At 39.0% G+C, this 120,348-nt stretch overlaps 2 protein-coding genes across 3 annotated transcripts; one reads left to right on the plus strand and one right to left on the minus strand.

Moving 5' to 3' along the window:
* The first annotated feature begins 24,093 nt into the window (after window positions 1–24,093).
* Window positions 24,094–100,388, plus strand: LOC121380064 (golgin subfamily A member 6-like protein 22). Of its 2 annotated transcripts, none has more exons than XM_041508806.1 (11): window positions 24,094–24,331; window positions 53,098–53,791; window positions 60,239–60,334; window positions 64,977–65,081; window positions 70,479–70,583; window positions 73,139–73,243; window positions 74,569–74,673; window positions 81,872–82,009; window positions 93,724–93,825; window positions 95,172–95,213; window positions 99,637–100,388. In XM_041508806.1, the coding sequence occupies exons 2-11, from the start codon at window positions 53,632–53,634 to the stop codon at window positions 99,663–99,665; spliced, it is 987 nt and encodes a 328-aa protein (XP_041364740.1). In that variant the 5' UTR covers window positions 24,094–24,331; window positions 53,098–53,631; the 3' UTR covers window positions 99,666–100,388. The 2 variants fall into 2 exon arrangements, with proteins under 2 accessions (XP_041364740.1, XP_041364741.1); XM_041508807.1 differs by lacking the exon at window positions 24,094–24,331 and adding an exon at window positions 49,967–50,074.
* LOC121379753 lies at window positions 32,100–33,209 on the minus strand. The gene has a single exon (XM_041508402.1). It carries the CDS (start codon window positions 33,207–33,209, stop codon window positions 32,100–32,102), a length of 1,110 nt encoding a protein of 369 aa, XP_041364336.1.
* Window positions 100,389–120,348: the final 19,960 nt, after the last annotated feature.

A 120,348-nucleotide genomic window follows, 5' to 3' on the forward strand; every position in this document is an offset into this window, starting at 1 on the left:
TTATTTGGGAACATTGGTTGGCGTTAAATTGAGGTTATACTGTATATCTATATGTGTATGTGTATGTGTATGTGTATGTGTATGTGTATATGTATATATATATATATATATATATATATATATATATATATATATATATATATACTAAAACGCAAAAGAAACGCAGGTCCTGAAAATGCGAAAGAATTGCACTTTGTAAAGCAGTATCTTTGGTGGAATTGAACCTCAACTGTGTTAAAGGACATGGCACACACCCACACCGCAGTCCCACCTGCGTGTCAATTTCATTACCTGTGTGACGTCACGAATTCTCAAAACACGTTGTTTGCACGTGCTGGATCATCCGTATCATGAATCCAGTGCAAACACACTCATTGAAATGCTTATAAAGCCTACACACCTGGATTTAATCGCATAAATTCAATTTGAGTAGTGACAAGACAACAGAATCACATTTTAAAAATGCCGCGACTGACGCAACTCCAGCGAGGGATGGCCATCGGGATGTTGCAAGCCGACAGACCCGTACTGCTGTAGCCAGACAATTGGGATGTCATGTTTCGACAATCGCACGCCTTTCTCAACGTCACCAAATCACTGGATCTGTGAACGATCGACCACGCACCGGCCGCCCGAGGGTGACAACCGCAGCCCTAGACCGGTACATCCGGGTGACCCACCTTAGGAATCGGATGCTGCCAGCAGCTAACACCGCTCACCAGGTGCGTGGGTCCACGTGGTCCAGTGTCCGCCGATACCGTCCGACGCCGTCTGAGGGCAGCAGGACTCCGTAACCGCCGTCCTTATGTGGGACCAATATTGACCCCTCGGCACCGCCAACAACGTCAACAGTGGGCGCAACAACATCAAAGATGGCGACGTGGCCAGTGGCAACAAGTTCTATTTACTGATGAGAGCCGTTACAATCTTTCCAACGCTGATGGCCGAATCCGAGTATGGCGACGTCGACATGAACGTTACTCCGACTGCTGCGTTCTGCAGGCCGACCGATGGGGCGGGTGGTAGTGTGATGGTGTGGGGTGGGTTCTCATTCAACCACAGAACACAACTTCATGTGTTCAGACAACGCGTTAATGCCACCGTGTACCAAAATGACGTCATCAACAATCACGTCGTTCCCTTCTTTGCCGCTCACCCACGTGTGCGCTTGCTGCAGCAAGACAATGCCAGGCCGCACACTGCCAGGGCAACACAGGCGTTGCTGGCTGAGCACAACATCCCAACGTTGCCGTGGCCAGCCTTATCACCGGACATGGCGCCTATCGAACACGTCTGGGATGAAATCGGACGTCGCCTTCAGGCTCGCGGACAACCTCAGAATATGCAGGCGCTGGAGGCAGCATTGGTCCATGAATGGAACTCACTCCCTCAGGCATTCTTTCAACGGCTTGTCAACTCAATGAGGAGACGTTGCACTGCCTGTTTGAATGCCCAGGGTGGTCACACGCGATACTGACTTTGACAATGCTACAGGTCGTCTCTTTCACATTTTTAACATGGACCCCCACCCTACTTTATGACATGAAACAATAGCCAAAAAGGAATTCAATCAAAAATTTCCAACACCAATGTGTGCCGAATTGGTGTAGCTCCAAAATAAATGTTGAAATCTTCATTTCGTTTTGTTTTTTTAATATTTTATATCCAATTTAATGAGAACCTGCGTTTCTTTTGCGTTTTAGTATATATATATAGACACATGCACATACACATGCACATGCACATATACATATACATATATATATATATATATATGATTCGACATCAAATTCAGTTAACGGCAGGTATTTTTGGACTGTTACTGACTAAAAAATTTGCTCAGTCAAATGACACATACAAAAGCACACACTAACACGCACAAATACATACAACACACTCGCATATACCGACAGATAAACACAACACACAAACAACCACACAAACACATAAACCACAAACACACACACACACACACACACACACACACACACCACAAGTAAAATTCATTATGGTAACTGCGGGAAATGTAAATATTACGTTTTTGATTCAGAATAATTGCAGGTGGGATAGGGGTTCCATGTTGGGGTTGGGTGGGGTGGCTAAAGTCCTCCAGTCTCCCTACTCTGCTGTGTCTGTTAAATTTACCATACTTTTAAAGCTCATAACCATGTTTTTAAGAAAGGGTGCTTTTCTGTGCAATTGGTTAGGTTTTTTAAAGGGGTGGGGGAGTTCAAATAAACAAAATATAATATGGTTTGTATAATAAATATGTGGCGGCTTAAGGCAGTGGATGTAGGATGGAAACATCAATTGTTTCAAATACACTGGCATCCGCTTGTTTATAATAGGACTAACTATCCTACTATCAGTGTGTTTGTGGAAATCGTTTATCAATTCTTGCATGTCTGTAGGTCCTCGCAGTGACAACGAGGAGCATGTGCAGGTGTCTTTATGTTAATCAAAGCGCACACACAATTTATCGCATAGTGTATCTCTAGCATAACAAGAAAGAAATGTTTTATTTAACGACGCACTCAACACATTTTATTTACGGTTATATGGCGTCAGACATATGGTTAAGGACCACACAGATACTGAGAGAGGAAACACGCTGTCACCACTTCATGGGCTACTCTTTTCGATTAGCAGCAAGGTATCTTTTATATGCACCATTCCACAGACAGGATAGTACATACCACGGCTTTTGATATACCAGTCGTGGTGCACTGGCTGGAACGAGAAATAGCGCAATGGGACCACCGACGGGGATCGATCTCACACCAACCACGCATCAAGTGAGCGCTGTACCATTGGGCTATGTCCCGTCCCTTTCTAGCATAACAAGACCTGTAAATAATATCAACTTTGTGATATTAATATAGTCTTAAAAATTAATTTATTGTTATTTATTATTATTAATTGTACATGTAACAGTACTCGCCAAATATTCTTCATGGGGCTCGTACCAATCGACCAACGACCACGCGTTTCTTCACTGGGATTTTATATTGTACGATTTTATAACATTTAATACAGGATTTTTTTTTAATGTTTGATCCGTAACCCCTCTTCCCAGCTACGCCACTGCTATTTCCATGATTGATTTAATGCTAATCTAAGATTACCAACTGCCAGCACAAAGTTTATTAACTTTCTGCTGTCACAAATGCTATGACTATCCCGTTGCTAATCTGAGCGCTCGTACAACTCGATTTTCATCGTAGACTACTTCTACGAAGGCCGTCGTACCCGATTCAAAAAATGAGTCACGCCCGACATTAATTTGTTACCAGTCTAAGCGCGCGCGCGTGTGTGTGTTGGTGAGTGTATGTGATGTGTGTGGGGTGTGTGTGTTGGGGTGTGTGTGTTGGGGGATGTTGGTGTGTGTGTGTGTGTGTGTGTGTGTGTGTGTGTGTGTTGGGGTGTTGGTGTGTGTGTGTGTGTATGTTGGTGTGTGTGTGGTGTGTGTTTTTGGTGTGTGTGTGTGTGTGTGTATGGAAAGGTGGGGGGATTTGTATATCCTCCATGGCCACCAAGGGGCGCTGCTGATGTTTATAATGGGTCACGGTATATATGTGCCGAGTTTTAGCCAAAAGTGCAAACGTTTTTTGCTAGTTGCCCCACTATACATAGATATGATTCTGACGTCAAATTCATACACAGACACACACACTCACGCAAGCACACACACACTCACAGACACACAGACACTCACAGACACACACACACATATACTCACAGACACACACACACACACACACACACACATATATATATATATATAAACACACAGACGCATACACCGACGTACACGAGAGAGAGAGAGAGAGAGAGAGAGAGTAGAGACAGAGAGAAACACACTATATAACATTATTAACTTAACTACGTACGGCGGTACCTACCCTCTTAAGACATTCTTGCAACAGAAAAAATTCAATACAATTGGTATTTATACCTGGAATATAAACCGAAACTAGGACTAGTTTCCTGGAAGGTGGGTGTTTGATCAAGTAGATCGATATTCGTGTAGTGACATGCTTCACACACAACTTGTACGCGTCGAGTGTGTGTGTGCGTGTACTTCCGTGCGTGCGATATGAATATTGGTAATGTTGTTGATGTAGGGTGTACGGCCGCCACATCATCTGATATACGCGTAATATGACCTGACCTGCATTACGTTTTAACCTGCCTTAAAACGACACGCGTCATATCTTACTGATAATGGCTTCAGGCTATACCAGCTGGTCTCTTAGACCCCCCCCCCCCCCCCCCACCACGATCCTTCCTCCTCTCAAAGCGTTACTGCCATGATTCACTAGTAATACACGAGCAATGTCAGTCAAGGTGACATATATAGATATGATTACCTAAGTAGCAGTTTATCTCAGACCTGAGATGCAGGACTAACAAGAACTGTAAATAATATCAACTTTGTGATATTAGTATAGTCTTAGAAACCCGCTACATGTTTCCATTAGTAGCAAGGGATCTTTTACATTCACCATTCCACAGGCAGAATAGCATATACCACGGCCTTTAATACACCAGTCGTCGTGCGCTGGCTGTAAAGAGAAATAACCCAATTAATGGGCCCACCGACGGGGATCGATCCCAGACCGACTGCGCATATATTATGTCGTCAGATAAAACCCGCTACATGTTTCCATTAACAGGAAGGGATTTTTTAATATACACTTTCTTATAGACATGACGGCACATACCACGGCCTTTGATATATCAGTCGTGTGGCACTATGGCGCTTGATCCCAGTGGCGTAGCGAGGGGGGTAGGCGTCCATGCCCCCCCCCCCAATCAAATTAAATCATACATTATACATACATAGTGTAGGGCCCCCCCCCCCCCCCCCCCCCCCAATACGGATTCCACCACCACTACCTGGTTACGCCAGTGTTCAATCCAATCTAATTAAAATTAGCTCCACTATTATAGTGGAGCTAATTTTAATTAGATTGTGTTCAATCCTACAATCGAAGCACTTCCGGCGATCTCTGTACACATCGACAAAGCTGTAGATTCCGCCCCCTGATTCGAATATTTATTATTATTATTTTATGGTGTTTTTTTTGTTTTTTGTTTTTTGTGTTTTTTATTGGAGAGGGCCTTTTAAGTTAGCAAACTTGTGCTCTAATCCTTTTGTTGTTTATGCAATAAAATATGTTTTCAATAAAATGCGCTTGAATATATTTATGGGTGTGGGTCCCCTGGTCCTCCTGGGTCCGCCTCTGACATACCGATCGCTACGCCACGGATCCACCAATTGCGCGGCGAGATCGATTGATCGGTCTGACGTAATACGCACATTGGGGGCGGGACATAGCCCGGTAGTGAAGCGCTCGCTTGATGCGCGGTCGGTTTAGGAACGATCCCCCGTCGGTGGACCCATTGGGCTATTTCTCGTTCCGGCCAGTGCTTCACAACTGGTGTAACAAAGGCCGTGGTATGTACTATCTTGTCTGTGGGATGGTGCATATAAAAGATCCCTTGCTGCTAATCGAAAAGAGTAGCCCATGAAGTGGCGACAGTGGGTTTCCTCTCGTTATATCTGTGTGGTCCTTAGCCATATGTCTGACGCCATATAACCGTAAATAAAATGTGTTGAGTGCGTCGTTAAATAAAACATTTCCTTCCTAATACACACATATTGTCTATATCTTGTAACGCTGTGTATCGATTATGCACTCGCGGCTGGGCAGGACTGGGGCAGAACACTGACCTCCCTGCACTCGCCATTGGGGGGGGGGGGGGGGCTCCCGTGGGATCGTTAGATTGATACTAGCAGGGGAGGGGCTCCTGACAATTGCATTTAAAGCTTAACATATTTTTCGTCTGGAAATGTTGACATTTTATGCATGTATGCACTAACTTTGCTTGCTATTACAGCCTATCAACAACATTGGAGGCAACATGCCAATCAAGCAACCAGATATCGGTTACCTGTAAGAGACTTTTTCCGCACTCAGGAGAGGCATCCAAACGCTTGGCCCTTCCATTGGTCATTTAACCGACCAATCAATCGGCACTCGAGAATACCAGCTTAAACATGCTGATTTCTTCCCTGAGATAGGAATCCTGAACTACAACCATTCACTGGATCTAACAACGGACCAGTCAGAGACCTCTGGGAACTATACACTCTATGCGAGTTGCGTTTTTACGTAAATAAAATTCAATTCCTTTTATTTCATTTTATATTTTATGATAGTTGCCTTTTTTGCAACTGCATCAGTCAACCGCTAAAAAACCGCAATCTTTTTATAGCATATGCACTATCTATTTCATACGGTGGCTTGGAAAGGACATCACATCAAATTATTTTTCTTGATCGATCGATTTAATATCTCGATCGATCAACTTACCGATCGATCAACTTACTATCTCGATCAATCGACTTACTATCTCGATCGATCCACTTACTATCTCGATCGATCAACTTTCGAACTCGAGGCTTTCCGCCAAGATAGGCGACTGGAATACAGTTATAGGTTATACTATACCATATAAAATACAATAGGCAACAACGTTAAAGTTGGTGGTTAAAAACACAATGTGCAGTATATCGACCAAACTATGACATTCATCTAGGTAATCATCCAACACATAAATACAGGCCACGACAGGTCATTTTTTTCTTTTCCTAAATTGGAGAAGAAATAATCCCCATTCCCTTTACCCTATGAATTTGGTCGGGATAATGTCAGCAGGTATGTATACACTGTACTAAAAGCCACCCACTGTTCACATCTCTCAAGTGCACCCACTGATGCAATAGCTACGGCAACTACGTCTGTATCTGTAGCAGATAGCATGATCCATACGTAGCTTTTCTGATATGCATCGAATATGGAGGGGTATGATGAAGCCCAAAATGTCGCAATTGGGACATCTTTGGCCGGTGCTCTAATCAATGTATTTAATTAATATCATTTATATATTAGGCCCTTGAAGAAGGTTTCGCAAACGGGTGGGCTTTGCGGACAGGTTGCTGACGTTCCAATACCAGGAAAGTACCCAAAATTGCTGGGCCGGATTTCCATGGGTAGGGCGCGAAGGGGGTGTGGGGCCTCCTACCAGGCAAACCTAATGGCCGAGACCACCTTCGCCCTAACGCATCCTGACACGGCGTCCCCCCCCCCCCCCCCCCCCCACACACACTCTTCCTAGGTTATCCATACAGCTGTTGTGGGCACACTATTTATTATGTATATGAAGGAAGGGTGAGGAAGGAGAAGAATGGTGATGTTTATGAACAGTCCGCCATTCGTCTACCCAAAGGAGCAGGTGGGTGAAACGCATGATGATCTCCAGATATTGAAGTTGTTATATTGAAGGTGTTGTTGTTGTTGAACTTCCGAGGTGACCCATAAAGTTCCAAGAGCATTCGTGAGCTTACTATCTGTGGATGGGCCACCTATACGGATGACCACTTAAGGTCATTGCTATATAAAAATCCAGCAGTACACGAAGATCCAGTAATCGTTTGAAGCGGTTAAGGTTAATGACCACACAGATATTGAGATCTAAGAAACCCGCTGTCGCAACTTCAAAGGCTATTCTTTTTAGATTAGCAGCAAGGGGTCTTTTATGTGCAACATTCCATAGATAGGATAGCACATACCACGGCCTTTGATGTATCAGTCGTGGTGCACTGGCTGAAGCGAGAAATAATTAAGGTTCAAACACGCTATCCTGGATACACATCTCAGATATCTGCGCTGTCTGTCCAGGACAGTGGGTTAGTTGTTAGTTGGTTTGTTAGTGGTTGGTGAGAGAGAAGAGGGTGTAGTGGTCTTACATCTACCCATTGAGACCTTAAGAACTCGCTCTGGGTTGGAGCCGGTACCTGTCTGTGAACCCTGTACCTACCAGCCTGTAGCCCGATGGCTTAACCACTGCGTCATTGAGGCTGGTTGCTAGCTACAATCAGTTTATTCAACTTACATGGCCTCTTAATTAATTACAAACATCGCAGACTTTATATTGAGCTTGAATTTAAACAGAATCGAGAACCAGTTAAATAGTTCTTGAACGTTGGTGCTGTTCATTGTCGCTGAACGCATCCCTATTTTACGTGGATGACAAGAACTGTATATTTTGTTGCTGTCAACTTTATTGTTGATAGTTATATTGGTTTGCACATATTATATAACTTTAAAAAATCGTGTAGGTATATAATTGTGTACTGTTATAATATGCCAAAGGTGTAAACAAATTGGCTAATATCACTTCAAAAAGAAACCAATCAAGCCAAATATTATTTTTATTATAATTGGAGGCATAATATCTTTAACGGAAGTTATAAATTACATATTATTCACGCTTCATTGGTGTATACCTATTATACACAAACGCACAAGCGCGCGCGCACACACACACACACACACACACACACACATTGACATTGACATTAAATTTGGTTTATTATCCAACTAAATATATTTAGTATACATCTTTGGAGTAAAAAAAAAAAATGTAACTGAATTTGATGATATGAAATGTTTACTGTTCCATTGAATCAAAAATTCTTTTACACTAAATTGCGGTTGTATTGTTTTCTGTTTGTTTTGTTTTATTTTGTGTAAATTCCTATAAAGGATTCATACAAACTTATCACTTCAAAATTCACAAACTTTTCACAAACTTTCAAAGACCATACGAACCCTGACTATTTGTGAAAAAAACAAAACAAAAAAAAACAAACAAAAACCCCCAAAAAAACATTTAACACCGAGAAAAAGACATTGTCTTGTTATAAAAATGCAGGTCTAATTGGTAGTAACATGCGACACTGATTATTTGTACTATTATCTATTCCCACTAAGTTAATATACTTTTATGTAGTATCAGGCACGGCGGAGCAGGGGGTGGGGTCTGGGGATGTACTCAATCACCCCCCTCCCCCACACACACACATCAACATTTGATATGCGGTGTACACTTGAGGTTGAAACCGGTACAGGGTAAAACATTTTTTACTAACAAAAATACTCTTTAAATCATAAATACCACGTGACACCTTATTTTGTTGCAGGTAGATTAAAACTATTGTGAGGTGACATACGTTTTATGTCGGTGGGCCCATTGGGCTATTTCTTTCCAGCCAGTGCTCCACAACTGGTGTGGCAAAGGCCGTGGTATGTACTATTCTATATGTAGGATGTTGTCTGTATGAAAGGTCCCTTGCTGCTAATCGAAAAGAATAGCTCATTGTGTTCGTATATGAACCAAGTGGGCTTTTTTCTATTTTGTTTTTGCACCACCAGAAACTCCATATGTATAAACTGTATGTATTAGTTCTGAAAGTGGACCATTTGCTTGTGACGAAGACAGACATTTGAAAAGGGGTGTGTGAACGGTTATTGGGCTAAGCCTTAAATGCCGACAGTAAATCACAAATATACTGATGGAAAGAAATAAGGGAACGCATCAAATTGTAGACCAAATTTAATTCACAACTAGCGTAGTAATTTAAGTTGTAATGTGGGATTAAATGTCTGTAGTGTTGAATGTGCTGCCTATAAGTTCCCAGTCAACTTCTGACAGTATGAATTGATTTTTAATGCAGTCATTATTTCTTGTTGCTATCTGTGTGATCCTTTATTTCTATCAATTAGTATACTATTGGCACATTTTGTATTTTTACATCGTTTTAGATAAAGTGACGGTCTGTTTAACACGACCTATTTAGAACATAACAGAAGTACTGTATAGTATTAGTTACGTATATTTAGTACCTATAGAAAATGATATAATGGGAATGTATATTGTAATGTTGTTGTGACCCCCCCCCCCCCCAAAAAAAAAAATAATAATACTAATAATAATAATAATAATAATAATAAAAATGGGGGGACACACACACACACACACACACACACACATTGATGTCTGGATAGCTCAGAACGCATCGTGGTTAGTCTGCAATTTGCGGGCGATTCGTGACCCCAGGTTCGAGTCCCAGAAAGGATTTAATTACCCCCTGCGCCAGTGCGTTAATATCTATGTATGTAACAGTCATGTAACTAAACGTGCTATGGCGACACTACAGAACTGACGTATGCATTCATAATCATAAAACAAAAAATGCTTAATAGAGCAACTTTACATTGAAAGCTATCCAGCATTCTGGAAAAAACAACGTCATGTACTAGTTGATTTTAATATAAGAATATTCCTTTTGAAAAGACACGGCACCATTCATTCATTTGAATATCGAGTAATGTATGACTGGAATTAAAGTTGTGTATGCAGTTTACAAAGACACGTTATATTAAATTTGAGATTATATAATAGAGAGATTATTACCCTTCTGTGTTTCGGTATCGTCAGTATTATATATTAGGAGTAAAAATAATGTATTATGCCAGTGGCTCACATAATACAACTTTTATTCCTAAAATATGATATCGACGATATGTACAGAGAGAGAGAGACAGAGACAGAGACAGAGACAGATAGAGACAGACAGATAGAGAGACAGACAGACAGACAGACGAAAAAGGGAGATATCACACACATATACCAGTGATCAAAACATATTTTTGTGAAAGAAGAATCGGGATATCATCATGTGGGATGCTAGACAAGTACGATTTATGTCAACATTAATGGGACATCGCTAAATATTCACACGCAAACACATTTACATAACCAGATACACATACAGGCACGCATGAACACACAAACATGCATGCATGCATGCACGCTTGCATCCATCCATCCGAGACCGGACATAGCCCAGTGATAAATAGTTCGCCTGATACGCGGTCTGTCTAGGATCGATCCCCGTCGGTGGTCCCATTGGACTATTTATCGTTCCAGCCGGTGCATCACGAGTTGTATATCAAAGACCGTGGTATGTGCTATCCAGTCTATGGGATAGTGCATACAAAAGATCCCTTGCTACTAATGTGGGGAAAATGTAGCGGGTTTCCTCTCTAACACTCTAGCCGGTGATTAATAAATCAATTAATATGTTCTTGTGGTGTCGTTAAACAAAACAAACTTTAAACCATCCATCGATCCATCCATACGTCCGTACGTAACTATTTACCACCCACCCACCTACCTGCCTACATCCATTCATCCATACATACTGAATGAATGAATGTTTAACGACACCCCAGCACGAAAAATACATCGGCTATTGGGTGTCAAACCATGGTAATGCAAACAAATAAGGTGATGATAAACATCAACACAAAAATTCAAGATTTAAACAAAAACAGTGTAAAGAACTGTGCAAAAATACAAATACAAATATCACAGATAGATACTGACTTTTACTCAAAATTCCAATTTGTGCTGTATTGGCCATTCTCAAAGAGAATGTTACAACCCTGCACCACGGTGAAGTTACAGCACGCGCAGGGGACATGCATATACATAGTAGATACACGCACACATACATGTACATACAAAGTATATAGATATTTACACAGCATATTTCATACTATTTCCTATGATATGCCATTCATGAATCACTGGTTGGAGTAGGAAAACTCAATAGCTTCACCCAAATAATCGCCCCTTCAACGAATTGCAACTGAGCGAAAATCCCACTCGTTTGGGCAGGCACAGCTTCAAAATGTCCACATGCTTTTAAAGTTACAGTATCTGGTTACCATATAATAATATCATGCACAAATATGAAATACAAGTTCAACTGCACTTTTTAAAAATTCGTGTGTGTTCGCTATGAACGGAGAACGTCAAAAGTATACGCTCGATTCGTCGGCTGTGCGGCCATTGCTCAGCAAACCACAATCTAATTAAAATTAGCTCCACTATTACATGTGTATCTAACACCAGCCAGTTGGAGCTCATGTCCACCAATCAAAACCTTACTTGCAGAATCCTGCCAATTTCAGTTAACAGGAGCGTTTGCGGATTTGAAATTGTAGGGTTCGTCTCAAAAAATGAAATGAGAAATCTTGCGCTGTACAAAGAACGTTCGGTTGAGGATACGTACTATTCTTTCGTTAAAACCGGTTTTGATCTTGACAACGTATTTTACGACAATCGTACCTTCCTATTTAAGAATTAATATTTTATAAAGTGTTAGTAGAACTTTCAAAGTTTAGTTTGTGGTAAAATCGACAAATTCCAATAAATATTATTTCGTTTGGAAAGTGTAAAGTTAGTTTGTTTTGTTTAACGACATCAGTGTTAGAGAATATTGAGGGAACATGGCCCCATATAAACTTCGCTCAACGCAGTCTATAACCCCCCCAATCCCGTTGAAATCCCTGCACACGCAAGGGATCATTTATATGTATCATCCCACAGACAGGATATCACATATCATGGCCTTTTATATACCAGTCATGGCGCACTGGCTGGAACAATCCCGCCGATGGGGATCGATCCTAGACCGACCGTGCATTTAAAAAAAAAAAACCCACATTTTTAGATCTAAGTAATGAATAGAAATAGCATATAGTCTTCATAAATGTTACGTATATCGAACATACCGCCCTCTTCCTCTACCCCTAGAGCGTTACGTAATTATTAACACCCCCTTACATGTAACGCGTATGCCAACTGCTGGTGCTGTCAAAATTTCAAGGCAAATCCCTCACCCACCGACCCCTGGAATGGCGTTGTACCATACCTCTATGTATATAAATATGTTTTGGAGGTATGAGACGAGGCCTCAATCAAGACAGTTAAATTTGTTCAAAAATTGCGAAATCTCACGTGATCTCTTGTTGGGGAATTCCACACTTGTGATAAGCCAATGAAAACCGAGATCGGTAGAAGCCCGTCAAAAGTGTCCCACTTTCGAAATACTGGCTTTGTTTTTGTCCTGGATAAGCCAGCGTAGTGAAAGCAATGCGGAGTGCGGCGCCATATATGCACCAAACGTAATTGGATTTTCTGTTCTATGTGCTTAAATAATAAAAATATTCCGGAGACTGCACGATTTGAACGATTTAAGCAAATGTAACAAAGGTATATGGCATCTCTTGGCCCAAGAAGATGTCCCAAGGACATCTTGGGCCGAGCACTGCCCAAGATGTCCAATTTGGGACATTTTGGGCTTCAACATGCCCCTCCATATTCTATGCATATCAACAAAGCTACATATGGGTCATGATATCTGCTACAGATACAGATGTAGTTGCCTTAGCTATTGCAACAGTAGGTGTACTTGAGATATGTAAACAGTGGGTGGCTTTTAGTACAGTGTATACATACCTGCTCACCTCACCCCGATCAAATTGGTAGGGCAAAGGGAATGGGGATTAGTTCTTCTGCAATTTGAGAAAGGAAAAATGTAGTGGCCTGTGATGGATGGATGTTATAGCTTTGTTGATATATTGCATATAGTGTTTTTAACCACAAACGTTAACGTTGTTGCTTATGGGATTTTATATGGTATAGTATAACCTATAACGGTATCCCAGTTGCCTATCTTGACGGAAAGCCTCGAGTTCTAAAGTCTATCGATCGAGATAGTATTTCAATCGATCGAGATATTAAGTTGATGGATCGAGATAGTAAGTTGATCGATCGAGATAGAAAGTTGATCGATCGAGATAGTAAGTCGATCGATCGAGATAGTAAGTCGATCGATCGATCGAGAAAAATCATTTGATGTGATGTCCTTTCTGGGGCGGATCTAGAGGGGGGGAGGGGGTCCAAGGTGTCCGGACCCCCCCCCCCCCTCAAATTTGAGAAGTGCCCCTTTTATTTAGGATTTTTTACAAATTTATTTATTCTGTCAATGTACAGAACACTGTAGAATACGTCTGCCAGTGTCCCTGTTGTAGCACTATTATATTATGGTCCATGTGAACCGTGTGTAATTTTTCAATAGTGCCTTTTCATAATGTTATGGTGCCCTTTTTTGTCTTGGACCCCCCCCCCCCCCCCTCCACCCCACCCCATCAGAAAAGCTGGATCCGCCCCAGCCTTTCCCAGCCACGGTAATTTCAGATATTTGGCAGGCGGTTACTACATTGTATATAATCTTCACGTGTTCGGTTTTCTCGCATATTTCAACCAGATATTTTTGTATGTAGACCATATTTACTTCAGCAACCTTGAAGGTTGAGTTAACACAAGGTTTTCCGGCCGCGAAGTAACAACATACTACTAATACGATATATAACAGTAAATCTTTCCATACACGCTCTCTCTTTAACCCTTTGCTCACTAATGCGCGTGCGTGTCTGTCTGTCTAGTCTGTCAGTTATACCCGTATAATTATTAAATTCATTTTGAACCAATGGGAGTGGGACAAAATTCAAAATCCTAGTAGTAACAATTGATAAGAAATAAATATGGTCATAAACTCTAATATATAAGTCTTTATTTTTCAGTGAAGCCTAGTGCTTTTTTAAAAACAAACATACATGACACTATAAGGGGTTTCCCTTCAAATTAGCTAGCTAGATTAGTACACCCCCCCCCCCCCCCCCCCCTCCTTGTATTACATCAAAATACGAGGGCAGTGAGGGGATGGGTGGCCTTGTAAGCCTTTGGATTTAGTTTAGGGACTTAGGGCAATAAGAGCAACCTTCACACTAACTAGGGACAGCAAACATAGAGCATTCGCACAAAAACATCACTTTTTACATAGGATGCATTGACTAATGATAACAATGCACCCGCCTACAAATAATGGCCCAACACTTTTTTTAGTACATATAAGGAGTCGGGCAAAAGAAAACCGACTCCAAGTACACAATTGCTTGCACCAGGAGGGGGTCGGACAAAAGAAAACCACCCACCCCCAACTAAAACCTACTGGCTGCTGGTTTACAAAATGGATAACATCGGATGGTGTGACGGTACATGCTCTTAATTTATTTTCGCCTGTGGCGATATTAATTATTTTAGAGGGCCGTGTGCAGTTCCAAATGCACTTAGCCTAGGTGTGGAGGCCAGGTGGCCAGTAGTTACGTAATACCTCTGCGAGTGCGGTTTCGACGACCGTGATTTTGGCGACTGGCGACAGAATGTCTGGTCATCTAAGAAAATATACCGACTCTGGGAGAGGTGGAAATATCAGATGATAGCTGAGGTACCGCCTTGTACCCCCAGGCGATATTCGGATTTTTTAAATAAATAGCTAGGGTTTTAGAGATATCGGGGAGAAACATATTGGAAGGCGTCCAGGGGGAACGTTAGTCCGTCCGGACTGGTAATTATATATTTTCTGCTCTGTGTATAACCTTGATGTGATTGATGTGACTTTAAATATTTTAATACTGTATTGTACCAATATTATTTAGACGGTGCTGCCGGTCATCTGACGCAGTAATCTGTAGGCTCACTGTCCTAAATAATTATAAAAAGCTTAACCAGTCATCCTAGAGGATCTAGGTAAACTGTAGGTTATTGTCTTTATTGTGATAGGTACCAGTATTAATTCTATGTTACAAGGTTACTGAATGAGTAGTTAAGGGTTAATTAAAAATTAACCAGTTAGGAATAGAGTGGTAATTCCTTTATTAATTAAGTTCCCCTGGAAGCGTTTCTCCATTATCACACGTGTGTGTGTTAGCGTTTCTCAATTATCACATTACTGAATGAGTAGTAAGGGTTAACTAAAAATTAACCAGTTAGGAATAGAGTTGTAATTCCTTTATTAATTAAGTTCTCCTGGAAGCGTTTCTCAATTATCACACGTGTGGGTATTGTGTCACGGTGAAGTGATTAGCATATTGTGTAAACTAGACACATAGAGATTAACTAATTAAGTGATCAGTTATGGGTTGTTATTATTTGTTGTTGTTAATTAACTACTGCGGCAGTACATTTGTCAGCGTAGGTTAATACAGATTCCAAAGTGTATTGTGTTTTTGTTGTGTTTTCTAGTGAACTAAACGTGCTATAATAATATATACTTTATATAAGATCGTATCTCTGATCATACCTAGACGAGCCAGCGGGTATAACTGCCTGTTACAGAGAGATCTAATAGATATACAGTTAGGAGAGATATTTGGGACAATCGTGTTTCATTCAGTTACGGGTATTATAGGATCCCCGTGACAGATGGGATAGATGGAAGAGGAAAGCAACACCAGATGGGAAAGATGGAAGAGGAGGACAAACTGACGAAGGAAGGAGGACAACATCAGGAACTACCGACCTGCTCCCTATGCATGCACAATTGCTAGCGAGTCTCCCCTGGGTTGTCATGCCATGAGCTGAACAAGGACAACCTAGGGAGACATTTTAACGCCATCTAGGTCCCCTTAACGATCGAGCTACTCTCGGCTTACTAATTCCAAAAGGTAGCTCCCTTCTTTACTATTTCGGCGGACCGTTTAAAAATGCGCCTAATTTTCTTCTCATAAATGCGCACCATTTCTCTTTGGACTCATCCTTCGGGACTCAAAATTCCATTCTCGGAACCGAACATACGCCATTGTTTGTCACATGACGCGGTAAAGCTTTTCCTTAGTTACCTATGGTTTGATAGTGAAATGAGGCAATTTTCGTCGATCGTTTACAGCAGTTAACGGCCAAGATGCCTACAAAATGTTTTGCAGTTGGCTGCATAGATCATAATATGATGTTAAAAAAATTATTGTTTTATAAATTTCGAAAAGATGAGACCAGACGCCGCTTGTGGGTAGATGCACTAAAATGTGACAAACCTGATGCCAGTGATGGAACGTCATGGCTTCCCACACAGAATGTGACTGTTGAGTTTAATGTTGTTGCTTGTCGACACTAACCGACGTTAATAGCAACCAAAATGGTTAAAGCATGTGCAATGATAAAATTTCCACATTATACTATAAATAAAATACACAATTCCATAGACATTTATGAAAAAAACCCGGAACGGATGCATCCAGTTCTTGAATAAAGAGTATACTCGTTTTATCATAAAATTTGTGTCTTCATTTTTCATTCAATCTAATTTTATAGTAACTTGTATTTATTTTGCCATACTTCGGCTACTACATCTTATGTATTTATTTATTTATAAATTTTAAAATAAAAGTATATACCATTAAATTACACACACACACACACACACAGATATATATATATATATACTGTGCCAAATAAGTTTAGCAATTACGTACAAGATATGAAATACAGACAACCTGATTGGGATGTTGAATTTATTTGTACACATTATTTCATTAGATACAGCATTTCTGAATGTAGCCAGCAGTAACACGTTGTCACGGTGTCAACGTCGTCACTTTAATGTCAACTGATGAAACGGAGGGGTACCTCTGCCAAAATGTTGAGAGAGGCTCAGTAATGTGTGTGTGTGCACCAGCGGCATTGATGACAGCAGTACATCGTCGTCTCATGCTTCTAATAAGACCATTAATCTCAGGAACAGTAATTGCGTCTCATTCCCGGTTCAGAGCAATTTGTAGGTCATGGACATTAAGGATATGAGGATGGTTTTCGCGTACCCTACGGCCAAGTAGGTCCCATGCATGCTCAATTGGGGACAAGTCAGGGGACTTTGGTGGCCAGTTCAACACTTGGATGTGGTTCCGCTCAAGAAGATTAGTGGTTAGCCTAGCGGTATGTGGTCTAGCGTTGTCATGTTGAAACAGAAAGCCAGGATGCTGCTGCAGGAATGGAATGACCACTGGTGTAATGATCTCGTCGCAGTAACGTTGAGCAGTCATGTTTCCGTGAATGAAAACGAGATCTGTTTTACCTCCACCATGAATGCCGGCCCAGACCATGACGCTGCCACCGCCATATCGGCCATGTGAATGACGTTGTCTGCATCATATCGTTCTCCCCGTCGCCTCCATACACGACGCCTACCATCCGCAAACTGAACACAAAACCTGGATTCGTCTGTGAATAATGTCTGATCCCATTGTCTGCGTCGCCAGTGTTGGTGTATTCTGGCCCATCTCAGACGTTCCTGAATGTGACGCGCTGTCATGGGAACAGCAACAACAGGGCGACGTGCTTGTAATCCAGCAGCATGGAGACGGTTACGGACAGTTTGAGCATGAATTCTAGTGCCTGTGTTTTGCTGCAAAGTACGGGCTAAACGAGAAGCACTTTCGAACCTGTGACGTCGAGATGACGTCACTAAATACCTATCTACCCTTGGAGTAGTTAATCGTGGTCTACCAGAACGTGGTCGATCTCGCATTTGCCCAGTTTGGTGTACGCGTTGTCGGAGTCGTGATATGGTACTGTCATGAACACGAAAGTACTGAGCGACGTCGTGTACGCGTTGGCCGGCGTTAAGCCGTCCCATTGCTTCATGAAGTTGATTTTCCGTTAAGCCTGGACGGCGACCCATTATAACAGGATAAATTCTTCCTTTTGTTTTTGGATAATGTTGGTTCAGTGCATCAAAATGTGATTTCAATACATCCGTATTGCACGCGCTTCTGCGACAGCACGAGCGCACCGCGTTTGCACGTGCAGTACACATAGCGGCGTGCGATATGACAAATGGTGTTCTTTTCAATACCCAAAGCGACAAGGCATATGCAACTAACATATTACCAAGTTTTATCACTTTATTTTAATTTATTTGGAAGCAACAGTCATTTACAAAAACTTGCTAAACGTTTTTGGTTAAGTATATATATATATATATATATATATATATATATATATATATATATATATATACTAAAACGCAAAAGAAACGCAGGTCCTGAAAATGCGAAAGAATTGCACTTTGTAAAGCAGTATCTTTGGTGGAATTGAACCTCAACTGTGTTAAAGGACATGGCACACACCCACACCGCAGTCCCACCTGCGTGTCAATTTCATTACCTGTGTGACGTCACGAATTCTCAAAACACGTTGTTTGCACGTGCTGGATCATCCGTATCATGAATCCAGTGCAAACACACTCATTGAAATGCTTATAAAGCCTACACACCTGGATTTAATCGCATAAATTCAATTTGAGTAGTGACAGACAACAGAATCACATTTTTAAAAATGCCGCGACTGACGCAACTCCAGCGAGGGATGGCCATCGGGATGTTGCAAGCCGGACAGACCCGTACTGCTGTAGCCAGACAATTGGGATGTCATGTTTCGACAATCGCACGCCTTTCTCAACGTCACCAAATCACTGGATCTGTGAACGATCGACCACGCACCGGCCGCCCGAGGGTGACAACCGCAGCCCTAGACCGGTACATCCGGGTGACCCACCTTAGGAATCGGATGCTGCCAGCAGCTAACACCGCTCACCAGGTGCGTGGTCCACGTGGTCCAGTGTCCGCCGATACAGTCCGACGCCGTCTGAGGGCAGCAGGACTCCGTAACCGCCGTCCTTATGTGGGACCAATATTGACCCCTCGGCACCGCCAACAACGTCAACAGTGGGCGCAACAACATCAAAGATGGCGACGTGGCCAGTGGCAACAAGTTCTGTTTACTGATGAGAGCCGTTACAATCTTTCCAACGCTGATGGCCGAATCCGAGTATGGCGACGTCGACATGAACGTACTTACTCCGACTGCTGCGTTCTGCAGGCCGACCGATGGGGCGGGGGTAGTGTGATGGTGTGGGGTGGGTTCTCATTCAACCACAGAACACAACTTCATGTGTTCAGACAACGCGTTAATGCCGCCGTGTACCAAAATGACGTCATCAACAATCACGTCGTTCCCTTCTTTGCCGCTCACCCACGTGTGCGCTTGCTGCAGCAAGACAATGCCAGGCCGCACACTGCCAGGGCAACACAGGCGTTGCTGGCTCAGCACAACATCCCAACGTTGCCGTGGCCAGCCTTATCTCGGACATGGCGCCTATCGAACACGTCTGGGATGAAATCGGACGTCGCCTTCAGGCTCGCGGACAACCTCAGAATATGCAGGCGCTGGAGGCAGCATTGGTCCATGAATGGAACTCACTCCCTCAGGCATTCTTTCAACGGCTTGTCAACTCAATGAGGAGACGTTGCACTGCCTGTTTGAATGCCCAGGGTGGTCACACGCGATACTGACTTTGACAATGCTACAGGTCGTCTCTTTCACATTTTTAACATGGACCCCCACCCTACTTTATGACATGAAACAATAGCCAAAAAGGAATTCAATCAAAAATTTCCAACACCAATGTGTGCCGAATTGGTGTAGCTCCAAAATAAATGTTGAAATCTTCATTTCGTTTTGTTTTTTTAATATTTTATATCCAATTTAATGAGAACCTGCGTTTCTTTTGCGTTTTAGTATATATATATATATATATATATATATATATATATATATATATATATATATATATATATATATATATATATATATATATATATATATATATATATATATATAATAAAATAATAATAATAATAATAATAATAATTATAATATTAGTTCTTGCTTAAACTTAAAATATAGGTTGTTTTCTTCTACACACACACAACCTTGTAACACATTTGGATAAAGTTACAATTGAGTGAAACAGGAGTCTGTGACTTTGAAATGGTGAAATACCCTCTAAAATAATTGAAAACTCAACTCCATAACTTTCTTCTCAGACGCACGTGCGGTTTGAAAAATATGATAAATGCATTTTGTGATATTAAAAACACCAGGATGACCAAAACCACTTCAAATGTACGGAAATGAATAATCTAAACAATAAAATCAAAGTAAAGTATGCTTTCAGTTATCAAAACGGCTCTAATATTAAAAAATATCCCTTAGTGTTTAAAAACTAGGGTATGTCCCTTTAAAACAATTAAAAAAAAAATTCCTTTTGCATGGATCAGGTAAAAGGAAATTATTTCTTTAAAATTGTGTTATATATATATATATATATATATATATATATATATATGTGTGTGTGTGTGTGTGTGTGTGTGTGTGTGTGTGTGTGTGTACAATCTGCTTCAGTAATTACCTGCAATAAAATGGTCATCTGCCGTATCTGATATTTCTTTTCTTTTCTGAAAACACTGACATGGAGAATAATTAGCATTTAACCATCTCATTAATACATTTTCCTTCAATATGCTACATAAGTGCATCTATACAAGAGGTAACTTAACCCAGGTTATAAGTAACTTCTGTTAAATATGTGTAGTCAAGCAGAAGGCATATTGACATAGATCAGTTTACTAACAGTCATGATATTTGCCTCCATCTCCTTTCTCCAGTTGTATATTATCAAAAATTAGTTTTGTGTGTATTACTTAAATTTTAATTGCAATAACAATTCCAGTATAGCACAAGACTGAACAAGAAAATATCTGCAATATCCACTTTGACTAGATATAAAACAACACAAATATATATATATATATATATATATATATATATATATATATATATATATATATATATATATATATATATATATATATATATATATATATATATATATACATATGGAAATTAATTAAGCAACACCCGTATTTGCTCAGACTGAGCAACTTTAATGAACTAGTGCATGAAAGGTGTCAAAGATTTCCTTACCATATGAAATTTTCAGTGAACAGAAAGGGATGAGGAGAAACATAGCCAATAATACCATGACATAATGTGGTTTATTTGAAGATGGTACGGATTTGAAAAATGACTTCATTTCATTCAAAAACATTACGAATTTCACTTTTGTTGCACAAACTTAACTGTCAGTACCATGCACACATCTGGTTCATGGAATTGAAGAATAATGTCTGGCAAGTCCAAATATTGACTTTCCATCAGTATCTCGTGTAACCTCCCTGCACACGAACATCTGCTTCAAGACGCCTCCTCATTCCTTGGATCAATCTCTGGATTTGATTTTGAGGAATCCTGTTCCAATCCTCATGCAAAGCAGCAGTCAATTCATTGAGAGTCTGGACAGGTGGGCCTCTCTGTCGAACACGGCGGCCTAAAATGTCCCACTGATGCTCAATGGGATTGAGATCTGGACTCATGTCTGGCCATGGAATGGTCTCAACAGCATTCTATTGCAAGAACTGGGTGACAGCACGTGCTCTGTGAGGCCTGGCATTGTCATCCATGAAGATGGGTCTTGTGGCTAGTGGATGATTATCCAAATGGGGGATAACAGCTCTCTTAAGGATCTCCTGTTGATACCGAGGCTCATTAAGGTTACCACGAATGGTGATGAGGTCCATTTTGCAACCCAAGGAAATGCATCCCCATACCATGACTGACCCTCCACCAAAGGGAAACCATGGCTGTGCTCCTTTGTCTCCAGACACAAGTACGACCATCCACCATATGCAATAAGAAATGACTCTCATCTGAAAAGTGACCCTCCGCCATGAAGCAATGTTCCAGCGAACACGTTGATTACACCAGGCAAGTCGTGCTGCTTTGTGAGCCGGAGACAGTGTTATACGCTTGACGGGTCTTCTGGCCTTGTATCCTGCTGTTTTCAGCTGATTCCTGACGGTCCTGTAGGAAATGGCTCTCTCTGGTAACCACTGTTGTTTTAAAGATGTGCTTGAGTCCCATGAACGGCGCCTAACAAGTCTCAACAATGTTCTAACCTCTCTTATTGTTATCTTACGGGGTCTGCCAGGTCTTGGACGATCTTTAACGTCATTGGTAGCCCTGTGTTTGTTCAACAGTCTTGAAATGATGGAAATATTGCGCCCAAGTTGACATCCAATTTGTCTGAGGGACATTCTTGCATTTGTCATGCAAATAATTTTCCACCTTGTAGCCTCTGAACATTTACGACGTGCCACGACAATTATGGTACTGGATATTCAATGCAACTTGACAGCAGAGAGTGTGACATGTAATCATTACAAACTTGATTTCAATACTGTTGAGGGTATGACATTTCACGTGCATTGTTCGTCGTTGCACGTGCATTGAATATCTCCACGAAAGTCATGCTATTCAGCAAGATGCCACATGTCAATAAATCATTCAGGAAAATGCTCTGTTTTCTTAATTCACAGAATTATAGATCTATGAATTGGGCGTTGCTTAATTTATTTCCATATGTATTATCAATAAATATACCATGTTAAACCCTATTATTAAAACATTTGTATGTTTGTTTGATGAGGCAACACTTTATTTTAGTAGGTTGTACACCATGACATGAAAATAACTGAGGGGAGTTATTAATTGCTCCCCTAACTTAGATTATGGGGGGGGGGGGGGGGGGGCAATTTAAAAGATTATTAATATTCACATGCCAAAGGGAGCTATATATTATTTTCCTTGAACTAATCTCAGGGCAGTGATGGGTAGCTAGAGAGAGATATAACTCCCCTTAGATGACACGGTCTGAAGTTGGCTATATTTTATTATTGCTATTTTCTTTTCACCTGCATTCAACCGGTAAGAAAGGCCAACATCATGAGATAATTTCACAATCTGTAAAAACAAAATCATTTCATTATTTCAAGAAACTGGGGCTTTTTTTTAAAGAATAAAAGACTGTATTCAGTGGAACATTTTCACTGTTGCCATTACATCTATATAATAAAATGACAATAATAATACTGTAATTTAAAGTTGTAAAGTAACAACTTTGCAATTGTTTAATTATATCATAAAAATAATTATCTTGAATCATACATACATATTTTATTATTATACATACAAATTATATATTTTGTATATACGTTGTAGCCCACATCATAATTATTATAATATTAATAATTATCTTATAATTTCAAAGTTGTTAAAATGCATAATTAATATTACCTGAAAATTGCATCAACAACATATTCTGCCTAACCTGCCTCTAGTCAGATCCCCTAGACATACTAGCTATATGAAACACATATGATAGGAAATAAATATAGATTGTACTAATTCTGATTCCCGTGATGTTATATGACAACCCAAGCTGCTATAATACTCATAAGACATGCTGCAACTATGTGTTAGCTACAGAAAATAAATGACAATATGCAAGGCAGGCAAAAAGTTAATATGATAATTTTATTCTATGTAAAACAGTAATCACTAAAGCTTTGCTTTACCCCCAAAGACCCGGATGATCGGTAACTAGGCCGTTTGACGTCACGCCGGTTCCGAGAATAGCACCAAACCACCCCTCCGCCTGTTACTGATCACGGTCGGACTGCAGGTGCTCCCTTGCACCTGACAGTGCAGCCCCCCCCCCCCCCCCCCCCCCCACACACACACACACACCTTTTAATGTCCTGGACGGAGGAACCGGTTGAGGCCGACACCTGCGCCCATGACAGGCGTGCGCTACAACAGCTTGCTCTGAATGTGCACGTTAAACTCTGACCTGACCTAACACTGAGTATACGCCCAGACGTGTTCTTTGCACCAGGTAGTAGATCCTAGTTTCGATTTTGATTCCAGGAAAACTGTTAGTTTTCGTAACGCTGCACGTTGTTTGTTGTCAGGATGGCACATCCTTCAGCTGGTATGTACTTTAGCATTAACCTTTATAGTGTGTGTGGGTTTAACAATATATTAAAATTATGTAGTAAGTATGTTAATCATTAAACTAATAGATCATTATTTGTATTATAAATGCTTCCGATCGTTTTCTTGTGCCCTGTCTTTCTACTCATTTGCACTGTCTGGTTGCTTTCCAACATGGAGGGTAACAACCACTTTACACAGATTCGTCACGATATAATTATGGAAGGAAGTAGATATTGGTGGAAGAGGGGGCTGACTGAGATCGAGGTTACAAAAGGCCAGAATTTCTAAGAAAAATTTGGTGATTTTCCACCAATATTTTTTATACCGATTTTTTTTTGAGGGGGTTGAGCCCCCCCCCCCCCCCCCCATTCCGCCGTGCATGATATACATGTAGATTATAGCTCGAGTCAACTCCATCCCTTCTCTTATTGATATATACATATTAATATCAGTAAGGGAAGGGCTGGAGGTGACTCGAGCTAGTAGTTTAGTTCAGGACCCACATACATTTCCCTTAGGCCGAAATTTTTTTTTTACTTGTTTCCTATTACATGCTGGAAAAATATAGGGTAGGTAGGTAGGAAAAACATTTTATTTTGGAAAATAATTTTATTTATGGATATTAAATAAAGGTGTTGACTACCGATATCCAAAATAACCTCTGCATGTATAGAAATGCATTATGCAAAACATTCATCACAGTGTTTTCCCTAGAAATGAAGTAAGGAATGGTAAAGTGACGTTTTGGGGGCATATTTTATGTGCAGTTTTAATTATAAGGGCTTTTTTTTCCATTATACAATTTTCAAAAGGACAAAAACCTTATGGCCATTTTATTTTCTATATCTATTTCATAACTTAATTTAAAAAAGGAAATATGTAGTACTATCCACATAGGTGTTTTTAAAGGCTTCTTTTTACATGGGCAACTTATAAATTTATAAAAGGCAAGGCATTTTGATTTTCAGGGCAACATGGTGCTAACCTATCTGTGGGAGAGTACATACAAAAGACCCCATGCTTTTTAATAATAGGCAGAAGGTTTACTCTCATACTAACACTTAACTTCTGTAGTGGTCCAGGACAGACTTGGTTGCACCTTAATTGGATAGAAACCAGTAAATTAAGATATAACTATTTCTTTTAATGAAAACTGAAAAGAAGGGTTCTACATTTATCTGTCCAACAATAACATTTAAAAAAAATGTTATGAATAAAATCTTTCCTAGTGTATCTAAGAAATGGTAGACTTACCAATTTTATCATTTGCAATATTAGTTTTATTCTGTATGCATCCAGTATTAAAGTACACACTTGTTTTGAAGCAATCCATTGGTCCAATGAATAGAAATGCAGTACAAATGCTCAGGATGCTTAAACGAATGTTGAAAAGTAAAGTTTGTTTTATTTAACGACGCCACTAGAGTACATTGATTTTTATCTTTAATATCATCGGCTATTGGACGTCAAACACATGGTCATTCTGACACTTTTTAGCGGAAACCCGCGAAGTTCCCAGTGACAACTTACAAAAAATAACGAAACGCATCGAGATCTTACTGACATATTTAATCATTTGATTTGGCAGTAAACTCCATCAGTATAGGTAAACATTCCCTCCCCTAGTTTATCAGAATGTCACTAAACTTCTACAAGGCCAGTTTGTCGCTGGAGTAAAATTAAATACAGTTATTATTATTATTATTATTATTATTATTAACCGGAACACCTCGCTATGCTAGATGTAGAGTAAATCGGAAAAGATCGCATATATTTGTGAAAACAATTTTCCAACTCTTCGCCCGATATCTCACGAAAGTTACCGAACTTCAATTTGAATGGAAGTAACTCCATCATTCAATTGTTAGATGATGATGATAACTAATTTAACGTACCCATATACCACTAGGGTTTCGAACATGCCCATCCCGCGTCCGACCTCCGAGAAGATGGAGGGGGTGGGGGGGGGGGGTGTGAAAATGGGCAGAATTTTGAAAATAGCAATTAGTAAAAAAGTTAATAGAATACATAAAAAAAGGAAAAAGGTTACAAGCCAAAAATAAAAAGAATTGACTGCTCGGCTGAATATTTATATAATTTGGAGCATTTTAAAAGGACAGTCCAAAATTAAATAAGAGAAAGAAGAGAGGATCAGACTATTTAATAATTTTTTTTGTTTTTAAAGTAATTTCGACATAAAATTTTGAACGCAGATCTAAAAGTTTAAAGTCCGATCGATATGTCCACGTGAGTGGCCTCGTTAAGGCCATTTGGGTGCACAGCTTAAAGGGACGAGATGGGTTGCATCCCGTCAAGAAAACCCCTAGATTGACAGTCGATAGATGTTGAAGGTGTAGTGCTGTGCTGAAATACAGATCTTGAGAAGCCGGATCCGTCTGAACGAGAGAGAGTATCAGACTAGGGTATAGTCCAGTTGTCATGGTTTGGTATAGTGGTGTGGACGGGCCCGACTCCGGAGGATACGAGATGGTATCACTATAAAGCAAGGTAAAGTCTAGAAAAAGAGTAGTAGGGTCCGACCCCGCTTCCTATTTCTTCTTAGAGTGGGGCGGTCAATCTTCCAGTGCTGCTAGGACAGGCTCGGACATGTAGAAACTAAACGCGAACAACCGTGGCGTTCTGCAGAATGGCCGTCATACGAGTCATGAAAAAACCCAATTGTTCGAAGAAAACATTTCGTGGCTAACGGGTCGCCAATAAAACTAAATTTGTGACGGTAAAACCACCGATATACGTCCGCAAATCGGAAAACACAGTAGGGTTATCCCCTAAATGACACCAAATTAGTGCTTGTGATAGTTTTGGAATGTTTTCGTGGAAATCGTTGTTATATTAAAAAAAACATTTTTGGATATACAAAAAAAGTTTTAGGGTCGGCAGGTTCAAATTAGGGTTGGTCGAGTAACCGGAAACAAACAATATTTTATGATACGCCTTATTGGTATATATACATGTTAATATCAATAAGGGAAGGGCTGGAGGTGACTCGAGCTAGTAGATTAGTGCAGGACGCACATTTCCCTTATTGGTATATATACATGTTAATATCAATAAGGGAAGGGCTGGAGGTGACTCCAGCTAGTAGATTAGTGCAGGACGCACATTTCCCTTATTGGTATATATACATGTTAATATCAATAAGGGAAGGGCTGGAGGTGACTCGAGCTAGTAGATTAGTTCAGGACGTACATTAAGTTAATACTTTTCTAAGAAAGAACCACTAGCCCGAGTACTTTGACTGTAAGAGAGCTAGATGGACATTTGGACGGTTATGACGCTTTATCTTGTAACAGACATTTGGACGGTTATGACGCTCTAGCTTGTAACAGACATTTGGACGGTTATGACACTCTATCTTGTAACAGACATTTGGACGGTTATGACACTCTTGTAACAAGAGCGTCATAACCACTTGTAACAAGAGCGTCATAACTGGCCAAATGTCCGTCTAGTTCTCATACGGTCAGAGTACTCGGCCTACGGACTAACATATAGATCTGTGTCAAGTGACTGTGTGATGCATGCGGAAACTGGTGATCGGAATAGTTCTAAAAAAAAAAAAAAATTATTACACTGGCTTTTAAATTTTAACTTTAAGGAGAAGATCCAGAATTTTATAAGGGGGTCCAGAATTGCAAAAATGACAATTGAGGGGCTATTCAACAATTCCCTAAAGCAAAATATGCCTCACCCCACCCCAAAAACCCCAACAACAACACAACAAACAAAACGAAACAAAAACAAAACAAACAAAAAAACCACTTAGTAGGCCAATATGTTTTAGGTTAGGAACTTGGGATTAGTTAATATGCCTTAAGTGCTATATTGAGTTAATTAAATGTTAATTCAATACCCCCAAAGGATGCAGATTGGGGGTGGGGGTGGGAGGACAGATACAGTATTCATCCCACATTTTTTATAACCCCCAGGCCTGCAGCTACTAATGTTGGTGTGTGAATAGATTGGGTTTAGGCAGATCAAACTTCCATGCTCAAAGCATTTTTGTTTTTGTTCTTTAAGTAAAAGAAGAAAAAACTGCTTTGAGCATGGGAGTTTTGACCTCCCAAGTCCCCATCTGTTCACGCACCAGCATTATAAGTGTGTATCTCAGCCAGTGCACCATAACTGGTATATCAAAGACCGTGGTATGTGCTATCCTATCAGTGGGATGGTGCATATAAAAGATCCTTTGCTGCATTAGAAAAAAATGTAGTGGGTTTCCTCTGATGACTACGAGTCAGAATTACCAAATGTTTGGCATCCAATAGCCGATGATTAAGTAATCGATGTGCTCCAGTGGTGTCGTTAAACACAACTAACTTCTTCTTCTTCAGTGAAAGTAATGAGGTGAATACACAGTACATATTTATGGCTTGTTTGATTGCTCAAATCTTACTATTTATTATCATTGACATGCAAGGTGACTCTGAAATTATTTTACAAGTCAACTTTTGTTGGTGTCCCTTATTACTGACTCAACTCCGTTACACATTAAATAAACGAAACCCGGGCAAATCTAGGAAATTTTATTCTATTTGAAGTGATACCGTAGGAATTTCATTTCAACTTATTTTCGTGCTTACTGGTATATCCAATTTAGGTTCAAGTACACTGTCCTGGGCACACACACCTCAGCTATCTGGGCTGTCTGTCAGTGAAAGAGAAGAGGGTGTAGTGGCCTTACACCTACCCATTGAGCCCTTAAGAACTTGCTCTGGGTTGGAGCCGGTCCAGGGCTGCAAACCCTGTACCTACCAGCCTGTAGTCTGATGGCTTAACCACTGCGCCACCGAGGCCAGTGATATCGTAGGAAAACTTTTGATGAGAAAGTTTTCATAACAGAAAAAAGGGCCACAGCTTGCAGTTTGGAACAAAAAAAATTAAAAAAATTAATAGGCAACAGGGTTGCAGAAAGTACTCACCCGCTCGCCAAATGCGAGTAAAAAATTCTGATGGATGAGATAAAAAATACAACTACTAGTCTGATGGTCTACCTATCTTTTTGATTTTATTTGCCATGTGATGTTGATCACTTACCAGGTGTTGTTAATAATGTTTTGTCAATATATCTATATAGAGGATTCGTCACGAGTATTTTTTAATATGGAAAATATCAACCAATTAACTAGACTAGGGTGATATTTTACATATTAAAAAATACGAGTGGCGAATTCTATTTATCCTATAACATTTCTAAAATAACATTTTAATTAATGTTTCAGTAAATCACAGTACTAAAGTCGCTGCCATCGATAATATGACGTCATCACGATTAGCACAGATTAGTTTGATGTCACGCATTTTAAACAAATCTTTGAAAACGTTACGCCCAGGTACACTGGTCTTGTTGGCTTGTAAGCAAATGACCCATCCACAGCAACACATTACCTAGAGACCTTGAAAGTTTGCATACCATTATTAACTGGGTTAATAAAGTAAATTATCACATGGGTTTATAACATGGATATCATGGGTAAGTTATAGGATAAATACATGCATATAATTTGAAGTGAAGACACTGTATATTATATATTGACCGGCCTCGGTGGCATCGTGGTTATAAGCTATCGGTCTACAGGCTGGTAGGTACTGGGTTCGAATCCCAGTCGAGGCAGGGGATTTTTAATCCAAACCATGAGTGAGTGCTCCGCAAGGCTCAATGGGTAGGTGTAAACCACTTGCACCGACCAGTGATCCATAACTGGTTCAACAAAGGTCATGGTTTGTGCTATCCTGCTGTGGGAAGCTGTGACGGAACATGCTCTTAATTTTGTTTTCGCCTGTGGCGATATTAATTGTGTTAGAGGGCCGTGTGCAGTTTCATTGCACTTAGCCCAGGTGGGCAACTTGTTACGTAATACTTCTGCGCGACGGTCCTCGAGTTATACTTTCTAATACACACCCAGCCAGGTGCGGAGGCCATGTGGCGAGTAGTTACGTAATACCTCCGCGAGTGCGGTTTTTACAACCGTGATTTGGCGACGATGGCGATAGCCATTCTGACGATCAGAGAAAAATATACCGACTCTGGGAGAGGTGGAATATCAGATAATAGGTGAGGTACCGTGTTGTACCCCCAGGCGATATTCGCTGTCTCTGAGAGTTTTGAATAAATAGCTAGGGTTTAGAGATATCTGGGAGAACCATAGGAAGGTATCCCGGGGGAACGTTGTCCGTCCGGACTTTGGTAAATATATTATTTCTGCTCTGTTGTATAACCTTGATGTGATTGATGTGACTTTAAATATTTTAATACTGTATTATACCAATATTCTTTAGACAGTGTCTTCAGTCATCTGACAAAGTAAATCGTAGACTTTTTGTTCTAACATTATACGAGTATTTGGTAATATAAAGCTTAGCCAGTCATCCTAGAAGACCTAGGTAAACTGTAGGTTATTGTCTTTATTGTGATAGGTACCAGTATTAATTCTGTATTACAAGGTTATTGAATGAGTAGTTAGGGTTAATTAAAAATTAACCAGTTAGGAATAGTGTTGTAATTCCTTTATTAATTAAGTTCCCCTGGAAGCGTTTCTCCATTATCGCACGTGTGTGTGTTAGCGTTTCTCAATTATCACACGTGTGGGTGTTGTGTCACGGTGAAGTGATTAGCATATTGTGTAAACTAGACACCTAGAGATTAACTAATTAAGTGATCAGTTCTGGGTTGTTATTATTGTTGTTATTAATTAACTACTGTGGCAGTACATTTGTCAGCGTAGGTTAATACAGATTCCAAAGTGTATTGTGTTTTGTTGTGTTTTCTAGTGAACTAAACGTGCTATAATAATATATACTTTATATAAGATCTTATCTCTGATCATACCTAGACGAGCCATACTAGGGTTTAACCGCCCGTTACAGAGAGATCTAATAGATATACAGTTAGGAGAGATATTTTTGATAACCGTGTTTTATTCAGTTACGGGTATTATAGAATCCCCGTGACAGAAGCGCAAATAAAAGATCCCTTGCTGCCTGTCGTAAAAGTGTAGCCTATGTGGCAACAGTGGGTTTCCTCTAGGGTTGTAAAACTCCCGGGAATTTTCAGAGTGGAAAATTTCCAGTGGAAATATTGGGAATTTACGGGAATTTATGGGAACTTTAGGGAACTTTCGGGAAGATTGAACATTTTAAACTATTTTAAATTTTGGCAATGAATATAAAGATTAGGGTACTGTGTACATGTAAAACAATTCAGAAACAGATAATCAAAAGTACTTTTAATATTGCAACTGAGAAATTGTTCTGTGATCCAAATCTTTTCCACCATACAATATTTGTTTTCCATGCAGGTTGATTTTACTAGTATAACAAATGATGTATAAATGATTTAAATGACCATTAGGCTACCGTGACAAATAACTGCATAATAAAATTTAAATTCACTTTTTAAACTTCTTTAAGTAAAAAATGTCAACAATTACTTCCAATATTGATCCGTAATTTCTCATTATCTAAGTCAAATGTAAGAATGCTGTAAGTAGAAACAGTCCCATTATCCACATCTTTCCTGGGAAATAGTTGGCTCCTAAGTTGAGTAGGAGTAGATGTTTGGTCTGTGGGTGACTTAACATAATATACATGTAACTATAAACATAAGAACATAAAGTTTTTTTCCTCTATTAAACTGAATTAACCTTTAAAACACCTTTCTTTTAAACAATTGTTTCTTATTTCAAGTGTTCTCTGTTACATACATGTATAGCCTGTGCCTCTAGTACTATTAAGTCTTGTGATTATTCAATTTGCATATCATCCAGATCATCAGATTCAGATGAACTAGCTGCAACTTCATCATTCTCAAAGTCAACTTCAAGTTGCGTTGATGTATCCTCAGTGGACTCGAAAAGTATCAGGTTTGATCTGATTGATACTAGTTTTTCCACCTTTGCATTGGTCAGCCTATTGCGCACCTTGGTGTGAATGCTGCCAAATAACGACAAGTTTCGTTCACAACTTGCCGACGTTGGTGGTATTTGAAGAATGATTGAAGCAATGGGAGATAGAATTTCTGTGCCACATAAACCCTTCCACCATGTAGCTGCTGAAATATGCTGAGCTGAAGCCCATACCCCTTCCCCTTTCCACAAGCCATCCTTTGCAAGGTATTTTGCTAAACATGCTAGCACTCTTCCTTCATCAAGTTCAAGATGGTGTGCCATAGCCGATATGACTTCATATGCACTGCTTATTTGCTGGTTATCAAGATCATCTCCATGGCACTTGGGGTCTAACATATTTGCTGCAGCATGAATTGGTTTCAAGCAAAATTCTTCTCGATTCTCAATGAATGTTAAGGTATCATTCTCTTCTTGTTTCTGAAGTGGTGATTGTGGCAGAGCAATGGTTAGTTTTTCTTTCAAATTTTTGAAGTGTCGTGGAACATCAGACAGTAGAGATGAATCGCCTTCAATCTGGGTTATAGCTGAAGCAATTGGGTTAAGGACTTTGAGGCTGCTCACTATATAAGCCCAGAACACATTGTCAAGTAGAATGTTTCTGATAGTAGCATCTATCTCAACTAATTCCATTATAGCCAGCTCTTGTAAAGATTCTTTGCCATCAAGAAGACTCTTATACATTATGACAACTGCACCCCATCTTGTTTTGCTGGGAAGCTTAAGACTGGTGCTCTTTTTTCTGGCCATTTGCTTCTGACTAAATGTGGCTGATATAATCTGCTGCACTCTGACATACTTCACCACCTTTTTGGCTTTCTTGAATAACATTTGCATTGTTTGTAACTTCATCACATCTCCAAGAAGTAGGCTGAGGCCATGAGCTGCACACCCAATTGGTGTAATGTGAGGGTATTCTTCATTAATAATTTTCCATGCAGCTTTCATATTTGCAGCATTATCTGTAATGACCGCAAAGACTTTGTTACATCCAATGTCTGTGATGACATTTTTTACCTCATTTGCAATGTATTCACTGGTGTGTCGCTTATCTTTTGTATCAATGCTTTTAAAGAACACTGGCTGTGGTGTGGTGATGATGTAATTAATGATACTTCCACTTCGAATGTTTGACCATCCATCAGAGATCACTGCTGACAATCAGCATTTTGTATTGTTTCAGTTACCTTGTCATGAACACGGACATACTCAGCTTCCAACAAATTAGTAGATAATGCATATCGCGTTGGGGGTGAATATGCTGGGCGAATTGTATTGAAAAACCTTTTCCAATATACATTTGATGTTAGCATAAGTGGTGATCCTGATGCATATATTGCTCGCGCCAAGCTTTCATCTACTTTCTGCCTTGTGTTATCATCCATGGAATCGAAGAAGAATGTTCCCTTCGAAGATGGTACTGCTGAAGATGTGCTACCTTTTGAGGTCAATGTATCAGCTGGAGAACATTGGTAGCTTATTGTGGATGAAACAGATGCTACAGCAGCTGATGGCATGCGTGGTGTGGATGGACCAGGTGTAACAGTCAAATCAATGGTTGGAGGTGCTGGTGTAGCAATACTGGATTTCACTTGTACTTGCTTGGGAACAGTTTTCATCATATTTTTAGGAAACTTGGTGCATTTTGCAAGGTGTTTCCGTTGTTTAGTAGCATTTTTCACGTAACACTGTGAACAGTATTTGCACAGATACACTTCTTTTCCATCTTTTTTGGCAGTGGAATTTTTTTTCCATACATCAGAAAGCCCACGAGGCATTAGAAACAGCTGGTAAAATTTGATGGAGTTCTATACTATCAACTATTGTGGTAGTATTGGCAATTTGCAAGACGTTAAAGGGTATATTAAACATTTTAGAAGGTAAAAAATAAAATCCACCAATGTAATGTTTCATAAACATATAATTACAATCATGAAAATTTCGATATTAAAAATAAAACCATTGTTATTCAATATTAAAGGGACATACCATAGTTTTTAAACATTAAGGCATATTGTTTACTATTATAGCCGGTTTCGATAACTGAAATCATACTTTACTTAGATTTTATTGTTTAGATTATTCATTTCCGTACATTTGAAGTGTTTTTGGTCATCCTGGTGTTTTTAATATTACAAAATGCATTTCTCATATTTTAAAAACGCACGTGCGTCTGAGAAGTAACAGTTATGGAGTCGAGTTTTAGTCTATTTTTAGAGGGTATTTCACCATGTCAAATGCACAGACTCATGTTTCACTCAATTGCAACTTTATCCAAATGTGTTACAGGTTGGTAGATTAACTAAACTTAGTGTTAATTTTCACGGCTTGAAACTAGAGTATGTCACTTTAAAACTAAGATTTTTATATTCATATAATTATGAGAAGTATATTTCCATGCTTAAACCAATAATTTTAAAATAATACACTTACTAGAGTCCTTTGGAATATCATTTATGAATCGTAGGCTTTAGACTGGTGTCAGTTAAGCTACTGGGTTTGAAAAAAAAACGTTTAATGTTAATAACAAAATCGTTACCTTGTAAAATTGAAAATTTCCCAAAATTCCCAAAATTCCCGCCCCATTGAAAATTCCTGAAAGTTTCCATGGAAAGTTTCCAAAATTCCCGGAAAGTTTCCACTCCTTTACAACCCTAGTTTCCTCTAAAAAAACTGTCAGAATGACTATATGTTTGACATCCAATAGCCGATGATAAGATAAAAAATCAATGTGCTCTAGTGGTGTCGTTAAATAAAACAAACTTTACTGTTACTGTATATTATAATATTGTTAATAATATACTGTTCTCTAGACTGTCGGACCTGTAGTAGCCTAATTCTGGCGGGCTTGTAAATTTTACTTGGTTCTGGTCCGGCAGGCTAGTTAACTATTTTCCATTTCTGCACCCCTGGTCAAGATGCCGCATGTAAGTGAGTTACAGGTTTAATCATCCTCTACTGATCACTTAGTTAAAAATATATCATACTTGTCAAATACAAATTGGTTTCACGCCACTAATTAACACACAAACCACATTTACATGAGGTTGAATAATCAAATATTGTTAATAATATATATTGTTCTCTAGACTGGTGGACCAGTAGAAATTCTGGTGGGCTAGTAAATTTTAGTTGGTTCTGGTCCGGCAGGCTAGTTAAATATTTTCTATTTTTGCAACCCTGGGAAAGATGCCGCAGGTAAGTGAATTACAGGTTTAATCATCTTTAACTTTGTTCACTTAGTTAAAAATATATCAATCTTGTCGGGGCGGGACGTAGCCCAGTGGTAAAGCTTGATGCACGGTCAGTCAGGGATCGATCCCTGTCAGTGGACCCATTGGGCTATTTCTCGTTCCAGCCAGTGGAAGGGCTGGAGGTGACTCGAGCTAGTAGATTAGTTCAGGACGCACATACATTTCCCTTAGGCCGAAAAAAATTAATTACTTGTTTCCTATTACATGCTGGAAAAATATAGAGTAGGTAGGTAGGAAAAACATTTTATTTTGGAAAATAATTTTATTTATGGATATTAAATAAAGGTGTTGACTACCGATATCCAAAATAACCTCTGCATGTATAGAAATGCATTATGCAAACCATTCATCACAGTGTTTCCCTAGAAATGAAGTAAGGCATGGTAAAGTGACGTTTTGGGGGCATATTTTATGTGCAGTTTTAATTATAAGGGCTTTTTTTTCCATTATACAATTTTCAAAAGGACAAAAACCTTATGGCCATTTTATTTTCTATATCTATTTCATAACTTAATTTTAAAAAGGAAATATGTAGTACTATCCACATAGGTGTGTTTAAAGGCTTCTTTTTACATGGGCAACTTATAAATTTATAAAAGGCAAGGCATTTTGATTTTGAGGGCAACATGGTGCTAACCTATCTGTGGGAGAGTACATACAAAAGACCCCTTGCTGTTTAATAATAGGCAGAAGGTTTACTCTCATACTAACACTTAACTTCTGTACTGGTCCAGGACAGACTTGGTTGCACCTTAATTGGATAGAAACCAGTAAATTAAGATATAACAATTTCTTTTAATGAGAACTGAAAAGAAGGGTTCTACATTTATCTGTCCAACAATAACATTTTAAAAATTTTTTATGAATAAAATCTTTCCTAGTGTATCTAAGAAATGGTAGACTTACCAATTTTATCATTTGCAATATTAGTTTTATTCTGTATGCATCCAGTATTAAAGTACACACTTGTTTTGAAGCAATCAATTAGTCCAATGAATAGAAATGCAGTACAAATGCTCAGGATGCTCAAACGAATGTTGAAAAGTGAAGTTTGTTTTATTTAACGACGCCACTAGAGTACATTGATTTTTATCTTTAATATCATCGGCTATTGGACGTCAAACACATGGTCATTCTGACACTTTTTAGCGGAAACCCGCGAAGTTCCCAGTGACAACTTACAAAAAATAACGAAACGCATCGAGATCTTACTGACATATTTAATCATTTGATTTGGCAGTAAACTCCATCAGTATAGGTAAACATTCCCTCCCCTAGTTTATCAGAATGTCACTAAACTTCTACAAGGCCAGTTTGTCGCTGGAGTAAAATTAAATACAGTTAATATTATTATTATTATTATTATTATTATTATTAACCGGAACACCTCGCTATGCTAGATGTAGAGTAAATCGGAAAAGATCGCATATATTTGTGAAAACAATTTTCCCACTCTTCGCCCGATATCTCACGAAAGTTACCGAACCTTCAATTTGAATGGAAGTAACTCCATCATTCAATTGTTAAATGATGATGATAACTAATTTAACGTGCCCATATACCACTAGGGTTTCGAACACGCCCATCCCGAGTCCGACCTCCGAGTCGGTGGCCTGACTCGGGATGGAGGGGGGGGGGGGGGTGAAAATGGGCAGAATTTTGAAAATAGCAATTAGTAAAAAAGTTAATAGAATACATAAAAAAAGAAAAAAGGTTACAAGCCAAAAATAAAAAGAATTGACTGCTCGGCCGAATATTTATATAATTTGGAGCATTTTAGAAGGACAGTCCAAAATTAAATAAGAGAAAGAAGAGAGGATCGGACTATTTAATAATTTTTTTTTTTTAAAAAGAAGTAATTTCGACATAAAATTTTGAACGCAGATCTAAAAGTTTAAAGTCCGATCGATATGTCCACGCGAGTGGCCTCGTTAAGGCCATTTGGGTGCACAGCTTAAAGGGACGAGATGGGTTGCATCCCGTCAAGAAAACCCCTAGATTGACAGTCGATAGATGTTGAAGGTGTAGTGCTGTGCTGAAATACAGATCTTGAGAAGCCGGATCCGTCTGAACGAGAGAGTATCAGACTAGGGTATAGTCCAGTTGTCATGGTTTGGTATAGTGGTGCGGACGGGCCCGACTCCGGAGGATACGAGATGGTATCACTATAAAGCAAGGTAAAGTCTAGAAAAAGAGTAGTAGGGTCCGACCCCGCTTCCTATTTCTTCGTAGAGTGGGGCGGTCAATCTTCCAGTGCTGCTAGGACAGGCTCGGACATGTAGAGACTAAACGTGAACAATCGTGGCGTTCTGCAGAATGGCCGTCATACGAGTCATGAAAAAAACCAATTGTTAGAAAAAAACATTTCGTGGCTAACGGGTCGCCAATAAAACTAAATTTGTGACGGTAAAACCACCGATATACGTCCGCAAATCGGAAAACACAGTAGGGTTATCCCCTAAATGACACCAAATTAGTGCTTGTGATAGTTTTGGAATGTTTTCGTGGAAATCGTTGCTATATTAAAAAAAACATTTTTGGATATACAAAAAAAGTTTTAGGGTTGGCAGGTTCAAATTAGGGTCGGTTGAGTAACCGGAAACAAACAATATTTTATGATACGCCTTATTGGTATATATACATGTTAATATCAATAAGGGAAGGGCTGGAGGTGACTCGAGCTAGTAGATTAGTGCAGGATGCACATTTCCCTTATTGGTATATATACATGTTAATATCAATAAGGGAAGGGCTGGAGGTGACTCGAGCTAGTAGATTAGTGCAGGACGCACATTTCCCTTATTGGTATATATACATGTTAATATCAATAAGGGAAGGGCTGGAGGTGACTCGAGCTAGTAGATTAGTGCAGGACGTACATTAAGTTAATACTTTTTAAGAAAGAACCACATTTTCTTCTGTGTCCCTTTGGACTAACTAGCTAGCCCGAGTACTTTGACTGTAAGAGAGCTAGATGGACATTTGGATGGTTATGACGCTCTAGCTTGTAACAGACATTTTGACGGTTATGACACTCTTGTAACAAGAGCGCCATAAGCTCTTGTAACAAGAGCGTCATAACCACTTGTAACAAGAGCGTCATAACTGGCCAAATGTCCGTCTAGTTCTCATACAGTCAAGAGTACTCGGCCTACGGACTAACATATAGATCTGTGTCAAGTGATTGTGTGATGCATGCAGAAACTGGTGATCAGAATAGTTCTAAAAAAAATTTAAAAATTATTACACTGGCTTTTAAATTTTAACTTCAAGGAGAAGATCCAGAATTTTATAAGGGGGTCCAGAATTGCAAAATTTACAATTGAGGGGCTATTCAACAATTCCCTAAAGCAAAATATGCCTCACCCCACCCCAAAAACCCTAACAACAACACAACAAACAAAACGAAACAAAAACAAAACAAACAAAAAACCACTTAATAGGCCAATATGTTTTAGGTTAGGAACTTGGGATTAGTTAATATGCCTTAAGTGCTATATTGAGTTAATTAAATGTTAATTCAATACCCCCAAAGGATGCAGATTGGGGGTGGGGGTGGGAGGACAGATACAGTATTCATCCCACATTTTTTATAACCCCCAGGCCTGCAGCTACTAATGTTGGTGTGTGAATAGATTGGGTTTAGGCAGATCAAACTTCCATGCTCAAAGCATTTTTGTTTTTGTTCTTTAAGTAAAAGAAAAAAAACTGCTTTGAGCATGGGAGTTTTGACCTCCCAAGTCCCCATCTGTTCACACACCAGCATTATAAGTGTGTATCTCAGCCAGTGCACCATAACTGGTATATCAAAGACCGTGGTATGTGCTATCCTATCAGTGGGATGGTGCATATAAAAGATCCTTTGCTGCATTAGAAAAAAATGTAGTGGGTTTCCTCTGATGACTACGAGTCAGAATTACCAAATGTTTGGCATCCAATAGCCGATGATTAAGTAATCGATGTGCTCCAGTGGTGTCGTTAAACACAACTAACCTTCTTCTTCAGTGAAAGTAATGAGGTGAATACACAGTACATATTTATGGCTTGTTTGATTGCTCAAATCTTACTATTTATTATCATTGACATGCAAGGTGACTCTGAAATTATTTTACAAGTCAACTTTTGTTGGTGTCCCTTATTACTGACTCAACTCCGTTACACATTAAATAAACGAAACCCGGGCAAATCTAGGAAATTTTATTCTATTTGAAGTGATACCATAGGAATTTCATTTCAACCTATTTTCGTGCTTACTGGTATATCCAATTTAGGTTCAAGCACACTGTCCTGGGCACACACACCTCAGCTATCTGGGCTGTCTGTCAGTGAGGGAGAAGAGGGTGTAGTGGCCTTACACCTACCCATTGAGCCCTTAAGAACTTGCTCTGGGTTGGAGCTGGTCCAGGGCTGCAAACCCTGTACCTACCAGCCTTCAGTCTGATGGCTTAACCACTGTGCCACCGAGGCCAGTGATATCGTAGGAAAACTTTTGATGGGAAAGTTTTCATAACAGAAAAAAGGGCCACAGCTTGCAGTTTGGAACAAAAAAAAAATAAAAAAATAATAGGCAACAGGGTTGCAGAAAGTACTCACCCGCTCGCCAAATGCGAGTAAAAAATTCTGACGGATGAGATAAAAAATACAACTACTAGCTAGTCTGATGGTCTACCTATCTTTTTGATTTTATTTGCCATGTGATGTTGATCACTTACCAGGTGTTGTTAATAATGTTTTGTCAATATATCTATATAGAGGATTCGTCACGAGTATTTTTTAATATGGAAAATATCAACCAATTAACTAGACTAGGGTGATATTTTACATATTAAAAAACACGAGTGGCGAATTCTATTTATCCTATAACATTTCTAAAATAACATTTTAATTAATGTTTTAGTAAATCACAGTACTAAAGTCGCTGCCATCGATAATATGACGTCATCAGGATTAGCACAGATTAGTTTGACGTCACGCATTTTAAACAAATCTTTGAAAACGTTATGCCCAGGTACACTGGTCTTGTTGGCTTGTAAGCAAATGACCCATCCACAGCAACACATTACCTAGAGACCTTGAAAATTTGCATACCATTATTAACTGGGTTAATAAAGTAAATTATCACATGGGTTTATTACATGGATATCATGGGTAAGTTATAGGATAAATACATGCATATAATTTGAAGTGAAGACACTGTATATTATATATTGACCGGCCTCGGTGGCATCGTGGTTATAAGCTATCGGTCTACAGGCTGGTAGGTACTGGGTTCGAATCCCAGTCGAGGCAGGGGATTTTTAATCCAAACCATGAGTGAGTGTTCCGCCAGGCTCAAACCACTTGCACCGACCAGTGATCCATAACTGGTTCAACAAAGGCCATGGTTTGTGCTATCCTGCTGTGGGAAGTGCAAATAAAAGATCCCTTAATTTCTGCCTGTCATAAAAGAGTAGCCTATGTGGCGACAGTGGGTTTCCTCTAAAAAACAGTGTCAGAATGACCATATGTTTGACGTCCAATAGCCGATGATAAGATAAAAAATCAATGTGCTCTAGTGGCATCATTAAATAAAACAAATTTTACTTTTACTGTATATTATAATATTGTTAATAATATACCGTTACCTCCGCTCCGTTACCTCCGCTCCATTACCTCAACTCCGTTACCTCAACTCCGTTGTAGTGGGTTTCAGTTGTAATAGAGTTGAGGTTATACATGACTCCCTCAACTCCATTACGCTTTTAATAATGTCCTCAACTCCAAGACGAGTAGAAAGAAAGAAATGTTTTATTTAACAACGCACTCAATACATTTTATTTATGGTTATAAGGACCACACAGATATTGAGAGAGGAAACCCGCCACTTCATGAGCTACTCTTTTTGATTATCAGCAAGGGATCTTTTATATGCACCATCCCACAGACAGGGTAGTACATACTACGGCCGTTGATATACCAGTCGTGGTGCACTGGCTGGAACGAGAAATAGCCCAATGGGCCCACCGACGGGGATCGATCTCAGACTGACTGCGCATCGAGCGGGCACTTTACCACTGGGCTACGTCCCACCCCCTCCAAGACAAGTAAAGTTCACTATGTACTTTTTATTTGAGGGGGTGGGACATAGCCCAGTGGTAAAGTGCTCGCTTGATGCACCATCGGTTTAGGATCGATCCCCATCGGTGGCCCTGTTGGGCTACTTCTCGTTCCAGCCAGTGCTCCACAACTGGTGTAATACAGGCAGTCATATGTACTATCTTGTCTGTGGGATGGTGCATATCAAAGATCCCATGCTGCTAATCAAAGAGTAGCCCATGAAGTGGTGACAGCGGGTTTCCTCTCTATATATCTGTGTGGTCCTTAACCATATTTTTGATGCCATATAACAGTAAACAAAATGTGTTGTGTGTGTCGTTAAATAAAACATTTCCTTCTTTTTTTATTATTTGAATATAATAATAAAATCATCTGAGATTAAATGGTCATACATGTAGTTGTTTGGTATGCTTTTCAATAATCATATACAGTGAAAGCCCTCTAAACCGGACATCCATGGGACCAAGTAAAATGTCCGTCTTTCAGAGGTGTCCGGTTTTCAGGGGTCTGCATTTACGTAACTACCTTACCTTCCCCATTAAATAGTTCAGCATATAGTTTATTTCTGCTAATGATCTTTGCAAACTCTGCTTTATAAACCTATCGCTTCTTGATAATGTCTCCAACTGCTGAATTTTTTATACTAAACTTTTCACCCAAAAATCTTAACATTTAGGTTTAGGTTTATACTTTCGAAACTTTTAATTATTCCAACACGGTGACGTTTAGCTGGTCGTTTTGTCATGTTGAAACTCGATATGAAAATAAAATGTTACTAACATCTGTTCAATCATGCAAAGCCAAAGTTACTTTTGTTTACTCTTTATTTTGCTCAATAAATCTTTAAAGCAAATCATGTTACACGTTTGTGAAGGAATATATAGACCGTAAATCACCTTCGTGACTTAAAACATCTAACCCAAACCCCAACTCGGCTTATTGTAACCAACACAATGCTTGTGTAAATTAAATATCTAACCTGGTGATGGGTCTTTTGTTAAGTGTTTATTGATATGTTGCCTACTATGGGGCGTGTAACGGTGATTACATTGATAATAGCGAACCTGAGCGTGTGCACATTATGTGTTCGCAGACAGGTAATCCGGCTGGAGTGACATTAGAAGCAATTAGTGGCGCCACATTGACTGGTAGCGGTTTGGTCATTCGGTTTTCATGGGGACAATTTACACTAAATTGACACATTGGGACCGAACTGTTTGTCTGGTGTTCAGTTTAGAGGGGTTTCCAGTTTAAAGGGGTACAATTTAGTGCTAAAAGTGGCGTAAATCACGGGACCGTGGAAAACGTCCCGTTTTGAGGGGATTCCGGTTTAGAGGGGGTCCGGTGTTGAGGGGTTTCACTGTACTAGTATTTAATTAAAAATTGACACTAATTAACGGAATAACATTCAAAAGGAAATTTATAAAATCTTTGACATATTTGAAATCCGAACTTAATTAGTAAATTTCAATGCTAATAATTTTAATAGTTAGATTTAGTTTTATTAAATAAGCTGTATTTAGACAGCTTTCAAGATGTGAATTTGACAATTCGAAATATTTTGACCCATATATCAACATTACCAAACATTTGACATCAATTAGCTGATGATTAATAAATCAGTGTGCTCAAGTGGTGTCTGTATTTTCCGGCACAGCATGACCTAGCCATACAATACCTCTCTTGAAACATTACTCGCCAGTCTAACCTCTCCCTGCATAATTTCCTATTATAAAAGTTGCATAATTACCTGTTATATGTTAAAGTCTGTTTTGTTTAACAACACCACTAGAGCACTGATTAATTAATCATTGGCTCTTGGATGTCAAACATTTGGTAATTCTGACTCGTAGTCATCAGAGGAAACCTGCGACATTTTTCTTAATGTGGCAAAGGATCTTTTACATGCACTTTCTCACAGACAGGATAGCACATACCACGGCTTTTGACCAGTTGTGGTTCACTGGATGGAATGAGAAAAAACACCCAATCAGCTGAATGGATCAATCGAGGTGGTTCGATCCAGCAACGCAAGCACCTCAAGCGAGCACTCAGGTGTGTAGCAGATTGTCAGTTTAGTAGTAAATGGTGATATGCAACGAACCATAGAGGACAAAGTCAACATGTTGCAATGATATATCTTGTCTCAGGTGTGTAGCAAATTGTCAAGAGTTCAGTAGTAAATGTTGATATGCAACGAACCATAGAGGACAAAGTCAACATGTTGCAATGATATATGTTGTCTCAGGTGTGTAGCAGATTGCCAGAGTTCAGTAGTAAATGTTGATATGCAACGAACCATAGAGGACAAAGTCAACATGTTGCAATGATATATCTTGTCTCAGGTGTGTAGCAAATTGTCAAGAGTTCAGTAGTAAATGTTGATATGCAACGAACCATAGAGGACAAAGTCAACATGTTGCAATGATATATCTTGTCTCAGGTGTGTAGCAAATTGTCAAGAGTTCAGTAGTAAATGGTGATATGCAACGAACCATAGAGGACAAAGTCAACATGTTGCAATGATATATCTTGTCTCAGGTGTGTAGCAAATTGTCAAGAGTTCAGTAGTAAATGTTGATATGCAACGAACCATAGAGGACAAAGTCAACATGTTGCAATGATATATCTTGTCTCAGGTGTGTAGCAGATTGCCAGAGTTCAGTAGTAAATGTTGATATGCAACGAACCATAGAGGACAAAGTCAACATGTTGCAATGATATATCTTGTCTCAGGTGTGTAGCAAATTGTCAAGAGTTCAGTAGTAAATGTTGATATGCAACGAACCATAGAGGACAAAGTCAACATGTTGCAATGATATATCTTGTCTCAGGTGTGTAGCAAATTGTCAAGAGTTCAGTAGTAAATGTTGATATGCAACGAACCATAGAGGACAAAGTCAACATGTTGCAATGATATATGTTGTCTCAGGTGTGTAGCAGATTGCCAGAGTTCAGTAGTAAATGTTGATATGCAACGAACCATAGAGGACAAAGTCAACATGTTGCAATGATATATCTTGTCTCAGGTGTGTAGCAAATTGTCAAGAGTTCAGTAGTAAATGTTGATATGCAACGAACCATAGAGGACAAAGTCAACATGTTGCAATGATATATCTTGTCTCAGGTGTGTAGCAAATTGTCAAGAGTTCAGTAGTAAATGTTGATATGCAACGAACCATAGAGGACAAAGTCAACATGTTGCAATGATATATCTTGTCTCAGGTGTGTAGCAGATTGCCAGAGTTCAGTAGTAAATGTTGATATGCAACGAACCATAGAGGACAAAGTCAACATGTTGCAATGATATATCTTGTCTCAGGTGTGTAGCAAATTGTCAAGAGTTTAGTAGTAAATGTTGATATGCAACGAACCATAGAGGACAAAGTCAACATGTTGCAATGATATATCTTGTCTCAGGTGTGTAGCAAATTGTCAAGAGTTTAGTAGTAAATGTTGATATGCAACGAACCATAGAGGACAAAGTCAACATGTTGCAATGATATATCTTGTCTCAGGTGTGTAGCAGATTGCCAGAGTTTAGTAGTAAATGTTGATATGCAACGAACCATAGAGGACAAAGTCAACATGTTGCAATGATATATGTTGTCTCAGGTGTGTAGCAGATTGCCAGAGTTCAGTAGTAAATGTTGATATGCAACGAACCATAGAGGACAAAGTCAACATGTTGCAATGATATATCTTGTCTCAGGTGTGTAGCAAATTGTCAGAGTTCAGTAGTAAATGTTGATATGCAACGAACCATAGAGGACAAAGTCAACATGTTGCAATGATATATCTTGTCTCAGGTGTGTAGCAAATTGTCAAGAGTTTAGTAGTAAATGTTGATATGCAACGAACCATAGAGGACAAAGTCAACATGTTGCAATGATATATCTTGTCTCAGGTGTGTAGCAGATTGCCAGAGTTTAGTAGTAAATGTTGATATGCAACGAACCATAGAGGACAAAGTCAACATGTTGCAATGATATATCTTGTCTCAGGTGTGTAGCAGATTGCCAGAGTTTAGTAGTAAATGTTGATATGCAACGAACCATAGAGGACAAAGTCAACATGTTGCAATCATATATGTTGTCTCAGGTGTGTAGCAGATTGCCAGAGTTTAGTAGTAAATGTTGATATGCAACGAACCATAGAGGACAAAGTCAACATGTTGCAATCATATATCTTGTCTCAGGTGTGTAGCAAATTGTCAAGAGTTTAGTAGTAAATGTTGATATGCAACGAACCATAGAGGACAAAGTCAACATGTTGCAATGATATATGTTGTCTCAGGTGTAGCAGATTGCCAGAGTTTAGTAGTAAATGTTGATATGCAACGAACCATAGAGGACAAAGTCAACATGTTGCAATGATATATGTTGTCTCAGGTGTGTAGCAGATTGCCAGAGTTTAGTAGTAAATGTTGATATGCAACGAACCATAGAGGACAAAGTCAACATGTTGCAATGATATATCTTGTCTCAGGTGTGTAGCAAATTGTCAAGAGTTTAGTAGTAAATGTTGATATGCAACGAACCATAGAGGACAAAGTCAACATGTTGCAATGATATATGTTGTCTCAGGTGTGTAGCAGATTGCCAGAGTTTAGTAGTAAATGTTGATATGCAACGAACCATAGAGGACAAAGTCAACATGTTGCAATGATATATGTTGTCTCAGGTGTGTAGCAGATTGCCAGAGTTTAGTAGTAAATGTTGATATGCAACAAATCATAGAGGACAAAGTCAACAATAGCTGGAAGCAATAAATTTAAAGTGTTGGTCCATAAAAACTGAAAGTCAATCAATTGAACTGCCCGAGGCAGGGCGTAGCCTAGTGGTAAGACAGTCGCTTGATGTGTGATCAATCACCATCAGTGTGCTCTAGTGGTGTTGTTAAACAAAACAAAAAGAACTTTTGCAACACAAATTATTTTATACTTCTGGTAAAACCTCAAGATGGCAACATGAGGAAACGAACTGCAGATGGTACGTGTTTCCTGTATGTGCGGTCGGTCTGGGATCGATTCCCGTCAGTGGGCCCATTGGTCTATTTCTCATTCCAGCCAGTGACTGGTATATCACAGGCCGTGGTATGTGCTATCCTACATGTATCTGTGGGATGGTGCATATAACAGATCCTATGCTACTATAATGGCAAAATGTATTGGGTTTTCTCTGTATAAACTATATGTCAGAATTACCAAATGTTTGACATCTAATAACCAATGATTAATAAATCAATGTGCTCTAGTTGTGTCATTAAACGAAACAAACTTTAACCCTCTCAAAACCGGAATTCTCTGAAAACCAGATGTTTTCCATGGTTCCGTGATTTACTCATCTTGTAACACTAAAGTTTACCTCTCTAAACCGGAAACCTCTATAACTGAACACCGGATGAATAATTCAGTCCCAAAATTTTCATTTAGTGTAAATTGTACCTCTCAAAACCACACGATCAGGCCATTATCAATCATTATGGTGCCACTAATTGTTTTGTTTATTGTCACTTCACCATTTTCGTTTGAATTATGCATGAAGCTCATAAAATATTAGCAATTTGATAAGTAAATCTGTCACCAAATTCAAGTTTTATTTAGGCAAACACCAAGATGATTTCTGAATTAGTTTTTTGGCTAAGTAGTAATGAAATTCGCATTTGCCAATCTGGTGAGCGACAGTTAAACCCTGAAGCAAGGAGTGGGTGGAGGAGATATAGCGAGCGACAGTTAAACCCTGAAGCAGGGAGTGGGTGGAGGAGATATAGCGAGCGACAGTTAAACCCTGAAGCAAGGAGTGGGTGGGGAGATATAGCGAGCGACAGTTAAACCCTGAAGCAAGGAGTGGGTGGGGGAGATATAGCGAGCGACAGTTAAACCCTGAAGCAAGGAATGGGTGGGGGAGATATAGCGAGCGACAGTTAAACCCTGAAGCAAGGAGTGGGTGGGGGAGATATAGCGAGCGACAGTTAAACCCTGAAGCAAGGAGTGGGTGGGGGAGATATAGCGAGCGACAGTTAAACCCTGAAGCAAGGAGGGGTGGGGGAGATATAGCGAGCGACAGTTAAACCCTGAAGCAGGGAATGGGTGGGGGAGATATAGCGAGCGACAGTTAAACCCTGAAGCAGGGACTGGGTGGGGGAGATATAGCGAGCGACAGTTAAACCCTGAAGCAAGGAATGGGTGGGGGAGATATAGCGAGCGACAGTTAAAACCTGAAGCAAGGAGTGGGTGAGGGAGATATAGCGAGCGACAGTTAAACCCAAAAACAAGGAGTGGGTGGAGGAGATATAGCGAGCGACAGTTAAACCCTGAAGCAAGGAGTGGGTGGAGGAGATATAGCGAGCGACAGTTAAACCCTGAAACAAGGAGTGGGTGGGGGAGATATAGCGAGCGACAGTTAAACCTGAAGCAAGGAATGGGTGGGGGAGATATAGCGAGAGACAGTTAAACCTGAAGCAGGGACTGGGTGGGGGAGATATAGCGAGCGACAGTTAAACCCTGAAGCAGGGAGTGGGTGGGGGAGATATAGAGAGCGACAGTTAAACCTGAAGCAGGGACTGGGTGGGGGAGATATAGCAAGCGACAGTTAAACCCTGAAGCAAGGAGTGGGTGGAGGAGATATAGCGAGCGACAGTTAAACCCTGAAGCAGGGACTGGGTGGAGGAGATATAGCAAGCAACAGTTAAACCTGAAGCAGGGACTGGGTGGGAGAGATATAGCGAGCGACAGTTAAACCCTGAAGCAAGGAGTGGGTGGAGGAGATATAGCAAGCGACAGTTAAACCTGAAGCAGGGACTGGGTTGGGGAGATATAGCGAGCGACAGTTAAACCCTGAAGCAAGGAGTGGGTGGAGGAGATATAGCGAGCGACAGTTAAACCTGAAGCAAGGAATGGGTGGGGGAGATATAGCGAGCGACAGTTAAACACTGAAACAAGGAGTGGGTGGGAGAGATATAGCGAGCGACAGTTAAACCCTGAAGCAAGGAGTGGGTGGGGGATATATAGCGAGCGACAGTTAAACCTGAAGCAGGGACTGGGTGGGGGAGATATAGCGAGCGACAGTTAAACCCTGAAGCAGGGAGTGAGTAGGGGAGATATAGAGAGCGACAGTTAAACCTGAAGCAAGGAGTGGGTGGAGGAGATATAGCAAGCGACAGTTAAACCTAGGGGTGCAACGATACGGTCGAAACCGTATTGCGATATATTGCAATATAAGAAACCGTATTGCGATATGTATTGCGATATAGTTGATATTATTTATATTTAATATTGTTGCTCTACTTGTCCATCCATCAGTCGTGAGTGCTACTGGGACATCCTTAAGACTGGAAATAACGTCAGCGCGACATTCCTGGTACATGTTAGGTATGACAGTTTCGGCGAAATAAGTGCGTGATGGTAACTGGTACCTCGGATCAAGTTGTTCAACCATATCTTTGAAACCTTCGTTTGACACGATGCTGAAAGGTCGGAGATCTTTAACTATAAATCTTCCGATAGCTTTAGTGACAGTTTTATGTCTTTCGCCGGTAGTTTTATATTTCGTTGTCTGTAAGAAAATGCTCGGAATGGTTTGTGGGAGCATTGCAGCCATTGATACTTTCTTCTGTGTAGATGAAGTAGTCGAAGCTGTACCACTTTTTGTATTAATTTTGTGATGACGATTCAAGTGTGTGCTAAGATTAGTAGTTCCACCACTAAAGCGAACGTCCATTTTACATCTTTTACAAACTGCCAACCCCTCCTGAATTTTGCCCGTGTCTTTTCGTTTCTTCAGTTGAAAATTTTCCCAAACGCCACTTTTTGCCTTTTTGTTTGAAATTAATTCAAATTCCATTATTTGTTATCTGTCCTGACCGGCACAACCTGTCACGAACACATCTCAGTAACAAATGCAACTGATGTAAGAACCGATCGGCAAAGACTTAATGTTGGCAAAAAATTAAAGGCGGCTGAATTTCAGATCATAAACATCAAACGCATCATCAAAAACAATTAAACATCAAACACGTCGGTGTTTCTTTGATGGTCAGTTACTAAATACTTGTTGCACGTGTTTTTCTTGGATCAAAGTTAATAGACCTAAATGATTATATAAACAACGACATTTATTAGCATAATGTTCTTGGTCATTTTTTATTTTTTATTTTTAGCACACGCTATACCACAGGTGTTACGGTGTCAAACTAGTTGTAAATTGTCGCATTGGGAAATCCTTACTATCGGGCTTTTCCGTTGCTGCTCGCTTGATACGGAAATGTACGTATTCAGTCGTAATCTTCCGGCAGATCGACCGAACCAAAGGTTATTGGCCGAAGTGTCTTAAACGATGAGCAGAAGTATTCCGAGTTCAGGCGAAAACAGCGAAGTGCGAGTCTCACTTGTTGCAAGTTGTTGGTTTATTTCTTTGACGATGATAGCAGTAGACGAATTCCAACGTAAATGAATAATAATGTGTAGGTAACAAAAGGTGTATTTGTAAATTTGTAATTATCCTTAACTGGTTATTTTTATTTGACTTTTAGCACGTTTTGTTTAGATGTCAGAACCAAGTATAACCGACCCGACTACGCTTGACGTGATTGTTACATTTCCTGTCATCGCCAATTAATCAAATGATGGGTTTTTTGTTTTGTTTATTTGTTTGTGTGCCTATTTCAAGTCAAGTCAGATACAAAAAAAAAAGCGTGTAAAAATCGCAATACGCAAAACTGTACCGCGGTTCGTATCGAGCTGATCAATTATCGTGATATACCGGTATACCGGTTTATCGTTGCAGCACTAGTTAAACCCTGAAGCAAGGACTGGGTGGGGGAGATATAGCGAGCGACAGTTAAACCCTGAAGCAAGGACTGAGTGGAGGAGATATAGCAAGCGACAGTTAAACCCTGAAGCAAGGAGTGGGTGGAGGAGATATAGCAAGCGACAGTTAAACCTGAAGCAGGGACTGGGTGGGGGAGATATAGCGAGCGACAGTTAAACCCTGAAGCAAGGAATGGGTGGGGGAGATATAGCGAGCGACAGTTAAACCTGAAGCAGGAACTGGGTGGGGGAGATATAGCGAGCGACAGTTAAACCTGAAGCAAGGACTGGGTGGGGGGGGGGGGGATATAGCGAGCGACAGTTAAACCCTGAAGCAAGGACTGGGTGGGGGGGATATAGCGAGCGACAGTTAAACCCTGAAGCAGGGAGGGTGGGGGAGATATAGAGGCGACAGTTAAACCCTGAAGCAGGGAGTGGGTGGGGGAGATATATATACGGTCAGACTTCATTAAAACAACCGTCGTCACTATGACATTTACACCATCCAACCATAAATTATCGAAAATAAACATGCATCAATGTTATTCTGTTCATTATACACATGAATTCCGACACTGGCTGAGCAAATTAGTAACAAACGTGCATCCGAGTCTGAAAACACCTCTTTACAACAACATTACATCATTACAGATAAAGTAGTACACTGACAGTTATACACGTATAACACCTTAGTTTTCTCATGTTACTGATGTCAGTTAAATCTGTTGATGTGTATTGCTTTTGAAAATAAGCCTTTATATAGTCATTCGGAGGGCGGGACTTAGCCCAGTTGTAAAGCGCTCGATCGATGCGCGGTCGGTCTGGGATCGATCCCCATCGGTGGGCCCATTGGGCTATTTCTCGTTCCAGCCAGTGCATCACGACTGGTACATGTATATCAAAGGCTGTGGTATGTGCTATCCTGTCTGTGGGTTGGTGCATATAAAAGATCCCTTGCTGCTAATCAAAAAGAACAGCCCATAAAGTGGTGACAGCGGGTTTCCTTTCTCAATATCTGTGTGGTTCTTAACCATATGTCTGATGCCATATAACCGTAAATAAAATGTGTTGAGTGCGTCGTTAAATAAAGCATTTCTTTTATATAGTCATTCAGTTAAAGGATTAGCCTAACATCGAACAATCAAGTCTTCCATTTTGATATTTTGCAAACGAAGTAGCTAGGTACCAGTCGTAGATGTCTTTCACTAAGGAATGATTAGATTGACATTCCTATATACTGGCCTGGGCCCCGTTCCACGAAGCGATCTTAGCCCTAAGATCACCTTAAACGCATATAGTTACCCTATGATCGCTAAGATCGCTTCGTGGAACAGGGGCCCTGGGCACACACACCTCAGCTACATGTATCTGGGCTGTCTGTCCAGGACAGTGGGTTAGTGGTTATATCTTAGTGGCTATAGTGAGATAGAAGTCAGTGTAGTGATTTATACCTACCCACTGAGTCATTAAACTCACTCTGGATGCAGGAGCTGGTACCAGGATATGAACCCAGTACCTACCACCCATTGAGTCATTAAACTCGCTCTGTGTGGGAGCCGGTACCGGGCTGCGAACCCAGTACCTAGCTTTCAGCCTTACATCTGACAGCTTATCCGTAACACCATAGAGGCCTACTATTAGTATTTCAAGGCTAATTTTTTATACATCTAGATGATAGGAAGCAACAATTAAGCAAGAGCAAAAGGGCCTAGATGGCACAGTCGTTAAGCCATCAAACTATAGGCTGGTAGATACAGGGTTCACAGCCCAGTACAGGATCTAACCCAGAGCGAGTTCTTAAGGGCTCAATGGGTAGGTTTAAGGCCATTACACCCTCTTCTCTCTCACTAACCACTAACCAAGTAACAACTAGCTCACTGTCCTGGACAGACAGCCAAGATAGCTGAGGTGTGTGCCCAGGACAGTGTGCTTGAACCTTAATTGGATATAAGTTGAAATGAAATGAAGAGCAAAAGAAATAAATCTTCCAGATGGCAGCACGAGAATGAGAACTTTTACATATGGTTCGCCTGAGGTGCTTGCATCGCAGGATCGCGACACCTTGGTGGATCCATTCAACTGACTGGCTTTTTTTTGTTCCAACCAGTGCACCACAACTGGTCAAAGGCCGTGGTATTTGCTTTTCTGTCTGTGGGAAAGTGCATATCTAAGATTCTTTGCTGCTCATAGAAAAACTGTAGCGGGTTTCCTTTGATTAGGAGCTTGACATCAATGTGCTCTAGTGGTGGTGTTAAACAAAACAAAAAAAACTTTTGCAAGACAACTTATTTATACTTCTAGACGCAATAGCAGTAGAAGTATGCCATCAGATGGTAGGGGCAGGACGTAGCCTAGTGGTAACGCATTCGCTTGAGGTACGGTCGGTCTGGGATCAATCCCCATCGGTGGGCCCATTGGGCTATTTCTCGCTCCAGCCAGTGCATCACGACTGGTATATCAAAGGCTGTGATATGTGTTATCCTGTCTGTGGAATGGTGCATATAAAAGATCCCTTGTTGCTAATCGAAAAAAAAGTAGCCCATGAAGTGGCGACAGCAGGTTTCCTCTCTCAATATCTGTGTGGTCCTTAACCATATGTCTGATGCCATATATAACTGTAAATAAAATGTGCTGAGTGTATTGTTAAATAAAACATTTCCTTCATTCTTCTTTGCAGAAGAATATGCACAGTTGAAAGCTAAAAATGAGAACTTGGAGAAAAGTCTAGCAAAGACAACTGAGACAATTAAGACGCTGAAGGCAAGAGAGAAAAAACTTGAAGAAGATTTAAATAAAACCCGAAATGAAAATAGACAATTGGAGCATAGTTTGGCACAACGGGATTCGGACATTAATCTGTCACAGGCAGACAATGAGGAACTGAAGAAACGGTTAACTGAATGCGAGGAACACATTAAGCTGTTGCAGTCGGAGCAAGATTCAAGATAATAAGGTACTGAAGAAATGTCTAGCTCAGCAAACTTGCAAGATTGAAGACTTGACCACAGAAAAAGATAATCTTGTCCGAGAGTTAAACATAGCTCAGCAACAGCTGACACAGGTGGGGAAGGAGAATGAGGAAGCAAGGAAGTCTTTTGCTGAAGAAAATGAAAAAGTTCAACAGTTGCAGAAATCTGTCGAGGATCTTAACAGTCGTTTAAGTACAGCACAGAATGATGTGGCACAGCTACAAAAGAAAAATGATAACTTGATGGATCAGCTGACGCAAACAAAAAGAGCACTACAGGAAACGGAATCAGCTAATGAAAAATATCAGAATGACCTGGGAGAGAGAAAGAAAACCATTGATGCACTGAACCGTCAGATCGCAGATGCCATGACGAATTATTTAAAGGAAAAGACTATTAAAGGTAAGCTAACATGTGATGTTTTCTGTTTTCGGAAATCTATTTCAACTTGAGTCTTTTCCTTGTAGTTTTCACATTCTTATTGTTTGATTGGTTGTTTTTGTTTTGATTTTTTTAAGGAGTTGGGTTAAACAGTATCAATGTTAACATGTGGGTGGGTTTTTTCTTTTTACAAATAATTAAGTGATTTTCTACTAAACTTGGTAACAGACAAAAATTTGTATTTTGAATGACCAAGCAATGTTAAATTGCATGATGCTAAGCAGCTTTAAAATATATCATTTTCATGTAGGTATATGTACACATTGATTGACTTGTTTAATAGAAAATAACTGGTTAATGACTTGGATTATCAGCGTTAACTATCCTGTGAAGATAACACTTGGGAACTCTTTGAGTCAAAATAGAATAAATTGTTAATGACCTGGGTTATCAGTATTAACTATCCTGTGAAGATAACACTTGGGAACTCTTTGAGTTGAAAGAGAATAACAGGTTAATGACTTGGGTTATCAGCGTTAACTATCCTGTGAAGATAACACTTGGGAACTCTTTGAGTCGAAAGAGAATAACAGGTTAATGACTTGGGTTATCAGCGTTAACTATCCTGTGAAGATAACACTTGGGAACTCTTTGAGTCGAAAGACAATAACAGGTTAATGACTTGGGTTATCAGCGTTAACTATCCTGTGAAGATAACACTTGGGAACTCTTTGAGTCGAAAGAGAATAACAGGTTAACGACTTGGGTTATCAGCTTTAACTATCCTGTGAAGATAACACTTGGGAACTCTTTGAGTCGAAAGAGAATAACAGGTTAATGACTTGGGTTATCAGCTTTAACTATCCTGTGAAGATAACACTTGGGAACTCTTTTGAGTCGAAAGAGAATAACAGGTTAATGACTTGGGTTATCAGCTTTAACTATCCTGTGAAGATAACACTTGGGAACTCTTTGAGTCGAAAGAGAATAACAGGTTAATGACTTGGGTTATCAGCTTTAACTATCCTGTGACAGGGTTGAAAATTAACCTGAAAACCATGGTCACCAGCAGGGCCAGTTGAAGAAAAATCTTACTGGCCCTTCTCAAATTCGACTAGTCCTCCAATTATTTAATTGAAATTTAATGGCACAGCCAAAATCAAAATTAGAATGTTCTTTGTTGAATAATAACCATGTGCTTACTGTATGGTCTGTTTACTTATAAAGGAAACCGATGAATTGGCATGTAGCTTCATAACGAATAAAGTTAAAATTCATATAAAAACATGTTCTTAAGTTTTAAAACCATACCAACTCAAATAACATGTTTTGAAAAAAGAAATCCAGTATAAATAAAAATGTTTCTTTACAAATTATCATTAAATTATACAGATTAAATCTCACTTTTAATACAGGCCTGGTGTGAAGACAAAACGCTAGAACAGTAAGGTATGCAGCTTGACTTGCATTGTCTCTGAAGTAAAAAATAATGCATAACTAAGAGAATAAAGGTACAACTGCTTGTGTTGTATATAAAAACTAGTCTAGGGTGGCAGTCCTCTTTGTGGTGATGCAAGAGGGAAAGAAAGAAAGAAAGAAATGTTTTATTTAACGACGCACTCAACACATTATTTTACGGTTATATGGCGTCAGACATATGGTTAAGGACCACACAGATTTTGAGAGGAAACCCGCTGTCGCCACTACATGGGCTACTCTTCCGATTAGCAGCAAGGGATCTTTTATTTGCGCTTCCCACAGGCAGGATAGCACAAACCATGGCCTTTGTTGAACCAGTTATGGATCACTGGTCAGTGCAAGTGGTTTACACCTACCCATTGAACCTTGCGGAGCACTCACTCAGGGTTTGGAATCGGTATCTGGATTAAAAATCCCATGCCTCGACTGGGATCCGAACCCAGTACCTACCAGCCTGTAGACCGATGGCCTAACCATGACACCACCGAGGCCGGTGATGCAAGAGGGATGAAATAAAACTTTGTGGCAATGTAAGAGGGGTTAACTCTCCAGTAAAGCATTTCCTCGGGAATGACTGTCCTACAGACAAAGCATGCACACGTGTGCTTTTTCATCTGGATATTGTAAATGATACATTAGTAGTCTACTGATAAAATAAATATTGAAAGAAAAATAAATCTGTAAAAAAAAAAAAAAAAAAACAACATTTTACCAAAATATATGATGTACTTGGTTATATTATAAAGCATAAAAAACATACTTCTTGTTTATTACAGTAATATGTGGACGGTTATGGCAAGTCTTGGTGTATGTTCTTATTTCATGCAAATGGCTTAAACTTAAAACAATACCAACAACGACAGTCAATTAACTGACATTTGGAATAAGCCCTGTTATAATGGCAAATGTCACTGTTGTTTTTATATGCGCGCATGTGCTCAAGTTAATGTGACTTAAAACTACAAAATAGATTTTGTTTTGTTCCGGAATAATGTAAGCTAATTAAATATGGTTCCTTTTTGCCAACTGGCCTCGGTGGTGTTGTGGTTAGGCCATCGGTCTACAGGCTGGTAGGTACTGGGTTCAGATCCCAGTTGAGGCATGCATGGGGTTTTTAATCCAGATACCGACTTCAAACCCTGAGTGAGTGCTCCGCAAGGCTCAATGGGTACAACTTGCACCGACCAGTGATCCATGACTGGTTCAACAAAGGCCATGGTTTGTGTTATCCTGCCTGTGGGAAGTGCAACTAAAAGATCCCTTGCTGCTAATCGGAAAGAGTAGCCCATGAAGTTGCGACTGCAGGTTTCCTCTCAAAATCTGTGTGGTCCTTAACCATATGTCTGATGCCATATAACCGTAAATAAAATGTGTTGAGTGCATCATTAAATAAAACATTTCTTTCTTTATTTCTTTCCTTTTTGCCATAACATTGTATAACAATAATTATTGTCAAATAGTAGCTCTACTAGATAATTATGGCATATCCAGTCCTTTTCAATAAGCAGATGACTTCCAGATTTTAAAAATATATGAATTGTCTTCAATACGTTTTGAGTTCTATTTTTAGAAAGACCCAGCCTAAAGCCACAGAAGCTGAATCTTGTGCTGTCAAAATATAGAGAATGTTCTATGTCTTCTGTTTCCAGATCTGTAGTTTGTGCCAACACAGACGCGATGTGTTTTGTCACATTCAGTTCAGTTCCAGTGCCTTTCTTTTTCAACTGGTACTCTACTCGCTAGGGCCCAGTAACACAAAGCACTCGTCACACAAAGCAGTCGTAACACTTAAGTGTTACAAGTGCTTTATGTTACCGGGCCCGGCCAGACCCGAAAATCGACTGTCGCCCAACAGACTACCTTTGTAAAATTGTTAGTTGCCTGTAGCTAATAATGGTCGCCATGGGTGACAGGGCGACTGCTGATTTTTAACCCTGCTGTAAAGATAACACTTGGGAACTCTTCAAGTCGAAAGAGAATAAATGGTTAATGACTAGGGTTATCAGCATTAACTATCCTGTGAAGATAACTAAACAAATTTAAGTTACGAACCTGATAACATTACAAGAGAGTGATACAAGAGTCTGTGAAGTTGAAACAGTGAAGTACCATTAAAAATAGACTAAAACTCTACTCCATAATTTACTTCTCAGACGCATGTGCATTTTTAAAATAAAACAAATCTATTTTGTGGTATATTAGAAACACCAGGATGACAAAAAAAAACTTATACGGTTATAAGGTTATACGGAAATAGATAATCTAAACAACAAAATATAAGTAAAGTTTGATTCCATGCAGTGATCATAAACAGCTCTAATAGTGAAAAATATGCCTATATAGTGTTTAAAAACTAGGATCTGTCCCTTTAAAATGTCCTGCCAATATGCAAAGTCATTGTAGACTACAATATAAACCTTTACAAAACTTCTTATGTGAAGATACAAGGTACAAAAAATCTGCAGCAGCCCAAAAGAAAAACATCAAGTATAAACAATAAATGCAGAATGCATGCATGCATGCATGCATGGCCACCTCCTAACATCAGCTAATCAAAAATAGAGACAAGGCCAGACAGCAAATGAAAATAGTCCTTACAAGAAACAAAGAAATGTCACAGGTATTCACTGACAGTACAGGTAAAACATGTAATATGAAGTTAAAGGGACAGACCCTAGTTTTCAAACACTACAGCATATGTTTCACTATTATATAGAGCTGTTTATGATCACTGAAATCAAACATTACTTATATTGTATTCTTTAGATATCCATTTCCGTAGAACCGAATTAAGTGTTTCTGGTCATACTAGCTGGTGTTTCTAATACCAAAAAATGCATTTTTCATATTTTTAAAGAACGCACATGCGTCTGTGAAGTAGCGGTTATGGAGTAGAGTTTTAGTCTATTTTTAATGATATTTCCGGTTTTAAGGCCACTAGACTCTTCTTTCACTGTATTGTAACTTTTATCCAAATGAGTTACAGGATTTTAAATTAACTAAACTTAGTGTCCATTTTTTACGGGTTAAAACTAGGGTCTGTACCTTTAATGGACATAAATAACAGAATTACGTTTATGGTGTTGTTATAATTATATAAAGTACATGTGTCTGCCACATCATAGCCTAGGATGGTTTTACGATATTAAATTCTAGCACTAATTAAAATCTGTAGCTTGGATTTGATATCCAAACAATTTTGTACGTACAAAAATATATATATTAGGAAATGACATGAAGATTTACACAGTGCAAATTAACACAAAGATGATCAGAAACATGTTTTATGTACAACCACTAATTAATATTTTATTTTTAAAAATATATTTAGTATGTGATTACCGTAGACCTGTTGGTCGATATCATCTTAAAAATTGCAGAAAATTCAGGTACATGTAGTCTCTTTAAACAGTCCAGCTGGGATGTATAGCTCCATCGGTGGTAAAGAGCTTGCTTGATGCGCTGTCAGTCTAGGATCGATCCCCATCGGTGGGCCCATTGGGCTATTTCTCATTCCAGCCCTTGTACCACGATTGGTATATCAAATGCTGTGTTACGTATGTGCTATCCTGTCGTTGGGATGGTGCATATAAAAGATCCATTGCTACTGAAATGTTGTGGGTGCTCTCTCTATATTATGTCAAAATTACCAGGTGATGATTAATAAATCAATATGCTCTAGTGGTGTCGTTAAACAAAACAAAGTTTAGCAAAGTTTATACAGTCACTATAGTTGAATAATACAAACAGGTTACAGGATAAAAAAACAAAACAATCAAAGCCAGTACGTGCTCTATACAAAGCAGGTTCAAATGTACTCTTCCTTGGCCAGTAAAGTATAATATTTTAGTCGCCAGCCACTTATATTTAGTAGCCAGCTAATATATACTTGTAATTAAATCGATTCATCTGCCATTTTACGGCACATTACTAATGTCGTAATTGTTATTAGGACTGCATTCGAATGAACTCGTGAAGAGGTGATTCCTAGTTGTTAAATAGCAATTACAAGTTACTGTTTGTGTCCGGTTCCACTAAAACAGTGAACGACTATTAACTATCATCATCAAATTCCGTACCCAATAATTGTATTAAATGAATTTAAGCGAATTACTATTTTAATGGCACTGCATGCTAAGATGTGCATTTAAATTGCAGTACTCATTAAAAGTTAAATAAAAGCATTGTGATAATATCTACCAGGATTCAACGTGTTACTTAGTAGTTACCAATTGGCTACCTTGCTTTTGGTTTAAATAATATTTATTTTCGTCACATACTGCCTTGTAAATTGTTAAAAACTGTTTTATAAATAGTCGTGTCTTTAAAGCTGTCTAAAGTCATGTCATGAAATTAGAAACAAGTTTTCATCCTCCACTGGTGAACATGACTTCTGACATGATTAAAACGACATTCACGACTGGAAAAGTCATTATCGTAGAGGGACCCATTAACATGATAAGCACGAGACGATTGCAGCGCAGAATAACACATACATGTATATAAGTCGACATTTAAAATAATTAACATTTGAGTTTCAAACAGACAAGTAAAGACATACAGTGGCTCAACAATCTCATTTTAATACATGAATAAAACCTGTCTCTAAAGGGGACAGGACTGACTTTCCAAACGCTTGATATTCAATTTAAGGGAGATATAACGTCATAACGAAGTATTATCTCCCCCTTAACGTCACCGTGTTTACTCTTGACTACTGGAAAATCGTTATTCATAGTCCAGTTAACATGTCTCAAACAAACTACGGATAGAAAACATGTTTTATGGAAGATAATTGCTACTGGTCCACAGTGTTTTCCGATGTCCAGTTTTGTTTACAGATTAAAGTAAGATTATTGGACAGTCGCCAATTACTGGCGAATGTGATTTTATTTTTTAGATGCCAGGGAATGTTTTTAGTCACATGCATGGCGAGTATTTTACTTGCTTTGTAGCGCACCGAAAGCAGTGTTCTGTTTTCTATTTCAGAAGCAGCTGTGAGGAATACATTATTACATTTTAAAGAAAAACAAGATTTACACAAAACCTTGGAATCAAACTTAGCAGAGATTGGAAAAATTGAAGGTATGTGTTGCCTGTTTCTATATACCTAGTATTACATACAGAAGTACATTAAATGAATTACAGATATTTCATTGTGTTTTCATATATCTATAGTATCATATACTGTAGATCTTGAAATTAACGCGTCCCTAAATTAATGCGAGTGACAGTGGGCAGACTAAAATGCGACATGAAATTAATGCGAGTGGCCTCCCTTTGAAATATTACTTTCCTAGCAACACACGTCCATGTACTTTTTGGTTCAATCCAAGTTACAGTTGTCTTCAATGAGATCAACTTACTAACATATCTGTGTACACATCAGTTAACCTGTTTAGTCCGTAGTGTTTTTGGTGAGATCAACTCCAAGCATATTTTGCAGCGTTCAATTACGTCACGGGTATGGTTACATAAATCTGGTTAAACATTAGCATATATGTACCATTACAACTATCTTCCTAAGAATGTAGACATATTTCAAAGTCATAACAAAAGAACAATTCACCCAACTAAGTTGCAGTGAACTTGAAAAGTGAAATCAAAGAAACGGATTAGCGTGCTAAAACCCATTCACACGCGATGTATCATGTCAGCTTTTGATAGGATGGCTGGCATCTTGTTAGATTATTGTACAATTAGTATGTCTCGTCTACAATGAATTGTGCTCCAGTTGTTTTATAAACGTATTAGAATTTTAATCTTTGTTTTAAAAGTGTGACACATAGCTTGCTGGACTATAGTCAACAATTAGTCAGACTTGCCTACAATGAATTGGTTTCCAGTTGTGTTATATGTTAGAATTTTAATCTTTAATAGTATCATATATTTATAGTATCATATATCCATATATCTATATAGTATCATATATCTATAGTATCATATATCTATAGTATCATATATCTATATAGTATCATATATCTATAGTATCATATATCTATATATCTATATAGTATCATATATCTATTGTATCATATATCCATATATCTATATAGTATCATATATCTATAGTATCATATATCCATATATCTATATAGTATCATATATCTATAGTATCATATATCTATAGTATCATATATCTATATAGTATCATATATCTATTGTATCATATATCTATATAGTATCATGTATCTATAGTATTGTATATCTATATAGTATCATATATATCTATTCTATCAGATATCTATAGTATTATATATATATACAGTATCATATATCTATAGTATCATATACTAAACAGCATTGAAAATGCACCACCAATAAATGTTTGGATTTCGAAAAGAATACCTGAGCAATAAATGTTTTTGTTGTGAATTAACAGCAATAGATGGATGATTGATATTGACAACCAACAAAAAAGAAAGAACAATCATTGATTAGTTTTAATTCATCTACATATGAAAGACACATAGGGTCACAATGAAAAGTCAATAGCGCGTATGACCATCATCTGTAGGAACACAAGCTATGCAATGTCTTCTCATTGACCCAATATGTCTGCGAATAGTGTTCTGGGGGATAGCATTCCACTCCTGCTGTAGAGCGTTTTCCAGTTCTCTAAGGTTATTCATTTGTGGAAGACGTGAGATGTGTTGACCAAGGTAATCCCAAAGATACTCTATTGGCGATAAATCAGGAGACAGTGCTGGCCATTCAAGCAAAGGAACATTATTGTTCGCTAGATACTGTGTTGTAACACATGCTGTGTGCGCTCAGGCATTGTCTTGCCGAAATGTGTGCATATCCCGATGCTGATGAAAGAAGGGAATGACGTGATTTTGCAAGACGTTATCCCGGTGGTATAAATGGCATTCATGGAGTGCTGTTCGGAGATGATAACTGATCCTGTCCCATACCATGACAACTCCCTCCATCCCATCAATCCATCTGGACAAGGCAGTCATTGTGGTAACGTTCTCCACGCTTATGCCACACCCGCAACCAATCATCAGCATTCCTTAAATGAAAAAGGGATTTGTCACAGTATAGCACACCATGCCAACATTGTAATCTCCAATGATGATACCTTCCTGCCAATCATTGGCACTCATTTCGATGTCGATCAGTCAGGATAGGTCCAACATATGGTCGATGAGCACGCAGTCCAGCAGAGCGAAGACGGCGACACACAGTGTCTACGCTGATAACCCCTCGTCGACCTTGAACAGTTGGTGCAGTCCTGGTTGCTGGCAGCGTAGGATCACGAATATGGAGGCGAACAATATGGCAATCTTGTTGTGGTGTCATAGCTAGCACATCGTTGGCCTGGACGTGGACGGTCTCTGGTTGTTCCTGTTTGCTGGTATCTCCTGTGGAGTCTAGTGATTGTTGAATGGTGGCATTCAAACCGCTGTGCGATGACTACTCGAAATGCCGACTTGAAGCATGCCTAAGGCACGTTCACATTCCTCAGCTGTCAACCTTGCTATCACTTGTTTAACATCCCCTCAAAGACTACTTCATAAATGAAAGTGGCTTTTCAGAGACCATCTTTTATAGCCCCAGTCAGCATGATTTGCACATTCAGTTTATGTTTTTCATGCTATGCATGCAATATTTTGTGTTTTGGTGAACATTGTGTTTCATGGAGTGTTCAGGCAATCATTTTTGTAAGTTATTCGTTGTCATGCATGGTCTATAAGGTAGTATGGTACTTATTCATTGATATTTTTAATGCTGATATACGCCCCATTCACATTTGTTATCATCAACTGGTGGTGTGTTTTCAATGCTGTTCAGTATACACATGTATATCTACATTTATATATAGTATCATATATTTGTAGTATCATATATCTGTAGTAATATATATCTGTAGTATCATATATCTGTAGTATCATATATCTATAGTATCATATATCTGTAGTATCATATATCATATATAGTATCATATATCTATAGTGTCATATATCTATAGTATTATATATCTATAGTGTCATATATCTATAGTATTATATATATCTATAGTGTCATATACATGTATCTAGAGTATCATATATCTATAGTGTCATATATTTATAGTATTATATATCTGTAGTATCAAGTATCTATAGTATCATATATCTATAGTATTATATATCTGTAGTATCAAGTATCTATAGTATCATATATCTATAGTATTATATATCTATAGTGTCATATATCTAGAGTATCATATATCTATAGTATTATATATCTATAGTATCAATATCTATATCATATATTTAGTATCTATATGTATCATATAGTATCATATATCTTTAGTATTATATATATCTATAGTGTCATATATCTAGAGTATCATATATCTATAGTATTATATATCTATAGTGTCATATATCTAGAGTATCATATATCTATAGTATTATATATCTATAGTATCATATATCTTTAGTATTATATATCTATAGTGTCATATATCTAGAGTATCATATATCTATAGTGTCATATATTTGTAGTATCAAATACCTATAGTATCATATATCTATAGTATTATATATCTATAGTATCATATATCTTTAGTATCATATATCTATAGTATCATATATCTATAGTATCATATATCTTTAGTATCATATATCTATAGTATATCATATATCTATAGTGTCATATATTTGTAGTATCAAATATTTGTAGTATCATATATCTATAGTATCATATATCTATAGTATTATATATCTATAGTATCATATATCTTTTGTATTATATATCTATAGTATCATATATCTATAGTATTATATATCTATAGTATCATATATCTATAGTATCATATATCTATAGTATAATATATCTTTAGTATCATATATCTATAGTATCATATATCTATAGTATCATATATCATATAGCATCATATATCTATAGTATCATATATCTATAGTATCAAATATCTTTAGTATCATATATCTATAGTATCATATATCTTTAGTATCAAATATCTTTAGTATCATATATCTATAGTATCATATATCTATAGTGTCATATATACATGTATGTATGTAAAGTAAGAGGCAGGATCTAGCTCAGTGGGTAGAGCACTCGCCTGAGCTAGGTGCTTGCGCTGTAGGATCGAATCACTTCAGTGGACCATGCATTCTCTGATTCGTTTTTTTCATGTGCCAGTCAGTGCACCACGACTGGTATGTCAAAGGATATGGTATGACACGATATGTCCTGTCTGTGGGAAAGTTCATTATTAAGGATATCTTGATACTAATGGGAAAATGTAACAGGTTTCCACTTTATAAGACTCTTGTGTTACCAAATGTTTGACATCCAGTAGCCGATGATTAATTAAGCAATGTGCTCTAATGGTGTCGTCAAACAAAACAAATGTTAACTTTATTGATGGGTGTTTCAGGGGAGTTAAGGGGAGCTATATATATATATCACTCAACTCTCCATGCATCACTCCCTAAAACTAGATCAAGGGGAGTAATTTTTAGCACACCTTTAATTATCACATCGAGTAATATTCTTAAACTGCTGCCCTCAATCTAAGTTAGGGGAGCAATTCATTATTGACCTAAATTTTTTCACATCTCATATTAAGATCTGATGTTTGAGCATGGTTTCACCCACAGCTTAAAACATAGTAAATAAACTGAAATAAATTCTGTTTCATTGAAGCATTATTTTTTGTAAATCAGGATAATAATATGTCTACCATGATGGTTTTTGTTTTACTCAGAAAAACTGAAAGAAGCTAATCAACGGATTAAAGATGAGGAGTCGAAAGGCAAAGTCATGAAGCAAGACATTGTGAAGAAACAAAAAGAAATTGAAAGTATTAAAGGTAGCAATTATACAAAACATTAGTAAGGATTAACAAACAGAAAACATTAGGCCAGAACTAGAGTCCGAGGGCGGGATTTAGCGTTTGGAATGCTAAACCAAAGGATTACTGATTATAACTTAATTGCAGAAGTCGACAGAACTAGGTCGAGGGCGGGATTTAGAACGTTTGGAATGCTAAACCAAAGGATTACTGATTATAACTTAATTGCAGAAGTCGACAGAACTAGGTCGAGGGCGGGATTTAGAACGTTTGGAATGCTCAAAGGATTACTGATTATAACTTAATTGCAGAAGTGACAGAACTAGGTCGAGGGCGGGATTTAGCCGTTTGGAATGCTCCAAAGGATTACTGATTATAACTTAATTGCAGAAGTCGACAGAACTAGGTCGAGGGCGGGATTTAGCCTAAACCAAAGGATTACTGATTATAACTTAATTGCAGAAGTCAACAGAACTATAGGGTGAGGGCAGGATTTAGAACGTTTGGAATGCTAAACCAAAGGATTACTGATTATAACTTAATTGCAGAAGTCGACAGAACTAGGTCGAGGGCGGGATTTAGAACGTTTGGAATGCTAAACCAAAGGATTACTGATTATAACTTAATTGCAGAAGTCGACAGAACTATAGGGTGAGGGCAGGATTTAGACCGTTTGGAATGCTAAACCAAAGGATTACTGATTATAACTTAATTGCAGAAGTCGACAGAACTATAGGGTGAGGGCAGGATTTAACCGTTTGGAAAGGATTGCAGAAGTCGACAGAACTATAGGGTGAGGGCAGGATTTAGAACTATAAACCAAAGGATTACTGATTATAATAATTGCAGAAGTCGACAGAACTATAGGGTGAGGGCAGGATTTAGAACGTTTGGAATGCTAAACCAAAGGATTACTGATCATAACTTAATTGCAGAAGTCGACAGAACTAGGTCGAGGGAGGGATTTAGAACGTTTGGAATGCTAAAACAAAGGATTACTGATTATAACTTAATTGCAGAAGTCGACAGAACTATAGGGTGAGGGCGGGATTTAGAACGTTTGGAATGCTAAACCAAAGGATTACTGATCATAACTTAATTGCAGAAGTCGACAGAACTATAGGGTGAAGGATTTAGAACATTTGGACAGAACTGATTATAACTTAATTAGGTCGAGGGGAGGGCAGGATTTAGAACATTTGGAATGCTAAACCAAAGGATTACTGATTATAACTTAATTGCAGAAGTCGACAGAACTATAGGGTGAGGGCAGGATTTAGAACATTTGGAATGCTAAACCAAAGGATTACTGATCATAACTTAATTGCAGAAGTCGACAGAACTATAGGGTGAGGGCAGGATTTAGAACGTTTGGAATGCTAAACCAAAGGATTACTGAACATTTGGAATAAACCAAAGGATAACTTAATTGCAGAAGTCGACAGAACTATAGGGTGAGGGCAGGATTTAGATTTAGAACATTTGGAATGCTAAACCAAAGGATGATTCGACAGAACTATAGGGTGAGGGCAGGATTTAGAACATTTGGAATGCTAAACCAAAGGATTACTGATCATAACTTAATTGCAGAAGTCGACAGAACTATAGGGTGAGGGCAGGATTTAGAACATTTGGAATGCTAAACCAAAGGATTACTGATTATAACTTAATTGCAGAAGTTGACAGAACTATAGGGTGAGGGCAGGATTTAGCTCAGTCGGTTGAGTGCTTGCTTGAGGTGCTTGCATCGCAGGATCAAATCACCTCGGTGGATCGATTATAACTTATTGCAGAGGTGCTTGCATCGCAGGATCAAATCACCTCGGTGGATCCATTCAGCTGATAAAGTTTTTCTCGTTCCAACCAGTGCATGCACCACAACTGGTCAAAGGCTGTGGTATGTGCTTTCCTGTCTGGGGGAAAGTGCATAAATGTCTTGTCGGTGGAAAAATGTAGCAGCCCGGTTTCCTCTGATGACAATGTGTCAGAATTACCAAATGTTTGACATCCAATAGCTGATGATTAATAAATCAATGTGCTCTAGTGGTGTCGTTAAACAAAACAAGCTTTAACTTTGTAGGCATTAGAACTGGACAGCTGGGGGGAGGGGGGAGTGGAGTACATATGACGACTTGTAATGAGTATAACATATATCTGTCTCTTAATTATTCCAGTTATTGGAACAACTTACTGTTAATTTGATCATCTCAACCATCATCTCAACTGGTCCATAATTTTCAACATTTTCACGAGCGTACAAACCGTACGCTGGGGTGAGGAGGTTAAGGGGCCAGCGTACACTTTTTTTTGAAAATGATCAACATTTTTCATTTGGGGATGTACACATTTAGGGGGGTGGAGGGGGTGGTCAAAAGTGTACTCTTTGTACACTTGTGAAAATGTTGAAAATTATGGACGGCCCTTTAATTATTCCAGTTATTGGTACAACTTACTGTTAATTTGATTATCTCAAACATGGGAAAGTCCACTTTCAGTTAATAGGGGTGGGATATAGCTCATTGGTAGATATTTTGTTATGTTTCAGTGATTGATTATAATCGGAAACTGATCGGTTAATTGGCTCTATCGATGTGATGATCAATTATAAACATTTGTAATTGATTGTTTGAAAATATTAACCGTAATTGCTCCTTCAGTTTAAATGATGCAATTCATATATAAATACAGGTATGTTGGGGTTAGGGTTTGTTTTCATGTGTACATAAAAAAATATATATATTTAATAGATATTAAAGGTAACATCAGTGATTTGTATGGTCTAATCCCATTGAACATGTAAATATATATATTGAGGTTGATGTTTGTTTTCATGTGTACATATATTCTAAAGAAAAAAGTTATATTAAATAGTTATCAAAAGTAATTAGCATTAGTGATTTGTATGGTACGTCAAATCCCATTGAACATGTAAACATATATTGGGGTTGATGTTTGTTTTCATGTGTACATAAAGAAAAAAGATATTTAATAGTTATTAAAGGTAATTAACATCAGTGATTTGTATGGTTTATCCTGTTGAACACGACAATACATGTAGGTACATATAGTGTGCTTTTAATACAATTTATCATTCTTATGTTCATGTAATTTTAACTAATTGTGTAATTGACAGTTGATCAGTTGATGCTAATTAACTGATTAATTATAACCAATGATAGATGATGAAATTCCAACCGATTCCCAACACTAGTGTGTAATTAGATAACTCACCAGAGTGTAATTAGATAACTCACCTGAGAGTAATTAGAGAACTCACCTGAGAGTAATTAGAGAACTCACCCGAGTGTAATTAGAGAACTCACCCAAGTGTAATTAGATAACTCACCCAAGTGTAATTAGAGAACTCACCCAAGAGTAATTATAAAACTCACCCGAGAGTAATTAGAGAACTCATCCTGAGAGTAATTATAAAACTCACCTGAGAGTAATTATAAAACTCACCTGAGAGTAATTAGAGAACTCACCCAAGTGTAATTATAAAACTCACCTGAGAGTAATTAGAGAACTCACCCGAGAGTAATTATAAAACTCACCTGAGAGTAATTAGAGAACTCACCCAAGAGTAATTAGAGAACTCACTTGAGAGTAATTATAAAACTCACCTGAGAGTTACATTCACCCTGAGAGGACGCAGGTGTTTTCCAGCCACAGACCCGTGTCCAGTATACATCAAAGGCTGTGGAATGTATTGTTCTGTCCATGGGAAAGTGCATGTAAAACACACCTTGCAGTGTTCGAGATTAACGGTATCCCGATATCCCGGGGATACCAGAATTTAATTTTGGATACCAGACTTCAAGAACCCAGTATCCCACTGGGATGCCATATAATACTAAATTATCAGGTGGGATACCAGATTTTGAAATGTTAGTATCCATTTGGGATACTGGCCAAGAAATTTAATCTCGAACACACCTTGCTACTCTGTTGGTAAGAGTAGCCTATGTGGCGGCAACAGGTTTCTTCTCGTACTCTCTGTAGACTATATGTTAAAATAACCAGATGTTAGACACCAAATAGCCGCAGTTTAAAATGTGGTGAGGTATAGGTGTCATAAGCGTATGAGACGGGTCGGGGGGGGGGGGTAACTGCCCCCACCCCCCAGTGCTGGAGCAAGTCCCTAAAAGTATTTTCCATCTACAGAAATATCTACATGTTAACTATAACATTTTATTATTTGGCGATCTACACTTGACTAATCAGGAAAATGTAGACTTTTTAAATCCATTAATGACTTTATTGTAAGCACTAAACGTTTTGAAACTTAATAGCACTGTTACATTTCTCTACCTGTGTTATTTCTATGTACATACCTTTCCTTCTGTAGCACACTTTTATGTTATTCATCTACTATTATGTGTTATTATTATTATTATTGTTGTTAGTTATTAATTGTACTTTGTCTGTCATCTTGTCAGTTTGTTTGTAAAAAAATGTAGGGAAAGGTACTAATAATTTATAGGCTTGTAGCCTGTCGACCAATCCAACCAGCAAATGGAATAAAATATTGTTTAAACTAAGTCTTTTTACCATGTATTTCCATCATTCTACCCACAAAATGAGTTGTAATCCATGTGTACAGTACCTCCGATCCTATCAGAGGCCGGACTCTGGATAGGCGTGTTCAAAACCCTAGTGGCATATGGACACATTAAACCAGTTACTAAGCTAAGTAAGTAATCCATGTAAAAATGTGTAGTGATTCGTTTGCAACCCTATATAGCAGCTTGGGAGTAATGCTAATAATAATAGAAAAATATTATCCAGATTTGGGCGTTTCCATTTAATTTGGGTAAAAGCCATATACATGTATGTTCCTCAACAAATATGGGAGCCTAGCTGTACGCCTTTGGGTGTCATTAACCAAATGTATAGTAAAGTTTACTTCATTGCATAGCTCCTGGTGTAATAGCAAATACATGCTGTTAAAGGGACATTCCCGAGTTTGCTGCATTGTAAAATGTTTTCAACTAATAAAATATTTCTACGATTAAACTTAACATATTAAATATATTTTCTTGTTTACAATATCAGTGTCTGTATATTCAATGTGTTTCTGGTCGTCTTAATATTTGTAAGAAGCCCAAACTGGATTTTGTTTTCAAATAATTTCGTAGTTACGAAAAAATATGTTTTAGGAAATATAATGAAAATTAACCTAGTATAAATATTAGAACGATCAGAAACACGTTTAATATACAGCCACTAATATTCTAAACAAGAAAATATATTTAATATGTAAGTTTAATCGTAGAAATATTTTATTAGTCGATAACATCTTAAAACATTGCAGCAAACTCAGGAATGTCCCTTTAACCAGTCCCAATTGTTTCAGCATGCAATAATGATTTTCTTTTCTATTTCTTTAATCATAATATATTTGACTTTACACAGAAAAACTGACTGAAGCTGAGAAACAAATAAAAACACTGGAGTCAGAGTGTAAAAAGCTGAAGCTGAACATTGATGAAAAAGATAAAGAAATTAAAAGCATCAAAGGTATAAATAAATATATATCATGATCATCTGGATATGTATTATGGTGCGATTATATGGGTTTTGAATCACTATATATCTTAAAATAGCAATTGTGCATTGACTTGATCATCAAAGAAAATCTATGACGTCAAATGCAGAAGTCTTTTGTTGACAAAAGTATTTTTTATTGATAAAAATAAAGCAGTTTACAATTTGCGGTAAGTATGGTATATAAACAATTAAAAATACCATGTAACTAAAAGTACTATTTTTCCTACACTATCAAGGTACAAATAGTGACTATGTTGCTACTGGGCTATATGGTTTACATGTGACAATTATAGGGTTAAAATTTGTTTTAATTTTTGATGTGTATGATTAATATGGAATTTATGGACCACCACACACCATTTCCAGTTGTTTGGCAGGGGTCGAATTTTATGCTATTCTGCTATTCCGCAAATAGTAAATTTTGAAATGGAATAATAAAACAATTCTTCCAATATTCCGTCATGAAAGTGAAAATAAAGCACGGAATACCGAAAATCACCTGCGACTATTCCGCTTACGCTTTTTCTTCAGCTACATTTTTCTGCAGAACAAATCCTCGCGCTACTAAGACCTTTCTCATGCACTTAGCGGTACAAAATAACGTCTTTTTGATCGAGATTAATGTTTGGAGTGAGTTTGTTTGTAATTCCAGCTAGTACGCAGCATAGACTGGTATATAAACAATTGTTCGTTACACAATGTTGTACAAGGCGACGTAGCACAGTCAGGAAAACTAGTGGTACATTAATAATTGAAGGGATAGTATATTTTTAGACGGAATAATGTTTTTTGAAATTCACTATTCCTTTGGGATAGTGGTAAAAAAAATTAAATTTCAACCCCTGTTAATTTGGAGTTATTTTCCTTGAATATCGAAGTTATCTGGATATTCCTCTTACCGCATCAAAAAGGTTAGAATATATTAAAACAAACTGTAATTCTGCTCTTCAAATGATGTGGTATAATCTTTTTAATAAAGTTCTGGATTTACATGCACCATACCACGTACATCGATGAGGTTATTACCCGAGTGTTTTTTCGGTATCGTCAATATCATATATTAGGAATAAAAATTGTATTATGCGAGCCTCTGGCGAGCATAATACATTATTTTTATTCCTAATATATGATATTGACGATACCGAAATACATGAGGGTAATAATCTCTTTATCATATAATCTCAAGCTTCATACAACATGTTTTTGTAAACTGTACACGCAACTTTAATTCCAGTCAGCCATTACTAGATATTCAAATGACGTAAGAATATGTGGCGCATTGTATTTTTGAATGGAAATGACGTCAAACTCGAATGACATCATTTTGGATGTTCTTACATCAAAATAAATTAGGGCCTAATGTTTTTTGTTTTCTGAACGCTGGACAGCTTTCAGTGTCAAATTGCCATTGAAATGTTTTTATTTAAGGAATATGAATGCATACGTCAATTATGGAGTGTCACCAAAGTACGTTTGCTTAATTGTCAATAAACCTAGTGCCGTAACCTCGATTAATTTACATCTAATTTGCAAAGTTATCAAATTCTTAAAGTATGTGATCTGAAAAATATCACATACTTTGATTGCACTGAAAATGTAAGATATATCATATGATAAATCAAAAATATTAATATATAGGCCTAGCGTATACAAACGTAAGTAAACTAAAAATAAAAATCACACTATAACTTAAATTTAATGTTTATATTTTAAGATATATTTAAGATAAGGTTTTGTCTCTGTCAATAATAACAAGAAAAACATTGTTATTTCTACACTACGCAAGATTGTTGCTTTTGCCACTTTAAAACCCAAACTGCGAGGATTAGTAATTCAACATGCATTGACTATACAGAGATCTGCATACCGTAGCTAAAACAAACCTGCATGTGTTCTAAAAAAGTACTTTAATTAAACTATGTACATGTATATAATAACGTGGTTTTACTCATTGGTGTAGACATATATGGTATGTGCTTTACTGTCTTTGGGAAAGTGCATATAAAAGATCCTTATTTGCATTAGGAAAAATGTGGCGGGTTTCCTTTGATAACTATATAAGTCAGAATTACCAAATGTTTGACATCCAATAGCCGGTGATTAATTAATCGATGTGCTCCAGTGGTGTCATTAAACACAAAACAAACAAAAACTCTTTCTATTTATTAAACAAAAAGTTTGTTTTGTTTAACGACACCACTAGAGCACATTGATTTCTTAATCATCGGCTATTGGATGACAAACATTTGGTAATTTTAACATATAGTCTTAGAGAAGAAAACCACTACATTTTTTTTTTTTAAGTAGTAGCAAGGGATCTTTTATATGCACCATCCCACAGACAGGATAGCACATACGATAACTTTTGATACACATCTATTAAGCAAATGTTAAAATGTTGGACTTCGAAAAGCCATAGGTTAAAATGTGTATATATATAGATGTCATTAAGTAAACATTCCTTTCCTTTCCTTTAGATAATTCACAGAATCTGCATGTTCATTATTGTTTTCTACTTCATACAGAGAAAGTGAGTGACGCTGAAAACAAAATAAAAAGATTCGAGTCGCACTGCAAAGACATGAAGGATGACATTGCAAACAAAGAAAAAGACCTTGGACAGACAAGAGGTAATGGTATATACAGGTAGTACAGTAGAAGCAGGGGTTGAAATAATTGATCAGTTGGTGTACATGAAAACATTAATGTTACTATCAGCCACGTGCACTTTAATTGGTTCAGGGGCGGGACCTATACACGTAGGCCAGTGGTAAAGCATTCGCTTGATACACGGTCAGTATAGGATCGATCCCCATCAGTGGGCCAATTGGTCAATTTCTCCTTCCGGCCAGTGCACCACGACTGGTATATCAAAAGCCATGATATTTGCTATCCTGTCTGTGGGATGGTGCATATATACCTCTAGATGTAACAGCAGTAGAGGTAAAACCTGTCTGTGTGATGGCGCCTATAAAAGATCCCTTAATTGTTACTAATGAAAAATGTTGTGGGTTTCATCTCTACGACTGTCAAAATTACAATATGTTTGACATCCAATAGCCGATGATTATGTCGTTAAAGAAAACAAACTCTTTTTTTTAATTGGTTCCTAATTGGCCTCTAATTGGTGTGTGTGTGTGTGTGTTTGTGTGTGTATATGTGTGTTCATGTTTGGCTGTGGGTTTGTGTTGGGATGTGTGTGTGTGTGTGTGTTTGGATGTGTATGTTTGTGTGTATGTGTTTGTGTGAATGGTCTTATATTTTTTATTTAAGTGTGTGTGTGTGTGCTTAAGTGTGTGTGTGTGTGTTGTTTAAGAGTGTGTGGGTTGGTGAATGTTGAAGGTAGGCCATTGCGATAATTCACAGGATCTGTTGCTCTGTATGGATTCTCTATTTTTCTCCTTCCATCCAGTTTTTATTAGGGTTTAATTAATCAGGAAGCCAAACATTTATACCAATTTGGTGATTTGATCAGAAAATTTGTAGTCAAGTTTAAGTATTATTTTGCATACTGGTAACAGGATTATTTTTAAAAATAGATATACACATACATGTACAAATGACACAGTTTTTGAATTAGCTTTTTGGTGAATTGGTAATGACAAATGTTTGCCAAATCCAACTCTACCCTGATATTGGCTGTCCTGTTTATGGCGAAGTGCATATGAAATATCCCTTGCTGCTTTCTGAAAAATAATAGGATATGATGTGGCAGCATTGGCTTTCTTTTGCTCCTTCCTCCCTCTCTCTCTCTCTCTCTCTCTCTCTCTCTCTCTCTCTCTCTCTCTCTCTCTCTCTCTCTCTCTCTCTCTCTCTCTCTCTCTCTCTCTCTCTCTCTCTCTCTCTCTCTCTCTCTCTCTCTCTCTCTCTCTCTCTCTCTCTCTCTCTCTCTCTCTCATTTCTTTACTATGGTAATTACTCAGTTTAAACGTTATAATTACTTATTTTGTTGTAGCCTATCTGAAGGAGACGGAGACTGTGTCTGTTCAAGCGCAGGTTCGTGAAAACCAAACTAGGATTATCTTAGACCAGGTCAGCAGGGAACTCGCACACTTACAAAGTAAGTTTAATTATCGACTATCCAAAGGATGGGACATAGCCCAGTGGTAAGGTGCTTACTTGATGTGCGGTCGGTCCGGGATCAATCCCTATTGGTGGGCCCATTGCACTATTTCTTGTTCCGGTCAGTGCACCACCACTGGTAATTCAAAGGCTGTGATATGTGCTGTCCTGTTTGTGGGTTGGTGCATATATATAGAAGATCCCTTACTACCAATGGAAAAATGTAGTGGTTTTCCTCTCTATAAGACTATATGTCAAAATAACTAAATGGTTAGTTAATCGGTGTGCTGTGGTGTCGTTAAATAAAACTAACTTTAACTGTATCTTGGGACATTCTTCAGTTTGCTGCCACTGTAATGTGTACGACATTCAGAGCATTCTTCAGTTTGCTGCCACTGTAATGTGTACGACATTCAGAGCATTCTTCAGTCTGCTGCCACTGTAATGTGTACGACATTCAGAGCATTCTTCAGTCTGCTGCCACTGTAATGTGTACGACATTCAGAGCATTCTTCAGTCTGCTGCCACTGTAATGTGTACGACATTCAGAGCATTCTTCAGTCTGCTGCCACTGTAATGTGTACGACATTCAGAGCATTCTTCAGTCTGCTGCCACTGTAATGTGTACGACATTCAGAGCATTCTTCAGTTTGCTGCCACTGTAATGTGTACGACATTCAGAGCATTCTTGAGTTTGCTGCCACTGTAATGTGTACGACATTCAGAGCATTCTTCAATTTGCTGCCACTGTAATGTGTACGACATTCAGAGCATTTTTGATGACTAAAAGGACATATTAAAGATATTTATCCTGCAACCACTGTTTCTATTGACAGAATATGATGACGGATAAAGCAAAGTCGTATCCTGCTACTAGCAGGATAGAACCTTTGATGTCACTTATTTGACATAACACACATATATAACTACATTACAAAATTGCTCATCGTGCAATGCATGTGGCTGAAATAACAGAAATAATAGCTTTTCCCCTTAATTGTTATGGTCTGTAGAATAAAGATAATTACTAGTTCAGGCCGAATGAGAAATTTCCCATTCTTACCTTCACAGGATAAAGCAGATATCTGATGTCATTAACTAGTTATTCTCTATCAGTGTCTGTATATAAACCATGTTATATAGACCACGTCAGTCACAAAGTAAGACAAGAGGATATTAATAGGGTCTCCATGAGTCCAAAATATTGGACTCGAGTACTCGAGGGTCAAACTCGACCCAGACACAAGTATATACCCAATACTTACACTAGATAATAATGAAACATGTCACAAGACCATATTAAAGCTCATTTTAAAAGCAAAATTATATAAAAATAATATACAAATAAGTTCATAACAATAAAATATGTGTAATTGTCTTAAAACGTAGAAATTACACCAATCAGTATCAAAGTACGGTTTATGCATATTTATCGGTGAGCTTTCGGAAAAAACCCGGAAGTGACGTTAGTCATGCTGTACTCTTCCATTGTTTTTAACTGTTTATATATATGGAGTAAGGGGCTTACGATTTTTTTCAGAGCCCGACAATGCCATACTGCGCGGCCTTTGGGTGTAAAAATAAATGGATCGGGATTATCTTTTTTCGGTTTTCCAAAGAATTGTATCCGAAGAAAGCCGTGGGTATTTTATTGCAAAATAAAAGATTGAACACCAAGCGGTCAACCTATTTACAGCCCGGAGCCTGAAAGCAACCCAGAGACAAACACAGAACCCGGATGTTAATGCCGATGTGTATACTGTTGATATTTAACACAAAGATACACCTCGGTATGATGTATTTAAATATGTAAAAAAAAAAAAAAAAAAATGTAGGAAAACAAATTATTAATTTATTTTTTTCGCATTTTTCACATTCGGGCTGTACATAATGAAATCTGTATTCAACGTCCGAAGAAGGAAACATCAATTAAGTCATTAAATATGGCATATACAAACATGGGATTTGGCACAAGGAAACATCTCAGTACCATGTATTTAAAAAAAAAAAGAATTAAAGTGTAAAAAACAAAAATAAATTTTAATAACGTTTTTCATCTTCGGGCAGACTATGTCACGAAAACATTTCTCACCGAAAGAAGCCCAAAAGTAACCCGAAGACCAAAACAGAACCTGTATGTTAATGCTGAGGTGTACATTGTTCACATCTGGCACAAACATACACCTAAGCATTATATATTTAAATACGTAAAAAAAAATATATATTGTTTTGTTTTGTTCCTCCTTTTTTTTTACATATTTAAATACATCGTACTGAGATGTTTCCTCGTGCCAAGTCCCATGTTTGTATATTCCATATGCAATATTTAATGACTTAATTGACGTTTCCTTCTTCGGATGGTGAATACAGATTTCGTTATGTACAGCCCGAACGTGAAAAATGCGATTTAAAATATTTTAAATTTATTTTACATATTTAAATACATCATACCAATCTTTGTGCTAAATATGAACAGTATTGCTCATCGTGCAATGCATGTGGCTGAAATAACAGAAATAATAGCTTTTCCCCTTAATTGTTATGGTCTGTAGAATAAAGATAATTACTAGTTCAGGCCGAATGAGAAATTTCCCATTCTTACCTTCACAGGATAAAGCAGATATCAGATGTCATTAACTAGTTATTCTCTATCAGTGTCTGTATATAAACCATGTTATATAGACCACGTCAGTCACAAAGTAAGACAAGAGGATATTAATAGGGTCTCCATGAGTCCAAAATATTGGACTCGAGTACTCGAGGGTCAAACTCGACCCAGACCCAAGTATATACCCAACACTTACACTATATAATAATAAAACATGTCACGAGACCATATTAAAGCTCATTTTAAAATCAAAATGATATAAAAATAATATACAAATAAGTTCATAACAATAAAATACGTGTAATTGTCTTAAAATGTAGAAATTACACCAATCTGTATCAAAGTATGGTTTATGCATATTTATCGGTGAGCTTTCAAAAAAGCCCAGAAGTGACATCAGTCACGCTGTACTCTTCCATTGTTTTTAAATGTTTATATATGGAGTAAGGGGCTTACAATCATTTCAGAGCCCATCAATGCCGTACTGCGTAGCCTTTGGGTGTAAAAATAAACAGTTTAATGGATCGAGATTATCTTTTTTCGGTTTTCCAAAGAATTGTATCCGAAGAAAGGCGTGGGTATTTTATTGCAAAAGAAAAGATTGGACACCAGGCGGTCAACCTATTTAGAGCCCGGAGCCTGAAAGTAACCCAGAGACAAAAACAAAACCCGGATGTTAATGCCGATGTGTATACTGTTGATATTTAACACAAAGATACACCTCGGTATGATGTATTTAAATATGTAAAAAAAAAAATTAAACAAAAATGTAGGAAAAAAATTAGCATTTTTCACATTCGGGCTGTACATAATGAAATCTGTATTCAACGTCCGAAGAAGGAAACATCAATTAAGTCATTAAATATGGCATATACAAACATGGGATTTGGCACAAGGAAACATCTCAGTACGATGTATTTAAAAAAAAAAAATAATAAGAATAATTTTTAATAACGTTTTTCATCTTCGGGCAGAGTACATCACGAAAACATTTCTCACCGAACGAAGCCCGAAAGTAACCCGAAGACCAAAACAGAACCTGTATGTTAATGCCGAGGTGTACATTGTTCACATCTGGCACAAACATACATCTAAGCATTATATATTTAAATATGTAAAAAAATATATACATGTATATTGTTTTATTTTGTATCCTCCTTTTTTGTTACATATTTAAATACATCGTACTGAGATGTTTCCTCGTGCCAAGTCCCATGTTTGTATATGCCATATGCCATATTTAATGACTTAATTCACGTTTCCTTCTTCGGATGGTGAATAATGTGATTTAAAAAAAACATTTTTTAAAAATCCTACATTTTATTTTTTTTATTTGTGTTACATATTTAAATACATCATACCGATGTGTATCTTTGTGCTAAATATGAACAGTATACACATCGACATTAACATCCGGGTTCAGTTTTTGTCTCTGGGTTACTTTCGGGCTCCGGACTGTAAATAGGTCGACCGGTCTGGTCTGGCACCATCGGTTTCTCCACCCTCCGGCTCGCTATCTGTTTCTTCTCCAGTATCACTGTTGTAAAGTAAATATGTGTCTTTCTTCATTTACCAACAGCTCAAAATTATATTTTGCGAACGAACACTCATTTTAAAAAATATTTTGGGTAAGCTCTGCAAGTCTTAGATTCTTTGTGAGTGCATGGTACCGACTAATGCTTAAGTGTAAGTTTTCAGATCAAGTGACGCGTGATTGACGTCACGGACCACGTGATCGACCTGCTCATTAAAGATCGGCAATTTCCACTAAGAGCTCGTATCGGGGGTTTTGACGGAATAATTTTAAGTAATTTTTTTTTTTTTAGGTGATTCAATTTATAATTTATTTTACATGGTTAGTGCCAAATATAGGCCACGTGGCATGTTTCCTTTAAGAAATAAAGTAAAATAGTAATAATAATTCCAGCGCTGACCAATTGGATTCCAAGTCATGTCATTGTATTGCATTCCACACATTCGACTTTTGTTACCCCTGCATGGCCCTCATAGCCCTATGATGTAACCAGTGGCAAGCATATGGCAAATTGACGTAACGAAAATTAATCAAATGAGAGTGCATTTCCATGCATCATGGGCACTCTAGTACTGTGAACGGACTCTAATCTTGCTAGACTTAGCCCGTGCCCGAGTACTTAATTCTGGAGGCCCTAGGTTTTAGATTGACTTTCATATAAATATATATTTTTGACAACCAATTTTCATTCTTTCACTCATTCATTCATTCATTCATCCATTCATTCATTCATCCATTCATTCATTCATTCATTCATTCATTCATTCATTCATTCATCCATTCATTCATTCATCCATTCACTCATTCATTCATTCATTCATCCATTCATTCATTCATCCATTCACTCATTCATTCATTCATTCATTCATCCATTTACTCATTCATTCATTCATTCATTCATTCATCCATTCACTCATTCATTCATTCATTCATTCATTCATTCATTCATTCATTCATTCATTCATTTTATTATATAAATGTTTTTTTACTTAAATGGACAGACCCTAGTTTTTAAATACTAAGGCATATTTTTCACCTAGACCCTAGTTTCAACCCATAAAAATGGACACCAAGTTAGGTTAATTTACAAACCTGTAACAAATTTGGATACAACTGAGTGAAACAAGAGTCCGTGACATTGAAATAACTCTTAAAAGTAGACTAAAACGTGACTAAATAACCGTTACTTCTCAGACATGCGTGCATTTTTAAAAATATGAAAAATGCATTTTGTAGTATTAGAAACACTAGGATGACCAGAAACCAGGTTTGGGGAAAAATAAAATTGTCAGTCAGTCCCACTTGAATGTCATCACTACCGCGAGGGGAAGAAAGGAATAAAAAAAAGAAGAACATTTAAATAGAGGATACTCCCTGAGTGTCATGTGATATCATAATTTATCAGCACGAGTTGATAAAAGTATGAAATCTGAGGCATGCCTCGGATTTTATACTTTTATACTTTTATCAACGCGTGATGATAAATTATGATATCACAAGACATGAGGGGGGTATTCTTTTTATCATCCATTATCATTCTTTTCATTTGCGACAGTTGTAAACAATGTCAGTAATGTGGGTTGAATGTCAGCGGTAGACATGTTAACTAGCAGAACGGCAGTGGCGTGACGTCACTAATGGTAGGTTTAGCGCTGAAACAAACACAGTGACGTAACAAAACTGTCTTGTGGTTAAAATTTGACCAATCAAGATTATAAGAAGTGATATCTCCTAGGAGAATATCGCAGAAGATATCGCAAATTATATAGCACCAGCGATATCTCCTACAAAAGCCTTTAATAGATGATAAAAGACGATATTTGCCAAATAGTTTCTTTTAAATGACAGTGACGTTTGTATAGTCTTGAATCATGAACGCGAAACGATAAACATGAAAAAATTAAACTTTTTTTTTTTTTATCACATCAGTGAAAAAAAAGGAGCTAGCACATATTTAGACAAAGAGATTAATAACGTCATCACTGATTGGAGGAAATTTGACCTCTACTGGCTCTAGAGATAACCAGTAATTATTGGATACACTACATTGGACAGTCAACAATAAATACATTAATAGATATTTCACTATATTTTATGCTATTTCAAACAGTTTGTATTGCACAAAAGCCTTTTGCCTCAGACTCGGACACTCGACCTGACAATGCTCTGTACACAGGTGTTGATTGTAACCAGTTGCAAACTCTGGGTCCTTTGTTTTAATTGGAGTGTAATACCTTGGTGGCTCACTCACCAAGAGTGGTGTTATTCAGAGGCAGATCGGGGGGGGGGGGGGGGGGGGGGGGGTGCCCCTAATTTTATTATATATTAATTTTCATTTTGTTATGATCCCCCTCCAAACCTCCCCCAAATTTCCTTTGGCATTCCACCTCATATTGACCACTATTTATTTATTATTTTAAATCATGCACAAGATACTGATGTCTGGGCAGGCCGGTCCACTTGACGGATAGGAATTTGTTCCAATAATAGAAATGGACAGGTGCTTCGGACTGACAAGAATGACAAAAGTGGGACCGGCAAACACACGTTTTAAAAAAATAATTCCAGTCTCAGAGATCGAGAATCGGTCCCAGACCGGGAAAAAGGGGATTTTCTCCACCCCTGCCAGAAACACTTTGATTGTACAGAAATGGTTAATCTAAACAATAAAATATAAGTAATGTTTGATTTCAGTGATCATAAACAGCTCTAATAGTGATAAATATGCCTTAGCTAGTGTTTAAAAACTAGGGTCTGTACCTTTAAAGTTTGTGTTTTTAACTGTGAGATATACCGAGTATACATAAACAGTTGACAATATTCACTGTGATGATCTAGGTATTACATCAATTTCTGTTTCTGCAGATCAAGTGACAGTTTCGAAAATGTTAATGCCATGGTTTTGTCGTTCATGCATAATATATAACTAATTTTTTTTGTAATTCCTATTAGGCACATGGGAAATGACTCTTGGTGAAATATAGGAAGGGGAGGCAATTTATATTTGTGTTTGTACTTAACAAATTCTGTGTTCTTATTTTTCTCCTTCATTAGGTGTGCAAGCCATGCATGATGCAGAGCTCAGTTCTGTGAGAGCCGATTTTGAGTCTGAACTGTCAGAAAGGCAATCAAGAATTCAAGGACTGGAATCCGAGTTAACCGTGGTAACAGGCCAGAAAGATAACTTGTTAGGTACAGTAGTCATATAATTATATATAAATATACAGTTCAATCCTATTGGCTCGAACTCTGTCAGTGCTTGATGTAACAAGGTGGCATGGAAATTGGTCCATCAGAGAAAAAAATCTGAAAATAAAAGGTGTCCATGCATTTGAGTCTACAATTTCCACTTTTACTAGGAATACACTGTCTGGCTGGTGAGGAGCGTCTGTTACTGTGACTCGATTCTTATTTAATACACCTCCCAGCTCATGTTTGAAAAAAAAAGATACGTTAAAAACAAATAATAATAATAATAATACCACAAACACAGGCCTCATGATTTCACATTTTGTGGAAAAAACTTTTGTTAAATTCTGAGCCCTGTCATAATGTAGGTCATAGGATTTCAAACTTCATGGGAAACACTTTTTCAGTTACATGCCTTGTGATCATGGGAACCCATCAGAAACTGTTTATATTATTTTTGTTGAATAGTTGTACTCGATATACTAATGGTTGTAAACTCAGGACTGTCCCTTTAAGATGAACTTAGTGCTAAGATCGCTTCATGCAATAGGGGCCAGCTAGGAGTCATTGAAATATTACATAGTGCTGTTGTTAGTGCGGGGTTTAGAACCATAGGTTATGTGCAGGTGAGTGGATGTACTGGACATAGTTACATAGTGCTGTTGTTAGTGCGGGGTTTAGAACCATAGGTTATGTGTAGGTGAGTGGATGTACTGGACATAGTTACATAGTGCTGTTGTTAGTGCGGGGTTTAGAACCATAGGTTATGTGTAGGTGAGTGGATGTACTGGACATAGTTACATAGTGCTGTTGTTAGTGCGGGGTTTAGAACCATAGGTTATGTGCAGGTGAGTGGATGTACTGGACATAGTTACATAGTGCTGTTGTTAGTGTGGGGTTTAGAACCATAGGTTATGTGCAGGTGAGTGGATGTACTGGACATAGTTACATAGTGCTGTTGTTAGTGCGGGGTTTAGAACCATAGGTTATGTGTAGGTGAGTGGATGTACTGGACATAGTTACATAGTGCTGTTGTTAGTGCGGGGTTTAGAACCATAGGTTATGTGTAGGTGAGTGGATGTACTGGACATAGTTACATAGTGCGGTTGTTAGTGCGGGGTTTAGAACCATAGGTTATGTGTAGGTGAGTGGATGTACTGGACATAGTTACATAGTGCTGTTGTTAGTGCGGGGTTTAGAACCATAGGTTATGTGCAGGTGAGTGGATGTACTGGACATAGTTACATAGTGCTGTTGTTAGTGCGGGGTTTAGAACCATAGGTTATGTGCAGGTGAGTGGATGTACTGGACATAGTTACATAGTGCTGTTGTTAGTGTGGGGTTTAGAACCATAGATTATGTGTAGGTGAGTGGATGTACTGGACATAGTTACATAGTGCTGTTGTTAGTGTGGGGTTTAGAACCATAGGTTATGTGCAGGTGAGTGGATGTACTGGACATAGTTACAGGGGTGCTGTTGTTAGTGCGGGGTTTAGAACCATAGGTTATGTGCAGGTGAGTGGATGTACTGGACATAGTTACATAGTGCTGTTGTTAGTGCGGGGTTTAGAACCATAGGTTATGTGCAGGTGAGTGGATGTACTGGACATAGTTACATAGTGCTGTTGTTAGTGCGGGGTTTAGAACCATAGGTTATGTGCATAGTGGATGTACTGGACATAGTTACATAGTTTGTTAGTGCGGGGTTTAGAACCATAGGTTATGTGCAGGTGAGTGGATGTACTGGACATAGTTACATAGTTTGTTAGTGCGGGGTTTAGAACCATAGGTTATGTGCAGGTGAGTGGATGTACTGGTAGTTACATAGTGCTGTTGTTAGTGCGGGGTTTAGAACCATAGGTTATGTGCAGGTGAGTGGATGTACTGGACATAGTTACATAGTGCTGTTGTTAGTGCGGGGTTTAGAACCATAGGTTATGTGCAGGTGAGTGGATGTACTGGACATAGTTACATAGTGCTGTTGTTAGTGCGGGGTTTAGAACCATAGGTTATGTGTAGGTGAGTGGATGTACTGGACATAGTTACATAGTGCTGTTGTTAGTGCGGGGTTTAGAACCATAGGTTATGTGGAGGTGAGTGGATGTACTGGACATAGTTACATAGTGCTGTTGTTAGTGCGGGGTTTAGAACCATAGGTTATGTGTAGGTGAGTGGATGTACTGCGGGGTTTAGAACCATAGGTTATGTGCAGGTGAGTGGATGTACTGGACATAGTTACATAGTGCTGTTGTTAGTGCGGGGTTTAGAACCATAGGTTATGTGCAGGTGAGTGGATGTACTGGACATAGTTACATAGTGCTGTTGTTAGTGCGGGGTTTAGAACCATAGGTTATGTGCAGGTGAGTGGATGTACTGGACATAGTTACATAGTGCTGTTGTTAGTGCGGGGTTTAGAACCATAGGTTATGTGCAGGTGAGTGGATGTACTGGACATAGTTACATAGTGCTGTTGTTAGTGCGGGGTTTAGAACCATAGGTTATGTGCAGGTGAGTGGATGTACTGGACATAGTTACATAGTGCTGTTGTTAGTGCGGGGTTTAGAACCATAGGTTATGTGCAGGTGAGTGGATGTACTGGACATAGTTACATAGTGCTGTTGTTAGTGCGGGGTTTAGAACCATAGGTTATGTGCAGGTGAGTGGATGTACTGGACATAGTTACATAGTGCTGTTGTTAGTGCGGGGTTTAGAACCATAGGTTATGTGCAGGTGAGTGGATGTACTGGACATAGTTACATAGTGCTGTTGTTAGTGCGGGGTTTAGAACCATAGGTTATGTGCAGGTGAGTGGATGTACTGGACATAGTTACATAGTGCTGTTGTTAGTGCGGGGTTTAGAACCATAGGTTATGTGCAGGTGAGTGGATGTACTGGACATAGTTACATAGTGCTGTTGTTAGTGCGGGGTTTAGAACCATAGGTTATGTGCAGGTGAGTGGATGTACTGGACATAGTTACATAGTGCTGTTGTTAGTGCGGGGTTTAGAACCATAGGTTATGTGCAGGTGAGTGGATGTACTGGACATAGTTACATAGTGCTGTTGTTAGTGCGGGGTTTAGAACCATAGGTTATGTGCAGGTGAGTGGATGTACTGGACATAGTTACATAGTGCTGTTGTTAGTGCGGGGTTTAGAACCATAGGTTATGTGCAGGTGAGAACCATAGGTTATGTGTAGGTGAGTGGATGTACTGGACATAGTTACATAGTGCTGTTGTTAGTGCGGGGTTTAGAACCATAGGTTATGTGCAGGTGAGTGGATGTACTGGACATAGTTACATAGTGCTGTTGTTAGTGCGGGGTTTAGAACCATAGGTTATGTGCAGGTGAGTGGATGTACTGGACATAGTTACATAGTGCTGTTGTTAGTGCGGGGTTTAGAACCATAGGTTATGTGCAGGTGAGTGGATGTACTGGACATAGTTACATAGTGCTGTTGTTAGTGCGGGGTTTAGAACCATAGGTTATGTGCAGGTGAGTGGATGTACTGGACATAGTTACATAGTGCTGTTGTTAGTGCGGGGTTTAGAACCATAGGTTATGTGCAGGTGAGTGGATGTACTGGACATAGTTACATAGTGCTGTTGTTAGTGCGGGGTTTAGAACCATAGGTTATGTGCAGGTGAGTGGATGTACTGGACATAGTTACATAGTGCTGTTGTTAGTGCGGGGTTTAGAACCATAGGTTATGTGCAGGTGAGTGGATGTACTGGACATAGTTACATAGTGCTGTTGTTAGTGCGGGGTTTAGAACCATAGGTTATGTGCAGGTGAGTGGATGTACTGGACATAGTTACATAGTGCTGTTGTTAGTGCGGGGTTTAGAACCATAGGTTATGTGCAGGTGAGTGGATGTACTGGACATAGTTACATAGTGCTGTTGTTAGTGCGGGGTTTAGAACCATAGGTTATGTGCAGGTGAGTGGATGTACTGGACATAGTTACATAGTGCTGTTGTTAGTGCGGGGTTTAGAACCATAGGTTATGTGCAGGTGAGTGGATGTACTGGACATAGTTACATAGTGCTGTTGTTAGTGCGGGGTTTAGAACCATAGGTTATGTGCAGGTGAGTGGATGTACTGGACATAGTTACATAGTGCTGTTGTTAGTGCGGGGTTTAGAACCATAGGTTATGTGCAGGTGAGTGGATGTACTGGACATAGTTACATAGTGCTGTTGTTAGTGCGGGGTTTAGAACCATAGGTTATGTGCAGGTGAGTGGATGTACTGGACATAGTTACATAGTGCTGTTGTTAGTGCGGGGTTTAGAACCATAGGTTATGTGTAGGTGAGTGGATGTACTGGACATAGTTACATAGTGCTGTTGTTAGTGCGGGGTTTAGAACCATAGGTTATGTGTAGGTGAGTGGATGTACTGGACATAGTTACATAGTGCTGTTGTTAGTGCGGGGTTTAGAACCATAGGTTATGTGTAGGTGAGTGGATGTACTGGACATAGTTACATAGTGCTGTTGTTAGTGCGGGGTTTAGAACCATAGGTTATGTGCAGGTGAGTGGATGTACTGGACATAGTTACATAGTGCTGTTGTTAGTGCGGGGTTTAGAACCATAGGTTATGTGTAGGTGAGTGGATGTACTGGACATAGTTACATAGTGCTGTTGTTAGTGCGGGGTTTAGAACCATAGGTTATGTGTAGGTGAGTGGATGTACTGGACATAGTTACATAGTGCTGTTGTTAGTGCGGGGTTTAGAACCATAGGTTATGTGTAGGTGAGTGGATGTACTGGACATAGTGCGGGGTTTAGTGCTGTTGTTAGTGAGTGGATGTACTGGACATAGGTTGTTAGTGCGGGGTTTAGAACCATAGGTTATGTGCAGGTGAGTGGATGTACTGGACATAGTTACATAGTGCTGTTGTTAGTGCGGGGTTTAGAACCATAGGTTATGTGCAGGTGAGTGGATGTACTGGACATAGTTACATAGTGCTGTTGTTAGTGCGGGGTTTAGAACCATAGGTTATGTGCAGGTGAGTGGATGTACTGGACATAGTTACATAGTGCTGTTGTTAGTGCGGGGTTTAGAACCATAGGTTATGTGCAGGTGAGTGGATGTACTGGACATAGTTACATAGTGCTGTTGTTAGTGCGGGGTTTAGAACCATAGGTTATGTGCAGGTGAGTGGATGTACTGGACATAGTTACATAGTGCTGTTGTTAGTGCGGGGTTTAGAACCATAGGTTATGTGCAGGTGAGTGGATGTACTGGACATAGTTACATAGTGCTGTTGTTAGTGCGGGGTTTAGAACCATAGGTTATGTGCAGGTGAGTGGATGTACTGGACATAGTTACATAGTGCTGTTGTTAGTGCGGGGTTTAGAACCATAGGTTATGTGCAGGTGAGTGGATGTACTGGACATAGTTACATAGTGCTGTTGTTAGTGCGGGGTTTAGAACCATAGGTTATGTGCAGGTGAGTGGATGTACTGGACATAGTTACATAGTGCTGTTGTTAGTGCGGGGTTTAGAACCATAGGTTATGTGCAGGTGAGTGGATGTACTGGACATAGTTACATAGTGCTGTTGTTAGTGCGGGGTTTAGAACCATAGGTTATGTGCAGGTGAGTGGATGTACTGGACATAGTTACATAGTGCTGTTGTTAGTGCGGGGTTTAGAACCATAGGTTATGTGCAGGTGAGTGGATGTACTGGACATAGTTACATAGTGCTGTTGTTAGTGCGGGGTTTAGAACCATAGGTTATGTGCAGGTGAGTGGATGTACTGGACATAGTTACATAGTGCTGTTGTTAGTGCGGGGTTTAGAACCATAGGTTATGTGCAGGTGAGTGGATGTACTGGACATAGTTACATAGTGCTGTTGTTAGTGCGGGGTTTAGAACCATAGGTTATGTGCAGGTGAGTGGATGTACTGGACATAGTTACATAGTGCTGTTGTTAGTGCGGGGTTTAGAACCATAGGTTATGTGCAGGTGAGTGGATGTACTGGACATAGTTACATAGTGCTGTTGTTAGTGCGGGGTTTAGAACCATAGGTTATGTGCAGGTGAGTGGATGTACTGGACATAGTTACATAGTGCTGTTGTTAGTGCGGGGTTTAGAACCATAGGTTATGTGCAGGTGAGTGGATGTACTGGACATAGTTACATAGTGCTGTTGTTAGTGCGGGGTTTAGAACCATAGGTTATGTGCAGGTGAGTGGATGTACTGGACATAGTTACATAGTGCTGTTGTTAGTGCGGGGTTTAGAACCATAGGTTATGTGCAGGTGAGTGGATGTACTGGACATAGTTACATAGTGCTGTTGTTAGTGCGGGGTTTAGAACCATAGGTTATGTGCAGGTGAGTGGATGTACTGGACATAGTTACATAGTGCTGTTGTTAGTGCGGGGTTTAGAACCATAGGTTATGTGCAGGTGAGTGGATGTACTGGACATAGTTACATAGTGCTGTTGTTAGTGCGGGGTTTAGAACCATAGGTTATGTGCAGGTGAGTGGATGTACTGGACATAGTTACATAGTGCTGTTGTTAGTGCGGGGTTTAGAACCATAGGTTATGTGTAGGTGAGTGGATGTACTGGACATAGTTACATAGTGCTGTTGTTAGTGCGGGGTTTAGAACCATAGGTTATGTGCAGGTGAGTGGATGTACTGGACATAGTTACATAGTGCTGTTGTTAGTGCGGGGTTTAGAACCATAGGTTATGTGTAGGTGAGTGGATGTACTGGACATAGTTACATAGTGCTGTTGTTAGTGCGGGGTTTAGAACCATAGGTTATGTGCAGGTGAGTGGATGTACTGGACATAGTTACATAGTGCTGTTGTTAGTGCGGGGTTTAGAACCATAGGTTATGTGTAGGTGAGTGGATGTACTGGACATAGTTACATAGTGCTGTTGTTAGTGCGGGGTTTAGAACCATAGGTTATGTGCAGGTGAGTGGATGTACTGGACATAGTTACATAGTGCTGTTGTTAGTGCGGGGTTTAGAACCATAGGTTATGTGCAGGTGAGTGGATGTACTGGACATAGTTACATAGTGCTGTTGTTAGTGCGGGGTTTAGAACCATAGGTTATGTGTAGGTGAGTGGATGTACTGGACATAGTTACATAGTGCTGTTGTTAGTGCGGGGTTTAGAACCATAGGTTATGTGCAGGTGAGTGGATGTACTGGACATAGTTACATAGTGCTGTTGTTAGTGCGGGGTTTAGAACCATAGGTTATGTGTAGGTGAGTGGATGTACTGGACATAGTTACATAGTGCTGTTGTTAGTGCGGGGTTTAGAACCATAGGTTATGTGCAGGTGAGTGGATGTACTGGACATAGTTACATAGTGCTGTTGTTAGTGCGGGGTTTAGAACCATAGGTTATGTGTAGGTGAGTGGATGTACTGGACATAGTTACATAGTGCTGTTGTTAGTGCGGGGTTTAGAACCATAGGTTATGTGTAGGTGAGTGGATGTACTGGACATAGTTACATAGTGCTGTTGTTAGTGCGGGGTTTAGAACCATAGGTTATGTGCAGGTGAGTGGATGTACTGGACATAGTTACATAGTGCTGTTGTTAGTGCGGGGTTTAGAACCATAGGTTATGTGTAGGTGAGTGGATGTACTGGACATAGTTACATAGTGCTGTTGTTAGTGCGGGGTTTAGAACCATAGGTTATGTGTAGGTGAGTGGATGTACTGGACATAGTTACATAGTGCTGTTGTTAGTGCGGGGTTTAGAACCATAGGTTATGTGCAGGTGAGAACCATAGGTTATGTGTAGGTGAGTGGATGTACTGGACATAGTTACATAGTGCTGTTGTTAGTGCGGGGTTTAGAACCATAGGTTATGTGCAGGTGAGTGGATGTACTGGACATAGTTACATAGTGCTGTTGTTAGTGCGGGGTTTAGAACCATAGGTTATGTGTAGGTGAGTGGATGTACTGGACATAGTTACATAGTGCTGTTGTTAGTGCGGGGTTTAGAACCATAGGTTATGTGTAGGTGAGTGGATGTACTGGACATAGTTACATAGTGCTGTTGTTAGTGCGGGGTTTAGAACCATAGGTTATGTGCAGGTGAGTGGATGTACTGGACATAGTTACATAGTGCTGTTGTTAGTGCGGGGTTTAGAACCATAGGTTATGTGCAGGTGAGTGGATGTACTGGACATAGTTACATAGTGCTGTTGTTAGTGCGGGGTTTAGAACCATAGGTTATGTGCAGGTGAGTGGATGTACTGGACATAGTTACATAGTGCTGTTGTTAGTGCGGGGTTTAGAACCATAGGTTATGTGCAGGTGAGTGGATGTACTGGACATAGTTACATAGTGCTGTTGTTAGTGCGGGGTTTAGAACCATAGGTTATGTGCAGGTGAGTGGATGTACTGGACATAGTTACATAGTGCTGTTGTTAGTGCGGGGTTTAGAACCATAGGTTATGTGCAGGTGAGTGGATGTACTGGACATAGTTACATAGTGCTGTTGTTAGTGCGGGGTTTAGAACCATAGGTTATGTGCAGGTGAGTGGATGTACTGGACATAGTTACATAGTGCTGTTGTTAGTGCGGGGTTTAGAACCATAGGTTATGTGTAGGTGAGTGGATGTACTGGACATAGTTACATAGTGCTGTTGTTAGTGCGGGGTTTAGAACCATAGGTTATGTGTAGGTGAGTGGATGTACTGGACATAGTTACATAGTGCTGTTGTTAGTGCGGGGTTTAGAACCATAGGTTATGTGCAGGTGAGTGGATGTACTGGACATAGTTACATAGTGCTGTTGTTAGTGCGGGGTTTAGAACCATAGGTTATGTGTAGGTGAGTGGATGTACTGGACATAGTTACATAGTGCTGTTGTTAGTGCGGGGTTTAGAACCATAGGTTATGTGCAGGTGAGTGGATGTACTGGACATAGTTACATAGTGCTGTTGTTAGTGCGGGGTTTAGAACCATAGGTTATGTGCAGGTGAGAACCATAGGTTATGTGTAGGTGAGTGGATGTACTGGACATAGTTACATAGTGCTGTTGTTAGTGCGGGGTTTAGAACCATAGGTTATGTGCAGGTGAGTGGATGTACTGGACATAGTTACATAGTGCTGTTGTTAGTGCGGGGTTTAGAACCATAGGTTATGTGTAGGTGAGTGGATGTACTGGACATAGTTACATAGTGCTGTTGTTAGTGCGGGGTTTAGAACCATAGGTTATGTGCAGGTGAGTGGATGTACTGGACATAGTTACATAGTGCTGTTGTTAGTGCGGGGTTTAGAACCATAGGTTATGTGTAGGTGAGTGGATGTACTGGACATAGTTACATAGTGCTGTTGTTAGTGCGGGGTTTAGAACCATAGGTTATGTGTAGGTGAGTGGATGTACTGGACATAGTTACATAGTGCTGTTGTTAGTGCGGGGTTTAGAACCATAGGTTATGTGTAGGTGAGTGGATGTACTGGACATAGTTACATAGTGCTGTTGTTAGTGCGGGGTTTAGAACCATAGGTTATGTGGAGGTGAGTGGATGTACTGGACATAGTTACATAGTGCTGTTGTTAGTGCGGGGTTTAGAACCATAGGTTATGTGCAGGTGAGTGGATGTACTGGACATAGTTACATAGTGCTGTTGTTAGTGCGGGGTTTAGAACCATAGGTTATGTGCAGGTGAGTGGATGTACTGGACATAGTTACATAGTGCTGTTGTTAGTGCGGGGTTTAGAACCATAGGTTATGTGTAGGTGAGTGGATGTACTAGACATAGTTACATAGTGCTGTTGTTAGTGCGGGGTTTAGAACCATAGGTTATGTGCAGGTGAGTGGATGTACTGGACATAGTTACATAGTGCTGTTGTTAGTGCGGGGTTTAGAACCATAGGTTATGTGCAGGTGAGTGGATGTACTGGACATAGTTACATAGTGCTGTTGTTAGTGCGGGGTTTAGAACCATAGGTTATGTGCAGGTGAGTGGATGTACTGGACATAGTTACATAGTGCTGTTGTTAGTGTGGGGTTTAGAACCATAGGTTATGTGCAGGTGAGTGGATGTACTGGACATAGTTACATAGTGCTGTTGTTAGTGCGGGGTTTAGAACCATAGGTTATGTGCAGGTGAGTGGATGTACTGGACATAGTTACATAGTGCTGTTGTTAGTGCGGGGTTTAGAACCATAGGTTATGTGTAGGTGAGTGGATGTACTGGACATAGTTACATAGTGCTGTTGTTAGTGCGGGGTTTAGAACCATAGGTTATGTGGAGGTGAGTGGATGTACTGGACATAGTTACAGGGGTGCTGTTGTTAGTGCGGGGTTTAGAACCATAGGTTATGTGGAGGTGAGTGGATGTACTGGACATAGTTACAGGGGTGCTGTTGTTAGTGCGGGGTTTAGAACCATAGGTTATGTGCAGGTGAGTGGATGTACTGGACATAGTTACATAGTGCTGTTGTTAGTGCGGGGTTTAGAACCATAGGTTATGTGTAGGTGAGTGGATGTACTGGACATAGTTACATAGTGCTGTTGTTAGTGCGGGGTTTAGAACCATAGGTTATGTGTAGGTGAGTGGATGTACTGGACATAGTTACATAGTGCTGTTGTTAGTGCGGGGTTTAGAACCATAGGTTATGTGTAGGTGAGTGGATGTACTGGACATAGTTACAGGGGTGCAGAAAGGGAAAATGTTTAACTAGCCCGCCGGACCAGAACCAACTAACATTTACTAGCCCACCAGAATTACTACTGCTCCGCCAGTCTAGAGAACAATATATTGTTAACAGTATTATAATACACAGTGTCTTCAAATTATATACATGTATGTAGATATATTGACAAAACATTATTAAGAACACTTGGTAAGTGATCAACATCATGTGGTAAACCAAATCAAAGAGATAGGTAGACAATTGGACTGGTAGTTGTATTTTTTAACTCGTCCATCAAATTTTTTTCACGCATTTGGCAAGCGGGCGAGTACTTAATATTCTGCAACCCTGTAGTTACATGTATGTAATGCAATTTTTTACTAACATTTTGGGGTTTTTTTGCATCTGAATGCTGTATATAGGTAGCTATAAGTCATTATTTCTTTTACCGTCATTGGGGTATGAACCAAACAAATCATTCGCAGACTGTGTGAATCAGTAGTTGAATTTTTTTTTTCATACCTGGATGAACGTAAAAGAAATAACAGACAATCCTTACAATTAAATTTGAAACATAAGCCCGACTTACTAATAATAACACTAAAAGTTCATATACGGATGGAAAGAAATAAAGGAACACATCAAATTGTAGACCAAATTTAATTCACTACTAGCGTAGTAATGTCTGTATTTCATACCAAGTTGTAATGTGGGATTGAATGTCTGTAGTGTTGAATGTCTGTAGTGTCTGTAGTGTTGAATGTCTGTAGTGTTGAATGTCTGTAGTGTCGAATGTCTGTAGTGTTGAAAGTGCTGCCTATATGTTCCCAGTCAACGTCTGACAATATGAAATCATTTTTGATGCAGTCATTATTTGTTGTTGCTATCTGTTTGATCCTTTATTTCTTTCCATCGGTATATTTTATTTTGAATTATTGTTTTGGTACTAAACAACAACGCTCACTAAGACGAAGTGCCAATATAAAGTGATATCCTCAGATTTGACGCTACCTGACATTATTTTTATGTTCATCGAGAAATTAACAAACTTGTTAAATTTTAATGAATGTAAAGGAAATTTAATTATTATTATTTACAGCGGAGCTGGATAAAGCAATACAGGCTTTGTCATTTAGTGCTAAGGCAGGCACATCATTTCAGGACAGAATTGGACTTCTGTATCAAATCAAAGCATTAAGGAGTAAGTAGAAGGATGTAGATATTTCTTTAACTCTTTCCTAAACTTGCTACTAAAGAAGGGGGCCCTATACCCAAGACTCGAAATTCATTTTGTGGAATTAAAAGTATTGTTTGCTTCTGACATTTTAATCTTGAAGCAGGCATCAGAAAATTGCAAGAACGATAATTTTTCCATCAGTAGCAAGGGATCTTTTATATGTACCATCCCACGAACAGGATAGCACATACCACGGCCTTTGATATACCAGTCGTGGTGCACTGGCTGTGATGAGAAATAGCCCAATGGGCCCACCGACGGGGATCGATCCCTGACCGACCACGCATCAAAAAAAATGTAGCATGTTTCCTCTCTAAGATTATATGTCAAATTTACTAAATGTTTGATATCCAATAGCGATGATTAATAAATCAATGTACGTGCTCTAGTGGTGTCGTTAAACAAAACTAATTTTTTAACTTTACCTCTTAATGCCTGATAGAAAGAACACAAAACAAATGTTGCACCCAAACTTGTGAGGTTAAAAGCCCAGAATGAAAACAGACTAATTGTTGTGCCTGAACATATGCAGTTTAACACACTACGATTGGTATACCAAAGTCCGTGGTATGTTACATTCTTGTCTGGCATGGTGCATATAGAACATCCCATGCTATCAATCTTGTCTGGCATGGTGCATATAGAACATCCCATGCTATTAATCTAAGACTGTATATGTATACATGTATGTCAAAATTACAAAATGTTTTTAAATGTGCTCTAGTGTAAATGCATGTAGTTACACACAAGTAAGTGAAAAACAGGTGTTTAAGCATTGTAAATGCATGTAGTTACACACAAGTAAGTGAAAAACAGGTGTTTAAGCATTGTAAATGCATGTAGTTACACACAAGTAAGTGAAAAACAGGTGTTTAAGCATTGTAAATGCATGTAGTTACACACAAGTAAGTGAAAAACAGGTGTTTAAGTAACTACATGCATTTACAACGCTAAACACCTGCGTTTAAGAAATACAGGCATTGTAAATTTGGCCTGGGTACGCTTTGTGTGTCTGTGTGTGTGTCTGTGTGTCTGTGTGTGTGTGTGTGTGTCTGTGTGTGTGTGTGTGTGTGTGTGTGTGTGTGTCTGTCTGTGTGTGTGGTTTTGTGTTTGTGTTTGTGTGCATGTTTGCATTTGTATGGGTGGGTGCGTGGGTGAATGTGTGCATGTGTTTATGTGAGAATGCACAAGTATGTTTTGATGTTTCCATGTGTGTTTTCAAGCATGTATGTTTGCATGAGTGTCTCATGATCAATGACTTCTTCTTTTTTAAGTTTAATTTTTTTTAAATTCTAAATTGCAATTTGCAGATGACTTGAAAGCTGTAGAAAATGAAAATCGTTATCTCAAAAGTAAGTCATTTATTATTTATAGCATATTAATCAAGCATCCATTTCATATCATGTTTATGTCCCTCGTGAAATAATGTTCAGTTGTTACAAGCTTTAGCGAGTGATAATGAAAGTTATTTCATGAGGGACATAAACATGATATGAAATGGATGCTATTTTAATATCCTATTTATTACCTATTAATTGATTTCAATTTAGATCACTAAACTCTTTTGATTAACATTCTGGTTCGGTTGTAGTGCGGCAGTCATATTACGTCATCGCATTCTAGTGATATGTACCAAAACAGGTTTAACCATATGGGATAATAAATTATGTTATTTTACCCATAGTAATCAACATCAGGCTCACAGGCTTTAAAGGTGCTCAATCATGGATGGTTGACCTAATTATTGACCCAACAAAGTATTATATGACAATATATACATTTGATTTGTACCTAAAAGTACCATCTACATAACCAGCATATTCCACTTATTATTGATATTTTATTAAAAAATTACTGAATTATGTCAACGGTCCATAATTCAGAGAAAAATAACGGCTATTTGGAGAGCAGAGGTGTGACGTATTATTTTGAGTCACATGACGGGCATCCCCCGAATAACCGCAGTGTCAAAGCGATTTACCAAGCTCATGTAACGAGAACGCTTGACCGTCCTCTGCGATGTAGGTAAATAGACAAAAACAACAATGAAAATAAGTTATTAAAAATTAATAAAAATATGTACTGAATGATAATAAGCTTATACATTAATTTATTTTAGTAACAGAAGCATGTTAAACATCGACAATTTCGACTAGTTAGGCCTTTGCATCTATAGGTAAATTTATTGTTAGTTACATCTGTATCACAAACACCTTCATTTTCCATCTTGTCAAATTCATTTCATGCAAACAGCTGACTTGGGATAGGAATTGTTATATTTAAAAAAAAATACTCTGAACTAGACAGTGTTTATATACGATGTGACTATATATACGACTGCTGTATATACAGCCTCCACTAATGACGGCTGGCTATATTCACAGCAAAAAATGTACATAGGGGTAAATAAGTATTTGATTGATCTATATTACCGAACCATCTGGAACAGGAGGAATACATGTACATACTAATAGTCCATCAGGCCAGGGGGTCAACCGGTACCAGAGAGCTGACCAAGGTTTTTTGGTATCATTAGAAAGGTATATATCCCTGGAGTTCATTTCTGCCTGATAGCAAGCTGGAAGTAGTAGCTTAAGTGTTGTATTCCACTTTGAACACCCCCCCCCCCCACCCCCTCCAAAATAACGACACACACTAATTCGCACCAAAATCACCCCTTTCCCCCAAAACACCCCCTGCTTATTCAGTAATATAAAATGTATTGCATTTAATGTAAGAATTGTGTATATTAATGTAGTATGGGAACATGCATAAAGCACGTCCAGGGGTGAGGGAGGTGGGGGTGGGGGGTGGATATGATGTGCAAAGACATTACATGGGAGAACATTTTGCTTACAAAATACCCACCCAAAATGTTTTAATATGTTGTAAAATAAGGTCAACTGATTCACAATTTAACAATGTAGTACTAATAGTGTTAGTAACACTGTTACAATGTTTTATTTCATTGAGTGTCATATCTACACAGTTGTGCAGTTGTTAAAAGTTACAGGCTACTGGCGTAACCAGTAAAACAATTCAGAATGGAGTCCGTGCCATCTTGTATCATTCATGTTTCGGATGAAGATCCCCATGCTGCACTAATCACACCTAAGGATCTTGATTCATGGAAGTCGTTAGTGCGAGCTGCAAAACTGAGACAACACACACATCTTCTGCAGATTGCTGAAACATTGCATGACACTGAAGTACCACAGGTATTCTATCACCGAAAATGTCATCAGTATTTTATTATGAAGAGGGAACTAGATAAGCTGGCACAAGAAGGAATGACAGAAGAAGTGGATGCCAAACGTCGTTCTTCAACACGAAATGCTATGCAGTCAACTAGTTCTACGTTACTCCCTGAACTTTGCATATTTTGCGACAAGTCTACAAAGTATGTCAAAGCTACCCGTACCAGAGAACCATTGTCAAAATGTGTAGAGCTCCGTGCTGATGAAATGGTGCGACAGACAGCACTGCAGAAGAATGACCAGAAGTATTGGCTATAGTATCCAGAGAATTGGTAGCTGCAGAGGCACATTATCATAAGTCGTGTTACAAAGTATATTCATATACAGCCTACAAGAAGAAACTTGAAAATACTGTAGATTTATCAGAAAATACTGATAGTAAATACATGCATGTTGAGAAAGAAGCATACAGTAAACTATTCCTGTACATTCGTGCTACTTTGTTTCCTTCCCCATAGGTTATAAAGCTTGTCGAACTGACCAATAGGTTAGTGCAATACAACATCGCAGTAAAGGATTCAACAAAGAAACACATAAGAAGGAATCTTGAAGACGAATTTGGTTCTTCACTCCACATAATTCCTGATAAGATGGGCAAGCTTCTGGTTTTCCCTGATAACCCGACAATATATGATCTTGCAAAAGAGAATCAGCAGCTCAAGAATGAACTGGCCGTATTGAAGGATTCGTCTGGTACCAAGCAAATTATCAAGGGAGCAGCACTCAAGATCAGATCATCCATAAAATCTATGACTGTATCAAAACCATGGCCCTTTTTACCATCTTCAATAAAAGAATCATGTAGTAACATACCAGATGTTTTGAAGATATTCCTGTTAACTCTCCTTACTGGTGAAGTTGCTCCTAAGAAGACATCCGAACGATGTATGTGGCTCATATGGATTCATTTTCACAAGATTACATATACGCTGTCAGCAATGGATCCAAGATTCCACCAAAACATATCTTGTTACCATGTGTTTTAAAAGCACTAACAGGGAATGTTGAGCTTATCCAAGCATTGAATCGCTTAGGTCATGGAGTCTTGTACACCCTTGTTGAAGAGAATGAAACAGCACTATGCTTGGCAAAACTGGCAGCAGGAGAGGGCAATGCAGTTCTTCCTAATAACATCAAACCACACGTTTTTACAACGTTAGCTTGGGATAATATTGACAGATCAGAGGAAACATTGACCAGGGCTGGTACTTCGCACAGGGTTAATGGAATAGCCGTTCAACCTATGGTCTTTGGACCTGAACCCTTTAAACCAAATATTCCTCAAATCACGAAGTCAAAATCACGAAGCATAACTGTACCCGACATAGAACTTCCCATATATATCACTGGAGAAAAGGTCGGGCCACAGCCTTTACAAACAGATGAAACAGATCATATCAGTGCCGTAATGCAAGCTCGCATAAAGAATATGGTATGGTTTCTCACTCGACAGGTAGAACTTTCCGCCCAACAAATCATGAGTTGGACAGGTTTTAACATCATGGTACGTGATGTTGAAGTATCACAGGATCAGATAGGCTATCTACCTACAAATGAAGCGTGTCATAGAATTCCCTCCATCGTAGTTCAATTAAAATGTTTTGGATCATACAATAACTAGGTTTGGTATTACAAATTAATGTAATTTCCATTTATAATCCATGTTTAGAGAAATAAGGCCCACTAAATCTGTGATTGCATGAGCACCTTTAAGCTGTCATTCTCCTTATGTGAAGAAAATGTGCTAAAGTAGTGGTGTTTTTTTGTGTGGTTTTTTTGTAAAAGCAGGGTGTGTGTTTATTTTGTTAGGGAGAAAATAAATGCAATCTGGCTAGGGCTAAAAACTCAGGATAGTCCCTTTGATGCATGTATTAATATTGGTGTATTTTGAACACTCACTATTCATTGATTATTCAATTTTATTACAAGGACTTGTACTTGTTTATTAGATTATTACCCACTCGACAACTCATCATTAGGAGGTTATAAACCAGTACAAGTGTATCATGTCTTGCCCAAATGTACTGACCCCATAACATCACCATTCTATTGACACACACCTTTTCTCTCCCCCTTTTTCCTCCTATTCTCTTTATCCCTCTATCTCTCTTCTCTGTTTCTCTCCCCCCCCCCCCCCCCGTCTCTGTCTCCCTCCCTCTTGCTCTCTTTCTTTTATTTCTCTTTCCCTGTATCTCTCTGTATCTCTCTCTCTCTTTCTTTATCTCTCTCTCTCTGTCTCTCTCTTATCTTCTCTCTCTCTCTCTCTCTCTCTCTCTCTCTCTCTCTCTCTCTCTCTCTCTCTCTCTCTCTCTCTCTCTCTCTCTCTCTCTCTCTCTCTCTCTCTGCTCTCTCTCTCTCTCTCTCTCTCTCTCTCTCTCTCTCTCTCTCTCTCTCTCTCTCTCTCTCTCTCTCTCTCTCTCTCTCTCTCTCTCTCTCTCTCTCTCTCTCTCTGTAACTGGTTGGAAAAATCTCACAGCTTGCCTATTTTACAACTTAGCTTGTGTAATTTCAATTTCAGACGGATCCCAGTTGTCACCAAGTCCTTAAAGGATACTCCACATTTATCACCAATGTCATAAAATAAAAAGGATGTCTTTGTGTTGAACTCTTTGGATAACAGTCGTCCTTCTGCTAATGCTTAATAATACATTGTTTTATAATATAATGTAGTAAACAAAACAACCTAGCATGCTTTTAACTTGCCCCTTCGCTCACCATACCTTAGCTCACCTCTATCCACATTGTGTTGTCTGCATATGAAGCTATGGTCCTGCCCAATGGTAAAGCATTCACCTCATGTGTGGTCAGTCTAGGATCGATCCCCGTCGGTGGGCCCATTGAGCTATTTTCTTATTTCAGTCAGTACACCGTGACTGATTTATCAAAGGCTGTGGTATGTGTTATCCTGTCTGTGGGATGGTGCATATAAAAAATCCCTTGCTACTAATGGGAAAATGTGGCAGGTTTTCTCTCTTAAGACTATATATCAAAATGACCAAATGTTTGACATCCAATAGTCAATGATTAATAAATCCATGTGCTCTAGTGGTGTTGTCAAACAAAACAACTAACTTTTGCGGCATAATTATCGTCTGTTCACATTGTGGAATATGTCTTTTGATAGGTTATGATCCAGGTGTAGGGGCGGGTGTAGCCCAGTGGTAAAGCACCCGCTCGATGCGCAGTCGGTCTGGGATAGATCCCCGTCGGTGGGCCCATTGGGCTATTTCTCGTTCCAGCCAGAGCACCACGACTGGTATATCAAAGGCTGTGGTATGTATTTACCTTGTCTATGTGATGGTGCATATAAAAGATCCCTTGCTGCTAATCGAAAAGAATAGCCCATGAAGTGGCGACAGCGGGTTTTCTTTCTCAGTATCTGTGTGGTCTTTAACCATATAACCATAAATAGAATGTGTTAAGTGCATTTCCTTCCTTCCTTCCTGATCAGGTGATTGACTGTGTCACACAGTACAACTCCGCATAGAAGTTCATGCAAAAAGTGTGAGCATGGTTCTTTCAATTTGTATTTTTAAATCAGAAAAATGCTTGCTGTCAGTTCTTATAATTAATGTTAGCAGCATAATTTAACAAAATATATTTTTTAATAATTTTGTTTAGCCTTGAATATGTTTATAATATTGTTTGTGTAAACTTTATTGATGCATATTTTGTTTTATAAATAGCTAATTAAAGTGAGCGACATCATTTTCCTGGTCTTGTTTACTTGGTTATTTTGGAAGTTATTTGTGTAATGTTTGTTCATTAATTGAAGTGCAGTGTAATAAATAAAATACTATACTCGTTTCCATGTGAGACCATTTATATTGCTACTTGTATGATTGAAAACATACTCTTTGTAATATAAACGGTCTCACATGGGAACTCGTTTTAGAGTTTGGTTTTCAGAGTTGTTACAGGAATCGAAGTAAGTAGAGAACGGTCATTGAGGTACCAAAGAGGTCACCACATGTCAAAAACATTGAGAACGGTACTTCGTTCTCTATTAAAAAAACAACTTATTAAACTAAAACTATAAAACTACACCACCGATTACAATCAAATTTCATTTATTGTTAAATAGAGAATAATACATGAGTGGCCGTTAGATACCATTTATCTCACGAGTTGTTTTTAAAATGTATCTAATGAGCGAATGTGAGTTTGATACGTATTTAAACGAGTTGAGAGATAAATGGTATTTAACACATACAAATGTATTATTCTATTTCTTACATATCCTCAAAAACCAGGTTTTAAACAAATTTTAACATCTTTTTCGACTAAGTTATTTACAGCCATTGCATTTGAAGCTATCTCACAGACATTACAGTGTAATCGATTTCTATCGTTGTTTTTCATTGGAGCAGCCAACCTATATCTTGAAATTGTTAACACACGTATGTGTGTAAACAACCATGTGTTATCAAGAGTACCATGTTCTCACCAACGGGTGTGTAAGAAAAAAATAAAACAAACTACACCACCTATATTTATTAAAAGTCCTCTCCTTGTTCTACCTGTCTGTCCGTCCGTCTGTTCTACATATATTTTACCGGACAGTTTGTTAGCAATGCCTTAAGATATTGAGCTGAAATTCTGTATTTATAACTTTATCATGTATAGTTAAAAGTTGGACTTTTAACGAAGATTTACCCATTTTTGAAATTGTTATGACCAGATTTGGTTTTAACTTTCATGGCAATTTATTCAAGGGATGTAATTCTGTCAAACATGGAATATAACCAGGTTTGACAGAGTTATGGCCCTTAAGCGAAGTCTCACGTGTATTACCTGTACCAGCATTGGTTAAGCCATCGGACAACAGGCTGATAGGTATAGGGTTCACAGCCACTACACCCTCTTCTCTCTCACCAACCACAAACCATGTAACAACTAACTCAGTAACAACTAACCCACTGTCCAGGACAGACAGCGCATATAGCTGAGGTGTACCCAGGACAGCGTAAGCAAACGAGAAAATAAATATTTCGTAGTATAGGAGAATTGTGATGAAATCATTTTGATTCAATCCTGAACTGGTACTAATTGTTGTTTTTTAAAGATTCAGAATTTTACCTTCAATTTTAGTTTACTTACCTGTGGTATTTAGACACTATTTTAATTTAGAATTTTTATAAATATGGATTAGATATTCACTTCATGTTAGTGACTTCCATTAATTATTATCATGTGTGCTACCTGGAGGTAATTGTGTGCGACCTAAACCCAGTGTTAACCTCTTCCTCCATTGTTAACCTCTTCCTCAGTGTCTGGTGCACAGTAATTGCATGTAGACAATCTATCCAAAGACGGATCGGGGGGACGAGGTGCAGGTTCACGTTTCCCATAATATATTCCAGTTCCTTTCGTGGATTTTTTCTTTTTATATATATATTTTTTTATTAAGTTGCCCCTTTCATGAATTCTTCCATGTGCCCTTAGCCCCCCCCCCCCCCCCAAGAAAAAAAATTAATTAAAAAATATATATACATATAATATATAGCATTCATTCCTAATAAATGACTACAACATATAGTTTGCAATGAAATAGTCATGGAAATAAACAAAGTACCACAAATAAAAAGTGTTCTGCGTTCGTTTATTGGATTTGTGCGAGTTACCATTTTCCCACACAATCGATTATGGAATTTCATAGTCGATCATCGCATCGGTAGAGCAAAACCAATCGGTTTTCGATTAAAATGTTACACCGCTAACGAGTAGTCACAGGGAATGTACACGAGTTTATTAAAAGTGTAGTTATGATACGTGGTCTGTTTGGGATCGATCCTCGTCGGGGTGGGGTGTGGGTGGTGGCATTGGTCTATTTCTCATTCCAGCCTGTGCATCAAAGGCCGTGGTACGTGCTATCCTGTGGGATGGTGCATGTAAAAGGCCCCTTGCTACTAATGGAAACACATAGCGTGTTTCCTCTATGATTACCAGTCAAAAAACACAACTGACATCTAATAGCCGATAATTAATAAATCAATGTGCTCTTGTGGTGTCGTTAAACAAAACAATATTTAACTTAATTTAGATAAGTTTCATGTAGACTAGTGCGATATGGACCGTACCATGTAGATGTATTTACTTTAGATATAAAGTTTCATGTAATATATAGACGACACTATGTGCATGAGCGGCCATTAGATGCCGTTTACCTTAAGAGTTGTTTAAAAACGTATCGAATGAGAGAAAGCGAGTTGGATACGTTTTTAAATGAGCTGTAAGATAAATGGTATCTAACGAACAAATGTAGTATTCTGTTACTTACATATTTTCAGAAAACCGTTTTAAAATAAATTTAAACATCTTTTCCAACTATTATAGTTAACTTGTGCGTCACAGACAAGTCAATTTCAGGTCGACTTGTACGTCATATCTAGTGATCGATTTCTACCGTGCTTTTCCATTGGGTGGCATGACATTGGTGACCTGGTCATCACCTAGGAGCAGCCAGTCGTATGTCTGTAAAATGTTATTGCACGTATATGTGTTAACAAGTATATGTTATCAAAAATAACTAATAATGTTCTCACCAACAGGTGTGTAAGAAATGGACATTAGCCACGTCTAGAATGTAGATGTTTTTATCTGCTGCTGTTTACTTTACCGGCCTCGGTGGCGTCGTGGTAAGCCATCGGTCTACAGGCTGGTAGGTACTGAGTTCGGATCCCAGTCGAGGCATGGTATTTTTAATCCAGATACCGACTCCAAACCCTGAGTGAGTGTTCCGCAAGGGTCAATGGGTAGGTGTAAACCACTTGCACCGACCAATGATTCATAACTGGTTCAACAAAGGCCATGGTTTGTGCTATCCTGCCTGTAGGAAGCGCAAATAGAAGATCCCTTGTTGCTAATCGGAAGAGTAGCCCATGAAGTGGCGACAGCGGGATTCCTCTCAAAATCTGTGTGGTCCTTAACCATATGGTTGACGCCATATAACCGTAAATAAAATGTGTAGAGTGCGTCGTTAAATAAAACATTTCTTTCTGTTAGTCGATAACATCTTAAAAATTGCAGCAAACTCGGGAATGTCCCTTTAACATTTGAAAAACACAGATTGCTTCCTACTCCACAAAATTAATTTCGAATTTATTAAAGTCTAAACTTGAAGAAAAACTAACTCTTTTTTTTATTGGGCGAAACTATTAAAGACTTTAATATTTAATTAATTTTTTTACAAATGTTATAAGCCCAATACTTGATAAATTAGATTTAATGTGTGCATGTGAAAATGAACGATCACACATGACCCATTTCATGATCAGTTTCGGATTCGTTTTCTTGAGTGGCACAGTACAACAGATATATACATGTTAATTGTCATGCATGGCTAAGATGCCTACATGGATTTTATTTTTCTCGGGTAGATTGTGAACACACGTGGATCTTATTTCGCTTTTATTTTTTATTACAATGTGACAATTGTGAACTGGAATGACTGTCAATTAAGGTGTACAATTTTCGTTTTGGTTGCATTTGTCTGTGTTTTCCTTTTCAGTCTAAATAAAAATAACCGAAAAAGAATAATTACATTTATACTGTTTACTATAATTTAAAAAATGCGGGAAAGGTGTTTTCAGACTGGTTTTAACATTCTTAATATCAATAAGGCTATCAATACCTACTTCGCGTTTATATACACGAAAACAGGTGAATGATTTATTTTGAAATTATGATATAAGTATTGACAATTCTTCTTCTTTTTTTAATTGCACCCTTAACAATAAATATGTTGATACTTTATTAACCATTGAAAAAGAAATTGAACTTTAATTCGTTAAAAACACCGACAACATGACATGCTCTCTAACAATAATGAGATGTATAACACCTCGGTGGTAGTCCTAGATGTAGAAATCAGCGAGTCTTATCTTCTCTAACAGTAATGAGATGTATACTGCCTCGGTGGTTGTCCTAGATGTAGAAATCAGCTAGTCGTATGCTCTCTAACAGTAATGAGATGTATACTGCCTCGGTGGTTGTCCTAGATGTAGAAATCAGCTAGTCGTATGCTCTCTAACAGTAATGAGATGTATACCGCCTCGGTGGTTGTCCTAGATGTAGAAATCACTGAGTCGTATGCTCTCTAACAGTAATGACATGTATAACACCTCGGTGGTTGTCCTAGATGTAGAAATCAGCTAGTCGTATGCTCTCTAACAGTAATGAGATGTATACCGCCTCGGTGGTTGTCCTAGATGTAGACATCACTGAGGTGTATGCTCTCTAACAGTAATGAGATGTATATTGCCTCGGTGGTTTTCCTAGATGTAGAAATCAGCTAGTCGTATGCTCTCTAACAGTAATGAGATGTATACCGCCTCGGTGGTTGTCCTAGATGTAGACATCACTGAGGTGTATGCTCTCTAACAGTAATGAGATGTATATTGCCTCGGTGGTTTTCCTAGATGTAGAAATCAGCTAGTCGTATGCTCTCTAACAGTAATGAGATGTATACCGCCTCGGTGGTTGTCCTAGATGTAGAAATCACCGAGTCGTATGCTCTCTAACAGTAATAAGATGTATACCGCCTCGGTGGTTGTCCTAGATGTAGAAATCAGCTAGTCGTATGCTCTCTAACAGTAATGAGATGTATATTGCCTCGGTGGTTGTCCTAGATGTAGAAATCAGCTAGTCGTATGCTCTCTAACAGTAATGAGATGTATACCGCCTCGGTGGTTGTCCTAGATGTAGAAATCAGCTAGTCGTATGCTCTCTAACAGTAATGAGATGTATACTGCCTCGGTGGTTGTCCTAGATGTAGAAATCACTGAGTCGTATTCTCTCTAACAGTAATGAGATGTATACCGCCTCGGTGGTTGTCCTAGATGTAGAGATCACTGAGGTGTATGCTCTCTAACAGTAATGGCATATATAACACCTCGGTGGTTGTCCTAGATGTAGAAATCACCGAGGTGTATGCTCTCTAACAGTAATGAGATGTATACCGCCTCGGTGGTTGTCCTAGATGTAGACATCACTGAGGTGTATGCTCTCTAACAGTAATGAGATGTATATTGCCTCGGTGGTTGTCCTAGATGTAGAAATCAGCTAGTCGTATGCTCTCTAACAGTAATGAGATGTATACCGCCTCGGTGGTTGTCCTAGATGTAGAAATCACCGAGGTGTATGCTCGCTAGCAGTAATGAGATGTATACCGCCTCGGTGGTTGTCCTAGATGTAGAAATCACTGAGTCGTATGCTCTCTAACAATAATGAGATGTATACCGCCTCAGTGGTTGTCCTAGATGTACAAATCAATGAAGTGTGTAAATCATGTAAATGGTGGAAAAAATAGTTAAATATGTTCACTACTCCCCATGTTGAATTTTATTATTTACGTTTTTTACAATTTTCTTATATTACAGATGATATAGATCTGACGGCAAAGAATCATCGTGTTGTTTGGTCAGACACCCAGGCTGTTGCTGGGACAAGACTGGTGTTTGATGGGTGCCCCTACATGGTCTTGGGGAAAAGAAGACTTGAATGCCAAAATGGCCCCAATAGGCATAAAACACGCAAAGAGAAGCAAGAGGCAGAGAAGGTGTTAAAAATGTGTCCTCGTTCTCAGTATATAACTCACTTTGAGCTTCATAGAAATATTCTCGGAATCGTTGCATTTAACAATATGTTTTACTTTGTTCTATATATACAGTCAAACGTCGTTATCCTGATGTTGAAGGCACCGGACCAGCATGCTCGAGATATCGGTAGCTCAAGATAAACATAACAGTTTTCTGCACCATCCCACAAACATGATAGTACATACCACGACCTTTGACATGCCAGTCGTGGTGCACTGGCTGAAACAAGAAATAACCCAACGGGCCCACCAACGAGGATCGATCTCAGACCGACCGCGCATCGAGCGAGCGCTTTACCACTGGGCTATGTCCCGCCCCAAGAGATAGAGGAGAGAGACAGGATAGTGCTGAGAGAGAGAGGGAGAAAGAGATGTGGAGAGAGAGAGAGAGAGAGAGAGAGAGAGAGAGAGAGAGAGAGAGAGAGAGGAGAGGTGGGAGAGAGAGGGAGGGAGGGAGAAAGAGAGGGAGAAAGAGAGGTGGAGAAAGAGAGGTGGAGAGGGAGAGAGAGAGGTGGACAGAGAGAGAGAGAGAGAGCGAGAGAGAGAGAGAGGAAAAAGAGAGGTGGGGAGAGAGGGGAGAGAGAGGGAGAAAGAGAGGTGGAGAGACAGGGAGAAAGAGAGGTGGAGAGAGAGAGAGGGAGAAAGAGAGAGAGAGAGAGAGAGAGAGAGAACGAGAGGGGGAGAGAGGGAGAGGGGGAGAGAGATATAGGGAGGGAGAGAGTTTTGAATGGTTATAATCACCTTTAGACATTGAAACAATTTTGCTCCAGCCAGTGCTCCACAACTGGTGTAACAAATGCCGTGGTATGTGCTATCCTGTCTATAGGATGGTGCATATAAAAGATCTCTTGCTGCTAATCGAAAAGAGTAGCCATGAAGTGGCGACGGCGGGTTTCCTCTCTCAATATCTGTGTGGTCCATAACCATATGTCCGACGGCATATAACCGTAAATAAAATGTGTTGAGTGCGTCGTTAAATAAAACATTTCCTTCTTTCCTTCCTTCTTGAAACAATTTCCATCAACATGTAGAATTATGTACTACATTCGTATCATTCAGATGCATATTAGATCGCCTGGCACCTCCCGCTTTAGAGTTGGGGAGCCAGTTAGTTGTCAGTAGTTAGTGACGTAGAAGTCGGTGTGGTGGTCCTACACCTCCCCACTGAGACCTTAAAGTCGCGGACCCTGGTTTCAGCCCGTGGAAATCGTCATTAAGTTTAGTTAAAGCCGTACACCCTAGTTCCATCCAGTGAAAATAAATTATAATTTGGTTAATCTACAAACCTGTAACTCACTTAGATCACGTTTTTATCAAATGGAGTGAAAAAGCAGGTTTTATATCGATAAATACCATGGGAATCCCCATGTCCCAGTTGCTTGAAATAATTTTGAAAGTTAGTATTCTGATGTCACCGGTAGATGTCGCTCGAAGCACAACAATGCCTACGTCACGAAAAATTTCACAGACTTGGGGTGCGTTCCTTTCACCTCTCCTGGACATGTTCCAACTGTTCTGTCCTGGTTGTATCCCCTCTCCAGATATCGTAAGACTTAGCAAAATTATTGGTTTTAAGGGTTTGTAACGTTTTGTATTGAGACGCTTACTTGTCTGAACTTTATTGTTACTGAAAATGTTCACGAACTGTGAAGAAAAATCTCACAAATGAACAACAACAAATCGGATGTTGATTGCGCGAACCGTGCACGAGAAAACAAACCGAACCAAAATGATAACGGTCACGTGGTATACCAACGTCTGTGACATTGAAATGGAAATATCCCGTCTGAAAATAGATTAGACCTTGTCTGTTCAACGTTTTTTTTTCTCAGAGGCCCGTGCCATTTTATGAAATACGAAAAATGCATTTTGTGGTATTCCAAAAAACAGGATTACCAGGATTACCAAAAAACACTTCAAGTGAATGGAAATGTATATTCTAAATAATAAACGGTAAGTAAAGTGCAATTTTATTTGTGAAAAAATGTGTTTAATAGCGAAAAACAACGCCGTAATGGTTAACAACTAGCCGTAACTAGGGTGTGTCCCTTTAATATACAAACATGCAACACATTTAGATAAAGTTACAACAGAGTGAAACAAGAGTCTGTGACGTTAACACGGAGAAATACTCTTAAAAAATAGACTAGAACTCTACTCCATAATTGTTTCTTCTCAGTCATACGTGCGTTTTTAAAAAATATGAAGCATGCGTTTAATAACGCTGGGAAAATCCCAATACAAAATTGCTATTGAGGTAGTTTGGGTGGGTTTTTGGGGTTTGTTTTTGTTGTTTTTTTTGTTTGTTTGTTTGAACATTACTAACGCACCTGACAGGTTTTTTAAAAGAAAATCTTGTTAATTACAAAATTGTACTATTTACAAAATATGGATTTGGTGTGAAATTACGATAAGATATGTTATATTTATTGTGAACGAAGCTAATATAAGATTGCGAAAAGTGACTTAATTGCGAAAGAGGCGTCGATTCCAAAGCCGCTCGAGACATTTGCAACAGTTGCAAAATAGCATGCCGAGACATCCGATACCTTAATATCAGTTCCTTGTGGTTGAGTGTGTATAACTGCATACTTCTGTGGTGAAAAACACGTTCCATTCGTTAATTTAAGAGCTTACCTTTGAGCCTACAGTAGGTGCATACCTATTGTAAATATTGATAGTAACTTAAGGTGACTGTAAGGTAAGGTCGTTGTAGTAAAACGGGCTGTCGATTGTAGGAAAAAGTTACGGCCTCTAACCTTAGGCACTTAAGGCGATTTTAAAGCTAAGATCAATTCGTAAAACGGGGCCCTGGATTACAAGAAACACGTAGGATGTACGGATATGAATATTCTAAACAATAAAATCTTAGTAATTACTGATTTCAATTATCACAAACGGCTCTATTAGTAAAACATATGCCTTGGTGTTTAAAAACTAGGGTATGTCTCTTTAAAGCTTACTCTGTTTTCATTTGTTTTATGTTGTTGTTTTTGTTGTTGCCGATTGTTTTTTGGGGGGGGGGGGGGTTTCTTTCTTTTTTCTTTCTCTCTCTCTTTTTTTGGGGGGGGGGGGGGGGGGGGGGGGGGGGGGGGTGGGCTATTCTGCTGTTATATTTCACCCTTCGAGTTCTGTAAAAGCCCTGTAGTGGCACTCATCCGTAAACAAAAAAAGAATTGAAAAATGGTGGCCATATGTCAAATTTAGAGTACAGTAACTGTAAGTTATCTTTTTTTACATTGCACCTCCTCTCTGGTAAATTTCTCGCTCCAGCCAGTGCACCACGACTGGTATAACAAAGCCCGTGGTATGTGTTATCCTGTCTGTGGGATGGTGCATATAAAAGATCCCTTGCTGCTAATCGAAAAGAGTAGCCCATGAAGTGGCGACAGCGAGTTTCCTCTCTCAATATCTGTGTGGTCCTTAACCATATGTCCGACGCCATATAACCGTAATTAAAATGTGTTGAGTGCGTCGTTAAATAAAACATTTCCTTCCTTCCTTTCTGGTAAAATTATAATGACCGCTCCCTGTTATTTGCTGTCATCAGTCCCTGTATTAACTCATTACACTGGGTTATATTTACTACTGTGCACGACTAATTACTGTAGTATGACAGCTGTCAATCGTCAATAAATCTCGACATCCAGTTAAGTATATATTTACTTACTGTTGTCACTGCTGTCGCACAGCACTAATTGTGTACATAGTTTAATGTGGCATTAGTGTAAATTAACTAACCTCATATATTGGCCTTTTCAAAGAGGTCGGGGTCATATTCTATGTTGAGGCGTGTGTGTGTCTGCCTTACTGTCTGTCCCCGTCTCATTACGTGTCGTTGTCTTTCTTTCTATTCCAATTTTCTGTATGTGTGTTCTCTCTCTCTCTCTCTCTCTCTCTCTCTCTCTCTCTCTCTCTCTCTCTCTCTCTCTCTCTCTCTCTCTCTCTCTCTCTCTCTCTATCTGCGCTGTCTCTGTCTCTCTCTCTCTCTCTCTCTCTCTCTCTCTCTCTCTCTCTCTCTCTCTCTCTCTCTCTCTCTCTCTCTCTCTCTCTCTCTCTCTCTCTCTCTCTCTCTCTCTCTCTCTCTCACGGCGGCACTTTCGTTACTTCTTTATCTTGACAAAATTACGTCGTTTCCAAATTGGCGTTAATAGACTTGGCCCCATGGCACGAGATCGTTGCTGTTTATGTCTAAAGAAGAAAGTAAATACTTAGGAACGCGCTACTTCAAAGCAAAAAATAAATAAATGTTATTTGTATGACTCCTTTGTGAGTAACAAAACACGAGTGTATGACACAGACCATAAACTACGAACAAAGAAGTCGCCGTTTTATAAACCTGTTTACGTGGATAGTTAGATCTTAAATCAGAGTTAAATATCCCAGGTGGGTTCTTTTTTCTCTTGTGGTTGGTAAGTGGCGATGTGATTGTGTCGCCTGGTAGCCTGGTAGGGCGAAAGTGGCTCGTGTGGTAGGGCGACAGGGTTCGTGTGGTAGGACGACAGGGGCTCGTGTGGTAGGGCGACAGGGGCTTGTGTGGTAGGGCGACAGGGGCTCGTGAGGTAGGGCGACAGGGTTCGTGTGGTAGGACAACAGGGTTCGTGTGGGAGGGCGACAGGGGCTTGTGGGGTAGGGCGACAGTGGTTCGTGTGGTAGGGCGACAGTGGTTCGTGTGGTAGGGCGACAGTGGTTCGTGTGGTAGGACGACAGGGTTCGTGTGGTAGGGCGACAGTGGTTCGTGTGGTAGGGCGATAGGGGCCCGTGTGATAGGGCGACAGGGGCTCGTGTGGTAGGGCGACATGGTTCGTGTGGTAGGGCGACAGTGGTTCGTGTGGTAGGGCGACAGGGGCTACGTGTGGTAGGGCGACAGGGGCGCGTGTGGTACGGTCGATAGGGGCCCGTGTGATGGGGCGACAGGGGTCGATAGGGGGCATCGTGTGTGTGGGGCGACAGGGTCGTCACAATAGCAGTGTGTGGATCCAGAAAATCCATTTGATAGGGGGGGGGGAGGGGGAGGGGCAATGACATAAATGTCACAAACTCTCCAGAAGGGATTCCTCGGATTCTCCCATGTAAAAACAAATGAAAAAATAAAAAATAAAATATAAATATAACTATTGCAAAATTTAGGTGGGCAGGATCCCTGGGCCGCCTTAGATCCGCCACTGCGCAAGTGGGGGTATTGTAACTCACTGGTGAATCAGGAGAACTGTGGGTAACGTAGTAATAGCTAGTAATATTAATACAGTCTTTTCAACAAAAAAGGGGGTCAGGGGTGGATTGTCACCAAAAACATTATGGTCTTCGAGTTTCAGTTACATTGCCCCTGGGTTCCTATCTCAATGTCATCTACAATTTAAAGTGAACGTATAGCAATGAGGAGAGAAGGAATAAAATGTTTTATTTAGCGACGCCCATAAAACATTTTAATTACGGTTATGTGGCGTTGGATATATCGTTAAGGACCAGAAATATAATTAGAGAGGCTATATTTTTTTTAATGCACCACCCCATAGACAGGATACCACGTTCTTTGTTACACCAGTTGTGGAGCACTGGCTGAAATGAGAAATATCCCAGTGGACCCACCGATTGGGATCGATCCTAGACCGACCGCGCATTAACCGGGTATTTTACAACTGGGCTATACCCAGCCCCTCAATGAGGCCCGAGTAAGGACTCCACACCAACTTCTCTTAACCACAATACCACTAGTATCCTCTTGAACATTCTTGAACCTTATCTGAATATAATCACATAATTTAACTGGTGAATCAGATGATGTTTAAGAATATCGCAACTATTGTTTTTACATTCAGGAGAGGCTCTTGGGTGGTGGTCCGGGTTTCGGTTAATCCCCATTTTAGCTGCTAAGTGAACAAAAAGAAATTACTCTACCTTCACCCGGCATCAACACATAATTATTTGTTGCTGGGTGCACACATTTTTACCTACCTGTCCACACCATCGTCTACCGATCCACACCATCACCTTTCTGTCCACGTCATCTTCTACCTGTCTATAACACCACCTACCTGTCCACACCATCACCTACCGGTCCGTACCATCAGCTATCTGTCCACACCTTCACCTACCTGTCAGCACCATCATTTTCTTGTCCACACCGTCCCCTACCTGTGTATAACGTCACTTACCTATCCACACCATCACCTACCGGTCCACACTATCACCGTCCTGTCCACATCATCTTCTACCTTTATAAAACATCACTTACCTGTCCACACCATCACCTATCTGCCAACACCATCACATACCTGTCCACACCGTCACCTACCTGTCCACACCATCACCTGCCTGTCCACACAATCACCTGCCTGTCCACACCATCACCTACATGTCATCATCTACGTGTCCACGCCATCACCTACCTGTTCACACAATCACCTGCTTGTCCACACCATCACCTGCCTGTCCACACCATCACTTACCTGTCTACACCATCACCTGTCTGTCCACACCATCACCTGCCTGTCCACACCATCACCCGCCTGTCCACACCATCACCTACATGTCACCACCTACGTGTCCACACCATTACCTACCTGTCCACACAATCACCCGCCTGTCCACACCATCACCTGCCTGTCCACACCATCACTTACCTGTCCACACCATCACCTGTCTTTCCACACCATCACCTACGTGTCCATACCATCACCTACGTGTCCACACCATCACCTCCCTTTTTATTTCATCACCTAAAATGTGGCGTCCTAGGCCTGAGCTTAGTCAGCCTCTGCACTAATATGGCTCTGCTTGTCCACGTCATTTTTTTTGTACTATTAAATGTGTAAAGTAAAATTTATTTATTTAATCAACTTATTTTCGTGTGTATATCCAATCCAAGGTTCAAGCACGCTGTCCTTGGCACACACCTCAGCTATCTGGGCTGTCTGTCCAGGACAGTGGGTTAGTTGTTAGTGAGAGAAAGAAGAGGGTGCAATGGTCTTACACCTACCCATTGAGTTGTTAAAACTCGCTCTGGGTGGGAGCCGGTACCGGGCTGCGAACCCTGTACCTACCAGCCTTATGTCCGATGGCTTAACCACAACACCACCGAGACCGGTAGTACAAATACAGTGGTGTACCTTTAAAAGCTTTAAGCAATAATCGTCTGGATTGTCACGTGATCAGGGTGAACGTGAGGCCTACAAAGAAAGTGGGCAATTATATAAACAGAGTTGTGTGGGAAGGGCGGATCCACGGTTGTACTGTACAAAGAAAACTCAGAATACAGTGCTAGATTGTTGGTTACAAAATTAAAAAAAAAAAAATATTGCTTTTCATTATAGAAGCTAAAGCTTCTAAAACTGCATCTAGTTTTGTGTGCATATTTAGCATTTAAAACGAGTAAAAATAGATAAATAATAAAACAGATTAATTAATTTCTCATTCTGCACAAAATACTGCGTGGACTCCCATGTCCAGGTGACATTTCATCTATAAATAACAATTTAAATATCGACCAATTACGCCTTTTATAGCGTTATTCGGGAGCATACAAATTCTAAAAATACCGGGCGAGACTATTTATGCAATAGGCGAACTTGTTGGTCTATTTCAACATTAAAAAACCAAGGGGAAAAGTGCAGTAATAAACTCTAGATTGAATACTAGTATAAACAGATTTTATGGCTATACCATCACTGGGGGGGGGGTCTTGAAACGAATTTTATATAAAATTTTATATTGAAATTAGTTTCTGGCATACATCGTAATTCACCCGAATCATTTCGTATACCCTCAAATTCTTTTCAAATCACTGGCATGATTTTGCAAGTAAGGTTTTGATTGGTCGAATGAAAGGTCAACTGGACATGAACTCCAACGGGGTGCTGTTAGATCCACAGGTAATAGTAATTAACCAGTGGAGCTAATTTTAATTAGATTGTGTCCAAATTACATTATTAGACAAGGAGCCTAATTTGTTAAACTTGCAAACATGCCAGAGACAGACCTGAGACAGAGGTGCCTGAAACCTTTGGAGTATAGGCGCACGTTAATGGAGTTCTGAGCTGAGCAAACGTGTGATCTTTAAAAGCGCAATACAAGAATACTTCCAATGGAGATGCAATGTTGCTTAATACAAGACAGTTTTGTGAATTAAGTCCCCAGTTTGTTTTTGTATTTTTGTTTTTTGTTTTTGTTTGCTCTTTTAAGAAGTCCATCCAGTGCGATCGATCCTATGAACAATCGCATCTTAAGCGAGCGCTCTACCACTGAGTTACAACCCGTTGCGTAAAGGCGACGCCATACGATACGAGTGCCTTGAACGAGAATAGCATATTGCTTAGCAGCCGATGAAATCTTAATGTCTGTCTTGTCATAATCAGCTATTCTCGTACGAGGCACTCGTATTGTGTGGCGACGCCTTAAGTATCAGATACACATATAATGAAGGAAAGGAAGGAAATGTTTTATTTAACGACACACTCAACACATTTATTTACGGTTATATGGCGTCGGACATATAATTAAGGACCACACATATATTGAGAGAGGAAGCCCGCTGTCGCCACTTCATGGGCTACTCTTTTCGAGTAGCAGCAAGGGATTTTTTATATGCACCATACCATAGACAGGATAACACATACCACGGCCTTTGATGTACCAGTCGTGGTGCACTGGCTCCAGAGCGAGAAATAGCCCAATGGGCCCACTGACGGGGATCGATCCTGGCACTTAATCTACAGAGGAAATTCCAAACATTTTGTTTTCTATTTGCATCATCGATCATGCGACGCAAGCACTTGAAGCGAGCACTCGACCGACTTGACATACCAAATGCTTGGCACTGGTTTTGGATTGAAAATATGTTGACTCAGACAAATCACACCTACCATCCTCAAATTTGAATTAAAAAGTAAGTTTTAAAAACCGACAATACCGGATTGCATAATACGGAAAGTAGCACAATGGTAAATGATGATGCGCGGTCGGTTGGGGATCGATCCGCGTCGGTGGACTCACTGGGTTATTTCTCGTTCCATCCAGTGCACCACGATTGGTGTATCAAAGGCCTCGGTATGTGCTATCCTGTTTGTGGGATAGTCAATATAAAAGATCCCTTGCTACTAATGGAAAAGAAATGTAGCGGGCTTCCTCTCTAAGACTATATTTACGTCAAAATTATCAAATAGTTGACATCCAATAGCCGATGATTAATAAATTAATGTGCTCTAGTGGTGTCATTAAACAAAACAAACTATCTTCTTGTTGTTGTTTTCTTCTTTGTCTTTTTTGTCTCTTTCTTTCTTTCTTTGTTCCTTTGTTTCTTTGTTTCTTCCTTTGTTTCTTTGTTCCTTTCTTTCTTTGTTTCTTTGTTTCTTTCGGTGAGGGATCTGGTCTGTTTCTCTTTGTTTAGTTTTTAATTTAGCTTTAAATCTTGATGTCTGTTAATGTTGTGCATGTGCATTCAAGTATCAGAACCAAAATAAAATCTTTTATCATTTATGCAATAAAACAAAATGTTAGCATACCACGGATAAATCATAATGAAATAACATTTTATTACGTAAATTGTTTCGTTACATGGCCAGTTGTTTCCTTTATATTGCAAAAATTTTATTTTACTTTGAACATGTACCAAGCTTGTAGGTCTTGTTTAGCAAATTAGGGGCGGACGTTAGAGACTAAAACAGTGTTTACAGTGCAATATTAGGCTATTCATAGATGTGTTCAGGAAAAAAATGTAGACATAAGGGTCCCAGTGGCAGATCCAGAATATCAACTGGGGGAGGGGGCAATGACATGTGACCGAAAGCCACCAACGTTCCCGAAAGTATTCCTCGGGTTCTCCAAAGTGAAAAAATTAAAAAAATTAAATAAAAATGTAAATGTTGCCAAATGTTTGGGGGGCCGGGTCACTGACACCCTACCGCCCCACCTCACCCCACCCACCCTTAGATTCGCCACTGGGTCCGCTAGTTTCACATTCGACTACCCCAGGGGTCCAGACTACGTTACGCCCCTGCCACGCCATCGAAGTACATTACATTATCAATGTTAGTTTGTTACGCGCTCATGCCCCTACCCTTTGTTTGTTGCCCCCCCCCCTCCCCCATTACAAAATCTTAGATCGCTAAGTCGCTGCAACATCATTGAACTACATTATGTACATTCATTTTACGCCACCCTTACCCTCACCTTAACAGACTTATCGAACTATATTACATTCATTTTACGCCACCCTTACCCTAACCTTAACAGACTTATCGAACTATATTACAATCATTTTACGCCACCCTTACCCTCACACTAACGACGTATCGAAGTACATTACATTCATTTTACGCCACCCTTACTCTCACCTTAACGACGTATCGAAGTACATTACATTCATTTTACGCCACCCTTACCCTCACCGTAACGACTTAACGAAGTGCATTACATTCATTTTACGCCACCCTTACCCCCACCGTAACAGACTTATCGAACTACATTACATTCATTTTACGCCACCCCTAACTTACCCTCACCTTAACAGACTCCTAGATCCGCGCCTGTACAAAGTTTGTAGGTCTTGTTTATCAAATTAGGGGCGGACGTTAGACTAAAACAGTGTTTACAGTGCAATATTAGGCTATTCATAGATGTGTACAGGAAAAAAATGTAGACATAAGGGTCCCAGTGGCAGATCCAGAATATCAACTGGGGGAGGGGGCAATGACATGTGACCGAAAGCCACCAACGTTCCCGAAAGGATTCCTCGGGTTCTCCAAAGTGAAAAAATGAAAAAAATAAAATAAAAATGTAAATGTTGCCAAATGTTTGGGGGGCCGGGTCACTGACACCCTACCGCCCCACCTCACCCCACCCACCCTTAGATTCGCCACTGGGTCCGCTAGTTTCACATTCGACTACCCCAGGGGTCCAGACTACGTTACGCCCCTGCCACGCCATCGAAGTACATTACATTATCAATGTTAGTTTGTTACGCGCTCATGCCCCTACCCACACCGCCCCCCCCCCCTCCCCCATTACAAAATCTTAGATCGCTAAGTCGCTGCAACATCATTGAACTACATTATGTACATTCATTTTACGCCACCCTTACCCTCACCTTAACAGACTTATCGAACTATATTACATTCATTTTACGCCACCCTTACCCTAACACCTTAACAGACTTATCGAACTATATTACAATCATTTTACGCCACCCTTACCCTCACACTAACGACGTATCGAAGTACATTACATTCATTTTACGCCACCCTTACTCTCACCTTAACGACGTATCGAAGTACATTACATTCATTTTACGCCACCCTTACCCTCACCGTAACGACTTAACGAAGTGCATTACATTCATTTTACGCCACCCTTACCCCCACCGTAACAGACTTATCGAACTACATTACATTCATTTTACGCCACCCCTAACTTACCCTCACCTTAACAGACTCCTAGATCCGCGCCTGCCAATTTAACGATTCCCTGTATCTAGGTTCTAAAACATTCGGGGTGAAACGCGGCCCTTTGTGTTGCGTCGTCACGTTTAAAACAGCACCACGAGACTGGCGGCCGCTGTGCAGTAGTCATACACCGACACGAAATGACATTCTGCATTCCAAATGATTTTGTAGTCGAGTCACGACATAACTCGTAAATCTGTCCGCAAACTAACTAAAGAAGGAAGAGAAAAACTAACACAGAACAAACAGTATTGCTTACAAGTGCATGTATTTAAACTAAAATAGATTGCACTGATACGAAAAAGAAAAAGAAAGATTCATACACAAAACAAAGTGATTGCCATTTGCTGGTATAAAACTGTGTCACGTTAATGCACTCTAGTGTTTCTTCTCTCGGAGTACACAGTGATACGGTTCACCTGTCATATTGATTTGGCAAACAGCATTATACGGGATCGATCGTCTTCTATATTCTCACAACAAAAACAACTGTGAGTTAAAAACCAAAAAAGCAATGAGAGATGGAGGATTTTAAGGCCCTAAAAGAGAAGATTTTGAAATCGAAGAGTCTGTATGAAGACCCTGATTTCCCGGCAGATTCCCGGTCTTTGTACTTCAGAAGCGAGAGCGCCCCAAGCATACAGTGGAAGAGACCTCGGGTAAGTTCGATAATTATACGTGAATTATACATTTATATAACTGGTCCAAGTATATTTCTGTCCATTAATTATCTCTGTGTTTGGGCCTCTGTGTTCTATACAAATTAACTGCTGACCATTAAAATGTTGTTGTTTTTTAAATAAATAAATAGATAGATGGATAGATAGATAGATAGAGATAGATAGATAGAGATAGATAGATAGATAAATAGATAAACAGACAGACAGGCGGGCGGGCGGACGGACGGACGGACAGAGAGAGAGAGACAGACATATATATATATATATATATATATATATATATATATATAGAGAGAGAGAGAGAGAGAGAGAGAGAGAGAGAGAGAGAGAGAGAGAGAGAGAGAGAGAGAGAGAGAGAGAGAGAGACAGACAGACAGACAGACAGACAGACAAATAGACAGATATATAGTTATTTTCACATTTATTTGTAATAAATAACTACAAATTAATCGATCCCACGCATAATCTTTCCATAATTAACATACACACATATATAACACACAAATAGACATACACACACACATACATACATACATACATACATACATACATAACACACAACACACAACACGCACACACATACACATACATATATACATACATACATATAACTATTAACCACCACCATTACACATATGTGCACACATTACACACACGCACAATCACACGCACACGCATACGCACAAACACACATTAAATGATTATATTGAACGCTTCCCCGCGATAACTTTATTCCCAGTTGCTTTAGCATCCGTGTTATCTGAGTAGCAACAGATGTTGGGTGACACGTTTAAGGTTATACAATGGAATGGTGCTAATAACATAAATATCAGTTCATGTCGGCATATTACAGCTACATTATTAGTATGAGTTGTTAAAGGGACAGACCCTAGTTTCAATCCGTGAAAATTAACATTAAGTTCAGTTAATCTACAAACCTGTAAAACATTTCGATAAAGTTACAATTGAGTGAAACATGAGTGTGTGACTTTGAAATGGTGAAATACCCTCTAAAATAGACTAAAACTCGACTCCATAACTGTTACTTCTCAGACGCACGTGCGGTTTTAAAATATGAGCAATGCATTTTTCGATATTAAAACAACACGATGACCAAAAACACTTCGAATGTGCGGACATTGATAATCTAAGCCATAAAATCTAAGTGAAGTATGATTTCAGTTATCAAAAACGGCTCTAATAGTCAAAAATATGCCTCAGTGTTTAAAAACTAGGGTATGTCCCTTTAAATCTTATAAAACTACACTGAGAGAAATAAATAAAGACACACTTGGTATTGTAGACCCATAATTAACGTCGTTATGTATTTATATTAATAGTTAGCTCGTAAAATAATATGTCTTTATAACGTACATATATGTGATGTGAGATTGAATGTCAGTGATGTGAGATTGACTGAATGAATGAATGAATGAATGAATGACCAGGGAATCTTTTTTCAGTGTCGAGTCGCGATTCGCTACGCAAATTTCAGAGATAACTACACAATTTTG

Source organism: Gigantopelta aegis, chromosome 8 (genome assembly GCF_016097555.1).
Source record: "Gigantopelta aegis isolate Gae_Host chromosome 8, Gae_host_genome, whole genome shotgun sequence".
NCBI classification, from domain to species: Eukaryota; Metazoa; Mollusca; class Gastropoda; order Neomphalida; family Peltospiridae; genus Gigantopelta; species Gigantopelta aegis.

Bases quoted from the DNA above. Each gene is read 5' to 3' on its own strand.
- LOC121380064 (XM_041508806.1), top strand. From the start codon at position 53,632: ATGGATCAGCTGACGCAAACAAAAAGAGCACTACAGGAAACGGAATCA. The intron at 65,082-70,478 runs GTAGCAATTATA...GACTTTACACAG, and splicing joins AGAAATTGAAAGTATTAAAG to AAAAACTGACTGAAGCTGAG. The intron at 70,584-73,138 runs GTATAAATAAAT...TACTTCATACAG, and splicing joins AGAAATTAAAAGCATCAAAG to AGAAAGTGAGTGACGCTGAA.
- LOC121379753 (XM_041508402.1), bottom strand. From the start codon at position 33,209: ATGAAAGCTGCATGGAAAATTATTAATGAAGAATACCCTCACATTACA.